General features: G+C 46.8%; 3 protein-coding genes and 4 non-coding genes across 10 annotated transcripts; 2 read left to right on the top strand and 5 right to left on the bottom strand.

Annotated features, from left to right (window-relative positions):
• The first annotated feature begins 14,851 nt into the window (after positions 1-14,851).
• Positions 14,852-14,925, top strand: TRNAN-GUU (transfer RNA asparagine (anticodon GUU)). Its single transcript has one exon. It is a non-coding gene; the product is annotated as a tRNA-Asn (tRNA).
• Positions 14,926-31,136: 16,211 nt separating this feature from the next.
• On the top strand, positions 31,137-37,880 carry PSMB3 (proteasome 20S subunit beta 3). Its single transcript, XM_014603629.3, has 6 exons — positions 31,137-31,346; positions 33,142-33,326; positions 33,837-33,944; positions 35,098-35,275; positions 35,597-35,691; positions 37,755-37,880. Exons 1-6 carry the CDS (start codon positions 31,152-31,154, stop codon positions 37,801-37,803), a joined length of 810 nt encoding a protein of 269 aa, XP_014459115.1. The 5' UTR covers positions 31,137-31,151; the 3' UTR covers positions 37,804-37,880.
• A 527-nt stretch (positions 37,881-38,407) lies between these two features.
• Positions 38,408-79,508, bottom strand: PIP4K2B (phosphatidylinositol-5-phosphate 4-kinase type 2 beta). 3 transcript variants are annotated; one of them, XM_059727008.1, is made up of 10 exons: positions 79,424-79,508; positions 63,627-63,724; positions 61,208-61,304; positions 52,488-52,640; positions 51,601-51,747; positions 50,078-50,116; positions 46,723-46,836; positions 45,011-45,269; positions 44,542-44,645; positions 38,408-43,624 (listed from the first exon to the last, which is right to left on the bottom strand). In XM_059727008.1, exons 2-10 carry the CDS (start codon positions 63,689-63,691, stop codon positions 43,544-43,546), a joined length of 1,059 nt encoding a protein of 352 aa, XP_059582991.1. In that variant the 5' UTR covers positions 63,692-63,724; positions 79,424-79,508; the 3' UTR covers positions 38,408-43,543. The 3 variants fall into 3 exon arrangements, with proteins under 3 accessions (XP_059582991.1, XP_014459113.1, XP_006259768.2); XM_014603627.3 differs by lacking the exon at positions 79,424-79,508 and adding an exon at positions 78,282-78,449; XM_006259706.4 differs by lacking the exon at positions 79,424-79,508 and adding an exon at positions 77,787-78,058.
• On the bottom strand, positions 79,436-94,442 carry CWC25 (CWC25 spliceosome associated protein homolog). Of its 2 annotated transcripts, XM_006259704.4 has the most exons (10): positions 94,338-94,442; positions 92,637-92,809; positions 90,699-90,935; positions 89,273-89,342; positions 87,740-87,867; positions 85,768-85,837; positions 84,769-84,965; positions 82,883-82,978; positions 81,939-82,100; positions 79,436-80,480 (listed from the first exon to the last, which is right to left on the bottom strand). In XM_006259704.4, exons 1-10 carry the CDS (start codon positions 94,353-94,355, stop codon positions 80,366-80,368), a joined length of 1,266 nt encoding a protein of 421 aa, XP_006259766.1. In that variant the 5' UTR covers positions 94,356-94,442; the 3' UTR covers positions 79,436-80,365. The 2 variants fall into 2 exon arrangements, with proteins under 2 accessions (XP_006259766.1, XP_059582992.1); XM_059727009.1 differs by lacking the exon at positions 90,699-90,935.
• Positions 94,443-95,012: 570 nt separating this feature from the next.
• On the bottom strand, positions 95,013-95,085 carry TRNAC-GCA (transfer RNA cysteine (anticodon GCA)). The gene has a single exon. It is a non-coding gene; the product is annotated as a tRNA-Cys (tRNA).
• Positions 95,086-104,629: 9,544 nt separating this feature from the next.
• On the bottom strand, positions 104,630-104,701 carry TRNAC-GCA (transfer RNA cysteine (anticodon GCA)). Its single transcript has one exon. It is a non-coding gene; the product is annotated as a tRNA-Cys (tRNA).
• Positions 104,702-104,986: 285 nt separating this feature from the next.
• TRNAC-GCA (transfer RNA cysteine (anticodon GCA)) lies at positions 104,987-105,058 on the bottom strand. The gene has a single exon. It is a non-coding gene; the product is annotated as a tRNA-Cys (tRNA).
• Positions 105,059-110,433: the final 5,375 nt, after the last annotated feature.

Below are 110,433 nucleotides of genomic sequence, written 5' to 3'. Positions count from 1 at the left end.
GTCTCTTGCTTTGCAATAAAGGCTGCCCCAAGCACCCCCAGTCGCCTTCCCCCGTGGTGGGTTTGCTAAAGATCCTTCCGTCCTTTAAGTCGTTTCCCTTCTGCCCTTTTTTTTTCCAAGGGGGGGGAGGCAGGGTGTACACGCGCCTTGTCAACTGCATCCCTCCAGCTGCGAGCCCCACGCTCCAGGTCTTGCTGTTTGTTGCACGTGCTGGATCGGGGCGCGGGACCTGCCACCCAGCTCCCAGGACGTGGCCCTGGCAGGCGGATCCCCAAGCAGTTTGATCTGCGGCTGCAACAAGCAAGCGGCAGCAGCGGATCGGCTCCTCCATCCCCATCCCAGCCCCTCTCTGCTCGCAGCCTTTCCGCGCGGCGCCTCTGCCGCCGCACACAGGATCGCTGCTGCTGCTGCCGGTTTGCTCCATCCCCGGCTCGGCCAGCCCGTGATCGCTGCCACCCAGCAGCCGGCCCGATCTTTAGCTGCGGGGGAGGAGATAATTTTTAATCTTATAGACAGAAAACAGCACCGGTTTCTATTTTGCAGCTGTAATCAGCGGAAGTTTGCTGCGATGAGGCGCCAATCGCTGGCTAAGTGTATTTCTGGGCCTCGCGGTAATGTTATCTTGCCTTTTAAAACCTCAAAAGTTCTTTCTGTTCTCCTCCTTTAAAAAAAAAAAGAAAAAATGTGAAGAGATATTTTTAAAGGGCACCCCCCCAATAGCTAAGTTTGGTTCTTTTCTTGATCTATTCTCTTCTGATCTCCCAGGTCCTATCAAACAAGGGCGGGTTGGGGGCGGGGGAGAAAAAGAAAAGAAAAGGTAATAATACAACAAAAAAAGTTTAAAAAGCAGCTCAGTCCAAAGAGACGGAGAGGGGAAGGGGAAGATAGACCCAGGAGGTAACTGCAATCAGATCTGTAGAGACTTCTTTTGGCAGAGTGGACTTTATTGAAGAGGAAAAGTCATGGTGCTCTAGGACAAAGATCCAGAAAATAAAGTCACCCCCACCCCAGCCTCCCATCACCCCACTCAAAGGAAGCTAACAGAAGGAACCTGGAACTTTTATGCCACAAAACTTTGGGACAAGATTAAGGGGATACAGACAAATGACTGGAGAGGTTGATGGCAGAAAGGAGCACAGCTTCCTGATAGATAGATATATAAAGTGTTAAAACTAAATGATCGTATCCTTTTCACTATTGTCCCCTGAAAAAAAGTATTTTGGAATACAATTCTTTTTTTTTAAAAGACGTTTCTGTGTCAAGGGAAATTATGGTTGGCCAAACCCACCAGATTCATACACAGTTTATGACTACGTGTGCTTGTTAACCCTTTAATACGCTTTATACTGTCAAAGTAACAGGTCCACACCATCTGAAGTGGTTTAGATTATGAAAGAGGGTTAGATAATAGGTTAAAGCATTAAATATGTCAAAGCAGGATTGACTTTCTTCTCAGCTTTGGCCCAGGGATCTTTCTCTTTTTTTTTTTGTCTTGAAAAGGTACAAAAAATATTAGCAATTTGTCAAATGAATACTCTGTGCAAAATTGCCATGCCGTGGCATCTGGGCTAATGCAGTAAATTTTTTAAAAAGCTTTATCTATTTGTGCATATTTGTAAAGGAAAAGATATATTCAGATAGCACAAGTTTAAGGAGAGGCAGGACCATTTAGTCTCAGCATAAATCTGGAATGTGAATAAGCGGGTTACAAAGGGATCATGGTCAAGGTAGCTGAGTCAGATCTTCAGCAAGTATTTTTAATTCCTATCCTTTTATGTTATTTTTAAATGATTATTGTTCTGCAGATCTCAGCTCTACTGTCATTTAAGACCTGGTGGGTGAGTTCAGATGACAGGAAGGTGTTTTCCACGGCTTGTTTTTTTCGTCTGTCTGTCTTTCTGAAAATATCAACAAAAAACCTCCCCCCTCCCTCCCTCCCTCTCTCTCTTTCTCTCTCGTACTCTCTCTTTAACTCTTAGGCAGAGAAAAAGAGCCTTTAACATATCTTTGTACCCAGCTGCAGGAGAGAACAGTTCTGGCTGGTCACGGGACTGCAGAAAAGTTAGCCTTTGTTTGGTTTGTTTTTTTTCACTAAACAAGAGACACTTTCAGATTTGTATTTATTTATTTATTTTTGCAATCATTCATATCTTGAGGAATGGGAGAAAAAGGGTTATCAAAGGCCTGAAGACTGCAGTAAACAGGTTTTCTTTTATTATTATTATTGCTCTTAGGACGTGTGGGAGAGATGGGGGGTGGGGGTGGAAATCATGTTCCTCTCCAGGGGCTGCCAGAGCAGAAATGTGCGGAGCAAGATATAGATCTCACAATGTAAACACTCTCCGGCTGGATATTTGCAGGATACATTATTGGGCTGGAACCTTTCCCTATTTTTTTTCCTTCCCCGGAGTGGGAGCTGCACACTTAATGGCTATTTCTTTAATAAATTACCTCCCTGTGTCTTCCCCTGGCTGTGTTGCTGGGCGCCCGGTGGAACAAAGCTCCTGCTTGTTCCCAGTGTTTTGTCTAACAGCCCCTTCCCCAGACGCTCCCAATACCCCCTGCCCTCCCCCCCGAGTTTTCTAGGGGCTGGTTTCATTACCTGGCGACAGGGACCGGGCACAGCCGAGCCCACGCCCACTCCCTGCTCGCTTTGGCATCACAAGCACCCTGGGCTCGCATCCCACGTGTGCTCTCCACGTGCAAGCGGCTTGTTGAACCACCTGACCCGAATGCAAAGCAGCTCTCGGTTTCCCTTTTGGGTGCAGCTCACAGCGACACGAGTTGCAGACTGGGCTGCGAGGGCGACCGGTTGTTTTGGACCATACCGAGCTGGTTTGGAGCCGTGCCGCCGGGCACACGCTGGGCAGCGCCCCCCTCCTCCGTGCACACACCTGTGGGGGGACACGCACAGCACAGTCGCTGGGGGCGGGGGCGTCTGTGGATCTACAGCAGGAGACATCGTCCACTCGCATCGATTGCGGATTTCTGGATTCCTGGACGCCTCTGGGGACTGGCCCGACTGATAGACAGCTAGCCAAAGATTTCTCAGTGGTACACACAGAGGGTGTACACATTGCTTAGTGGCACACTCACACCGCTTGCACATTTCTCAGCGGTGCGCACATAGGGTGTACACCTTTCTCAGTGGGCACACACAGGGTGTATTAATTTCTCAGTGGTGCACACACAGGGCGTGCACACTTCTCAGTGGAGCACACAGAGGGTGCACGCATTTTTCAGTGGTGCACACACAGGGTGTACACATTTCTCAGCGGGCACACACAGGGTGTATGCATTGCTCAGTGGTGCACACACAGGGTACACATATTTCTCGGTGGTGGACGCACAGGGTGTACACATTTTTCAGTTGTGCACACATAGGGTGTACAGATTTCTCAGCAGGCACACACAGGGTGTACTCATTGCTCAGTGGTGCACACACAGTGCACACATTTCTCAGTGGGCCCACGCACATTCCACGCAGAGCTTTGGGGAGATTTCTGATCTGCCCTGCCATAGGTGGAAAACTGTGTGCATATGCGGGCATATAAATGTGCATGCGTGGCTATATGCACATGTATTTTCATGCCTATGTGCCCATGTCCAAGTTATGTTTGGAAGGGAAAATTCTCGCAAAAAGTTATCTGACGTACTCCCCAGTCCTTGCCTCTCCGCAGTCACCCCCATCCCCACAAGGGGCTAATGGAGAAGTGTTGGAGGCTCTGCGGGGAGTCTAGGACACTGAGTCTCAACCAGGATGTCGTCGCAGGCCCGGGGGCCTTGAGAGTCTTTCAGGGGTGCCGCGGGGTGCAGTGCTAGCACTGTTAGTTGTTCAAACAGGATTCATAAAATAAATCCAGGGATTGCAAATAAGAATCCAGAGGACTGGAAACACTCAACCCTGTTGTCTTCTTTCTGTTTTTTGGGGGGGTGGGGGTGAAACAGAAGAATTGCTCTATTATTTTTCTCCAGTCAAGAACGAGTGACAGCAAAGAGCTGGCATTTTCCGAGGGTGCCTTAAGACTAGGGAGGGGGACTTTGAGTCTGAAAAGGTTGAAAACCACAGCAGCTGCATGCTGTTGCAGCCTGGTTCTGCGTGCCCACGTGAGCATCCCAAGGTCCCTCCGGGATTCAGTCCCCCACTGCATTTACCCTCCCGTGCCCGACTTGGCCAGCGCGCTCTCCCTTAGCAGCCCAGCCTCATTCAGCAGAGTCAGACCTGTAATTTAGCAGTTCATCGGGCTTTTTTCTTAAGTCAAGGTCCCACGGGGGATCCGGATTCAAGAAGGGGCAGAGGGGTCCCCACTGAATAGAAGATGAAGAACTAGCCCCAAGTCGAGTCCTGGGACCAGGTGGACACCTCTCGCTGCCGGCCTCGGGCCCAACCAAGCGCTCCCCCCGCCCCCCATTAAGACCCCATTGTCCCTGGATCGGGGAGGCCAAGGGGAGCCCCATAAGGGGTGGCTTTGTGCATTTGCACTGAACCCTGCCACTGTGCCCACGCGTCTGTCTGCCCTATTCAGCTTCACCTTCCCACCCACTTACCTCTTCCCTCCCTCCCTACATCTGTGCCCGTCTCCGTTTCCCCCCGGGGGAATCTCTCACCCTCTCCTACAGCCCGCAGGCAGCCCTGATCTCCGGGCACGGTGGGCTGGGGGTCCCCTCCGGGGCTGGGGCTGGGGGGGGGCAGGGCGGCTGCGGGCATTTAGGAGCATCTTGAGTCCTTTCTTAAAGAGTTTCCTTAGCCCCACTCAGCTCCCATTGCCCCCGTCTGCCTGCGCACCCTCTGAAGGTCACAGTCCCTGCCCCTCCACCCAGACCCAGGCTCCCAGCGATGCCCTCTGCCGGTGAGAGAGGGGGGCACCCGTAGGCAGCAGGGGCAGAGGGGCCTGAGCCTGGAAAGGATCTCCCGGGAGAAGCGCCGGGAGCCCAGGATCCAGAGCGGGGAGTGCACCGCAGCGCTCAGCTCCCCACGGCCGCCCCCTTGCCTGGCACCTCCCCGGGGAGGTCTCATGGAGGAGGCTGAGCCCAACTGCGAAGCCGGCTGACAGCTGCTTTTCTCCTGCGCTGTCACTCAGGGAGCAGGGGCCGGAGCCTGGCGGGCGCGGGGCAGCGCAGGGAGAGGGCAAGGACTGAGAGAGAGAGTTGGGTGGAAGAGTCCGCGGTTTTCCGCAGTCCTTGGAAAGGCGTGTACAGCATTTCAGGAACAGACCATGCATACGACGCTCACTCCTTTACACGCGCACGCTCACATACACATCTCTTCGCATACACAGATCAACACACACACACACACAGCTTCTTGCTACAGCAACGAAGTAAAAAATCTTATCGATAGCAGCCGGATTGATGGCGGATTTCTTTCTTCCTTTCTTTCTTTCTTTCTTTCTTCCTGGAACAGCTGAATGATCTTTATACAGCATCTGTCTGGGTGCAACCAACACATCCTGGATGTATCTCGCTCACAGGGCGGCTGAAGGCCATTCTGGTCTAACTGGGGAGCAGACCAGCGGTCAGAGAGCAAAAGGCATTCGGCGCTCTTAGCCCGGGGGCCGGGCTGTCACGGGGTTAGGGGCTGTGGGGGATCACAGCTTTCCCCTGGGGGGAAAGAAGCTCTTCCACGATCCTCCCTGAGATCAGATATGACTCACCCATGAAGTTCCCTCCATGGGCGGATCTAGGACTTTGGAAAGTGGGGCGCAGATGGTGTGGCACATCATTACATATAACACAACATACATTTGTCTCCAGTTAAAGAGAAACTAGAAGCTTTACTAATATGGAAAGGGGCAGCACTAGATATTATTCAGTTTAAGATCAAAGCGAACAACAAATGTAACTATTGGAATGTGCACTCATTTGCTAGAGTCTATATCTTTTTTTTTTAAGCACAACAGACTAGGCAAAAATATTTAAAAAGTATGTATCATTACCCCCTAGTCATTATAGGTAACCGAACAGAAAATGTAGCTCTCCAGTGGCTTGACAGTGCCTCCAGTACTTCACTGTCAGTGTTTTCTACCCCCGAGTTAATATTACCCACACCTGAGCTAAAGTTTTAATTAGAGCTAAAAACAGTGAACAGCGCTGTGAAAGAAAAGAGAGAAATTTCCAGGAATGGCTAACAGACAGCAACATTGCAGAAGAAAGGATCGTTTGAATAGTGGAACATCAAGACCATTAAAAAAGAGAAACCCTCTTAACACTTGCCTAGTAGAGAGAGATTAACAGAAACCAGGGAGATGGTATTGAGCCAGGAAATCAATTGCTCCCTCAGCATTGCCTGAATAGAAATGCTGCTGCCCCTGCCAAGCAGCTGGATTTAAAGTTTGAACGGATCAGGAATCAAAGGGAAGGGGGTGAAATTGCACCCCCTCCCCTTCCTGGGTCCATCCCCATTTCCCTCTTTCTCCATCCCCATTGCTACTACCCCGGGATACCTGCAGAACCCCCCTGCCTCCCGGGCTGATCCTGCACCCTGGCGACGTCCTGCTGCTGTTCGGGGCACAGCGGTCCAGACAGCACCTGGATCTTCCCTGGGAACACATCACCTACCTCGCGAAGTCAGGGAAGCCCCAGACCAAGTAGAAAGCTGGCTGGCGGGGGAGGGAGGCAGGGGGTTGCGGAGAGAGGACTTTCACCCAGGGACTCAGTGTCAGGAGGAGATGCTGAGCCCTCCTGGACTGGGATCCCAGCAACAGACTCCTGCTCCCGTCGCGCCAGTGCTTTGGGGACACAAGCTGTCCCCCAGCAGGTAAATCCAAGTATATCAATTTGCCAAGGTGGGGGCCACGAACCTATTCCCACTCAGGTCAGTGCTGATTTCAAGGGAGGCAGCTTCGGTTGTCCCTGCCCCTGCCACAACACCCACAGACCTAAAGGAGAAGCTTCCTTTTTCCCGGTGGTTTGCTAGTTTTAAAAAGTGCGTGTTATTATTACCCCTCTGCTGGGGAGCCATTTTTTTTCTTTGATGAGAAAGGGAAAACCTATGATCTCCTTGCAAATAAATAGGAAGCAAATATAGAGTCATCCCAAGGCAAACCCGAAGATAAAAGGGTTAACCGGGGGTGTAATGATCTGGTCCTAAGAACCTTTAAACGTGTCAGAGAGGGAGACACAGTGGCACACACACACATGCGCGCGCGCGCTGGGGCGGACGAGGTCATTTCAATATCAATAGTACCTATTGATCCATGGAGTCTACTCCAAAATAGTACAAGGATCCGGGCAGCCCGTGCTTCCTCGGGAGAGATGAGAGGTGGACTCTTGCGCCTCCTGCCTAAGCGTCACAGCTGTGCTAGGAAAGGCATCGCCTCAGCCAGCGCCTGTGCAGAGCCCTGCTCCGCGGAGCTATCTGGAGGCAGACACCAGCACGTGCACAAAGCGAGGCGCCCGTGTGCCCGCTCTGCTCTAATCCTCCCCGGCCACACAAGCACACGTAGCCAGCTGGGCAAGGACACGAGCACGCTCGCCTCTTGGGAATGGGAGGTGTCGCACATCATCTAGTTATCTCGATCCCTGGCTCTGCTCAGTACGCATCTCGTGATCTAATATCTCTGTTATATACTCTGATCCATTATATCGCGGACAAAATTATTCCAATGGAACGATCCCAGTACTCTTTCCTGCCCACGGCAGGGGGTCGGACTTGATGATCTGTTTAGGTCCCTTCCGACCTTACCTACTATGAAACTATGAACTATGATCCAGTCAGGAGACACCCCTCTCACGTATTTCAGTTGTGTACCCTCACAGATGTGTACACGCACACAGACGTACACATCTAGCAATAGTTCTTATATACGTGCATGCATATGCACATGCGTGTGTGTACACATATATGCATGCACACGTAGGTGTGTATGCGTACATCATATATGCTTTTGCGTGTATACACATACCCCCCCATGGATCTCTTATTTAGACGTGTACGTGTTTACATATGCATGAACACACAGATAAATATATAAATGTACAGATATATGTACACTTATATATTTCTGTATTATATATACACACACGCGCATACATCTATACATCTATACATATATATACACATGCGTTTATGTATATGTATATGCGTACATGTATATGTATGTGTATTTGTATGTATATGTTCATGTATATGTTCATATATTTACACATACGCATACACACACATTTAGGACTACGGATATACACACAGACTAGATAGATAGATAGATAGATAGATAGATAGATAGATAGATAGATAGATAGATAGATTTTCCCCTTGCCTCCCCCATACCAAGTAGCTCCTCTTGCGGCTCCGTGTGCCAATGAAAGAGCCCGGTATCAGCACGACGGCTGGTTCTGGTCCCTAATCTGTCCGTGATCCTCCTTTCTGCTGACAAGATGCACATCCAGCGGCCGAGCCCATTGGCGGAGCGGGAGGAAGGCCGCCGCCTGCCACCCAATCGGCGTCACATCGCTGGCACCTCGTGGAAACACTGAGTTGCTCTGGAGGGAGCTGCTGCTGGGCTGTGCACCCCCCCGCTCCCCGCTCCCCCAGCCCTTCCAGCTGTCTGCTGGGGGAAAGGCACCGGGCAACGCGGGTATTTTAAGCCTGGTTTCTGTAGGGAGCAAACTCACAATAAACCCAGGATGAGCGAGGCTTGCCTAGGCAAGGAAAGCACTTGAACAGCCTGGATTACGCTGTGCCTCTGGTCTATAAAGGGCCCGGACATTGCAAGAAAGACAGCTCACACTGAGCCTCTGCAGGTGGTTCTGCACCGGACATGGGCTGCCCTGGGAGCGGGGGGTGGGGTAAATGTGTGTTTTATATATGCAATGGTGTATGTTTGTGCGTGTTTATGTACATGTGGTTTTTTTTGTTATGCACTGCTGTGCTTGGGAAGTGCGTATAAGCGTGTGTTTACGTTGCACGTGTGAGCTGCTTATCTGCTTCAGGTGTCTCCGGGAGCGTGTGTGTGTATAAAATCCGGTAAGGCTTCCGGGCTCCTCCGGAATAAATAATCGCGATTTCTTATTATTAAAAGTCTCCACCTGGACCTCTTTGCTGGACCGTCTCCAGGATGTGCTCCTACTGCCGAAAAGACCCCGTGGCCAGTTTCGGACTACAGAGAGATTCCGGATTGACGCCGATGCAAGGGAAAGCGGCTAGACTCACCCAGTTCTGTTCCGATTTACTCCTGGGGGAGAGGGAGGAGAGTCGGTGGCAGTGTCTGGACATACCCAGCGCCTGCCATCCTGGCTCACTAGAGACCATGGGGCTACTCCACTACCTTTCGTCGTGCCAGGGTTTCACTCAGGGTGCTGCGGGGGGAAGATGGTGGCACGTGAAGCCCAGGTCCGGGTCTCTCATGGGGAGCCCAGCCTCCCCCCTTCCGTGTCGCCTCCATCCTCTTGCTTCTATTCTTCCTCTGCTAAATTCCTTTTAAAATCAGCCTGTCCCTGAACCACCCGTGGTCCCTTGAAGTCGCCCCGTGGGAGTGGGAGGGCATCTCGCTCCTGCTTCCCACAAATAAACAGCGTGGCGTGCTTGCGATTTCACTGAAAAACAATTGTTTTTTCTTGTACCCCGTCGCAGTTTTCCGATCCCTTACACTCTTACACGGAAACAGAATCTACTTGATCAATCCAAACTCGGGGATTAATCACTGGCTCCATCTTGCAGCCCTTACCCGGGCAAAATTCCTCCAGGAGCCCGGGGGAGTTTTCCCTTAATGCAGATCCAGGATCGGGTCCGGATCAAGTTGCAGTCACTGGAGACTCTCTGACTTATACTGGACAAGGGAAAGGCAAGGAGACCCTCTACAGCTCCGGGAAGGGGCCAGCGACTGGCCCCAGGTTACCCTTCCACCCAGGCAGCAGCACAGGCAGGGAAAACAGGTCCAGAAGGGAGCCGTCTCCTCCTGCTACAGCAATGGCTCTCATGAGCCTGGGTAATAATCCCGAGAAACCACAGCAATGCCGGTGGGTGTGTGCCTCCCAATAACGCCCCTAGTTTATGTATTTCTCTCTCACACACACGCATATGTACACACACAGACATATAGATGTACACACATATACATACAGACATATATGTATCTACACACATATATATGTATACACACACATATATGCAGATATATCATAGTGTCATAGTACTTAGGGTCTGAAGGGACCTAAACAGATCATCAGGTACGACCCCCTGCCCCGGGCAGGGACTGGTGCTGGGGTCATATCACCCCAGCCAAATATCTGTCCAGCCTCCTCTTGAAGACCCCCAAGGTAGGAGAGAGTACCACCTCCCTTGGGAGCCCATTCCAGAGCCTGGCAGCCCTAACTGTAAAGTAATGTCTCCTGATATCCAGTCTGAACCTGCTCGCTAACAATTTGTGGCCATTTTTCCTAGTAACCCCGTATATATACACACATATCCATATGTGTGTGTGTGTATGTATATATATATACATACACACACACACACACACATAGATCACACACACACATAGCTCACACACCCACATATACGTATCTACACACATATCTGCAGACATATGTATGAATATATACACACATATATATACACACATAGTGTGTGCCTGCACTCATGCCTTCTCTACGTACTGTTCAAAGCCCCGATCTTGCAAATACCTACTCACCCTTCCGAAAGTTGCCGTCGTGAAGAAAGGACTCTAGGAGCAAAGCGAAAGTGTGCCTGCCTGTGCGCATGGCGTTTTGCAAGATCTGTGTGCAAATCCCTCGCGCCACCCCCTTTTTGCATTCAGGATCCACTTTAACCCCCCCGGAGAGAATCCAGGAGGAACTCGGGCACGGGGCAGACATTGCTTTTAGCGAGCAGGGAGTGAGTGGCACGTTGGTCACAAGATCCCGGGCTACAAGGCTGACAAAGTGGTGCCGGAAGCCTCCCACGAGCGTGGGCAGAGGTGCCTGGGAAGCATGGGCACTCCTCCCTGCTGCAGGACTTTGCTGCTGGCGCCTGGGGAGAAAAGAGACCAGGCGAGCAGGGCAGGCGGGGATGCAGACCAGCAGCGTCCGCAGGGAAACAGCAAGCGGGGTGAAGTAGAAGCGTACAAGAGATGGGCTTCGTCACTCAGGGATGTTAATGACTTGCCAGCCAGCCAGCCCAGGGCACTTCTACTGCCCATCTGGCCATCCAGCCCTAGACACCCTTCCTCTAATCTAATGCGCTCCCATCTCATCTAAATCCCACCTTCGTCCCAAATTCTTCAGCTTCTTGGCTGGCAAAAGAGGTGTTACAAACGCAATGAATCCGCAGGAGACGAAACCAAACGCCCTGTCCTGTGCGCTGCCAGCCCGCCGCCTTGATAAATTGTAGCTCAAAAACACGGAGGTGGTCGGTCATGACTCATGATCAGAGCGATAAGGCAGAGATCAGGGATAAGGGCACCGACAACAGCTCCTCTATCAAACACGCGCCTGTCTGTGCGCGCTGCCGCTGCACGACGTGCCTGGGAGTAGAGAGCTGGCGTGATTTCTTCCACTGCAGGTATGTGCTGGTGGGCAGATGAGCATGCACCTCCCCACACGCGTGTTTGTGTTGATCAGTGTGCCTGTGTGTACACACTGATTGAACAACAATGCCTATATGCAGTGTCTGTCTCTATATGCTACTCGTAATATACATGACAAGTATGCATAGGCGTATATATATATGCAAGCATTTATACACACAAGCTCATATAGGTACGTACACATACATATATACCCCCCCACACACACACACACAGATATATATGCAAGTACGTCTATATATGTACATTTATGCCCACACATATATGCTCACATACTCTGACACTCACACACCCACATACATATATATGTCTATAGACACACATACATACATATATGTCTATACAAACACACACACGTGTGTACACACATGCATATATTGTTTATACATACACATATATGTCTATACACATACATATATCTATACATATACACATATACATATATGTCTATATACACATATGTACACATACATGTCTATGGACACATGAATATATCTATCTATACACACATACATATATGTCTATACACACATATATGTCTATACACACATGCATAGATAGATAGATAGATAGATAGATATGTCTACATACATACACATACACAAATATATGTGTCTATACATACACATATAGACGTACGTCTATGCATACCTGTCACATTTATTATATATGTGTGAGTGTGGATTGATCTGCAATGATGAGATGCATCACCAGGTGTATTACTTGACTTGGAAATTGTAGCTACTTTGGTGGGGGAGGAGGACCACCCGAAAGACAAAACAAAACGCCTTTGGACAAGGTGTCTCAGACAACTCAAAACTGGAGGGGAACTAAGTATTCCCCCCCGGGGCCAGTTCTCGCCAGTGACCCTGTCCTTTTAGTTACGAGGCAATCTCATATTTCTATGCAAGATGAGAAAGGAAAAGCCATGTGCAGAGGCGAACTGCCCAGCCGTAGAGTTGTGAACACACTGCAGCCCTTAGCTGGCAGGTCAGGCCAGTGGAAAAAGAATGAGCCATTTAGTGCCGGGCCCGATCCTGGAAACAGGATGTCAGCAAGGGCTGTGGATTCATTTTTGTGAATTACCTCGAATTGTGCTAAATCTGTTCCTTTCGGATCGTACTGTATCGTACGGTCTATTTGCAGAGTACTAATGGCCGGGGTGAGGGGCACGTTTACTGGCTTTAGACAATTCTGTCGAATTCAGTGCGACATGGCTTGGGTGGTGCAGAGGCGCTGAGTGGGGGAGTGATCGCAGAGATTCACAACAGACTGGGTCAGAATCAATGAGTTAAAAAAAAAATCACACCTCGCCTGCATCAGGGGTCCTGCTTTGAGCAAGGGGGGTGGACTAAATGATTTTCCGAGGTCCCTTCCAACCTGAATTTTCTCTGATTCTATGACTGTGCATGCTCCTCCTTTGTAGCCAGCGAGCACCCAGAGAACTCGGCCAGAACCAGGCAGCAGGTCAGTTCTTCCCTTTGCAAAGCAGTGTTGCCTCCATATAGTAATAAAAAACAGTTGCACGGCTTGGCTCATCTCCACGCTGTTCGCATGGGTGAGGAGGACCTCTCACTTCGCAAAGTTGGCAGCTAGATGATTTGATCTGACTTAACGGTGGAAGAAGCAGCTAGCCTCCAAGCAGGGCTGGCTTTCCCCTTTTGCCCTCGAGGTGGGACGTATGAAACCGAATGACAGCAACTTCCATGTTGTCTCTATTATCTTGGTCCCATACACTTAGATTTGCTATGCCTCAGCCCCCAGGTTACAATAACCCTTCCTCCCAAAAAAGGTTCTGTGAGGCTTAGCCAGCCGGCACATAGTATTAATACTGGGTAGCTTTACACATATGAATACCATAGTCCATCATTGTATTCTTACGTATTTACTGCTTCTCCCTTTCCCACCTAGGTCTGCAGTTTGCAGGGGGTCACAGGAATGAACTTGGGGCTTCAATTTAGCTGTCACCCAAGAAACACAATGATTGCACAGCAGACTGGAAGGAGCAGCTTACTACATAGGGCTGATTTCAGAATGAGCTGGGTTTTGCTTGTTTGATTGGTTTGGGGGAAGGGGTTTAAGGGGTTTTGGGCGGGTGTTGAGTTTTGTTTTTGGGTTTTTTGCAAGGAGCCAGTTCAACCCTCCCACGGGCAAGTGCTGCTTTTGCCCTTCATTTTACTTAAAGAGCTCAGGCCTGCAAGAGACAGAGGGCCAGATTTCCACCAGAGCTCAAAGCTCATCTCTGTGGGGGGGTGCATGCGTGTGTTCTCAGCAGAGTTGGGCTCAGATTTTCCATGGGGCTTGGCCTTTATTTTTAGACACCTAAATCAAGGCCAGATTTTCAAGCAGAACTCAGGACCCAAACTGTGCCCAGTGTGCGGAGCTCCTCCTTGGAACAGGAAGCCAGACCAAACGCAACCAAGCCAGGAGGGGCCCTTCTTCTGCTCCTTTGACAACCTGAAGCCAAGGCTTTTATCCGGGCTGAGTCCCCTTGAAGCCGGGTGTATTTCCACCTCTCGGGGAGCCAGCCGTGCTGTGATCCCTGCGTGCATGGCCCCACGCCCCGGGCCTGGAGAACGGCTGGCTGGGCAGGGGGGGCCGCCAGTACCCCGGGGCTTCCTGCGCCTCTGGGCGAGTTATTCAGCACCCTGCTTGAGTCCGATGGCTCCATTGCTCCCAGGAAGGGCTGGATCGGTTGCCCACCTTCTCATTTGCCTTGCATTTTACAGCATGAAACAGGGCAGGGCTGGGGACCGCGCCGGCAGCATCCAGCAGGATAGGCTCCCCCGATCGCTGAGCGACCCCCACCTTCTTGTTTCAAGCTCCCGGCTGAGCTCCTTGGGAGCTGGCCCTTGATAATCAGCAGCCCCTCCCAACCCCGGATCCTTTGACACAAGAACAGCGTAATCGATAAATACCCCCCCTTCTTCCCCCTCCCCCTCCCAACCCAGCCAGACTTTTGACTCCATTGAAAGCTCCTCTGCAAGGGGAGTCTCTGCTCCAGGCACTGCCACCCCCCGGGACTTCCCCGTGGTCATGGAGGGGGAGCACCCCCTTGCCCCCGCAGTGATCACTGCTCAGCAGTGCCCCCTCCCATGCTAAACCGCTGCAAGGCTGTGAGTGCGTCTGTCCAGACCTTCCCTCCAGCTCTGCGCATGCTCCCCCCCGGCAGCTCCCGCCCCACAGGCTGCCCTTTCCTGGCTGCCACCTCGCCTCCCCTCTGGCTGGCACTGCTGGTGCCCGTCCCTCCCCCGCCTCGTGTCCCCAGCGGCCGCAGCCAGAGCTGCTCTCGCTTGACTAGGCCGGCGGGAAATGTCTTCCCGCCGGTCTCTGTGGCGCAATCGGTTAGCGCGTTCGGCTGTTAACCGAAAGGTTGGTGGTTCGAGCCCACCCAGGGACGGGGCTCAGCTTTTTGGCTCCAATTCGCTTTGCCTTTTTTTCTTCCCCGTCTGGCACAGAAAGCTTGCGGCGGGAAGCCCGGCGGAGAGCCGCGCGCCGCGCTGGCAGGCCGCTGTTACCCAGGAGTGCCTGGCCTCTGCGGGGCAAGAGAAGTGGGTCGCCCTTGAGGTGCCATCCATCTGCTGCACGTGGGCTTGCCCCCTCCTGTACCGCCGGGCCCAGTCCGCCTCGTCTCCAGCCCTCCATGGCTCTCCCCAGCACTGCCTTCTCCTTTCCCCACCCCACCAGGCCAGACCCCACCTCCCTGCCCTCCTCCAGGCCTCTGGTGACACGTGCCCCAACCCTGATGTTCCCTTCCTCTCTTGTCCTTGGCCCTGGCATCATCTCCAGCCCTCGGCTGCCATTGCTCAGGCCCAGTCCCTTCTTCTCACTGCCTCTCCACAGCCCGCTCCACGAATGCAAGGATCTCAGTCACCCATACTGATCTCCCTCCTCCAGCATCTGGATGCCTTTGTCTGGCACTGCCTGCTCTGGTACGGGCCTCTCGTCTTCGCTGGACCAGGCCATGGTGGGATGGATGTCCACCTTCTTCCTTCCAGTCCTCCTGCTCCTAATCCCTCTCTGTTCCCACTCTTCTTCTCCTGACCAGTGCTGCACCCAGCTCTTCTGTCCTCTCCTTTCCCCTGGTGCTGCTTTCTTCCATCAACCCAATTCTGCCCCCAGGCCTCCTCTCCAGGGCTTAATTCCCAGCCCCGTCTCCTCCTCATCCCCCACACTCATTCTTGGTGACATCAGTTTCCACCACTGATGATCCACTGACCCCACATCTGTGTTTCCCCATCTCCATCAGTTTGACTTGCCATAATTCTCTCTCAAAAAACAGTTTTTTGCTTGATTTGGCCTTCACCAAGTGCTCCTTTGTCTCTGTTGCTCTTATTCCCACTTCTGACCCATACCTCGTCTCTTCTGACAGTAGCTTCCCCTGGCAGCCTGCCACCATGGCTTCTACCCATTCTACAGGGATGACTTCCAGTCTGCTCTCTCCTCCTCCTCCTCCTCCCTGCCATTGGATATGGTCCAGGTTAATTTTACTTACCCCTTTTTTCCCCTCTATCCCATCCCAAGGTCCATTCAGGTCTGGTTCACACCCAAAACCCACTTTCTCTGCTCCTCTTATCATGCTGTGGGGTGTCTCTCTAGTGGGAATCCCACGACTGTCATTTCTTCTGCTGCCAATGTATTCTCTCCTCCTATAGTGCTGAAGATTTCCCTTCTAAAGCCATCTATTTCTCTTTCTTATAGAATCCCATACCTACAGTCCCAACCACCTTTTGCCACCTTTGACCTGCCCTTCTTCCTGCCTAAACTTCTCTCTGTGCATGGGATCTCACTGGTTTAGCGAACTGACCCCTCTTCCTATGACCTGCTCCTTTGTTATGGACACTCTAGTTTCTCATCTGCTCTTCTGCTCTGACCCCCTTCCCTTAGCAGCTCCATCCTCTGGTCTCCTTCACCCTTTCATTTTCCTCTGATTCTTTCCCTCTGCAATGCAAACATGCTTTAGTCTCTCCCAGCTTCAGAAAGCCCACCCTGACCCTACTTGCATCTCTAATTATCTCTCTACCCCCAGTTTCATCTCCCAACTCATGGACCAGACTGTTTCACAACCCCTGTCTGTAATTTTCCTCTTTTAATTCCAATCTATACCCCCTCCAGTATGGCTTCCACCTCTTGCATTTTGCTGAAACTGCTCTCACTGAAATCCCTAATGACTGCTTGCTAGCCAAGCTCAGAATCTGTACCCCATCCACATCATCTCTGACCCATTGTTTGTCTTTGATATCCATTGTCCATGATCTTCTTGAAATCTTGTCCTTTCTTGGCTTCTGTAGCTCTGTCCTCTTCTGCTTCTACTCCCATCTCTCTCACTGCTCTTCCACCCCTTCCTCTAGAGGATCCTCCTCACCCCACTGCAAGGTTCTTTGGGGTGGCAACAGGGCTCTTCCCCCTTGGTCTGCTTCACTTCTCCCTTTACACTTTAGCTCTAGGTCATCTCATCTGCAAACACAAATTCAGCCACCCTGGGAATGAGGGTGACTCACAGATTTACATTTGTACTTGAGATCCATCTCCTTCTGCCCAGACTAAAATTTCAATCTGTGTCTCTTGACACCTTCTCAGCGAGTTAGCTTAAGCTTAACATGGCTAAGAAGGATCTTTCTATCTTCCCTATTAGCTCTCACCCCTGTCTCCTTTATTCATTTGGTCACTTAAACCATTTTCCCTGTCACTCTGGCCTGTACCTGGGGCATTGATTGTGACTTGCACCCCTCCCTAGGTCTTCTCTTGCAGACTACATCTAAGTCTTGCAGATGTGTTGTGCATAACACCACTAAAACTTGGCCCTTTCTACCCATCCACATGAGAACTCTTTCATCACGGCACATCTTAGTTACTGCAACAGCTTCTTTTTTGGCCTTGACAAATGTTCTTGCCCTTCATGCTTATTCACCATGCTGTTGTGAAGCTCACTTTCTTAGTCTATGGCACTGTCCATATCACCCTTCCCTCTCCACCCCTTTGCTGGCTCTCCCTTCCCTATCCCTGTAATACAAGGTACTTGCTTTCACTTCCAAGACCCTTCACAGCCTATAACCTACCAAACTTCCTTTTCATTTGCTACCAGGATGTCAATTCCTGCTCTGGATCAGCCCATGATACCAGCCTCCATCCCCAGCTTGTTACATTTTTAGGCAAGCTTGCTTTCTTTCTTTTGTGCTTGTGAGGAGCTCCTGCATGCATCTTCATAATCCTCCTCCAAATCTCTCCTTACATTTCTGCCATGCCATAACACCTACAAAACAGCTTACTGATTAGCATGTATGAGCAGGCTCATCACGCTGAATCATACTTGTCACACTGTGTTTCCATGCTCCCATTTCTGTGTCCATCTTCTGTCTCTTGTCTTGTACTCCAGGTGCAAACTCTTTGTGGCAGAGACTGACTTTCTGATCCATGAATGTATGGTGCCTGGCATAACAGGATCCTGCCCATGGCTGGAGCTCCTAGGTGCTACTTTGCCACAAATTCCTGATGAAAGGATGTCACAGATTCATTTTGTTATGTCTCCAAGTCCTCCCTTAAAGTATAGGCACAGCGTTTCTTTTGATCATATAGAATAATAGGATAATAGGAAAGTAGGGTAGGAAGATGACTCAAGATTATATAATCCACTGCCCTGCTCAGGGCAGGATTGTCCCTGACTAAACTACTCCAGCCAACTGTTGGTATAACCTACCTTTAAAAATGTCCAAGGATGGAGATTCTACAACCTGTCTAGGTAGCCTGTTCCAATGCTTGGCCATCGTCATAGTACAAAAGTTCCTCCTAATCTCCAATCTAAATTTCCCCTGATGCAGCCTGAGGCCACTGTTCCTAGGCCGTGTCCCCTGGCATGAAGAACAAACAATTTCCATCCTCTCTGTAATCACCCTTCAGGTATTTGAAGACTGATACAAAATCCCCTCTCAGTCTTCTTTTCTTCAGAGTAAATAACCCTAGTTCTTTCAGTCTTTCCTCGTAAATCATGGTTCCCGTGCCTCTAACAAGTTCTGTCACTCTCTGCTGGATTCATGGCATAATAGAAAAACAAAGCAGGGCAGAAGCTCAGGAAATCACATCTAGTCCAACTGTCTGCTTGAGAGAGGAGCATCCCTGTCTAAAAACTATCCCAGCTAAGTGTTTGTCTAGCCTGCCCTGAAAAGTGTCCAGTGATGGAGGTTCCACAGTCTCTAGAGCTAATCTGTTCCAGTGCTTAACCCCTGGAAACATTCTTCCTAATATCTAGCCTCATTTTCTCTTGTTGAAGTTGAAGACCAGAAGCTTTTGGTCCAGTTCCCTATGGCCATAGAGAAGAGTTTATCTCCAGACTCTTTACTACAACTTCTTTTGGATTTGAAGACATTTATCCAACGCTCTCTCAGTCTTCTCTTCTTTAGACCAAATAGTCCCATTTTTTTCTATCCATGTCATGTTTCCTAGACCTCTAAATATTTGTATTGCTTTACCCAGTCTCTTGAACTTGAGTGGGACTCTTAGGAAATAAAACTATTGTGTGTGTGTATGGAGAGAACTTCCAGCAGAGGTCATATCTTTTATTAGACCAGCTAGATTTTTGCAAAAAAAACCCCAAAAAAACCTTAATTGCAAGCTTTGGGGCATAAACACCCTTCTTCAGGCATAGGAGAAAAAATTGTAAAAGTTCTCCTGGGTAGAAATGAAAGCTCATATTTCATAGGAAAGTTGAAGGTGTGGTAAAATCTTCTGTTACCTCAAGGTAAACAGACTATTCCAACTTTTCTCTAAGCCTAATCTGCATATAAAATTAACTGTTCCAAACAGGAAATTTTACCACACCTTCAACTCTCCTATGAAATATGAACTTTCATTTCTACCCAGGAGAACTTTTATAAGCTTTTCTCCTATGCCTGAAGAAGGGTAATTGTGCCTAAAAGCTTGCTATTAAAGATTTTTTTTGCAAAAATCTAGTTGGTCTAATAAAAGATATCACATTTACCACGAGTCCTGATTGTTTATGCCTCTAGACCAATATGGGTACAACTTGGATACCTAGAGGGGACTTCAGCATTTCACCCCTCCCCCCGACCTCAAGGCATTTTGATTGCTTTCAGCACTGCCTGGGGGGGGGGGGGGCGGGGGGGAAGGTAACAGGACCAGCCAGTGACAAACTTTTAGGGCACCTATTCCTAATCACCTTGGCATGCCTTGAGATCCTTTCAGGGGTGATCCAAAATGTTAGCACTATTAGGTGAGCAGACATGATTCACAAAATAAACCCAAAGATTTCAGTGTTAAAAGCATTCTGACCTGTTGTAACCTTTCTGAGTTCTTTGCAACAGAAGAATTGTTCTATTATTTTCCCATAGCCAAAAAAAAAATAGTGAAAACTAAGATCTGGTATTTTCCAAGGGTGCCTTGAGTCTATTTGTGGGTGCCTTGGGTCTAAAAAGCTTGAGAATCACTGCTTTAGGAACTGCATTTCCAACAGATCTCAGCAACCAGGCCTGCTTTTCAGAGGAGGCCAGCTCCCAGTTCACTCTAAGACGGCAAGCATTAACCATGTGCTTTGTCGTTCAGTCCCTTGGACTGCTGATGTGAATGAATTGGAAGACTGGCAACATTGGGCCATGGGGAGTCAAGAAAGTTATGCATGTGAGTCAAGTTACACCCATGGAGCAATGGCAGCTGAGCAGTTGAAACCCTGGTGCCAGGAGCCCACAACAGGTAAAAAGTATGATGAGCTCAGTGCCAATCAGCTCCCACATATGAAAATGTCAGAAGATATTAATGAGGTAGCATTAATAGTGGCGGCATTGAGAGGAGAGTTGATAGCAGTCTTCAAATACTTGCAGGGTGATTAAAGAGAGTTTTTTCTCTGTGGTCATAGGGACAGGACTAGGAGGAATGCCTAGAGATGCAGCAGAAGAAATTTAGGTTGGAAATTAGGAAGTCTTTCTGACTAGGAGGGTGTTCAAGCACTGAAACAAGCTATCCAGAGAAGTTGTGGAATCTCCATCCCTGGAAATGTTCAAGAGCAGGTTGGAGAGATCTGTGGGTGGGATGGTTTAGTCAAGGATGATCCTGTCTTGAGCAGGGTGTTGGATTAGACTTTGTCAGCTCCCTTCAGCCCTACTTCCCTGTGATCGTATTAAAATTGATCAAAACCATGAAAGTAATAACTTTTTTTGAAGCAGAACAAAATCAGGAAAGTGGGTGGACCATCCATTTGTTAGCTATCTACAGAGCTGTGTCTGGGGAAATATGTTAAAAGGCTGGGGGGGGATTTTTGTTGTTTAAATCTCCTGCTTATCCTGATCGGTTTTCTGAGGGTTGAAGCCAGTGTGGCAAATTTAAGGTTTTAATGTAGGGTTTGAAATCCTGCCAGAGCCTTCCATGAGGATCTCTGTTTGTTTTATAATATAGAGGACATAAAGCTAATAAAATCCAAGCCCCACATTTTAAAGGAGAAGCAGGGAAATCATTAATTCCGCTGTAGGAAGAGGAGTGAAATTCTATGTGGCTTTGTTATCCTGGAGGAGAGAGGTGAGGATTCCTCTGGGCTTCCAAACCTCCGCAAATCTAACTATTTGGAAAGCAGACAGCACAGCAAGGACACCCCGATCCCTGCTTAACTCCTCAATATACAGCACGGGATGTTTTCCTGCGTCAGAAAGGTGCCGGTGGACGTAACAATGGGAAAGTCGAATGAGGCTTTGCAAGGCGCAGCCGCTCTTGTGCTTAGTGTTTTCCTTTCTCAGTGAGGTCTGAGGTCTCTTGCCAGGTACATTGGGGCTTTTTTTTATACATCAATTCCAGCGAACATCACTCGGTAGTGGAAAACGCTCCCCCTGCCCAAAAGAAACAGCGTTGGGTGGATTGGGGCGGGGGGGGGGGGGGGGGGGGGGGAAGGCTGTTCCTTTAAGAGCGTTGTTCTCTTCAGGATTATAAACATTCAATAAACAGGCCTAAAGTTTTCATTTAAACCAGGCGGCCTAATCTGTTGTGCATTTCGACAGGGTTTCTATACACATGGATCCTTTTCCCTTTGGCACGACATCACTCCTCCGCATTAAACATTTAATCCTGTCTCCTGCAGAACACTGTAGAGCTGGGGGAGAGGGGGGGGGGGGAGTGTTGAAGAAATCCAATCCCCTTCAGAGAAGCAAATCTCCCTTTAACTTCGTGCATTAAAAACAAAATCCCGCAGAATCATTTGCAAGAGGCTCCCCACCACCACCCTCACCTCCTACTCCCTCCACCCAGCCAAAAGTCTGCGGCTCGCTGTATTAAAATACATTTTATTGCGTATTAACTTTCCAAAGCAAGAAGTGGGGTTGATTTTTTTTTCCTCTCTTCCTTCCTTTTTTGACATTTTTCCGGGGAAAAGGTCTGCCCAGGGGCTTGTAAGGAAAGGGGAATTCTAACCCCTGCCGAGCAAAGCCGGGGCCCGATCCTGGCCACAAGTGACTCCGGCTCGGAACTTTTCTGGCGCCCTTCGGCCGGCCGATGCCATCGGTGGCGTTAGGCATCATTAGGATGGGGCCACGTGCGGCTGTGGTTGCGGATCGGGGGCTGAGGTCGGACGCGGGAAGGGACCATTTAAGCGCCCGCGGAGGGAAAATGGAGCGAGGGGAAGAAAATGGAGTGGGAGACGCGAAAGAAACGCGGGGCGGGAGACAGGAGGTGAAATCTACAAGGGGCGAAACTGATCACGGCGCTGCCCCGCCCGGGGCTGAGCGCTGCTCCTCGCCCTCCCCCAGAGCCCGGCTCTCCAGGGAAGGGATCTCCCGGGCTCGGCGATCAGCTGTGTCCGCTTTGTCTTCCCTGCCCGCTGCCTCCGCTCTCCCTCCCTTTGTCTCCTGTCCTTCTCCCAGCCTCTCCTCCAGGCAGCGGGGGCCCGCTGGATCGGGGCCCGGAGATCCCCGCTGCTCGGTCGCTTGCTGTCACCCCTCACTGCCCCAAAGCACCGGGGGTCTGGTGCGAGCCCCCTTTGCTTCCACCCCGTCTCCAGCTCCGGGGTGGGTCAGCCTCGGTCTCCGGGCAGCGTGGAGGGGTGCGAATATGGTGGCTGGTCTCCCCTGCCTCACCTGTCCTACATCCTCCTGGGAGAGGCATCCCCCCATGACGGCTGGAGGGATCGATGGGTCATAGTCTGTGCGCCCCCCTATCTTAGTGTCTCTGCGTTTGCACGTGCCCGGCATCCTCCCTCTGTCGCCACGGAGACATTTCCAAGGGCTCGATGCAAAGAAACTCCCAAATGAGTCACCGGGAAGAGTCCCCATTCACGGCCGCAGGCTTCGAAGCATCCTCGCAGCTCGGCCCTTGCTGTCGACCCCATTTCCGCTGGCGCTTGGGGGGTGTTGTTTCGAGGCTTTCCTCCTTCTCCAACTCTTCCCCCCTTTCAGCTGCCTTCTCCATTTCCCCGCGCCTTTCACTCCTGCGATGTCGTCCGTCTGTCTGTCATCTACTCCCATCTATCCATCCATCTCCATTCGTATCTATCAATCTACATCTGCTCCTTTGTGCCTTGATTAGCACAAGAAAGAGCTGAAACCACAATAGCCCTCTCCCGCCTTCCCCCTTTAAAACGAAGGCTTTAAAAAAAAAAAAGATTTTAAGTCTTCCCCCCCATCTTCTCCAGTCATTTTTTTTCTACCTTTCTAATTACGTTTTTTTCATCCTAACTTTCTCTGGATGTCGACAACAAACCCTTTCCCCGCCTCCCATCCTCATTCTGAGAATCCGCCCAGAAGGTAACTGGGTCTTGTAATTCAGTGATTCCTTTTCTATAATAACCCATTCCCTCCATTCCCTCATTTCCTTTCTTGGCGTGTGGGTCTCTAAAGGGAATCACTGAATTACGTGTGTGTGTGTATACACACATATACATATATATGTATATGTATATATAGAGACATAGATATGTGTATACATACACACAAATATACATACACACACACTCGTACTCTACATATACAGTGACGTGCTGTGTTGTGTGTAAACACAATGCTCTATCTCGCGCTTTCTCTATCTCGCTGATATATAAATATACATATATCCAGTTATATGTATTATACACGTTGTATGTATTATACACCTGACTAAGGGGAGTTGTGCCCGAAAGCTTGCAATTAAAGATTTTTTTTTTTTGCAAAAATCTTGTTGGTCTAACAAAAGATATCACCTCTACCACGAGCCCTGATTGCTTTTCCTGTAGACCAATACCGCTACAACCTGGATACCTTATACGCATGTGTACACTCACACACATATACATATATGCCTGTGTGTGAATATTACACACAGATGTGTGTGTTACACTGTATATAATACACACGTGCAGTGTGTGTGTGGGGGGGGGGTTGCACCTACACCCCTGTCACCGCATGTGTAGATCCTTTTCTCTCCCCCTCCCCCCCGGCCCCAGTGTGCAGCCCACCCCCCGAGGGGCGAGATCCCGAGAGTCACCATTGTTTTTCCTCCCCCCGATTCAGAGCGGAGCCTGCCTCGCGCGGGGCGTTGAACCACAAGGAAGCGGCATCGAGGCTGGTGCCTTCAGTTTATTCATAAAAGCGGGCTGGGATCCGCGGCTTGGCCCGGGGCAGCCGGGCCTTTGCACCAGTGCTGGGGCCCCTCCCGCACGTGCTGCTACTTCTTCTCCCCTTGATGCCAGCGCGCCCCTCCCGGCGCCCAGGGCTCGCTGGTGCTCAGACTCCACGTGAGCTCAGTGATCGCTCCCTCTTCCCGGCTCATGTAGCACCAGGCTCATTTCCCGGCCTAATGAAGGAGGGCAGGGAGATCACTCAGCACACGCGGGAGATGAGATTTGGGCGCCTTTTTGGACAACAGCATGGGGGCAGCCCTCTCCCCCAAAGCTGGAGCTGAGCCCCGAGCCTTCTGGTGTAGCCGCTGCCTGCGGGTCAGTGCTGCAGGAGTCAGGCGGGGGGCTACACGGGAAGTATTCCCATCCCATGTGGTGTGATGCGTCTGTGGACACAGATATCTTCCTGCAAGGATAACCCCCCCCCGCCCCATGCCCTTTTCTCTCTGGCTGCCATAGTATCGGCCCCTGCGGCTGGGAGGAACCCTCGTTACTCCCCCCTAGGACTGAGTAACTCCTTTCAAAAGGCGATGTGGGCAAATGAGTCCAGGAGATAAATTCCACGCGTGCCCATTTCACAGTCTGGAAATGCTGCCTTGGTGAGGAGGGAGCAGCCGCCCGGACTCTGCCAAGAGCAGGCTCCGTGTCAGCCTCTGCCTGGCGACTGGCACTCCTTTCGCATCGTACGCGGCGTATAATTAAGGATGAAAAAGTCAGAAGGCCGCCAGAGGAGGGGATCCACGTTCAACCAGGCGCGGAGGGCAGATCCTTTGTCCCGCCGCGCTTCTCCGCAGCCTGCCACCCCGCCAGCTCTGCCCACGCAGGCCCCGCAGCGCCGCGGGCACAGGCCCCACCCAGGGCCGCCAGCACGTGCTGCAGGGACCCGCGCCCCGGCGGATTCTGCCCTGGACTCTAGTGCTCTGATCCTGCAGGGGCCTTTCTCATGCGGATTGCCGCAGGATTATTATTATGATCTCGATTATTCTTATCATTATTATTATTATTACCGTGACCATCATCGTTATGATTCTTGTTGTTATTGTCGTTGTCGTCGTCATCACCATCATTATTGCCGTTGTCATGGTCATTATTATTGTTGTCATCATCACCATCACCATCATTACTATTACTAGTATTACTATATCTATTGCTATTACTATTACTATTATTACTACTGCTATGGCTATGACTATTAACATTACTGTTACTATTACTACTATTAACAGCATTGCTATTACTCTTGCTATTTCTATTACTGTTGCTATTATTACTATTATTGCTCTCACTTTTCCTATTGCTGTTACTATTATTACTATTACTATTTTTGCTATTACTGTTGCTATTGCTATTACTATTTTTGCTATTACTATTGTTATTGCTATTATTACTATTACTGTTATTGCTCTTACTTTTCCTATTGCTGTTACTATTATTGCTATTACTACTGCTATTGCTATTACTATTGCTATTATTGCTATTACTATTATTGCTATTACTATTGCTATTACTATTATTGCTATTACTATTATTGCTATTACTATTGCTACTGCTATTACCATTATTACTATTACTACTATTGCTATTGCTATTACTGTGCGATTCCCAGCTGGGCAGGGTGGTGATCAGGCAAGTGCAATTAAATGCCCCCTTTCCCTTCCCTCGTCAGCCTGTTTTGCAAGGTTGTCCGTTTCCCCCTCCGCTCCTGACCCTGCCTTCTCCTTTCCAGCTCCCCTTCAGCGTTTTATTTTATTACTGCCTCGTGTCTGCGCGCTGATCAATAAATCTTCCCTTTGGAAAAAAAAAAAAGAGAGAGAGGAGAAGTAGACAGATTGAACATATGTCATCTGGACAAGAAGAGCCTTGATGCAAACAAAACGCTGTTCCATCCAATAGGCAAAATGCCATGGCAACAGCCAACCCCCTCACCCCCCACTTCTCGCCATCTAGCTGCTGCCTGGGGAAAAGGGCTGCTTTTGCTGCCTCCCAGTGGTAGAAAGAGGCGCATCCCACCTGCAACGCGAAAGTCCAGGCACAAGATTAACGACCAGTACAGGAAACCAGCGTGCACACAGCTGGATCCAGGCAGATCGCTCCAGGCTCTGCGCCATCATCGTGGCATCTTGCAATCCCAGTTGGGTGCTTTTGTTCCTCCCCATGTGGAAGGAGGCTCAGGCCAGAGCTCGGGGTGCACAGAGATGTTCTTCGAGGGAAGGGAGTGTGGGGGAAGAGAGGAGGAAGGGCTTCGACGCGGTGGTAATAGTAGGTACCAAGTGTTTAACTTCATAGCTCAGCCCTCTAGAAGGAGGGTTATTACATCCCTACTTTTCAGAGGGGAAGATGCTGGGCTGCGTTTTCCATACTGTGTGCAGGATTGCCCAGAGATACTGTGGACTCTCCTTGATTAGAAATTGGAGGCTGGATAAACAATGGGCAGGGATGATTTAGTAACTGCACTTCTGCATTAGTGCTGGGGTTGGACCAGCTGGCCCTCCAGGTCGCCTCCAAACCATATCTCTGTTTGGACACCTACAATGAAATGATCAGATGGACACCAGTGTTCCTCACAGGGATTCTCAAGTAGGAGCACTAGAGCAGATCTGGCCAAGTCATGCAGGTTCCCAAGTGAGATCCAGCACTGATGAAGATAGCCATTCACCTCAGACACTATGAGCTGCTGGGTCCCAAGCACTTGGCAAAAATCTGTCCCTAAGATGTTTAGCTCAAGGGAGCTTGTGTTGGGAGTGTAGGAGTTCTTGATCCCCTCACCTGTGCTGAAACCACTAGCTCAGTTGATTTAAAATTTCAAAATTAAGCCAAAGATTTATAGGGCGAGATGATAGTGTATATTTTTTTAAAACCTGTGCATTTTTCCTCCAGTTTAGTAAAAGCTGATGTTAAAAGCAAAACGAGGTTATTGTAGTTCAAGAACTATTTTCTGTTTAGACTCCAGCAAAACTACTCTTTGGATCTCCGGGTCACACTTTAATGTTAACAAGAGTCTTCTTTCTTTGAAACAAAAAGTGCTGACTTAGGTGCTTTCAAGCGTCCCTACAGCAGCAGCAGGTTCCAACAGGTGTCTGAAGTGGCACATGTACCTGGAGTCTGTGTGAAACGTAGCAGCAGCAGCTAAAGGAAATTGAGTCCAAATATCCAAAGGCAAACCCATCGGCCCTGTGAGGCTGAGGGCTAGGATTCTCATGAGAAAAATCCGGGAGGAGTGAAAGTGCTGGCTCCAGCTGACCTCCATCTAATCCAGTGTAACCCAGTGCCTCAATACACTGCATTCCAAACGTACTTGTGAAGGCAGGCAGCGTTTGAAGCAAATGCTAGGCTGAGCTGGGATAAACCACCCTGGTAGCAAGATCTGAGGGCTTCCTTCTCTGTAACTCTTACTTTTAAATACCTGCTGCTCATTTCAATCCAGTGCTTCATAAAGCAGATTTTTTTTTGCTTGTTTATAAAAGGGCTCTTTCTGAGCACAGATGTGTTAGGAAGCAGGGCTTTAGTAAAACCAACAGAGAGACTGTATGAACATCACCATGGGCAGGGAAGACTTCTCCATCTCTCTTTCAGAGGAAACTGTTAGGATTATAGGATCAAAGGAAAGTAGGGCTAGAAAGGACCTCACAAGGTCACCTGGTCCACCCCTTTGCTCAAGGCAGGATCATCCCTGATTAAACCATCCCAGCCAAGAGTCTGTCCAACCTGCTTTTGATAATTTCCAAAGACAGATATTTCACAACCTCTCTAGGTAGTCTGTTCCAATGCTTAACTACCCTCCTGGTCAGAAAATTCCTCTAAATCTCCAACCTAACTTTCCCCCTGAAGCAGCTTGAAATCATTGCTTTTAATCCTGTCCCCTAGGCCACAGAGAATAGTCCCCATCCTCTCTCTAATCGCCCTTCAGATATTTGAGGGCTGTTATCCAATCCCTTCTCAGTCTTCTCTTCTCCTGACTAAACCCTAGTTCTTTCAGTCTTTTCCCATAAATCATGGTTCCCAGGCCTCTAATAATTTTTGTCAGTCTGTGCTGGACACCTGGAATAATAGAAAAACAGAGCAGGGAGGTTGCTCAGGAGATCACATCTAGTCCAACCCCCTGCTTGAAACAGGATCATCCCTGTCTAAAAACTATCCCAGCTAAGTGTTTGTCTGACCTGCCCTGAAACATGTCCAGTGATGGAGGTTCCACAGTCTCTAGAGCTAATCTGTTCCAGTGCTTAACCCCCCTCAGAGCTGGAAACATTCTTCCTAATATCCAGCCTAAATTTCGCTTATTGAAGTTGAAGATGAGAAACGTTTTGTCCAGTTCTCTATGGCCACAGAGAAGAGCTTATCTCCAGGCTCTTTGTCAGAACCTCTTTTGGATTTGAAGATGGTTATCCAATGCTCTCTGTCTTCTCTTCTCCAGACTAAATAGCCCCATTTTTATCCAGGTTTTCCATTCATGTCATATTTTCTAGACCTCTAAATATTTGTATTGCTTTACCCAACCTCCTGAATTTGACATGTGTGTGTGTCATATAAGGCGTGTGTGTGTGTGTGTGTGTGTGTGTTTATGGAGGGGACTTCAGAACTCAGAATTTCTTTTGCCTCTAGACTGATATGGTGACATCCTGGATACCTGGAGGGGACTTTAGCACTTCACCAAAAAAGGGTAATTTTGGTTGCTTTCAGCACTGCCTTGGAGGTGGAGAGCAGGGATTAACTTGGCAGACCCCTAGTCATATTTGTCCTTCTCTTCTGTACTTGTTGAGCAACCTTGCACCATTAAGAGCTGAATGCCTCCCAAGGCCCAAAGTTTCATGGAAACATTAACCAAGCAGGGTCAGCAGGAGCACATTTCAAAGGAATAAAAACAGGCTTTGGAGTCACTAGGCTACCACTGAGCACACCTATTTTTATCCAGAGACCCCTTTGGCTACTCCACTCACATTAAATGATTATTTGAGCCACTAAGTAGGCCAAGAGATTTCCGACTGCACAGTCAAATCAATGGAGGCCATGTTGCTATTTTATCACTGGCAGCAAAGGCTTCCTTTGGCCCACCTTCCCCATTGGAAAATAAACTTCTCCTTGATCCTCACATCAAATCAGGCAAGGGACAATCTTTCCACAACCATCTTGAATGGCTAGTAACTTGAAGTAACCCTAACTATGGCGGGGAGGGGGGGTGTTATCTCAACACTTTACAAATACTTAGTGTGCGACAGCGGGCTTGTAGGGGCTGTAGGATCCCAGGATAAAAAGCTTCTGTCTGTTTTTACCTTTCCCCCTCTTTTCCCCCCTCAAAAACAGAACAATATCAGACACTAGATTTCTCCCGGGATAAATGCCTTGCATCCTGGGATGCAACAGATCCACAAGCCCATGGTCCCATGCTAAATAACTGGGATGTATTGGAATTAACATTTTGCCTTGGGACAACAGCAGCTAATTCAAGTTAACTGCCATTCAAGCTGCTTGGCTAAAACCAGACACCCCTGCTTGATTCAAATTTGAGCATTTTATCCCATGACAAACCACAGTTCTTATAGAGGGACAAGCTCATTGTCCCACATAAAGTACCAGTGAATGATCCAAAATAATATTTTGCCCAGGAACAATGGTGAGTAATTTGAACTAACTACCATGTAAACTAGGGGTGGGCAAAATCCAGCCCGGGGGCCAGATGCGGCCTGCCAGGCCATTCTGTCCAGCCTGCGGGGCCCCCCACAAAATTAAGAAAATTAATATTTATCTGCCCCTGGGCTGCCTGTCATGCGGCCCTCGATGGCTTGCCAAAACTCAGTAAGCGGCCCTCCGCCTGAAATAATTGCCTGTCCCTGATGTAACCAATCACAGCTATGACAATCAGCCCTGGGATAAACGCAATGTCTATTTTTACATTGTGCTGAGGCTGCAGTGACCAGTACTTGGGGCAATGCAGGTAGCGATGCCTAACTGGGGGCTACTAGCCCCTAACTAGGCAGGGACTTGTGATAATGGGCTGTGTTCAACATGGCTTCCACTGAGATTGAATCTAACACGAAGGCCAGAGCCTGAAGCCAAACAATTGAGGAGACTGCAGGCAGCTACCTGAAAATAACAGATGTGGGAGGGGGGGGTACAGTTGCACTCCCTTCCAGCCCTGCTCCAGCCAAACTTTAAAAACACCTGCCTGGCAGTGGCAGTGGCATTTCTATTCAGGCAGTGCTGGGGGAGTCATTTGACCTCATGGCTCATTGTCACCTCCCTGATCCCTGTTAATCTCTCTCCACTCTGCAGGTGCTAAGGACCCACTCTCCTTTTTAAAGTCGTGATGTTCCACTATTTGAACAAGCCTTTCTCCTACCGTGTTGCTGCCTGTTCGCTATGTAGAAGCAACTGCCAGTGAAGTATTGGCGGCACCACCAAGCCGTTCCAGAAAGCTACATTTTGTTTTATGAATCTAAGAGATTTTTATGATCTTTTATGAATCTAAGAGACATACATGCACCTATGATGACTAAGGGACTATGTACACAATGTCCTTTGACTATTTTTTTGCCTAGTTGTTTTTTTAATACAGGCTCTAGCAAATGAGAGCACATTGCACTTGTTGCATTTGTTGTTTGCTTTGATCTTAAACGAAATAATGTCTGACACTGCCCCCTACAGGACCCGTAACGCTTCTCTAGTTTCTCTTTAACCGGCCACCAAGGTGTGCTCTGTGCGGCGACGTGACCTGCGTCCCCTTTGCAACCTCCTAGAGAAATCCGACCTCTGCTTTGAGCCCAAGTCTCAGCCCTTGCGGGCACTGCGGGAGCCCAAACCGGAGCAACAGAAACACCGGTGCCTGCGTCCAGATACGAACTGGACGCTCAATCACACGAGTGTCCGCGCAGGCGCCCGAGGGGCGACCCAAGACACTGCGCGCCTAGCAGCCCTCGGCGGCCCGCCCCAGTCCGCCGCAATCCCGGCATGCCCCGCGACGGCCGGTGCCGCTCGCTATGACTCTTCATTTTTCTCGCTGCCTCCTTTTCCGCTCAACGCACCTTGACCGCCACCCCCCCCGCCCGGCTCCCATGACTGACAGTCAGGATGCGCCAATAGCCGCGGCGAATGCCACCCTCGGGCTTGGCCGGCCTGCCAATGGGAGGAGGCGGGAGGAGGGAGACGGGCCCTGGGGCGGCAGCAGGGTTGGGTGCGCGGCGCTGCAGCCCGGAAGGAGCCGGCGGGGGAGTTTGGGGTGTGTGGCGCGATCCTCAGCCGTCACTATGGTGAGGCCAGTCCCCGTCCCCCCGGCGGACTACCCTGGTGCTTGCCTGGACATTGGGGACTGGGACCCCCCCCCTCGGGCAGTGACGTAACAGACGAGGGGGGGGTCTTAAAGCGGCGGGGGGAGGGGGGAGATAGCTGGGGAGCGCGGCAGGCGCCACGGCGTAGCCCCCGCCCGCTGCTCCGTGTCTAACGCGCTGCTGTTCCGCCACAGCTGCCGCCGCGCCGCCCGTGCCCTCCCTAGCCTGGCACGTGCCGCACACAGGCTGCCCCTGCCTTTCGTGGCCCCCGCGGCAGCCCCCTCCCCTCCCCAAGCCGCACGCGGGGGTAGGGAAGGGAGCAGCGCGGGGGGCGCCGGGGTGGTGCGTCGAGCAGCGGTTCTCGCCCTTCTTTGCCTCGGGTCCCCGTCCCCCCCCTTGGGAAGTGGCAGCTCTTGGCTTTCGCTCCGTTTATGACATTGGAAAAACAAGCCCACGGTTCTCTTGTTGCAAAGAGCTCAGAAAGCCTGCAGCGGGTCAGCCTGCTTTTGACGAGGCGGTTTCCCATTTAATATTTCTGGGTTTATCTTGTGGGTTGTGTGTCCCTGTTGGCACACCTGCCAGGGTGGATATCGTGTGGTCATAGGATGATGGTGCCCTGGTGGAGGATCGCTGGTGTTGGACAAGCAATGGCAGAATGACCATGGTCAGAAGCGTTTCAAGAAGAGCGAGCCTCTGCATAAAACTTAGCCTTTTAGACTAAAAACTTCCAAAAACTTTGTTCTGGGGGTTATTTGATATCCTGAATCAAGGGAGGGGTGGGGTCTTGGAAAAGAAAAACTTCTTTGTATCAAAGGATCCAGACTCAAGAGCCACTTCCAGACAAGCACGGCAGATGTGCTGTATGTGGCATTGCAGACCGGTCTGTGGTACCACACACAAACATGCAGGGGTTTCCCACGCTGCTACCTTGCAGCATGGCAGTTGGTTTTTTTGATCCTGGGAGATCCCAGGGTTAAAAAAGCCCATGCCTAAAAAAAGCGGGGCAGTGCATGTGGCAGCCCCCCAAAACCAGAGCCTGGTCGGCTGGAGCCACATTCCAGCTGCCAGCCAGGTTTCCTGCTGCAGCCCCAGGACCCCAGTAATGCTGCTAGGACCAGCACAGTTGCTGGCCTCAGCCTCCCCTACCCCACCGGGGGTAACCTGTGTGTGCTGCTGCTGCTTCCCTGGGGAAACAAATGTTCGCGCTCATCTGGATGCAGCCAAGAAGATCTTATTTACACACACACAAAACACACAATCTGTGCCTGAGATGATCAGGTAACAACACTAGAGTAGGCCTTATTATAGTGGAAAATAAGGATTAAGAATCAGGGAACCTAATTCTGTAATAAGATGCCTTTATGCACTGGAGGGAAAATTACTTAAAAGAGGGGATTAATTATTTAGAGGCAGCATAAGTAGCATTTGCTAAAGAAAATGAACTATTCAGGACTTTTTTACCTTAATACTGAGGGGAAACCACATAATAGTTTGGCTTGCCCTGGGGGAGCCTGCAGGTGTTTGTAAGGTGAACTAGACCAGGTAGTTGAAAGTTAGCTTTGTTGTATTCAGCTTGTGCTAAGCAAATGCAGGGCAATATAACACTTGACTGATGTGGGGGGCAGGGGCCCTTCCAGCTTTGTTACCCAGGTGTGGGTGCCTCAGCCAAGCCACATGGGTCTAGTTGATAGAGAGAGTCCTTATAACTGATTTAATTCAGCGCACTGTATAGGATTCCAGCAAGGCTGTAAAATTGCCCCATTTTTTCTTTTAACAGTCGATTATGTCATATAATGGCGGGGCCGTCATGGCCATGAAGGGGAAGAACTGCGTGGCCGTTGCGGCAGACAAACGGTTTGGAATTCAGGCTCAGATGGTGACCACAGACTTCCAGAAGATTTTCCCTATGGGAGACAGACTGTACATTGGACTGGCTGGGCTTGCCACAGATGTGCAGACTGTGTAAGTTTAAAAAAAAAAAAAAAAAAAAATCTTCCCAACCTACATACCAGAAGTGAGTTTACTTTCAGTATTGTGGTACAATGAGTCTTAAAGCTATCTGTGTTTGTTAGTTGGGGGTTCAGGTAAATACCAATATTCCATTTCTCTGTGTCCAACTCCTATCAAGCCTCTTGGGGATAGCCACTAAATGTGCTTCAAAGCACATTTGCTCTCCACAGCAACAAAAAAAGCTGCATTTTTGTGGCATATTGTATCCTTGTTTTTTTTTTTTAATAAAATCAGTCATTGTATTCTAAAAATCAAAGCTGTATCTGATTTCTTAAGGATCACAGGACAAGTGAGACCCAGATGTAACAGTCTGAAATGTAAATGTGCGTGCATTCTAAATCCACTGGTCTGCTTCATGTGTCTGTCAGATGTTAGTTTTTAGTAGCAAAGCTTAACCCTTGGGTGGGTGGAAGATGTCTTGAATAGGTGCAATTTAACATGAACTCTCATCTCTTCTTGCAGTGCCCAGAGGCTGAAGTTCAGGCTGAATCTCTATGAACTGAAGGAAGGCAGGCAGATCAAACCACAGACTTTCATGAGCATGGTGTCCAATCTGCTCTACGAGAGACGGTAAACAGCAAACAGTTGAATAGTTCAGTTACAGTATCAGTGAAACCAGGAGATGGCTAACGGAGTTCAATGAAAATTTAGAGAAGTGAAGAGGGAAGCAAGCCCTTCACTGAGGACTAACTTTCTTACTATAGTCAACAGGACTCATGGACGTTTAGCTAAATGAATGATGAAGACTGTTTATTTGCAAGCATAGGCAGAAACAAGTAATGGATAAAGCCTGTCTGCATATGTATTAAGCTATATGCAGCTGCACTACTTTTCAGTGAGTGAACTTTCTTAACAGAGACCTAACTGTTCTATTGCTATTCTGCACAGGACTTGAGCTAGGTGGTCACTGAAGCACACGTGCAAGTTTGAAGCTGGCAAGAGCTGAAAGCATAGTTGGTGCTGACATGGGAGTTTGAAATTGAAATTTTCAATGCTTGGCAGTGTGTTAATTTTCAGTCCAACGCTTAAGGAAACTTCCACTGTATCGATATTCTAATTGAAACTAAGTCCACTGCACATTAAGTAACAGTTACTGAACAGGGGGTGTCTGTCATAAAGCAAAGCAATAATGCTGCCTCCTTTTCTGTAGAACACAAGCAGATTTAAAAGCTGGGTTAGCTTTGGACAATTTGAGTACCAAGTTTAATTAAAGTCCTCATGAGAGCTTGAGTTCTTCATTCCAGATCAGTCCACCTCTAAAGTCTAAGACACAAAATGTTCGGTACCAGATGTCCATTTCTTTTGCCAAAAAATATTTGGAGGGGGTCAGTGGGATCTGAAGGGCAACTGTGTTTGGAGGTTTCTATAGGTTCTAGATGCAAGGGCAACAGTTCTTAAAATTCAGTGACCCTTTATTATATCTGACAGCTCAAAAGCATTTATTTTTATAAAAGTAATGACTTGTCTAAATAGTAGAATCTGGTGATGGAGTACACTTATTTTAGCTTGTCTGTATTAAACTACTTCACTGGAGGGGTACAGCTGATTTTTCTTCACTTAGGGAAGTATGTAAACAGTAGCAAAGCATTTCAGACTATCTGGAAAGCCCCTCACTAGCTCCAGAGAGGAAATACAGATTTCACTTAAATAGTTACTCAGTTAGAAATCTGCTGTTGGTTTTAAGGACTGAAGTACTGAAACTGTTCTAACTTGCTCTTCACAGGTTTGGACCTTATTACACAGAGCCAGTCATTGCTGGACTGGACCCCATAACTTATGAACCTTTCATCTGCTCTCTAGACCTGATTGGCTGTCCCATGATAACTGATGACTTTGTGGTCAGTGGGACCTGCTCAGAGCAGATGTATGGCATGTGTGAGTCCCTCTGGGAACCTGATATGGTGAGTGGAGAGAGGTGGGGATAGTTTGGCAAGGCTTGCCTAAGGGCTAAACAACCAATCAGTTCATGGACTAAACCACTTGTTAATGTGAAGACTAAGAAATTTTAATGATTTGTGTTGGACAGAGCTTTAAGCTTTCGGTTTTGGTGAAAATTTGCTAAATACTGGTTTGGGTTAATCCTTCCTTCTGACTAGAAGGATAAGCTCATTACAGCAAAGTGGCCTACAACTTCTAGGGGTTGGACTTTGGCCTCATCCAAAAACCTTGGTGTTAATCCTGTGACATCCTGCTAAAAGGCTTTCCTGTACCTCTTCCTCCAGGAACCAGATCATCTCTTTGAAACCATCTCCCAGGCTATGTTGAATGCAGTAGACAGAGATGCTGTGTCTGGAATGGGTGTGGTAGTGCATATAATGTAAGTACTGTTCCAATGGTCTCTTCCCCTGGAATTAAACACCAAGTTCTAAGAAGTCTTTCAAGGATTTGTCATAAGGCCTAACTGCTTTGGGCTCTCAATCTTATTCTTTAGCCAGACCTTGCCTATGCTAGACTTTTCTTAATTTCCTTCCTGTTCCTTTTTTTGCTGGTCCTACACTACTGATAGTAAATTTAAATTCAGCATAGCCATTGTTAGATGGATTTTTTTTTAAGGCATTCACCCTATGAATGCAGAATTGTGTAAAGAGAAGGAAGGTTTTTTTTTTCTAGTGGTGGGGGGGGGGGGTGCAATTGCATTCCTGCCCCCCTTCCCCCCACTTTGATTCCAGCTCCACCTAAACTTTAAAATCAACTGCCTGGCAGTTTCTAGTCAGACAGCAGCAAACAAGTCCTATAGACTTCATGGCTCACTAGAAGGAATCAAGTAAATTACAAACTCCTCAATCCACAGGTGTTAATGACTTTCTCTCCTTTTGTTAATGGTTTTGATGATGATCCACTAATCCAGCTATTCTTTCTTCAGCAACTCTACTGTTTTATCTGCTCCTTTTAACATGGCACCTGTTTCACAGTCCTGCAATCTGTTTTTAACTCTAATTAAAAACATTAACTCAAGTGAACAGCAATGCAGGTGTGGAAATAACTTTCAGTGATGCATTATCAAGGTGCTCAAGAAAGCTAGATTGTGTTTTATGAATCTGAAAGAGATGTACATTTAATTCTAATGACAACAGGACTAAAGATACAACCTTTTTGGTTATTTTTTGCCTAGTGTGTTGTTTTTCATACATAATATATTATATGATGCAAGCTAATTGCACATTCCAGTAAAGTTATATTTGTTTTTGCTTTGATTGTCAAATTAACATACAACTGTAGGCCCCTAGCATATTAAAAAGCTTTTAGTTCCTTTTTACCTGGAGAAACATGTGCGCTGTGATGTATATAATGATGATGCACTGTGCCATCGACACCCCATTTTCAAAATTCTAGATCCACCCATGGCTTTCTGCTTAAGACAGAAATCATATGTTGCTATTACACAAGAATTCACAGGGCAAGGAAAAATCAGTAGTGGCTAGTATGGTGGCCTATCAAGAGCAACTTTCTAGTTCTGTTTAGAAGACTATTTGGATCAACCAGTCTTTCACTTGTCTCATTGTTGATTTCTGAGCAGTATCCCCATCCATTGTGCTAGGAGCAAGATCCAACAGTTTTCTTTAGTGACTTGTTCCGAATGACCAACCTCTGGTCAGGCTGTAGTAAGAGAGGTGGCTTGTCCTCATTTTGTCAGCAGGTTGAAGAGGAGGAAGAAGCAAAGTATTTGAGGCTTGTTTGGATTTTTTGGCATAGCTGTCAGATTAGGCCTAAATATAAAGCTGCAGCTGCTATTTACTTGATTCCAAGATGAAGTGTTGTTGTCGTGTCCTATGGGGGGGGGCCCCCATTTTAACATGAGCAGGGGAAAATAGCCCCTCATCTTGGAATAAAGAATGAATGGTGGGGGGAGGCAGGCAGCTGCTGTGCCGCTCGCTGCCTCTCCTGCAGCCTCAGGCCCCTGCCCCTACACCTATCTTCTTCCCTTGCTTTATCCTTGCTTCATGGCTGCTGCAGCCTGGGGCACAAAGCCTAGCCCTGTAGCAGTGGTGCTGCCTCTATGCTGCTGCTGCTGCTACAGGGCTGGGGCTGTGCTCCGTGCCACAGGCTGCTCTCACTCTCAGCCTGAGGCTGCAGAAGAGCAGGCAGTAAGGGGCAAGCTACTTGTGGGGCCCCCTTCCCTACCTCCTGCTCTCCTACCACTGCTTTCCCTAATGCAGTAGTAGCAGTGGGGATGAATTTAAGATGACCCTCCAATAATTAGTCTACATATGGAAAATTATAACAAGTTTATAGATTCTACATATGGAATTTTTAATTATTGGGGGGGTTCATTTTAAACTCAGGTTTGTCTTGGATTTGGGTAAATATAATATTTATACTGATTGTTGGCAACTTCACTAGAACGGTCATTTAGTGTCAGTCTTTTCTCTCTCTCTGCAGTGAAAAAGATAAGATCACTACAAGAACACTGAAGGCTCGCATGGACTAACTTAAGATGGGGTTTGTTCTTATTTCACATGTCAAATCTGTTTGGATTTTTTTAAATAAAGTTTCTTCATTGTTGGAGATGGCTCTGCTTTTCTTGAATGTATGTATCAGCATTTAAGTACTCCTCTCATAGCTTTAAAGAGTATATTTGCTTATTTTTTTAATCATTTCAAAGTAATTATAAAACAGACAGCATTGGGTGTTGCAAAGAGAAAAGTGAAGAAGGATGTTTATCAAATACATGCTGGAGAACTCATAGCATCTCCTTTTGATACTGGGTAAGTTAGGCATAGTGCTAGGGCTTGAACTGTTTCTGGTAGTTCTAGGAAACAGTCTCCCAGGTGGCTTGTCCAACATATGTGGTCCAGATTGGAAAAACCAAACCAAACCCTACAGTGTTCTAATTAGCCCATGTAAATGGAGGTACTTCACAACAAATACTTATAATCTATTCAGAGCAACAGCAACATTACTTACTTTTCCAGTTGTGGGTAATACTATTCTTGGAATTGTAAGAGAAGATAAAAGGGAATTTTATACAGTTGGGCTGCGACTTGCTAAGGGCGATCAGAGCTCACTTGAAATAAGTCAGTGAGGAACAGATGTACACAAAGTTTTCATTTTTATTTTTTTTCTTGGTTGGAGATTCATCTTGTAACATGCATGCATTTCAAAACAGTAACAGTGTCTCAAACTGCTCCTAGCAAACAGACAAGCACAGAGGACTTAATTCCTATTTAAAAAAAAAAACAAACAACCCCTCCCTCCAAAAGAACTGAAACAGCAGTGAAAATCTAGAATGCTTCATCACTTTAGTTTTAGATTAAATTAAATTTATTCACATTTGTTTTCAGTTGCACTGATCAGTCTTGCCCATCTCTGTGACCTGTAGGTATAACAGTCCAATTTGACATGGCCCAATCAAACTGCATTTATCACGCATCTAAACAAAGAACAGCATATTTGCCAAGTGGTTAAAAATGTAAAGCACTAAAAATGATGGATGACCAAAGTCTGTTTCCCCTAGTATTAATGTTGCTATTACACAAGAATTCACAGGGCAAGGAAAAATCAGTAGTGGCTAGTATGGTGGACACTGGACAACAGGCTCTTCAAAATGACAGAAACTGCCAGGCAAGTTTGAAATGGTACATTAAAAAGCAGGAGGGGATCGGACTGCAACTTTGTTCTCAAACAACTGTTACAATTACAGTGGGTTTGGAATTATTAGTTACATAATGTTGCAAACAAAAGTTTCAGCACGCACACTGACCCCTGAAACATTTTGTGTTTATACCATACAAAGGTTAACACTCCAACCTCTCTGCAGCTGTAAGTGGGGCATCTGTAGAGACTGCATAGTAAATACAGGACTATTAATCTGTTGAAGCCAGAAGACAATCCACCACTTTCTCCACAATTAGGTCACAATACAGTTTAATCCCACGATATGCCTCTAGTTTCTGTGGTTAAAACACTGGTCCCAAGTTGAAGGCAGCTGCAATAGCCACCTGGAAGGCAAAGCACTAGTTCTTCTGCCAGATAGGCAAACTGGACATGCCCTTACCAAAACACTTAGTATTTTTACTGGCAGTAAAAATGAAAGCTGAAGTTAGATTTCCTGGAAGTGGAAGAGCAGGCCCTTAGTTATGCTGTAAAATCAGTATCCAAAGGGATTGTTTTTCATACAGTTGCATGCAACCCCGCTCTCCTTTAAACAAAGGGCAAGTTCTTGAATATTTTCATAGTGATGTCCTTGGCTCTATCTACTATTGCAGCTGAAAATTCCAAGGTGGTTTTGACCTCTCTGGGATTGGTCAATCCCAGTTTATTAAAGATAGCCATACTCCCTATCAGGAGCCCAGAAAACGCTTTGTGCGGGGGAGGTTTACAATTAAAAGCTACTCCAATCAAAACCATAGTCAGAGGCACTGGATTAAATGACAGGTAGAAAAGGTTGACCTCAGGGAAGGAGGGAAGAAATGGATCCATTAAAAAAAACTGCACCTAGCTTGAAAAGTGAATTCCATAACCTCCCTACTGCCACTCTTGCATGCATCCTGCAACACCAAAGACGACCTATGCACAAAAACCACCTGGAGGCTGGCTGGTAATGATGATTAAATTATGGTGTATACAGAGCAAGTGGTTACTATATATTGGGGAGAGGGGAAAGTGCAGAAGGAAGGGGGAAGAGGTCTTTAGCATCCTCTTAAGTGGTTCTTATTGAGCTGGTATGACAGGCTATCTTATAAGTGGTACAACTCTCAAAAGGGGATAGAACTTCTGGTCTGTACTATCAGCATCCTTTTTCTTCCTCATACCCACATCAGTTATTTTTATGTAGGGGGAGGTGTTTCTAATCTTAAAGTTTTTACCTCTCCTTGATATTTACTAGGCCTATGTCAAGATAATGACAGGCACCCTAAGCAGTCAGGAATGTATTTCCTAAAAGATATCCCTTCTAACATACTGCCCCCGCCTTCTGTTTGGGCTCCACACTACTTTTAAACCTAACTGACCTAACATTGCACAGCATTCTCCAGAAAAAACAAAACAATGTAGCCACTTACTTAATTTTCCTGCAGTTTTGCAGGGATCTAGACAATTGGCTGTTACAGTTTATTTTGCAGGCCTACCCTACTACACCTTTTTCCAGCCTGAGTCATGGTTTCCAATTGCAATGCACTTCAGTGTCAAGTGTTCTGCAGGGTACATGCTATAGACAGAAACATCTACATTAAGCAAGCTAGGACAAAAAGTCATAGGAAAAAAAAAAGACAGACTATCACAGGCAGTTGTATAAAAAAAAAAAGGAAAGAAAAAAAAGATTAATGGGGTGGTGTTTTTTAAATATTTCAAAGTAAAAGGTGACCAAAAACAAGATTAAAACAAAAAATTTTTAAAACAGCAAAAGTCCCTTTTAGAAACAAATCAAATATTTGCAGCTTCACTTATAGTAACAAAAATACTGTCTAGAAACAAAATTAGCATTTTAACATAATGCTACCTCTCAAAATGTAAACAATATACAAAATGCGAATGTTAAACAAAGTTACATGCCTGGGTAATACATCTTTAAATGAGACAACTGCATTTAATTAGTTTAATACACACTGTATGGCAACATGACAAAAATGGCAAAATGGGGCAAGTGCTAAAGTAAATAGAAAGTTGCAGGGCTTTTATACCATGAGGCACTGAGACCACTGACTGGAGTCTAAGAAGTCTTCTCCCCATCTGGAGTGGGAATGTAAAACAACAGAGCCCTCAAATCCTTCATGTCACCTGTTTTGTAACAGTTGCTGCAGGAACTAGTTGTCTTTTGATTATGTCCCTATTTATAGTTCAAGGGTTATTTGGGTTTTGTTTGTTTTATAGTTGCCCCTAGCTAGGCAAGCTTTACCCCTACTGTCCTTGGGCTGCCCATTTAAAACATCTCATGGCAAGATGTCTTCAGTACACTTCCTTATTTGCCATCATTAAAAAAAATGCACATCTACATCTAGCACACTACAAAGTACAACCTAATTTCCCAAAAGGAGAGTGGCAAACTTACCAGGCCAAAATTGCAGATTCAGGAATTTTTAAAACTGTCAAGAATAAAAAGTAATGGGTATTTAATTCCTATTTCACAGTAGCCATAAGTGCTTATTGTTTTAGAGGAAAGTAACTGACAGAGTCTCCTCTAAACTAAGGATATTTTCAGCTCTCCACCCTCCTCCCCCATTTTTACAGTTTTTCTCCCATCTGCATTTGGTTTGTGTTAGCTAGACACCCTAGGATGTGTAAGATTCTTGCTAGGCTCTCAAACTATGGCATGTTAAGCACCCCAAATTTACAGAGAATAAACAGTGGATTACAATGGCATAAGAAATTTGTCCTTCAAAGAGAATGACCCAAAATTCCATATCCTATTACAACCAACTGTATTCATTTTATATTTCTTTAAACAGTATTTACATTGGACTCTCATAAACTGAGTTCTGAGTCTTGACCTATTCCCCCTTCATTCCCCTATGTTGAAAGCTGTGCTGTTTACGGCAGGAACATAAAGGGAAAAAATTAAAGATATCCTGCATTCAGAATCCAACCAAGGCTAACATTAGTCTAGTTAATTACCAGGATTATGATGAGCACCAGTTATCTCTCAAAAGGATCAAATCCACACAGCAAACTGTAGCACACATTACAGCACAGGACACATACATTCTAACAGCTTATTCCTGAAACAAAGGCATATGTGAAAACAGTTTCAAGGCAGATAAGCAAGGTGTGTCAACTGCAAGAGGTTTGTTTAAAAAAAAAAAAAACCCCAAAAAACAACCCCCCCCCTGCTAAATCCTGCTTAAAAACAAAAAAAGCTTTCAAGAGAGAGACATCTGTTCAGGAGCAGACCTAATTAAACTGATGGTAAGTTTGACGCGTGTGGATGTGAAAAATATTACAAGCAATTAATCAAGAGACAAAACAGGACAGAATTCAATCATGCAAGTCTGTTCAAATTCCTTAGTTGAAAAAAATAATCTGGAGCAAGTATTCAGACATAAATGTCCATCAAACTATTGCTCTACCAGACTGTTATGAGCCTGGAGTGAAGCAGAAAAATGTCTACAGCTCAAGTTCAGTTTCCTCTTGTGCAGTGGAACCAGACATGCATTCAATCTGATACACAGTCACTGCTAACAACACTCTGAACTGACAGTGATTTAAGCTTTCTTCAGATGCAAATTGCATGGACTATTTTTGTTGTTAAAACCTCTCTCAGGAAGCAAACTTAAGTACCTATTGCAGGATCATGTTAGGAAAACTGAATGAACATTAGCTAGATTAACATTGGCAGAACAACTGTCAACTATTTTTAAAAGTTAGGGCAAATACATGATTGTGACAGAGAAAGGTGGGGGCATTCTAAACAGTCAAGTGTTGTCCCAAACCTACCAATAAGTTAGCATGATATTTTTTAACTTTTGTGGAATCTTCACAGTTATCATACCACAGCATGATGGTTCTGGAAAGCCCCAGAAATTAAATTATTTAAGGACTATATATGTTTCATACTGCTTTTTAGGTTTTACAATTTATGCCTTTTGAGTGATCTTCTTTGGCAGATGTTTGTTTCCCTCATTTTTCTTGTAAAAATCAAGTGCAGGTAAAAATTTCCTTTTTTAAATTAAAAATGTCCTAGTCTGATTTTACCTAGTTAAAAGTTCAGCAGCTCAGAATAACAGTTTCATCCTTCACATAGTGAACTATTTTCTTTCCAATTCCTACAGAGAGAAGTAAAAGGGTTTTGTACAGCTTTCTGTTAAAGGCAGTCCAATAAAAAAATAGCAGTTTGTGGAATTAGGTATTGTGTCACTTTGGATTTAACTCAAGCTAATGTTTGACTTCATATAAATAGCGCCAAGGATGGTACCCCAACTGGCTTCTCTTGATCAGAGAGGAGAAAGTCTTGTTTATACATAGCAGTGCTGAAGCAATGATACTTTTTTAAGCCCTCAAGTCTATGTCTGGGCACATTTGTAACAATGAAAAAAATGCTTTTCCACTTGAGTCAAGTGGATTATTGAAGAATTAACCTAAAATTAGTTTCTTTTTAAATCATACACGGTCTCACACGCACAGGCGCACACACCCCCCACATGCTGCTACAGTGTCTGTTTTAGTGTCACAGGCTGCATTCTCTGTTTTTAGGAGTAGCCCTCTTCTCTTTCCATCTCGCTGAAGGTTGAAGATGACTATGTCAGGATATTGGACATAAATTCATTGAAGCGTTTAGAGTACTGTTCTGGGTTCACTGTAGAGATCTCTGCCCCAGCCTACAACACACAAAAGGACAGATTTAGGCACAGGGGTCCAATAGTTGGGAAAGCTCTAAAAGCACTATTATAGCTGCAGACAGCTCTTCATTAAAGCAGGCTAGCCCACAGGGAGAGGGGAGTTAAGAGGAGGTGACTGCATCAGCACAGCAAGGCAGCAGAGGAAAACACACCAGAATCTGCAAGTGACAGCGGCTGCCAGCACCCTGACAGCTCAGGGTCTAGACCTCAAGAAAGTGAATTTTAAGTCTAAATGTGGGGCTTCTACATAAGAGAATGAAGTGTCAGTTAAGTTCCCATATAGGAAGGATGACAAGGCACCACCACAGCTCACCCAGCTGATAAAGGGTCAGAAGAAAGTTAGTTTGAATTCCTGGGCCCATTTGCACTTTTTATGGTGCTTGAAAGGCGAGTGCATGCTGATCAGCCCCGAGGCATGTTGGCTATGCTTTAACTGCCTTGGGGGTACAAGACTTCAGTCCCCAGCACTGGCTTAAAGCACTTGCCATCCTGCCAGTGCTAGTCATTTTGCAGGGCAGAGGAAAGGGGCAGAAGGTTTGTCTAATAGATTCCTAAATGATTGGGTCCTGTAACCTAGCAGGAATTATTTGTGCTGTTTAACTGAGGGAGATCGACTCGGGGAGCAGCCAGAGCTCAGAAGACAAAAGCACCACAGAGACTCAGATCCTGGGGAAAAGCAAGTTCAGAAGCAATACAACAGGCCCCAGCAACAATCATAACATTTTGCAGGGGGAAGAAGGGTGCCTGGAACGGGAACTTTTAGGAATGGAAAGGGGTATTTCAAGGTCCCTGAAAAACTGGTTACAATCATTAAGTAAAAGAAGTCAGTGCCACATACAAAGCAAGAAGACACTCAGCACCTTGTGACTTGGAGTAGGGAGGGGACAGCAGCTTACCCCGTGTTTTACTGTTTTGGCAGCATGTGCAGCTTTCTTCTTTGCATCGTATGGCGTGAGAATGTCTATAATGGCCATGAAATACACCTCCTTCTTGGGGGCACCTGAGAAACCAAAAACACCCTCTTTAATAGACCCCAAATTACACCACCCACCTACAGCTGCCTCTCTTAGCAAGTATAGAGCGAGTCTGCCTTAATGTAATTAAAAGGCAGGAGAGCAGGAGGCTGGAAATGGCTGGAGGTTTTAGGAAGTGGAACATAGGAACCACACATCAACGCTATGCACACCAACACCCACATTTACAGCCTCATTTTCACAGAGTGCAACGCTTACGACTCACAAGCAGCAGACCCAAGGAGGGTTCCTGACCACTCTCTGGATATCCTACCTCCCCTTCAGGCCACCCAAAACAAAGAATATACTTTGTGCCCTTAACCACTTCCTACCAGGACCCTCTGACACTCACTTTCATGGCTTTTCATGGCGTACACATCAACAGAAGGGTCAAATTCCCCAGGCCCGAAGAACCGCGGGTAGTTGAGGAGGTTTCCTGGGCTGTCCGGAGGGGTCCCATAGGAAGAAATGGGGTTCCCACCAATGCCATCATTCTCACACTCCTCATCCTCAGCTCGATCCTCTACTTCCATCTCTTCCTGCTCTGCCCGGTCAACATCATGAATACCTACCAGCAGGCTGTAGTCCATGATCTTTAGCTGAGCTAAAAACTGGGAGGAGGGAAGCAATAAGGATAAAATGATTTCAGTTGGGGGAGGGGTATCTGCAAGGAAAACTCACCTAAACTTTAGCAGATAACCAGTGCTGGCTCCAGGGCACATGATTTTGTGGCTGGAATAGGGACTGAGACCTTCTTGGCTCTGGAAGAAAGTGTGACTCACCCCAAGGGGACATCCTGAGCCAATACAGAGCTAGGAGAATTCAGGAATCCTGCCTCTGAGAACTTGATGTGTGTGTATGTGTTCCTGCACACAAACTTGAACTGAGCACAGACTGATACCAGTAGTGACAGAACAAGCTGGCTGCCATCTCAGTGTTGGGGAGAAGATGATTTTTGGTACATCTTGTGCCAAGCTAGGCTGTGACCAGGAAACTAAGGCAATATGAACAAGCTGTTGCTTTAGCTCTGGGCTACCTGACTGGCATAGAGACCCCTGTTGTGCAGTCTGAACCTCTCAGGTACCCATGGGGTGGACATGCTTTTGCTTCCCTCTTCAGGGAATTGGGCAAAGTACCTGCAATATGTAGCACAGTCCTTTGCTCCCTCCAGATGATCCAGAGGGAAAAGGAGGTTTCCCCTTTGGGATAGAAATGCCATGAACTTGTGAGAGGATCATACCAGGTAAGACCTGGACAGTGGGATAGATCTAGGCCAGGTAACTAATAACAGAAAAAAATCAGTCTGTAGGGCTTTCTAAGATGACACACTCAAAGGAGCTGGAGCTGCTGAAATATTGGCACCATGGATCCAGTAAGCAGCCAGTTTTCACTTTCCCCCACCCCCATGAGACAACAGTGCATAAACCAAAAGGACCCTCTGGTGTTGGATGCTGTCAGGGTACAGACAGATGCAACAAGTTTATACTAGCGTAGAATGATACTGGTATGAGATGTAACCATTGCACAGTAACATCTGCATGCTCCCATAGCATAAGCATGGTAACATAAGTTCAGCAAAAAACACTGTAACTAACTTTTTTCATTTAGAGTTATCCCAGTTGTGTTCCCTTTTACACTGTAGGAGTGGGCATACATAGCACTTCTATTGTAATAGATGATGCTCCCTCCCAAATGGCAATTCCTTCTTCCCTTTTAACATGCTGGAAAGTTACATCTGCCTGCAACCTCAGACAGGTTCATGCATTAGACACACCACAGGCCTCCCATGCTAGATCAGAGCAGTGTTCCTATTGCTCTGTGTGCACCAAGGTGCTTCCTGATGCACTCTGGGCTGGGAGAAAAAAAGATCTCTGCCCTTTTCTGCCTCCCCCCACCCGACATTGACTCTGTAGCAACAGCACCAAAAAACAAACAATTTTAATTGTTGCCACTGCTTCATCTGTCCAACTGAGTGCTCCAAGCTGCCAAGTTGCTCACAACGACAGAGCTGTCACCAATTCCAAGCTGCTCACAGCGACACTCCAAGCCCTAATTCAACTGTACCTCCACATCCCGCTTTAGCTTTTCCAAGAAGTTCTTTTTACTCTCCTCTCCGACATGGAGCTTCTGACCTTCGTTCAAGAAGTCATTGTCTTTGAACGTTGGCAAATCCTTGGCCTACAAGACAGCAAGAGAAGGGACGGGGTTAGACTACGCAAGACATTCTAAGCTGAACTCCGTCATCCACAGTCATTGGCTATTTCATTCTTTGGCAAAATACTGATTTGAAGAAATAAATACATGGCTGCCAAAGGCAGCAGGCAAAGCACTATCTTTATAAATTAATCCATTGGCTTAACTTTATCTAAGGGGAATGCACTGGGGATCCTGACAGCAGCTTCATTTGTTTTTATATGCTGTAATGGAAGCAGGACAGGAGACGGATCAACTGGCTAGGTCCTGCAGAAATGCTTTTTCCTTTTGCCACTGTAAGATGCAGAACACTGGGATAGAAAAATGTTTGGTCTGACCCAGCAGGGCTTTTATGTTCTTGTAATTTCAAAGGCTGCCAGGAATATCTGCTTCAGGCTGAAAGCTGAATTAACTGCATTTCAGACAGAGAGGGGTTGGTCTAGCCAGTCTGAAAAAACAGAAAATGAAGTCATGTGGTTGTTTTCATATTAGGGAATCTGGAGAAATGCCTTCTCTCCTCCTAATGATTAAATGGAAAACCAAACCACACCACTGGAAGGACTGAATATGGACCAAGCATCTTTCTGGTTTAAGTATTTGCCATAGATAACTACGAGCACACCGTTGGCTCATATTCAGCCTATGGTCTATTGCAGGGGCGGACAAATATGGCCCGTGGGCCAGATCCGGCCCGCCAGGCCATTCTATCTGGCCCACAGAGCCCCTAAAAAATGTAGTAAATTAACAGTTATTTGCTCTCTGTGAAAGCTGGCTGGAGCCAGGGGCAGTAGGACCCAGAGGGAGCCCTCAGCAGGCTTACAGCCCAGCCCTGCCCACCCCCAGCCAGGTCCCTGCTTTCCTGCCCCAGCCTTGTTCCAGCACCACCTGGCTGCGGCTCCTGGCTGCATCCCAGGACCATGGAATATGGAACCGTGCTGGTGGGGGGGGGGGGGGAGGGGGTGTAGGCACAGGGGCAGAAAATGTGTGTGTTCATAGGGCGAGTCTCACATGCACACCCCTCCATACACATACACCTACATCTCCCCTCGCACCGCCATACACAAACCCCAGCCACCCTTCCCCCATACCCACCCACACCCCACAATATACAAGAATAAGACTTCATTTTAAGCTATTGTGCAGTCACCTCTGCATAAACTACACAAACACATGCAAATCAGGACAAAAATCTTTTTTTTTAAATCAAATTAATGAATGTTGTAGATGATCACTTTTTAGAATATAATTTGGTATTTTTCTGGTTCTGAGATGGCAAAACCCCTTGCTGAAAGGAGTACTTCCGGGAGCAAGGGGAGGGACTTCTGGTGGCAAAGGTCAGAGGCTAGGGGGTGGGACTTCTGGCCACAAGATGTCGACCAGGAGGTGCAGCGCCTGTTAAGGGGCCGGGCTACCCATGCAGCCCTTGACAGCATGCCGAAACTAGGTAAGCGTCCCTCCACCCAAAATAATTGCCCGCCCCTGGTCTACTGTAACCCCCTGGCCCTTTTCTGTGAAAGTATCCTTCCATGAGCAGTTCCACAACCCCTCTGTACAATTTGGAATTATATTTGTTTATTCTTAGAATGATGCGGCAATCCTCAACCCTTTTATAAAAATACTATATCAAGGGTCTGATATAAAGTGTTTTTTTTCCTCTTGCCTGTTTATTTGAAAATAAATTCAGAACTTCAGACATAAAAATCAGTAAACTCATAAAAATCACACAACTGAACTACAGTAAGGTGGCAACAGATTATGACAAGGGACTGGAGCTTTGAAATGTGAAGTAGGAATTCCCAACTTGTGAGATGACTCATTTTTGGGAGTCCTCTGTATAAAGAGGTGAGAGAATCATCCAGGCAGAGACACTGAGATCAGCCAATTTATCATTCCCAGCTCAATCTTCTTGAGTTTAGAACACCTTCCTAGGCAAACAAAAAACTCTTCTTTAATTTTTGCAACAACTCATGACCCTGACTGACTGTGCTCAACTATGCTAAGCTGTTCTGCTATTTGTTGCATCCCATCCCTTCCTGCAAACCTTTACAGGATCATAGGAAAGTAGGGCTGGAAGGGACTTCACAAGGTCATCTAGTCCAGCCCCTGCTCAAGGAAGAATCATTCCTGACTAATCCATCTCAGCCAAGTGTCTGTCCAACCTGCTCTTGAAAACTTCCAAGGATGGTGATTCCACAACTTCTCTAGGTAGTCTGTTCTAATGCTTGAACACACTCATAGTCAGAAAATTCCTCCTAATCTCCAACCTAAACTTCCCCTGCCAAAGCTTGAGGCCGCCACTCCTAGTCCAGTCCCTTTGGTCACAGAGAAAAGTCCACCTCCATCTTCTTTGTAATCACCCCTCAGGTATTTGAAGATGCTCAGTCTTCTCTTCTCCAGATTAAATAACCCCAATTCCCTCAGCCTCTCCTCATAAGTCCTGCCTCCTAGAGGTCCCTAATCATTTTTGTGGCTCTGCACTGAACTCTTTCCAAACTGTCCCCATCCTTCTTGCATTGTGGGGCCCAAAACTGAACACAGTACTCCAAGTGAGGTCTTGTGGTACAGAATAAAGCAGAAGAATCACTTTCCTTGATTTGGAAATGACAATCCTGTTAACACAACCCAGTACGCCATTAGGTTTTTTGGGGTCTTTTGTTTGTTTGTTTGGGGGCGGGATTTGTAACAAGAACACACTATAACCCTCTGGATCTTCCTTGTGTAAGTATTCTCCCAGACCAGGGGCTGCAATTTCAGTAAGACCTTTCATGGTGGCATTCAATATGGCAGTGCTTGCAGAATCAACGTTGTAAGTGAGAAGCTCTTTAAAGCAGAGACCTCAGGCCAGATTCCCAAAGGTATTCAGGTGCAGAACGATGCTGCTATTTGCTTAGTGAGATTTGCAAAAGCACCTATCCTGGTAGAGTGAGTGCCTAACTTCTGATGTGCCACCTTGCCTTCACAAACCTCTCCAGAGCCATACCACTGCCAGCCTGCAGGCACTCTCTTGCATGATTACTATGTTATGCTTGACATGCTCTTAAGAGCTGCTCAGACCATGATTTAGTGAATCTTCTGTTCAGTTGGTTGTTTAACTTGTCCCCATTTTTCTTCACTGTTCAGTGCCCTTTTAGTTCAGAGAAACAAGCAGCTGGACCTACCCACTTCTAACCAATGTCAGGAATGAGAGGCAGTCCTCGAAAAGGCATGATAGTAGGATCATCCTTACCTTTTCTTTATCACTTGCTTCCCTGGACACTGTTGAGCCCTGGTAAGAAGAGGAAGACATCGCATTATGTTACATTACATTCACCTGCATCAGCCATCCAATTAATCATCACTAAAAGTATTGGCACCATATCTTACAAGTTTATTTTTAAATGCTTTTTTGCTTCCGATTAACAGGTCCCTTCACACAAAAATATGTATTTTAAGAAGCCACTGTAAACAAGACAGTCAGGGCTGGCTGAAGAACTCAGTCCCATCCCGTCCCGTGTCCCCCACCCCGTTCGTTATACACAGTCTCTCTAATACTGTACCCAAGGATTTAAGCACTGCAGTTTGAAACCTTGATTTACAAAAAGATACCCCACACTTGATCAAGAGAAGAGACTGCCACCTTCCTTTATAAGTGCCTGCTCCTAGCTATAATGGGTGGTAGGATGCTAGACAAGATGTCTCACTGGCTTGTATAACAAACCCTACATGAACCTTCTTCTTTTATTGTCCCTGGCCTGAATATTGGGGGCCAAGGGGGTGAAAATCCTGACCCTACTAAAATCAATGACAAAACTTCCCCACTGACTTCAATGGTGAGGATACAGCCTGAGAGAGCCATCTGCATATTAAATCACACTCATGGAGGGAGAAGAGACTGGTAGCAGATGCCTTTCCCTTGGGGACACATCAAGCTCTCTGGATGTGCAAAACTGAGATAGTTACAAGCCACAGTTTGCTGGTACTTCTCTCGGTATCTGAGCCAGACGTGGGTGTCTACATTTTCAATTCTACCTCCGTGACACCCGAGTTCATGGCTTCTCTCTGCATTAGCCTGCAAAAAACCTTCTAAGCTTTACTTGATGAGATACAGCTCATGTGCTCACTGAAGAAAAGGTGGAGCTCTATTTAGCGAGGTTCATTTGGGATAGGGACTCACGATAAAGCTGAGCTAACAAAGAGAAGGAAATATTTTGCTTTAGTGCTGAATATTTTTGAATATCCAGGATTACCTGGGTGCTTATCTTGGCTACAAACTCTATGAGACTTCAAAGCCAGGACCTGGAACTTCCTACCCTCCACGCTCAACCACCTCTCCCCCTGAAGGAGAGCTGCAAAGCGCAAACTGCTTGTGTGTCCTCTTTACAATTCTTCTGTCATGTAAAGCCAGCTTCAGTGTTATCAATTTGAGGTCTCAATCATCTTCTTTACACCAAGGGGATTTACTGAGTTTCAGAGGGGTAAGATGACCCTGGAGGTGCTGTGATGGGACTTGCTTGTACTCAGTAAGTCCTTCTGCTTCAGGGAAGGGCTGGCACAAATGCCAGTCAAATCTTTCAACCTCAAGTGATAACCCCAATTAGGCTCTCCAAAGTTTGACAAAGTCCTCCACGAAAAAAGAACTTAGAAAACACAATTTAAGATACCCCAGAAGTAGCACCCAGGTACATCTTTATGGGAAAAAAAAAAAGACAGGAAGCCTTAAAATCCGTGGCTTACTAACCTGGAATGGACTTGGCCCTGCCCGACCCTTACCTTCAGGTCATACTTCCGATGCACGGTCAGCCTGTGACTAAATACATTCCTTGTGACAACCATATAGGTTTCCACGCCATCCACGGTAAGACGGTACATGCCAAGAAACTGGGGAAGAAGTGTGTTCCCATGGCATTCCACTATGAACTGAAGGGGCACAGGGTGGAAAAAAAAGAAGATATTACACTATGGATCTCCTGGAGTGTTACACCATAAAATCATAGAAAAGTAGGGCTGGCAAGGACCTCAGCAGGTCACCTAATCCAACCTCCTGCTCAAGGCAGCCATGTGACAAGCTAGATTTCTAGTTCCACTCAGCCTGGGGCTGTTAATAACAACCCAAGACCTCCACTCAAGGAAAGGAAGAGGACACACAATAAAACAAGGTGCCACAGCAGGATGGCTAACTGATCCTGCAAGAGGGGAGTAGAGCATTTCCAGATAAGCCAATTGACTCATCACACATTACCCTTCACTCCACCCACTAACAGAATAGCCTTTCCCCCATCCTATCCTGCTGGGCGGGATGATCCCACATGTCTCAATACAGTCTGGATCTCTACAGCTTTCAGGCACTGGCAAGTTGATACTTCGGTGGAGGCAGATCAAAGGTGCTGGCATTATTAGGAAGTGAGCTGTTAAGCAGAGATCTGGCCTCTGGCAAGTTCAAGATCCCACAGGGCTCTGAAAGGGGTAAAAGGAGACTATAGGGCCACTGACAACCAGCAACCTTCACCTAAACAAGCTCGCCTGTGCTGTACTGTTGGTAAGACATAGCTAGGGCCAAAACGGTATCTTTCTTTCAATTCGAGTGCTCCCCTGCTATGCGTTAGATATTCCAAGACACTATCCACCTCCCATCCCACAGGCTTCTAGACTCACCATACCTGATGGTACTTCTTCAAGATGTTGTGCATCTCGGCTACATCTTCACTTGACACTGCCTTGATGACAAACCTCCTGTCATAGGTGGTGAGGAACCGGGCCCCACAGCGACCTTGGCTGTCACTGTTCACGGGAGCACTTCGGGTTACAGAGTTCTGCAGGGAGTCAGAAGGAAAATAAGAGGTGAGGGGGAGAGGAGGTGTGATATTGGTCAGAGGAAACAGGAATGCTGTACATCTTTGAAAGAATAGATAAGGCATTTGAAAGATGGCGGGTTGACAGCCCTGGCACACACTATTTATATTCTCAACAAGATACATGGGATTGTCTTTCAGCTCTGTGCATGAACAGCACCTGGCATGGTGGGATCTTAGTCACTGGTTGGAGTTTCTGAGTCCCATGCTAATTCCAATAAAGGGAGCTGTTGGATACTCAATACTTTTGAAGATCAGGTCACTTAAATAAGTGCCTTTATATAGAGCCCTGTACCCTAACTTTGGGCCTGCATTTTGAACGTGTTGGTCTTCAATGTACCAACACATTTAATTCCACTGACATATATTGGAGGAAGGAAGCCTTTGTTAAAGAACCATTATTATTTGACAGGGTGAGAAAAGTGTGAGAGTTCATGATGCACCTGGCTCCACACCCTCTAGATTTCCTCCAGCCTCAAGACAGTAAATTTGGTATTTCTGATACTTCCAAGGCATAAAAGACAAGCAGAAAAAAATTACAAATTTAACACAAATTCTGTACTGATAAGCAAAAGTGTAATTGCTTGGGAATTCTTCACAGGCCATCTTTAAATCCAAAGCCAGCCTTTTCCTTTGCTGTTCTTATTCAGAGAAAATAAACAGCGGTTGTTCTCTCTTTACATTCCTCTCCCCGCCCTTTGCAATGAGACACTGTGGCTTCTTGGCACTCATTGCACAAGTAGAATATCAACGTTGAGCTGCAAAACAATCCATTATGGTAATCTGTGTGCAATAAAACCCTCTCCCTCTGTTGACCACATCACTTAATGAGTAGCCTCAGGTCCAGAGGAAGATAATACCTTGGAAAACAACACTAGAAAGGGTAGCAGCACAATACAATTTACTTAGCCAATAAGGCCAGATCCATTCTAGATAATTTCTACCCTCCTTTCCTCTTAAAGAGTTTTCCAGCACTATGACCTTAGTCCTGCTTCACTGGTGGTGACAGAGTGGGGCCAGCAGTGGAACAGATTGCATTCAGAGATCTGCTGGCACATTATGCATTGTTTTTTTCTGGGTGCACCAAGCCAGGTTAGATAATATGGCAGTCAAAATGCTAGTGGATAGTTTGCTTTTGCCCCCTCAGTGCTACTACACCAGTAAGACACTTTAAGTGTAGCATAAACATCCCCTTAGACAGTGAGAGCTCTTTTGTACTGGGGGCTTTGTGATGCTGAGCATGTTACAGATGCAAAGAGATGCACCAATACATTGGTCCAACATCGGATCGGCACTGATATAAAGAAATTGATTAAAGAATTGATTAAATCAGAAAAATTGGCCTGATGTGTCCAATAATTTGGCCAATAAATGCCCGTGCGTGCATGCAGCCACAGCGCAGCACAGAGGCAGCAAGGAGCACAGCCCAGCTGTGTGGAAAGCTGCACGCAGCTGGTAAGTCTGTTCTGGTGGACAGGGAAGGGGGAGGGAACAGGCAGATCAACACCCCCTGCAGTGAGGGAGTGGGGCAGAGGAGGGGGCAGGACGCAGGACAGAGCAGAGGCTTGTCCGGGGGGCAAGGGGTGGGGGAGCAGCTAACGCCACTGTATGCACCCTGGGAGAGTATGGGGGGGATGCCCCCCAGATCTGCAAGGGGTAGGGCAGAGCAGAGCAGCCTGCAGCTGTGCCGGCCTCTTCCCAGCCGAGGGGGGACGGAGCTGCACAGCTTGGGGCGGGGGGCAGTGGCACTGGGAGGGGGGCTACAGAGGGGACACACACACACACACACAAAAAAGACTACAGCCACCCCAAATTTTGCCATAGCCCTCCCCCATAGCCTCTCTTCCACTGCTGCCGCCTGCCCTGAGCGCAGCGCAGCCCAGCCACCCCCCAGCAGGAAGAGCCTGGCGCAGCCCCCAGTTCCAGCCCACAGCTGCAGCCTGCCCCACCCCACACATCTGAGGGCACATGCCCACCGCTCCATCCCCCCTCATCATGCCCTCCCGGGGTGCACACAGCAGCAGGAGCCGCTCCCCTCTCATGCCCCACCAGACAAGCTGCAGCTCTGTCCCGCACCTGCCCTGCCCCAGCTGGGCAGCACCTGCCCAGCCCCTGCCCCACTCCCTCCCTAACTGCAAGGGGTGTTGATGCCTCTCCCCTTCTACCACAGACTTACCAGCTAGACGCAGCAGTATTGGAAACTGGATCGGTATTGGCCAATATGCCTCCTTAAAAAAAAAAATCGACTATTGGTATTGGCCCCCAAAATCTCTATTGGTGCACCCGTAGCAGAGACAATCCCTGCCCCAGACAGCGTGGTGTCCAAGCACCTTTAGGAGGCAAGGCTCAGATCCTCAAACCTATTTAAAGGCTTAAGTTTCATCAATGTCCTTTGACAACCTGGACTTCCAACTCTTCCAACAAGCTGCATTCCTTCATTTGACCACTAAGGTCAAACCAACCTACCCATGAGCTTTTCAGTCTCTAACAAATGGATACAATGAGATTCTCAGCACTTTCCTGCTGCCCCTCATTCTCACCTGCTTGACAAGAACAGCTCACTTGCCCCTTTTCCACTTTGCTTATACATTCTATAGGAGGTAAAGGTTACAACATGGATCCAGGCCCTCGGTACCAGATGCTGCACATACGTAAGAAGCCATCCTTGCCCTGGACAGCTTCCTGCCTATACAGGCAGGAGACAGAGGAAGTGAAAGCGTCTCCATTTCAAAAGAGGAGCAGTAGAGGCAGAGAGGGGTGAAGCAACCTGTGGAAGGACACACAGGAAGTCTATAGCACAGCACAAAACTGATCTCCACTCCAGTGCCCCAGCTCTGAGGCCAGCCTTCCTCTCCTTTAAAGATCAACTCCTTTCCCAGCCCATTTGTTTCCCCTATAGGTAAGCCTGCATTTTACCTGACTCCAACGTACTCTGCATTATTTTGCCATTTCCTTACCTATTCAAACAAGCCAATGCCCACATTTGAATACATGCTCACACATGCACATCTGCATATGGGATATGGTTTTTTTTCAGCCAGATATACATGTATGTCTTAGGATCTCCATGGTGGATGATGTTTTGTTCCATGTTTTTATGCTAGTAATTAATATTTGCTCTTTTCTACCCACACGGCTTTGTGAAAGTGAACCAGTAGAGGGAGCCTGGTTGTCTGCTCTTGCAAGGCACTGGACAGGGAGGTGAACAGAGTCTCATTGAGAAAGTAGGGGATTTTTCAGAGTCTAACTAAAAAGGAATTGAGAGGAGAGACTTTTTATTCAGAATAAAGCCTCTGATGTTTAGATGCAGTTGAGGAGAAATTCTATAACTGTCAATGGTTTCAAAAACAGTCAGGAAAAGAGAGTTAGGGAGGGAGGAAAGAAAATCTTATTTCTTGCTGACGTTCGCAAATCAGTAAGTGCTGTGCAGTCTAACACCCACCACCTCCAAAACCAGACTTGCTACCATAACGCCCGTTTCCTTTCTTATAGGCAAGACAGGAAGCAAAAATCCTGACCATATGTGGACATTACAGGGCTCAGAATCCTAAAATGTATGTTACTGCCTTTCCTTCCAGCCCAGGGTGTTAATCTTACCGGGCTGGCTAAATTCCCATCCAGAAGCAGGCGACAATAATGATAAAGATCTTTGAAAGCAAACCATGAGGAGAGAGGTTAAAGGAAATAGGCATGTTCGGTTTGCAGCAAAAGCGATTAAAAAGGGGCATGATAGTAGCTTACAAATATCTGAAGGGCTGCCATATAGAAAATGGAGAACATCTTTTCTCGTTTGCCATAGAGGGCAGATCACAGAAGCTGGCTCAAGGCAGCACCAAGACAGCATGTTTAGACTGGATATCAGGAAAAATGTCTTCACTGCTAGAACAGTGAGGCAGTGGAAGAGGCTGGCTAGGGATGTTGGGGGTCTCCATACCTAAAAGTGTTCAAGAAGAGGATGGACAAGCATTGGTCAGGGATGATTTGGGGTAGCTATATCTATACTATGCTATGGGTATTTCCTACATTTCTGAGCTTTGCTGGTTGCCATGTGGAGCTGGGAAGGCATTTTTCTCCCTCCTGTTGCTGCATGCATCGGGGATTGGGTTTTTTTGCTTTCCTCTGAATTATTGGGTGTTGGCTGCAGCCAACTCTGGGGACTGTGATGGGGTGTGCCAAAGCTCCTGCTGGGACTAAAACCCAGAGGTTCCTGGCTGGACGGGTCTCGCCCATTCGCTCAGGGTCTGTCCGATCATCACATCTGGGGTCAGAAAGGAATTTTACCCCATGGGCAGATTGGTAGGGACTGTGGGGGCTTTTGCTTTCTTCTATAGAAGGGGGCATGGCCCTCTTCCTTGGATCTTGAGAATATTTTAAAAACCCTTGCAGCAGCTGGACAATGACTGCTCCAGCCCTGCCTTCTTTACCTGTGGCAGTTTAGGCTGCTATGTCTTGTAATTGTGCAACAGGGTTGATTTGTATATTTTTAGTAATAGGTTAAATAAGGATTTGTATGGGATAGTTTGGAAAGTGATGATCCTGCCTCAGGCAGGGGGGTGGACTAGATAACATCCAGAGGTTCCTTCCAGCCTTTCTTTTTTATGATTCTATGAACTAATTACATCCTGCCTACCTAAGCTTAAGCTGGAATTTCATCTGAATACAGCATGCTCCACTTCCTGTCTTAAACACTGGAACAACATGCTCTTAAAAAGCTAACATGTTCCACCCTGGAGGTGGGAGAAGTGTTCTCTCTGCAGTGACAGGCACCGCATAAATGACAGATCAGGCAAGAAAGAAATGACAAGATAATGAGTGTTTCCAGGTAAGTTTTGTATTATTCAAAAGCTGCTCCTCAGGAAAAAAAAACATATCACGGCACATTAGCCAGAGGACAAAAATAATAAAAGCAGAGAAAGAAGCTTAACTACTTTCACAGGAACAGGTGTGAAAGGCAAGTTCAAGCATGTGAAACCAACACAGTTATTTCTTAAAGACACCCACAACTAGATCATCTATGGCCAGGATGGGCTAGTCCAAGCTTCCACCTCAAGACTGGGATAAAGCCTGGCATGAAATCAAGCCAACAGACCAGGCAGCAGCAGCACTTCTGTTGTCAGTACAAAGTAATCACTGTGCATAAAATGCAGTTGACAGCTAGAGGAAAAATAGGAAGGGTTGGCAGGCTACAGCCAGGCTCTTCCACACCACCAGGAGGGCCTCCGTGTTTCTGGAAGACAGGCACTCGTTCATTTGGCTCACATGGGCTATGTGAATTGGCTCTCCTGGGATTTCTCCAGATTCCAAAGAGCACAGGTATCAAATATATCGTACTACAGGTCCTGACAGCTTCCCCCAGGCTATATGTCACAACTACTCACACCTTCACAGTGATACCAGGGACAGGCCCAAAGGGCACAGCCCACAGACTTTGGGTCTATTAGAAGCGCACAGCCTATGCCATGCCACTGTGTCCAGCATAGGACATGCACTTATGCTAAGCATAAAACTAGTGATTCTCAACCTTTTTAGACTCAAGGCCCCTCTCAAAAAATACAAGCTCATAGCTTTCACTTGTTTTTTGACTACAAATAAATAATAGAGCAATTCTTCTGTTGCAAAAAACCCAGAAAGCCCACTGCAGGTCAGAACGGTTTTGGTATTATGCATTCCTATGGGAAATCTTTGGTCTATCTTGTGAATCATGTTTGCACATCTAACAGTGCTAATGCTGCATGTCATCTTTAAAAGGATCTCAAGGCACTCTGGTTGAGGATCACTGCATTAAATACTTCCTGCACAAAAGGGGCACCATCCGTAGCCACCATCCAACTCACTTCTGCATTCTTTTAATCAATACCAGTAGTCAAATGTTTGATGTTTGCTTTTTAAATTCTGCTGCCTTTTACCAGATAGTTTCCAAGTTCCTCACAAAAGCATTAGTGACTTCACTGGGTGGGGTGCAGGGAGTGTCCATGCTCTTTTATAAGATGTGAAAACTATGATATTGTCTGAATTCCTGTTCCCACAAGTCTGCACTGAATCTGGGGCAGAGCACATAGGAGTCCTGTCTTCTCCAACTCTGTTAAACTCTAGTGTCCCGCTTCCCAAACCAGTACACAGGCAAGAGTTTAGTAAGAGGAGAGTGGTGCTCCAAAATTATGAAAAATATCCAACAGTGCCTTGGTCAAAAAATGTCTTTGCTAATGACTGAACCCAACTTAACAGATGACCATCTCTGGCTCCTCTCCCACACTTTATCACCAGATATCAGTGCATTTTACACAGCGGGTCAGCATCATCAATCCCCATTTTGCAGATGGGGAAACCAAGGCATGGGAAGGTGAACTCATTTCTCCCATATCACCCAGGGCCCAAGGAGGAGCCAAGAATAGAACCCTTTTCTCTCAAGTCTCAGTCCAGTGCTCTATTACCTAAGTTAGACACTTCTTTTCCCCTAGAGTTGAAAACTTTACAGAGCACATACTACAGACATTTCTGGACTTCAGTACCCAGAAGTGGAAAAGAGTTTTCCCATCCCAAATGACTTCCAGCTAAGATTTTCCTGTGTGCAGTGAATCATTCAACTGCAGTTGTGAAATGCTCAGCAGGTGCAAACACAATCTCTCTTTACAGTCACTTCTGCTCTACCCTGCACAGTAACAGGTGGGTTGGCACAAGGGTGAGAGGTCTGAAATGCTATGATTGATTTCTCATTGTGAGGATCAGCCTATTACAAAAAAATAAGCAATGAAGAAAAAAAACAAACAAACCCTGTTGTTCAGCTCTGGGAATAAAGCTTTGCTCTGAAAACATCCTGTGTGAACCCAGTCTGAAGGCACTAGTCTTCAGGAGACTAGAAGGGACTCTTACGAGGTGGCGAAAGGGAATAGGGGGAGAAATGGAGACAGATCTAGAAAGCAGCCTGCTGATTTTGTCATGCTCCTAAAAGACAGATGTTGTGCTAGGGCAGCCCCTTTTCAACTAAGGATCTCACTTTACATACCTGCTTTTCTGGGGGGAGAAACTGAGTCTGAGAGCTTAGGTGACTAGCCTAAAGCCTCAGAGCACATTGGTGGCACAACAGTGAATAGAGCACTGGCTCTCCTGACTGTACCCCTTCCACCTCCTTTTTCATAGGCTCCCAATGAGATTTCTAGGCTTGATGCCAATCTGCTCAAGAAATGATCAGCTAATACTCTTATAACTAGGAAAAACCAACTAATGGAGAATAAATGCAATACTAAAGAAAGCTGCTGGATTGACAACTACTGCAGAGGCAGCACTAGCTTCTTTATGGTTCCCACCTCAACCCAAACCTGGAAAGGTCTGGTCTTAGGGTAGTTACATTTCCATGGCCCATTCAATACTCTGCTCCTTGCAATGCTGGTCAGAGAAGAGGAGTTCTAGGTATGGGCAAATACTCCCTGTAGCACAACAACACCCTAAAAATAATTAAAAGCAATTGTGGTGATCTCTCTAAACAGACAGGTTTGCCAGGATGAGATGGTGTAGGAAGGAGCAGGCCCTTTCCCCTTCCTTCTCACCTTCCATAATGGCTCCAAATAACTACATCTGTGGGACAGGGAGAAAACCACCTACTGGTTGAAACATTTTTTTTGGGGGGTGGAGGGGGAAGGAGGAAGAGGAAAGAGAGGAATTCTCACAAGGGGATCATTTACCTGAGAAAAATTGATCAATACCAGGCTCAATCAATGCATCTTGCCAGGGCTAACATGCTGGTCTTGCCAGCTGGCAGGCTCTAAATGAATATTTCACTAGGTCTACACAGCAGGGCACAGCTGGCACAATGCCAGCTGTTATCTACCACACTGGGGCTGCAAATGTATGCTGGTTTAATTACCCAACACTCATCCTGCTAAAGGTCATGCTGCTATCAAAGCCTTCCCTGCTTTTCAATTGGTTTTATCTAATTTAAGTGGTCTCTTATCTCCTCTGCTGTTAGATATCTTCAGCCTCTTTTGGAATAAGAGTCAGCACAAAGGCTTCCCTCTTGTTTATATCTCAAGGAGCTGCAACTTCTCTGTCTACCAGATTTTAGCCAGGGACTGCCAACCCATTGGCACGTGCCTTTCCCCCTTCCTGACCCCAAGAACTGAGCCAGATTGGAAATGGTCACAACTGCCATGCCAGGGAAACCACAGACAGAAAACACCTCGATAAAACCCTAATACAAAAATCATCACATGGCACATAGCACTTTGTAGAAGAGGCACCTGGAATTCGCAAACATGCCCTGCCTCATTCCCATGGCGCACATTCAACACCAGCTCATTGTTTCCTTGTGCTCTTGTGTATCTGCAGCCACCTCACATCTCTTGGGTTATATGCTGAGATTGTAATCTCTCTGAGGCAGGAAACTGCTCTTTGATTTGGGTTTGTATAGCACCTGGCAGGGGACCTGATTATGACTGGAGTACTTAGACCCTAGGGTCACACATGTAGGAGAGTTAACATAAACATCATGGAACAATTTAAGATATCTGAAAATCTCTTCATTTTGAGGTTACCTGGTAATCTTGATCATCAATCCCAAATCTTTCCCGGAGATTCCGAAACACCAGTGGGCAGTACTCCTTAAATTTGAAGCGGCTTGGCAGGTTTTCCCTAGAACAAAGAAGCAGATGTCATATCTGTGGAACCAACAACGCTTCACATGCTAGTTCTCAGCTCTAAGCCCTCCCTACATCACCATGAGCCCTAGAATCAACTCAGCCCTAATCCTTTCCCCATTCCCCTCCAACCTTGTGCTTCATGCTTTCCTGAATCATCGTGGCGTGCTGCCCAACAGCCCAATCCTGCTAACGCTTATGTGCTCACTTTTACTACATGACAGCCCCCATGCATTTGAACATTTGTAAGATCAAGCATTTGGCTTGCAATCTCTTTGGAGTAGGCAGCATGCCCTATTAGCTGTTTGTAAGGCACTGTGTAGATTTACAGCAATGTGCTTTTTTGGGGATCAATGATTAAAATAGCCTAAATAAATATAAGCTATATCTTTTATTAGGCCAGCTACCTAGCTGAAGGTAGGTCACCTGTGCCCACACGATTGTCTAACATATCCAGTCCTGCTAAATACACACATGGACAGCCTATGCAATGACTGAAGAGCCTTGCACAAAAACTCAGAGCCCACTTCAACTATGTCATGGCATTTTCAAACACATTGCCCACACGGGATTTGCATTCCACGTTCTTGAGGTGCATTCAAGCAAGAACACCAGCCAGCCCAGTGAAATAAATGGTGGAGGCATGCTGCCCACCCACAGGGGCAAGGGAGCTTTGCAGGTGAGGCAGTGGGTTGGAAAGAGGTGGACGTGGATGCTGGTGCAGCTCCTGGTCACTAAGAAGTTGGACAGCCCTGGATTAGACCTTCCAGACTTGGAATGAAATGTCAAGAGGCACGCAGATGAATCAGCTGCGGCGTCTCTCCTTTTAGAGGGGTGCCAACTTGTACACACAAGTAGCATGGGACGCCTGTGTATTGGCCTTAATTTTACTGTACAGTCAACTGGGGAGGGGGCAGGAACTATAGTGGCAGATGCATCAGGAAGCAGAGCAGCAGATCAGAAAGGAGCACAGGCCAAAGACACAATATGAGGAGCTGTAGATCAGGCAAGGGAGGGGGATTGGAATGGAACTTGGGGAGGACATGGGGTTTAATCTATGACATGCCTGCCAAAGCAAGGTTGGTCCCCCTACCCTTATGGCATAAACATGAGATGCCCTTTTAAAGTCTTCTCTTGCAATTAAAGCCACCAAATTTACTCTACCCCAGAGTGACTTCCTCACTGAGGAAGAAGCAGGAGAGATGGTCCTTTCTGGACACAGCTGGAGCCTTTTAGCTTTGCTTTTTGGCATGCTAGACACACACAGAACAAGAAAAGCCTCTGCAGTGAAAGGCTGCAATGAAAAATGGAAGAATACACGGGGAAGGGAGGAAAAGAGCAGTAGCTGTGTAGGAGAGATGAACCTTGGTGTAATACTTCTACCCTCAAAGGTAGATCACAGAGATGAGGTGAGAACTCTTACCTAAAGAAAACGTGCATGTAATGCACAAGCAGTATAGACCAGTACTGCATTATGAAACATCCTTTGCTGGAGGTTTTCAAGAAGAGGCTGGATCAGCCTCTCTCTGGCATGGTTTAAGAACATCACATTATGCACAGGGCTGGCCTAGATGATGCTTCAGATCCTATCCAACCCTGTAAGTCTAGGTTATAGACAGCCAGGCAACAGACCACTACTCCCCACATCAATAGCAAATATTGATTCAAAGGGCTTCCAAACCTAATATCCTCACCCCAGTTCCTAAAAAAGAAGGGCATAGGCTACAAAGCTTCTACCTCCATCACCAGTCTCAGCAAAGAACCAAATGGACCACGGAAAAATGACCTTCCCTTGCCACCAACATCCAAACATCCCTAGATTTGGTTTCCCAAGGGCAGCTTTGAGGCTAGCTGGTAGGGTGGTATTACCAGTGGGAGCATGATGTATTGTCATTGCTATTGGTGTACTCAATCAGAATCAATACACAACTTTGGTCTCAAGAAGCTAGATTGATGGCCCTTCATAAGCACTAAAACACGACTGGATATAGTTGTAATGAATATATACATCTACACTCATTGATACAACTTTGCTCTAAGACAGCACTAATTTCACCTCTGGTGTTGCCATGCTTCAATGGCAGAACAAGACCCCAGGACAGTATGGCACTGATGGACAAAATACCTGTTTTCTTGCTTAGCAGTCTGGGCATCTCCCTTACATAGGCATTTATCTAATCATGAGGGATGCTCTGTGCATGTGAAGGAGCTTACTGGGTCGCCATCTGCAAAACCTGACCTAGAGCAAAAGGCTTTTTTTTTTTTTTACAAAAACAGACAAAATGCATAAGCAAGAGGTGAAACTGCACTGACTTACTTGTTGAACAGATGATTGTCCACCTTAATCTTACTGTAGGCTTTAAAGTCATCTGGCATTAGCATCACAGGGACAGGAACGTTGCTTAACTCATTGATCTGAAAAAGAATGGAAAATAACACTCAACCCTTGAATGATGTCTCCTTGTAGTTATCATCCACATCTTATTTTTGACCTCAGGAAGTGATGAGCAGTGTTGAAAAAGACAGAAGGTGATTCATTAAACCTGGAAGGCATGTTTCTGTGCTAGACAGCTACGGAAACTGCTGTAGTGTCCCTATTTAAAAAAGGGATCGATGATGTGGCAAGTATATCTTCAGTTGGTCCATGCCTTGTGTTCTTTTAAGGCATCTATAGTGTGCTACCCTTCTCCTAAGATCACCCAAATGATACAAGAATACAAATTTTGCCCTGTGTTGAAATTACATCCCTTCAGGACAAACAGACTCTGTAACCAGGTCTCACTATTACAAGTCATGAGTGACCAACACCTTTGACTAGAGGGCACAGAGCAAAAGAGGTTCTGAACTGCTTCTTCCTAACCACACTGCTGCCTCAGGGATGCTGTCTGCTGTAGTTCTTACCCCTCCACACTCCCTAAGGGAATGAATCACTCCGCTATCTCTCTTTCTTCTTGTTCCTTGTTAAAATGTGTGGCAACAGCAGGAATATATAGAAACAGATAACTGAGCACTCAGCTGCCACACTGTGGAATTGCTACTTTACAGAAAGCCACGTGTGAAAAAACAGACTGCAGCACCAAGCGCTGAAAGAGACTGTAGTAAACATGCAGGCCCTACACAGCAGCTATGCCCTAAAAGAACTGACTTAGCATCAAAACCCTGCTGTTCCCAGAAATGCGCCATGGCCTTCTTACTAAGAGTCTTTCTTTTCTCACGCAGTGCTCCACCCACAGCTTGGCCAAAAAAAGCAAGTTTGCTCGTACAAAGGCAGATCCAACTTCTGTTAATGAATCTGGAATGCACATTAGTCACAACTATGGTTAAGAGAGGAAGCTATTCCACTGTGGAGCAGTTACCAGGATTTTTACAATGCAGCTGCTATGACCAGGCAACACCTGAGAGAAGCAGCCTTTGCAGTCACAGCACTGGGCAGAGAGTCTGCCATTTGCTTGTACAGACTTCGGACTGATTGTCTGACTACAAGACCTCAGAAAAGTCTCTTAGCCTTTTATGCATCTCTGATTTGCCATGTGTAAACTGCGAGTATATGTAGTAGCAGGTCCATGCACGAGGCATGGGGGCTAGTGTGCTCCCCTTTGGCTGTGCACAGAAATTTCAGAGCTCACTGCCCAGCCAGCATGAGCTCCTGTCAGAGCTCTGCATGAGCTGTGAGCTCCCCAGCAGATCAAGGAAGGGTCCAGCCACAGCCCCTACTTTTATGCATCTTCAGACCCCAGAGCATCAATGCTGCTGCTGCTCCTCCCTCTCACCCTCCCCACTGAGTGAAATGACAGAGGCAGCACTCACCTGCTGGACTCCAGAGCAGCATGAAAGCCAGGACTCCTGGCAGACCCAGCACTGACAGCTCACATGACACAGCCCAAACAGGGGTGCAACCATGCTGCCGCACTTCCTCTGGATCCACTCCTGGATGTGTGCAATCTTTCCTTGGCCTGCCCTTCTATAGCATCCGACAGAACAGGCTGTTGCCTCTAAAAGCCCACGCTTCTCTGAACCAGCTAGTCTGTAAGGTGTCACCTACCACCTCAAAGGAAGGTTGCAAGGCTTAGTTTATGGCATGCAAAAAAGGAAGAAAAACAGGGAGATTCACAGATTCAAGGTTTAGTGACAGGCAGGAAAGCATCAATACACCTTCAAATCCTATCTAATCACTGAACAAGCAGATATTATTCTGCATCTCTTTTGCCCTTTTTGCCAAAGGAAAAATACTTCCTGTGAGGAAATGAGATGCTATAATCATTAGATTGCATCTTCACTGAAACATTATAGAGGAGAGCACTGTAAGAGAAACTAACCTGGAAACAAATAGTGAGGCAAGGAAAAAGGCTATTGTATGGTTATGGAAACTAAAATAAATGAAGCAGGTGCTCTGAAGCCCAACCCACTGTTTACTCTGTAGCAGCCACAGAAGTTGGTACCATCCTCTGATAAGTGCTTTGTCAGAGATGAAGGATGTCATACAGATGAATGAATAAGTAATGTTACATGCTGCCTATCCCTTGTAAATGGCAATGGAGTGAGGAGGCTGATACTCACAACATCTGCACAAGGCTGGATCCTGTACAATGCAGCTACCGAGAGCTGTTTGGAGAGATGCAAAGTAAAAAGCAGGGTGGGAGACAGGGCTTCGGGTCCAACCCTCTGGAACCGCATCACATAATCCCTTTATAGTGATCGCGGGGGGGGAGGGGGAGGGAAGGGGAGTGCTGTTAATTCTGCATTAACAGGAGGTGCTGCTCGCAGCTGCTAAGTTATTCCTGTCTAGGAGGAGGGACGCACTAAAGCCTGCTCCTCAGACAAGCCCGTTCTCAGCCTCCCCCAGCACCTTGTTTCCTCATCCTGTGCAGTGCTAAGGCAGCAGACAAGCCATTAGCTGCTTGTTCTGGATCTGAAGGAAGAATGCCAGAGGCAGCATTATGATCTTCAAAAAGCAGAAGTATCCAGAGCCAACGGCTGGGGAGAAGGGGAATCTAAAGACTGCTAAAACAGTCTGTATGAACCTCTTGTTGGTGGGAGACAAAAAGGGATGGTCTTTGCATCTCCTGGTTCCTACTTCTGCTGCTGGCAATCCCAGAACACAGGTCTGTTACCTGCTGCAACCCTTTTAACAGTGAGCAATAGGGGCAACTTCAGTGTTCAAAGCACAGTCCAAACTCCAAGGAACAGTGGCACAGCCCCATTCACACCCAAGTGAGACATCCCCCTCCACCAGCCCCTTCTCCTATACCACCGGCACCCAGCAGACACCACCAGCAGCTTTTAGATCCCAGTGGCCAGCTGAGAACAGCAATGAAGAATTAGCCTGGGTGTGGTTTCATTTGGGATTTGATCTGATCTACTGTTAATTAGGCAACATGTGGGTGTGCTGCAATTAGGTACTAGCCTGAGGCTTTGCATCACATAGGACTCCATAGGAACAATGGGATTAGATGCTTATATGCACAGGTATCTCAGCTAAACACGCTAGCTCAGGTACATCTAAACTAGTGATTCTCAAAGAGGGTGCCCACAGCACCCTGGGGTGCATTCAGATCCTTTCAAGGGTTCTGTGGGGTGTGACACAATATTATCACTGTTAGGTTTCATAGATTCATAGATGTTAGGGTCGAAAGGGACCTCAATAGATCATCGAGTCCGACCCCCTGCATAAGCAGGAAAGAGTGCTGGGTCTAGATGACCCCAGCTAGATACTCGTCTAACCTCCTCTTGAAGACCCCCAGGGTAGGGGAGAGCACCACCTCCCTTGGGAGCCCGTTCCAGACCTTGGCCACTCGAACTGTGAAGAAGTTCTTCCTAATGTCCAATCTAAATCTGCTCTCTGCTAGCTTGTGGCCATTGTTTCTTGTAACCCCCGGGGGCGCCTTGGTGAATAAATACTCACCAATTCCCTTCTGTGCCCCCGTGATGAACTTATAGGCAGCCACAAGGTCGCCTCTCAGCCTTCTCTTGCGGAGGCTGAAAAGGTCCAGGTTCTCTAGTCTCTCCTCGTAGAGCTTGGTCTGCAGGCCCTTAACCATACGAGTGGCCCTTCTCTGGACCCTCTCCAGGCTATCCGCATCCTTCTTGAAGTGTGGCGCCCAGAATTGCACGCAGTACTCCAACTGCGGTCTGACCAGCGCCCGATAGAGGGGAAGTATCACCTCCTTGGACCTATTCGTCATGCATCTGCTGATGCATGATAAAGTGCCATTGGCTTTCTGATGGCTTCGTCACACTGCCGGCTCATGTTCATCTTGGAGTCCACTAGGACTCCAAGATCCCTTTCCACCTCTGTGCCACCCAGCAGGTCATTCCCTAGGCTGTAGGTGTGCTGGACATTTTTCCTCCCTAGGTGCAGCACTCTGCATTTCTCCTTGTTGAACTGCATCCTGTTATTTTCTGCCCGCTTGTCCAACCTATCCAGGTCTGCCTGCAGCTGTTCCCTGCCCTCCGGCGTGTCCACTTCTCTCCATAGCTTTGTGTCATCTGCAAACTTGGACAGAGTACATTTGACTCCCTCGTCCAAGTCACTGATGAAGACATTAAAGAGTATCGGTCCCAGGACCGAGCCCTGCGGGACCCCACTGCCCACACTCTTCCAGGTCCAGACCGACCCATCCACCACGACTCTCTGGGTGTGGCCCTCTAGCCAATTCGCCACCCACCGGACTGTGTAGTCATCCACGTCACAGCCTCTTAACTTGTTCACCAGTATGGGGTGGGATACCGTATCGAAGGCCTTCCTGAAGTTTAAGTATACGACATCCACCCCTCCTCGTGCGTCCAGGCGTTTCGTAACCTGGTCATAGAAAGAGACTAGATTGGTCAGGCACGATCTGCCCACCACAAACCCGTGCTGGTTTCCCCTCAGCATAATTTGCCCTGCCGGGCTCTCACAAATGTGAGCCTTGATAATTTTTTCAAAGACTTTACCAAGGATGGAGGTGAGACTGACTGGCCTATAGTTGCCCGGGTCCTCCTTCCTCCCCTTTTTGAAAATGGGGACCACGTTAGCCCTTTTCCAGTCCTCCGGGACTTGGCCCGTGCGCCATGAGCGTTTGAATATTCCCGCCGGTGGCTCTGCAATGATGTCGGCCAGTGCCTTCAGCACCCTCGGATGGAGCTCATCCAGGCCTGCCGACTTAAAGGCATCCAGTTCTTCCAAGTGACTCTGCACCATCTCAGGATCTACGTATGGAAGTCTGGCGCCTTGCTGCTGCCTCTCTACAACCCCAGTGAGAGATTTGTCATGTCCCTCGCTTAGGAACACTGAGGCAAAGAACTCGTTGAGGAGTTCAGCCTTGTCCCCCCTGTCTGTCACCAATTGTTTCTGCAAACATGATCCACAATGTAAACCCAGGGATTTCAAATAAAAATCCATAGTTGTGGTCTTTCCAAGCTTGTTACAACAGAAAAAGACTGATGTATTATTTTTCTGTAGTCCAAAAAATTTAAAACTAAGAGCCAGCAGTTTTGAGGGCTGCCTCAAGTCTAAAAAGGCCGAGAACCACTGACCTACACGATGGTGCAGTATGCAGTAGAGACATCTGCTCCATCAGGGCTCCACTGTCTGGGACAAAATATAGCAAATCCCAGACTTTGACTAGAAAAACCTTTGTTCCTTGTTAGCCCAATAACTAATTGCCCCATTTAGATCTTCTTTTCAAATCCACAGGAGTGAAAAAAAGTCCACTTCTCTGTCCACAGCTTTTGGAAAATTAAATCAGAGCCCATTAATATTGGTTTTCAGTACAGCCAGCTTTTACTGCCAAGCCCTCTACGGCCACACATACGCAAGCGTGGATGTTTGTTTCCCTAGGGACAAGAAGCAGCGGCACATGTGCCGCTGCTACTTGTCCCCAGGGAACGCCTGTGCCATGCACCCTCTGGTGCGCAGCAAGTTACTCCAGGTGGGGTAGGGGAGTCTGAAGCCAGCACTGGGCTGTCCCCAGCAGCCCTACCTGGGATCCGAGGGCTGCAGCAGCAGCGATCCTGCTGCTCAGAGCCTGGCTGGTAGCCACTGTGGCTCCAGCACGCCAGGCTCTGGTTTTGGGTGGCACGCGCTTTCCCTGTGTGCACTGCTCCAATTATTTATTTTTTTTCACACAGGTTTTTTGGATCCCAGGATTTCCGGGGTCAACCCCCACTCCCTTCAGCATGCAGAACACCTGAATGTGCGGTATGTGGTGCTGCAGACTGCACGGCTGCACTTATCTAGACAGCCTACATGTCTTTCAAAGGGGTTGCTATGCCCTGTTCTGTCAGATAAGTGCTACAGCAGGTGTTAGGTGATCTTGTCTGAACGCAAGTGGATCTACCAAGACTGGCTATTCTACTCTGCACTCTCGTATCACATTTATCACTGTAGCATCTGAGCTCCTTCCAGGAGCACGTCAAAGATGCACCTAACCTCTAGTAAGTGTTTGTCCTCTCACCTTCTCCCCAGGGGAGGGGAGAAGGAGCATACACCAGAAACTATATTACATCCTTGCATCTGTTACATACTTGAATGTGTTAATTTACATGAGACAAGGCAGGGTCAAAGACACGTCCCTTCAACATGGAGCAGAAGGTAGGGTCTGCAACCTCTTCCCCTTTTGGTCAGGGGGGAATTCATTCCCCGGTCTGGAACACCCTTCTCCCCACAAAGCCCCATCTCCCATACAGAGAAGCTTTGCTCTTATTGCAGTATGTTCCTTTGTGCCAGAGGAACAGGGCTGTTGACTCCAGTCTGCATCCTGGAGCTTCAGGGGAGCTTTTAGAAACCCTGGGCCCAGAACTTGGAGCACTGGGAAGATAAGGACCCAAGACCCTGACCCCTCTATCCCATGGGAAGCCAGTGCAGAAATCAGAGGAGCCGAAGTGATGCGCCTGTGGTAGCCAGTGCTGCCAAACAGACTTGCTGTATTTTGACTGTCAATACATGTGTTGCTTCAGAAGCCCTGCCGCTGTGCAGTCTGCCTAAACCACTGGGTCCAGACTATGGTAGAGATTCCTGGTGTCCCACAGGGCCATGGTACGTGGTCTGCAGGTGGTTCACAAACAGAACTGGACCATGCATGCCATCACAGTGCTTTCAGTTCAAAGTAGGTTGATAAGGGTGTGAGACATCAAAGACAGAGTGATCCAATGATCCAAAGAGTTTGGGAGCCACTGACCTAGACCACAGGGTCTTCAGGAGCAGAAACCTGGTCTTTCTGCTGAAAGTTGTAAGGGGAAGAGGAGCAGGAGACAGATCAGTCTGAATGGGCCCTGCATACATATTCTTCCTCTGAGCATCTGCTCTCTGCCAGTGACACATGGGATACTAGGCTAGATGGACCTGTGGGCTGACCCAATAGGGCCACTCTTGTGGTCTTCATGCATGCCTTCCCCTTAAAATACCCAGACACTGTTGGCCCCTCTGAGTTATTTGTTTGCAGTCTGTATTAAAAGCCTGGAGAACCTGCAAAAGTGACCTGGCCTTGGAAAGTCTTGATATTTGTCACTGGGTGGGCGATTATGCCTCTCTATGGCACCTTTGAGCTTCCTATTCCCTTGCCAGGTGAGACAATGCAGCAAAAAAAGACCTGAATGGAACCGGAGACTCTCCCCTGAGCCTGGATAGCAAAGGAGTTTGGGTAAAGGACACTGCTAATTTAGCCAGGCCTGTCCCTTTGCTGCCCCACACAATTCAGTTTAAAATAGGATGATGCATGCTTGTCATCCCCATGATGGATAGCTTCACTGAAAACGGATACCTGCCAATCTGAAAGACAGCTGACAGAATTGAAAAACAGGTCACATTTTAGGCCAAATCATTTGACACCATCTCTATTAGACAACATCAGACAGATAATTCTCTGCAAAGAGAAAAACATTTCTTGTGTGGTTTCACCCCCTTCAAGTAAGTGCAATACCCCTAATTAGGATCTGCAACTGCCTCCTTCATACAACACTTCTATCACTTTGTAAATACATCAGTTTGGCCCTCTTCTCTCGAGCCTTGAATTTGAATTCCTGGGTAGCGCTAATCAATAGGATTAGATGTTTAGTCACAGTGGGCAATTCATCTTTACTACCAAGGGTGATTTCTTAGTCAATAAAAGACGCATCAATAATCTGTGCTGTTCAGGGACAGCTGGTCTAAGAATAAACGGAACAAGCATAATTTTATTTCAAAACCTGACTCTAGCCTCAAAGTGGCAATTACCATTAGTAAATTGATGGGAAAATGCAATTTGTTTACTAACAAGGTCCAACTGACAGAAGTATCTAAGCCTGTTTGCTAAGATTCTTTGCAGCAGGAATTCATTCAGGAAAATAAAACTACTTTGTTCCCCTCCAGTGCCTTTCAGCCAGGCATCTGAAAAAAAAGCTTTCTGAGCATTAGTTAAGTTTTATGACCCATCCCCCCAAGGAGCTAGGTAAAAGATAAATGAGGAGATCACTTTTAACCAGTACCAAGAAGACACCGCATCTGGAGTGTGACAACAGCCGCTCAACAGAAATACTGCCCAATGGTTAGGGGAAAAGCAAGCAGCACTGTATAATTATGAAACCAGAGGGGCAGGGGATCGGCTTGACTATTAAAGTAATCACTTATAGAAGTATAAAAAAAATGGGGGAGAGGGGAAGTGCTGGAAGGACCCTCAGGAGGGCATCTAGTCCAACATCCTGCTCAAGAAGGGATGACCCTAGTCCAAACCAGACAAGCCAATCATGTCTAATGAGCACTTAAACTTCCAGTGATGGAGACTCTACCACCTCCCGAGGGAACAGCTTTTCCTAATATCCAACCTAAATCTCTATTGTTGCAATTTCTGCTCATTTTGTCCTGTCCCTTGTGGCTATAGAGAACAACTGGACACTGCCCTTTTTAAAACAAGGCCCCACCCCCCTTCTCTCCAAACTAAAGGGGCCCAAACTTTCCAATCTTTCCCTGCATGTCCTATTTCCTAGGCCTCCAATTGCTTTCTTTGGTGTCTCTGAACTCTTTTGGACTTCTCCAGGTCTTTCCTGGAGCATGTTGTCCACAGCTGGACACAGCACTCCAGGAGCAGGTATGCAGGAGAATAAAAACACCGATGGGTTCTTCATAACTACAAGCAATCAAGAGCTAGCCTCTACATCTAATCCCAGAGGTGGCCTCACCGTGGCACACTGCAAGAAGAATGGTATCTCCCAGTGAAAATGGATGCATCTCTTCCTGGAGTACCTTGGGTTTTCCTTGGAGGTCTCCCTCAGTCTGACCTAACTTGAAAGAACTTGCATGTTTTGATGGGAACATGTTTTACAGGTGGGGGAACAGAGGCACATGGTGGCTGACGCACCCAAGGTCACTTAATACCGCAATGGCAGAGCAAAGAGCTAAATCCAGGTCTCCCAAGCCTGATACTGATGCCCTTATACTGTCCCTTCTCTCCTCTCAGTATCTCAGAGTTTCCAGGTCACAGCAATTATAACGAAGTTGAGATCCACTGATCGGCAGCATCAAGGCCAGTCACGTTCCCTTTTGCAGCACTTCCTAACTGTCAACTGCAGACAGAATATAGCAGGCAGCAGGAAAGTGACAGATATAGGCATGTCTGAGTATATCGGTTTAAACGGTTTCAAAAAGCACTATGTGGCAGATGCACTTCTGGCCAGAATCTATATGGCAACGCCAAAAGCAGTGATGCAGAGATGGGAAAGGCAGCTGCAAAGCCAAATGACTGCTTCTTGGGTTGAATACCAAACAGCTGCCCTCTGCCCTGGCTGGGCACACAGCGCTCCAGCTCTGGGAGCTTCAATCAGCACAGGAAAACTGTGGAACTGGGGGGTTGTCATAAGCACAGTACAAAAGATCTGCCCATTTGGACAGAGGTACGTTTGCTTCCAGGAGCCATTTTTACCACCATGTTCCCACACAGCCACAAGCTCTGGTTGATAGATTGTCACCTAAACAAGTTGACATAACCAGCACAAGCACTGCTGTCCAACGTGTAGTAACAAAAGCAGACACACCCCAGCATCATACTCCAACTCCATAGGTAAACACTAGGATCCTACCCCACAGCCTAACTAGCACCTTGTGACTACACTAGTCTCACCAGCTGCATACAATACTGTTGCTCAGTAAAGTGTAGCTAACCCCTCCCACCCCAAACCATCACAATTCAATGCCTACTTCTAATCTCATCTAGATATGTCCACATACACAATAAAGGAGGGACACTATATGAACACCCAGTAATAAGAACCTGAATTTTCTGTTCTTCTCCAAAAGCCATGACAACAGCATCTTCAAAAACCCAGTCCTCAGCTATGATCTGTTCTTCAAACACAACTCAGCAGCTTGCAAGTGATTTGCAACCCGAGTGTTTGAACCTTTTTGGCTCCACCCACTTCTCCTTTCTTCAGTTTTACATGTTATTGAGGTACAGAACCAGCTTCCTGGTTCAAGTCTCAGAAGCCAAATGCACTTCAATCCCATCTGCATGTGGCTGGGAACTACTAAGGTAACCATATCACAGTTCACATCTGGCAGACCCACTTGATTCAGCCATGCATCAAGACAGCCAGCACTGGACAAAGCCAGGCTTCTTGTTTAAACCCATTCTCCATGCATTAACAACACCTACAAACAAATCAGCCACTCTTGATCTTCTCCAGACCCACCACACACTGTATTCACACCAGCTGCGAACAAGCCTGTTCAAACATAAGGCAGAGCCGAACCGTTGCCAGACTGAGTAAATGAACCCAAGGGTATTTCTTCGCTACAGGAGGAGATGGCTCGCATAAAGGAGTTGTTTGTCTGATCAGTCCCTGACAACTCTTTTTGACAGAACCCTTTTGGCGTGTCCTTGCGATCTTGATTGTGTCAATGGATTCTGATGCTCCCAAAAAGACTTCTCCCACAGGCAGGGCCTCACCTATTTCATAGCCAAAGAATTCATCCCTCAAAGCAAAATTGTGCTTCAGAAATGAAGGGGCTTTTAAAAAAGTATATATTTCTAGCCCTTAGAGATGTAAAGAAAACCTTTACAACACATATGGACTGAGGCTGCATACAGTGCGAACAAGCACTCTCAGGTGAGAACTGCCCTATTCATTTCAACAAGGCGTTGACTCTGAAACCCAAGGATGACAGCAACACTGTCAACCCTGGTGGCTCTCTCTCATCATTTCAACAGAAACTTCCAGCTAAGATTTTTACTCCACAGTCACAAAATTATAATTCCACAGGGGCTAATGCATCAAGGTTATTTTCGTACTTAAGAAAAACCTCTTTCAGAATACATCTGAAACTGCTGAAGAAGTCTCACTCGACTCCCCCAGAGAGTAGGGACTTTGGGGTAAAATTTAGATCCAGCTTCTCATGGGGCACATGGCATCTTGCCTATACACCAGCCCGGCAGAGAAAAGCAGAAACCCTTGGGAAATTACTAGCTGTAAGGCTTGTGGCTTCTTACCAAATCAGCTGCATCCAAGACATGGTTCCTGGTGCTGCGGGCAACCAGTACAACCATGCCCAGCAAGACACTCAGGGTAGTTCAGCATGGGCGGCCTGCCAGATTCCACCTGACTTTGTTTCAATGCTTCTGTATCAGAAAGACACAGCCCTCCCTATGCAGCCTGCTACCCACCTGGGGACATGCCCTGCAACCAAGACTGTGGAATAAGCAAGCAAAGAGCCTAGCTTACAGGGAATCCCTCCAACATATCATGCTGTGCCACATTCCACCTGGAACAGCAGTCTGGAAGTTGTGTGGTACATTTAAATAGGTAGCCAGACAACAGACACGAGTTTGGTTTGGATAGGGATAATCTTGCCTCAGGAAGAGGGTTGGACTAGATGACCTCTGGAGGTCCCTTCCAGCACTTCTCTATGATTCTAGATTCTGTGATTAATCAAACTCCTCACCATATGCCTCACTCACATCTCAGTCCCTGAACTTAAGGAGCTCTCAGGACATGAGCTAGGTGGCCAGCCATGGGCTAGTCTCCAGAGAAAATGGCATGCCTCACATAAAGCATCAGCCTTGCACCAGCTTCTTGTATGTACATGTCACCTTAAAAGCTGCACAGATTTACTGTCCAACTGTAAAATAGAGAGGCACTTTCCTATTGCTATTTGTTCAATGCTGGCCAACTGTACAAAATTTCATCTGGCCTTTAACATTTGCAAGTGGCCTTGTTCACACACAGTTGCAATGTGAGAAGGACCAGTCTAACCCATCTGTTACAAGTACCTTACATTAATCCATCTCACCTACCAACCCTGCTGCAGTACCATCACCCCGGAGTCCACAAACACAAGCAACAGCTCATCTGTCAAGGAAATAAAACCAATTTAGATCACAGCCCACTTGCTGTACAGTAGCCAAACTGGGCACCCACCTTTCTAGCACTTAACCCAACCCATGCCATCATGTACCAGCAACAAAATTAACTGACAAGAATTTCTCACACAATCCCGGATGTTTGTCCAAGAGCGAGGAGGTCCCAGCTGCTATTTTCTAACTGTTGTTGGCCCTACAGGATGCAGCCTCAGCTTCTAGCAGAAGTTTCATCATAACATGCCACCAAGAGAATCCCATTACTAGCGTAATGTCCACACACAACTTACAGCCCCCCTTCCTCTTCCTGGATGAAACTGGCAGTGTCAAGCTGTGGAGAGTTAATTATATTTCAGTGTGATATTATAATGTGTGGGCATGAAAAAAGTCTACTACACATCTACCAGGCCAGAGGTTGACACAAAAAAGTAGCTACCACCCAACAAGTTCCCCTAGCAACTCCTCCAAAGCCACTATGAGGCAGTAACCAAGACTGCCCAGGATCCAGTTATCAGTTTCACCTACAGGACTCTTAAGTCTCATTAATACCACTCTACTACTTCGCAAGCAAAACCCTAAGCAAAAAGATCACTGGAGTGTCTTCAGGATCCGGAAGACAACACTGCATTGTATCACACCTAGGAGGTTTTCTTCATCACCAACCAAGCTAGAGAGTTGATTTTATTTTTGAATGAGCATTTCAATTCTGCAGGAATAGCTCTCTCAGGCTCTCATTCTCTCCCCAGGAAAGCTTCTGTTTGATACTAAGGAATGCATTTTCCTAAGCTCTCAAAATACATACGTTAAATTAAGAAGGAGAAAGGTTCCTGACATTCTGCACCCAACAGAATATGCCATCACAACGGATTTCAGATTTCTTAACTGCTGCTGCAGAATGCATCACCCGCAGCCACATGGCAATCATTTCTAATCCATCCAGCTCATCAAGCATGTGAGGAGAATGTTGCAAGATTTCTGGGTGCCATCAGAGGAGCAGAAGGAGAAAGTTTACAGAGAAACGTATTGACAGCAAAAAGAGCAGGAGTCAAAGGTGACTAGGAGATCTCTGCTCAGCTCTTCACAGATGCTCACACGTTCTCTGTCCCCTACAGCATATACTGACCCATGCCATAGGAAAGCTGACTCTTAGAGGAGGGTACTAGGTGGCTCCACAGCTCAGGGAGGGGGTGTCACCTGGGGTTTACCCTGCAAATTATCAGCACTGAGGGCTCAAGGGATGGTGGGATCAGTCAGGAGCTTTATCTTTTGGGCAGGAGTTGGGTTTGGTGGTAGGAATGAACAGGCCTCTGGGTCTCCAACTCCTGTAGCTGACCTTACTGAAGATGCTCGAGGAGCCTGAGGAACAGGGTCCCTGGGTCTGCCTGTGGCCAGAAGACTCCCCCATGAGGGCACCAAGAACAATGGGGATCACTGGAAGTGGAGGGTGCAGGGGGTCTCCCTGTGGGGGTGGCCTCTCACAGGAGGCTACAAGTTGGAAAACCTGGAGACCCCTAAGGCTACAGGGGCCCTGAGGGGACAGGGAGAACGCTAGGGTCGCTGCTGCAGGGGGATGCTGAAGGCACCAGGAAACAGACTATCCCTGGCAGCAATAGGCCAGGGACCAGTCCCAGTGCCTGGAGGTGTGGGGAGCCCCCAGTGCCAGGGGGCAAGCCCTGCATCCCCTTGCCCCCACAGCATGAAGGTGGGGCACTGCTTTTGAGGAAGATATGGAGGCATTGGATCCCAGGGCTGGGGCAGGGATAGGGAAGGGGGGTAGGCATGGACAGGAGGGGCATCATCCTCAGACTGCCCCCCAAGCATGGGGTGCTCCGGCTCCCAGCCCCTACAAGGGAGAGAGGGCTTCCAGCCTGGGGGAGGGGCCCGATCCTGGACCAGAGTGATCCTGGGATGAAGGGAAGGAGAAAAGGGCCCTGATCCTGGGGTGGGCAGGAGGACAGGAAGGCCCTGATTTTGGGGTGAGGGGAGGGGAGGAGAGGGAAGGGCCCCACTCCTGGGATGGAGAAGGGATGGCCCTGCTCCCGGGGTGAGGGCCCCGATCCTGGGATGAAGGGGAAGGCCCGATCCTGGCCCGAGGGCCCGGATCCGGAGATGGAGGGCGGAGGGGAAGGCCCCAGTGCGGGGGAGGCGGGCCGGGCGGGGAAGGGGCGGCTCACCGTGTGGTTGGCGCCCCACATGAGGACGCTGAGCAGCGGCTCGGAGGCCCGGAACAGCTTCACCTTTTGGCACACGAAGTGCTTCTTCTTGGTCTTGGTCTTGCTGGCGCTGAGCGCGGCCCCCAGCGCCGCCGCGGCGCCACCGCCCCCCGCCGCGCCCCCCGCGCAGTTGGCGGCCATGGCGGCCCCGGCCCGGCCCGGCAGCGCCCCCTGCTAGCGCCGCCACATGGTCCCGTCCGCCCGAGCGCGCGGTGGTCCCGTCCGGTCCGGCCCCGGGATCCGCCTGCCCCTATCACTGCCCCGTGGTTCGGTCCGACCCTGCTGTAGCCCCCCCTCCCGCAATGGTTCCGTCCTCGCGAGCTGCTGTCCCGCCCCCCCGCTCTCGTCCCCGCGGTAGTTCACTCCGCCGCTGAGGAGGAGCCGGTCGAGCCCGCTCCGGCGCCTACACTAAGGAGGCGCCAAGATGGCGGAAGCCTGAGGAGGGGAGGAACGTACCATTCGGCCGAGGACAGGGGTGCTCACGAGGAGAAGGGGGCGGGGTAGGCAGCTCTAAGGGAGAATCCGAACGGGGCTTGCTCGGGGTGATTTTACATGCGGCGGGCGTCACAACCATCCAAAAAGCGAGGCGAGGGGGGGCGCCCGGTGAGACGAAGCCGCCCGGGGGAAGAGGCAGCAAACAGACCACCCCTCCTGCAGCATGCCGTGATGGTCACGCCCATCAGGCGTGACGTACGTACGAAGCTCCGCCCCGCCTCGGCAGAGCCAATAAGGAGCGAGGCGCCTGGAATTATGAATGGGTTGGTGGCGGCGCCAGGCGCAGGTCCTTAAAGGAGACTCTGCAGGCAGGGGCGGCTCGGCCCTAGCAGCCGCTCTTGTTGCTCCAGGCAGTCGCGGGCGTCAGAAGGGAAGCGTTGGCTGTGCATCTGTCCGAGCATTGTCCTGCAGGGAGGGACGGGCTGGTTGTAGCCGGCTATCTCCCATGACTATTTAATGGCAGGGCCTGGCTGTCTGCCTTACCTGTGCAAGCACTGAACGCAGCAGCTGGCAACTTGTGCCTGTAAACCAGGCCTGTAATTGTTATACGACTCTTAAATTACTATTTATCTTTCTACTGACTTTTTCAGAGACTTTGCAGCTATTGTTCAGGTGATGGGGGCAACCACCAACTAGAAGAGGAGCATGCATATAGGAACAAGCCACGCAAAGTTTAATACAAGCCACTGTTGTCACACCCTAGGTGAAAGGTTTACGTGGAGATAGCGAAGGGAAGAAGCAAGAAATAATGTGCTGTGTGTAGTATGTGGATTTCTTTAAAAAAAAAAAAAAAATTAAAAAAATATTTTCCATGCAGATTCTGGCTCCCATTTGTACACCCGTTAGAACAGAGTCCTGATGGAGTTTTGTAAGGCAGCCTATCCTGAGAGTGTTTGAATGCAGTCTGCAAAAATCATCAGGTAAGGTTGCTGACAAGAATATGAAGTCGAATTGTTCACCCTTTTTATATGAATTGAGGGCCGCTCGACTTCAAATTGTACCCACCCAACCAGCAACAATGCTTGTTGCACTGCCCCTTTAGGTAAGGGAACAAATTAAATTGAATTATATAATCCCAACAGTGCAAAATTGTAGTTACTTACTGAGGTAGGATGAACGTGGGGAGGAGCATTTTTATTATTTTCTCAAGGAGCTGTAACATATTGCAGTGACAGGTCATTGGTCCCAGGTCTTTTCACTACAAATAGAGTTTGACTCTCTTACAACACCACAAGAGAGAGGTTAAATAGAACAGTTAAAAACAGTATTTTAAAAAACAACAATGTAGGCTGATATAGATATCTCTGCATACACACATTCCCTTGTGATACAAAATCCCAGAGAAACATTTAGTGCATCACCTACAACTTGTTCATTTTTCTTTTCACTCAAGTCTCTTCCTAGCTGACATGTCATTCAAGCCTGTAAGCAACTGAAACAACTAATCTGTATGTATCTTGTAAATTCTGGCTGCAATTAACTCTGGACACTCTCCTTACCCATTTGCAAACTAGGGACGTTGAACACTGACCAAGCAACTTTTTATCAGTCTGCCACTCATGTAACTTCACAGAAGTCTGTGGATTAACTTCACAGATGAATCTGTCCTGCTGATTTTAAAAGTACTGATAAAATAGATCCTTTCTTAGTCATACAAAAAGTTAGGACAATTTGTCCAATGTAATAAGTCATTACACCACCAGTTCATGTCTGGTGATAACAGCATTAAAAACGGCCACTGGTTTAGATGGAGAACAGGAAAAGAGATCTGACAACACTAATGCAAAGATTCGGAATAACTCCAGCTAAAGGTTTGCTGCAATTTCAAACTCAAGTTACAAATACATTCACAATGCTAGAAGGCCAAATATGACATACAGAAATCCAGCTCTTGCCAGGATGGCAATTGCTGTTGCAAGTATGTGTAGGTTGTTGGAGAATTCCTTTCTACATGGAGCAGCTCCCTTTTGAGGAAGAAGCACCCACTGAACGGTTCTAAAAAGAAGTCCTAGTGAACCAGCACATGGACAGAGGGAGAGGAAGGTTCATCTCTGCATAAAGTTCTTTTCCAGGGCAGCTGGTGTTCTCTGGATTGAGTGGATGTTGCGTTTGACTCGATCTTCCACAGAGGAAGTGGCTGCACTCTCTAGTTTTAGGTGGCTGCAGAAAAATTGAACCAGAAAGAAGATGAGCATATCCTTCCCAAATTCACCACCTTTTTAGTAGACTTCCATGACTTCTGGGCTCACATGCCTGAACTAAACTAAAATAGGAAACCAGCTGCTGCTTCCTATTGCAGTCTGTGCTGGAAAAATTGAATGGTTACATTTTAGCCTGCAGCAGACTAAATACCATATTCAGGGTCAGTGTTTCTATGTATACATTTTAAATGACTCTCTAGTACTCCTCAACCTTCCAAATATAGCTAACTGTTAATTACTAATGCATCTGTCACGGGGGATTCAGCTGCTTTCTGAGAGGCGTACAGGAGGGAAAAGCAATCTGTCCCTGAAACGAGGGCAGCACTCCTCTGGGAACTAGAATGCCATAGCTCGCATTGTAAGTTGCTAAGTTAGCTACAGACAAGGAGAAGAGATAAATGTGATGGCTGACTTCTTGCTTTTAAAACTCCAGCCATACTATTAAAAGACAACCGGTGCTCATCCTTCGCCCTCAAGTAACACAAAAACACACAATCTGTTAAGTCAACTTGTCTGAGTGGGGAGGGAACTACCCTCCTCTAGTAAGATCTGATTGTGAAATAAGGGACTCTAGGTTAGTTTCAAGTCACTTTGCACCCTCCCAATTCTGGGGCATTACAGAAGCTTGGCCCTTGGCAGGATGCATACAATCTTGGGTTGCTGACTAAGTTATGGCAGGCTCCTTAAACTACACCAGGTCCTTTGGCCCTATATTTGACCCCGCTCACAATGTCTGTGGAGCTTAAGAAATCAGCTTCTAGAGCTGTCCTCTTCAGATTCTCAACAGAGAAAACCTTTCCTTAGCTAGATCTTGAGTGTTTTAAGCTTTACACCGCTCAGACTCTCTAACCCAGCATAAAGAGGCTGGAGTAGGGACAAAGGATCTAACCCCTTGTTTACAGATGTGCTTTTCTCACAATACCTCTTTCCCCCAGGATCTCTAGTCATTTATCTAGTTCAGGGTCCAATCATACAAACCTCTATACACGGATTCCCAGTGGTGTTCGTGAAAGTCTGGGCCCATACTTTGTAGGTCCTGAAGTCAAGACCTTTCTTTATCTGTTTACCTCCTCCCTGCCACTTCTCTGTTGCTACGCAAATTATTGACTTCAGCACCACTGTCCGATCTAAAGGATGAAACAGCCACGACCATACTCACTTTCTCTTTTTTTTTTTTTTTTTGGAAGTAGATTAAAATTTTACTGTATGAAGTAGAAGAGGATGATAGAAATGGAAGTCTCTTAGTTTCAGTCTACTCCCAAACCCATGCCTGCAGCCAGTTCAGGACACCTGTTCTACAGTAGGTTTGTCTATTCTGACTGTAGAGGTCCCAGACACTAGGACTTCTACCCATTCCCTTGAAAACTATAGCTTGTAGTTAAACTTGAACAGAGGAAAGGAATAGCAAGACACTCACTGCAGGAATTTTCCGTCTCGGGAGTCAAGTTTCTGCAGCTCTCGTTCCCGCTCCTCCTCTTTTCGATGTTTCCTGATGTTGTTTGCCCTCTCTTCTTCCCGCCACTTGGCGTTTTCCATCATTTCCTGACGCTTGCGTTCTAGCTCATCTGCAGAGATCCTTCTGTTCACCAAGGAAGGAATAGCACTGGGAATTATGATCTATTTGTTCCTCCCCTGCTCCCAACTTGCATCTCCTATTCCCTGACCACAGTCCAGAAGTTATTTATGGGAAGTGTGGTCTAAGTGCTTATTAACACAATACCGTAATAGAAGAACCTCCACATTTGCTAAAGTTCTCATGTACTGCCATTTAAGAAGGCACTTCCTATCTTGGAGGAAAGAGACTGGCAACACAGCCACCCATGTCTGGAGTTCTCTCACACTGGCTTTTTGGCCTTCAAATTCTGGCAGGCCTTTCCGACATCTTTCCCTCAGGTCCTGATAACCAAGACACAGTGTGCATGCTTGACTGCTTTGCTATGTTGTGTCTCTAGCAAGAAGATATTTTTCCTTTTCTCAATGGTTGGTAATTGATTGGTAAGACAATGCCTGCAGGATCATCACATTATCCTGATTACAGTGAAACCGAATACTTCCAGCTATCACTCTGTAGGAAGAAGACATCAGCTTCATGTTACCCTCATGTGTTGGTGCAAGATATTTGAAGAACTGGTACCTGGGAAGCCATATGCATTTGTTTAGGAAGAAGTCTAAGGTGTTAAAACACATACTCAGAAGTGTCATGCACTTACTGATTCGGAACCACCTTCCTGACTTGCTGGACCTCTGGGACATTGTGCTAGTTAATATTGTTATTTCCTTGCATCACTCATGCCTTAACATTTTACCATCACTTCAGGAAGCTTTTTTATGAATGCATCACTCACACAGGATTTTACCTACTTAGTATACCCTGAAGCATGCTGTCGGTGGTATGCTTTCTTCGGGGAAGGGCTTCTAGTTCTTCCCTTTTCCTTCCAATCCACTTTGGTGCTATGCCTGTAACCCAGGGGAACACATTTTTAACAACCAAACTGCATGATATTAATATACAAGAAGCTTCTTTCTCTATTAACCATGAATATTAACCACAAAAAACTAAAGCTGGAGATGAATCTGAAATTACAAACGTTCACATAATTTTGGGACCATTATCTGTCATTTTTCAAAGGACTGAATGTTTTTAAAAACGAATACTGACACACAATATTTAGTTTTGTACATTTTTTTAAATTTTCATCCAACTTAAATCCTTAAATCAGCAGAAAATAAGATAATTCGTATCTGAGCTTTACCCACTTTTAAAGATGGTATAATATTCTGCAATAAGAAAATTTTCATCAATCCATGTTTTCCAAACCATTTTTACAGTACTGAAACTTGTTAAAAAGCAGCAACACAGTATTCATCTTCACACAGTTTTAAAGCAAGGCTGTCCAAATGGCAGCCTGGCCCATGAGTGGTTAAATTATGACCATGGGGCTGTCAGAGCTGCTGTGTCAGTGGGATGAGCACCCCAGGGGGTGGGGGTTAACATCACCACAGCTCACCTCATCACAGAATTTCTGGGTTGAGATTTTTCCTACTGGGACCTTGGCAGTGGGGCAAGCAGTGGAAGGTTGTCAACACGCAAGAGTTTAACATTGGTGCTGCTCATCCTGCCAGAGGTGAGTCACATGGCCCATGAGAAGCTCCATGATCCAGATATGGTCTACCAACCCAAATAAACTGAACAGCCCTGTTTTAAAGAGGCACCATCAGTTCTAAGGTCATGTACTTTTTTTTTTTTTTCCTTTTTAAACAAATAGCCCCCAAAAGGACCATAGCTGAAGGAGAAAGAAAATATTTCACCAATTTTTTTGTACATTTTTATTATACTGTATACAGTTAATTTCACCATTTCCCCCCATTGACCTTTGGCATATTTTTTGGGTTGTTATTTTCCTCATCTTTCACAGTGACAAAAAGAGAAAAAGGTTTTAAAGAACAGGAAAATGTGATGGTAAAAAAACCACATAAAGTGGCAGTGAGCTGGGGGCAGAGTGAGTCTAGAAATTATTATTACACACACGCTATTCTGTCAACTTGGAAGCGGAAGTCATTTTTTAAACAATTGATCAGACATTATCCTGCCCCCAGGGTATATATATCAATCATGCAGTTTTGTACTGCTGCATATCACCACTGTACCTAAGTACACTTCATATAAAACCAATAGACTTCGAGGAGTCTCCGGCATTTTTAGGGTGACAACTCAGCCTGCAATTTTTGGTTATTTGTTATTAATTTACTCTTATGCTTAGAAGGTATCTGAGAGACTCTCACACTGACAACTTCCTTATGGTGCTACAGAATTTCTCTCCTCCAAATATTTTGACCAAAAAGTTACAGAGGGAGGAAGTTGATGGCTTGCTGTCTTTTAGCTACCCCCTGGCCCACTCACTTTTGCAATAGAGAGAATACAAGGATTTTCAATAAAATTGGTTCATCCCCAGCTTTATTTGTGCCTCAAGATATTTTTACAATAGCAATAAGATTTGTCCCTTGATGGTGGGATATAAAGCCAAGTATTTGTAGTTCCATCTTGTTTGAATCTCAAGTTATTAGGATAAAGTGAAGTTAGAAACTGGTGCTACAGGAATATTATAATGGTGTTACAAAGAGATGGGTAGGGCAATAGGAGAAATTTTGCAGCTGAGAATATAACTAATTTCTGAAAACTCATTCCCTGAAAGCAGCCCTGGGTATCCTTTATTCTGATCTTTCCATAGGTAGGATTCCACACTCACTGTTTACTGTGTCTAGATGGAGATCTTGACCTCTGGTGCCCAGACTCCTCTTCCCAAGTACTCTTCTTGCTAGTGTGTCTCTGAGGAGATCGGGATTGGCTCCTTGACCTGGAACGGTCTCGGTGTTTGTGGGGTGCCCTCTCCTGGCCAGCAACTGGAGAGCTCTGAGACCTGTGATTTTGGTCAGGATCTTTAAACTGGAATTAGAAAGATAGCATCATTTGAGAGAAAGTCGTTTAAAGCACCACAGTCATGAGCACCCATGGACAATGCTGATTAGCCAGAAAGATACATTAATATTCTCTCCATGTTTTAATTCTATGTGTATGATGCAGAAGCAAATGGTACTGCCTTCATCCTTTTCTTTCCACAACTGATATTATTCACAAAAAGATCCATCTGTTTTATATTGTACTGCAGAGGTTTTAGACATTAACTAAACATTTCTGTAATGCCTTTTATCCCAGGAAACTCGCAACTACACACACAGCGCTTCACCAATGGAACTGGTTCTAGTGTGGAGGATAGTGGCTACACAGATCAGTATATGAGGGGAATTCGTAGCCAAAAAGATGGGAACAAATCCTGCTCTTATGTAAAATGCAGTTAGAATTTCTGCATCCACCAAAGGGAGATAAACACACATTAAGGCCTTTTCTGGAAGACAAGGAATGAAAGCATGGACTCATTGAAATGAATAGGGGTTTTTAATGGGACCTATAATTCAACCAATATGCATAAATAACATATAATTAGAATAGATGTATGATCCTACAAACAGCTGACTTAACTATATAGGAAGGACAAAATTCCTGCCAGGGTTTAAATCTCTGTTTTCAATGACACTGGCAGGTTCAACTCTGAAGCTTAGTCCATTACGTCAGCTTCTCCTCAAAACCCATTCTCTGGAGTCCAAAATTGCCATCCAGCCCCAGTGACATGTTTTTTCCAAGAACTACCTGAGGACACAGAACAGAGGAATGAGGAATAAGTGCCTACCTGTAAACCATACCCTGGGACTTTATGACCAACCGATTCCCAAGAAGAACTTTCCATCTTCCTTTGGGATCTGTAGAGGGAAAAATAAATAAATAAAATCAAGTACTATCTTCGGAGTGGAAAAAAACCTAAGAATTTGATTTGCATGGGAGCGCAACATGTCCATATATACTGCCCAGGCTTTTACACCCTGGAGAAGTCACACTAGATTTGCTTTATCTTTCAAGCAAGGATTGCATTCAATGAGCTGATGTTGCAGCATAATTCTGTTGTCTTGCGAGACAGACAGATACCTAATTATTACTACACAGTAACCATTACCTTTCAGAATTTCAGTCATTCTAAATGTATTTGTATAGAGTACAATTCCTCAATTTGTTTTTTCTCTATAGGAAAAATTCCTCAGAATCATGTTTTTACACTGTAATTAAATTTAGTCAATGGTATTAGTTGTTGACATTCCACCCTCACAAATTGCCAAGTTACTGCTAGCAAATATAGTTAGTAATATATTATTATTATTATTATTGCACCACAAAATGGTCAGAGTGATTTACAAAGGCAGAATAAGGTTTCCCTGTCCAAATCGCTTTATAAAATAAAGTGAAGGTGAACGAGACAGAAGACTAAAGTTCAGGGATGAGAAGGCTGGGTTGGGTGAGACCACTGATGAAGAGAAAGGGAGTCATAAAAGCAAGGTTTAAAAAGGGATTTGAGAGGAGGCAGCAATTGCAAGATCAGAAGAAAATTATTCTAAGTGTAATGTCAGGATAAGAAATTCACAACTGAGAACAGCAGTGGGTAGATGGGAGTAAAAAGGGAGGAGGACTGGAAAAAGCATAGAAAGTGACAGTGAAGATACAGATAGGCAAAACTGTGCAGGGCTTTGAATCAAAGGTGAAACAGCTTGAATTTGAGACAGTAGAAGTAAAGGTACAGTTCAGGGAGTTACAAGACGAGGCAATAGGATCAGAGTGCTAGGGAAAGAGGAGATCTTCAGCAACAGCATTTCATATAGCCATTTTAATGCTGTGCTAATATGATGCATCATCATTTTGGACCTTGCATTAAAAAAAAGACTGTGGGGGGGGATTGAAATATACCAACTACTTTGTTAAAATAAGTCCTCAGGAATAAGGATCAGGTTGTTGATAAAGATCAGCTCTGCGCAAACACAGTCAGCTGGAGCATTTCAGAGACCTGTGAACTCTCCCTATTTCTATACAATACACAAACTCAGGATCTAGGCAATAGACCTGTGCAAAGCAGCTAGTATTCACTTTGGATTTGGCCAATTTGTGGGACAGTGATTCGATTTGATGATTCAAATCACTATCCCAAATTGATTCAGCAGAATCACCCAGGCCTATCCCCCACCCACTCCAGCTCTTTGAAAAAAAAAAAACCAAACCCCAACTCACCAGGTGCTGCTGAGTAGGGCGGGGGCGATCCCTGCTGCCCCCACTGCCCAACACCACATGGGGGGCTCTTTCACAAGCCCCCCCAAAGCCCCAAGGCCACTGCAGGAGCCAGTGAATCCAGGGGGGGAGGGGAGGATTCGGGGTTTTATTTCTTAAAGGCTGGAGCTTGGGTGGGCAGGGCAGCCGTGGGGAGTCAGGGCTTTTTTTTAAAAGCACCGGGAGCTGGGGCAGGTGGGGCAGCCGTGGTGGGGCTGAGGAAGCAGGCAGGGGTCCCCCCATAGTCCCCTGCCCCCTCCTCCAGGCCCCCCTCCTCCCCCGCCCCTTACTTACCAGCACAGAGTCTGGCTCCAGCTCCCTGCTGCAGCAAGCGGGGACTGCCCGAATCATCAAACCTCTCCAAATCTTTTCCTTTTTATTGGTCCCATGATTCAATTCGGATTTAGAGATTCGGGCACCGAATTGGGCCGAATCTCCTCTGAACTGAATCAGCACCCAAAGCTTTGCAGAGCCCTACTAGGCAGAGATTTTTTAAATATAATCCCAAGACATACTTTGCTCTGCTATGCTCATCATCACCGATGGAACTTTCACTACTGGAACTTCGATGTCTGTGTTTTTTGTGCTTCTTTTTCTTTTCTTTCTTCTTCTTTTTCTCTTTTTTTTCCAAACTGCTTTGCAGCTACAATGCAAAAAAATCCAAATTCAGGACCAATCCCTACTGTTTGCACATTCTGTCAGTTACTATTATAGGACAGGGAGCACTATGCAGATATAAGGTCTCACATGGAAAGGTTTTCAGGATAACATTTTTTACAAACACTCATAAGGGCTGACAAGGAAGGAGGACTTGTCATGAAACCTCACTGAATCCTTCAAGTACTTGGCAGGAGAATAAAAAAAAATTAAATTATTTTCTGCAACAGCATGACAAAGAGGAGAGAGGAGAAGATGAAAATGAATGACATGTTTCAGGTAAGGTCCTTACTGGGAGATTACAATATGAAAGATTCACAGGAACTGAAATTCTCTTATTCTTCTCCAAAAAAACCAAGGGAATAGGAACCAGTTCCTTTCTCTAAAGAGTGTTCACTCTAGGGGTGCACCTATAGAGATTTTTGGGGCCAATACCAATAGTCAATTTTTAAGAAGGCATATTGGCCAATACTGATCCAATTTCCAATACGCAGCTTGGCAGTTCAAAAAGTAGCATCCGGCTGATAAGTCTGTTGTAGTGGAAGAGAAGGGGCATTGGGGGTGCAGATTAAGGCCCCTGTGGTGAGGGAGTGGGGCTGGGGCAGGAGCTGCTCATCTGGGGAGGGGCTCCCGCTGCTGCGCACACCCCAGGAGGGCATGGGGGGGGGGGGTGCCCCCGGATCTGCACAGGGCAGAGGGGGCTGCTGCTGTGGGCTGGGGCCAGGGCCAGGGCAGCACTGGGTTCTTCCCGGTGTTGGTTGGGCTGGGCTGCGCTGGGAGGGGGAGTTTGGAAGGGCTGCAGCCACCCCAACCCCCACTTCCAGTGCTGCTGCCCACCCCACCCTGAGCACAGCCCAGTCCAGCCACCGCCAGGAAGAGCCCCACGCAGCCCCGGTCCCAGCCGGCAGCAGCTGTCCATTCCACCCTGCACACAGAACCGGGGGGCATATGGCCCCCATGACCTCCCTGGGTGTGCGAAGCAGCGGGAGCCATCCCCCACCCCCTCAGACGAATTGCAGCTCTATCTCACACCCTCCCCGGCCCCAGCTGGGCAGCGCCTGCCCCAAATCCAGCCCCAGCCCCACTCCCTCCCTCACTGCAGAGGCCTTGATCTCCCCCCACCATGCCCCACAACAGACTTACCAGCTGCATGCAGCTCTCCATGTTGCTGGGCTGTGCTCCTCACTGTCTATCTGCTGCACTGTGGCTGCACGCATGCACAGGGCACTTATCGGCCACATCAGGCCAATTTCCAATACAGTCAATTTTCTTTTCTCAGTGCCAATCTGATATCTGACCTCTAGTTCACTCTGACCCACAGTAATGTTCTCCCTCAAGTCAATGCAAATTTTGCTTCTGTTTTCTGTTAAAGAGTAGTAAGCAATACATACCAGTTCTTTGATTTTCTTCATTTTTACAGGATTATTTAAAACTTCTCTTTTTTTCTCTTCCTCTCTTTTCCTAAAGAGGGGAAAGAGAGGCATTAGTATTTGCCTTTTTGATATTACTGGTTTTTAGAAACTTCACACAAAGCATTCATCTAACTTTCAATCCTGAAAATGCCTATCCACATGCAGAACTGGAGTTTACAGCAAGTTCTCACATGCTGTAAACGTAGAAATAACTGTATGATCAACTTTGTCGGCTTCTTAAAACATGAGCTGCTGAACATCAAAGTCAATCAACAATCAGTTAGTCCGCTGTATATTTACACCTCTGCTCCATGACATCCAGCCTATTGAACTGACCTGCCCATTTACTGTTTATCCTGATAACTGTTCTGGAGACTACCTGTATGCTCAAAAAGGTTGAAAAGCCACACACATACTGCAACCAAGCAATTGTACAGTGCTACCCACAGAGAGCAAACATGACCCAAATACATGGAATGATCAATGCACAGCTTGAAGCCTATGGTCTAATGATACCTTTGTAAGCATTACTGTGATTACCAGTCATGAAAATATGCAGCCTCTTTTACACTCCAGCCACAGTATTTAATTTTATGCAACACTTATACAATTATTCTACAGGTAGCTCCAGAGCGAGATGTAAAATTACAACCTAGTAAAAAACAGTCTATTTTTCCACAGATACACTTAGAATTTACACATTCTTATTAGAGGGCACCAACTGCTTGAAATGCTGGGCTAAAAAGTGGGCAGCACAATGCCTCTGAGGCCCCTATCCTGCAGATAGGAAAGTATATCACTTTATATGCATGTGAGTGCTTGTACAGAGGCTAAAGAGACTATACAAAAGTAATGGCATGCTTACAGATTTGCAAGACTTGGCTCTTATCCTGATAAGCAAATAATATTTATAAACTGAAAATCAAAGATATGGGACATATATACATCCAGTCCACGTAGGTGTGGGTTGGAGCCGGAACCAAAGATATTAACTTCAGTTTGTTTAGAAACCTTACGTCAAATTGTGCCTCATTCAAATTGTCTTGCTTCAAAGAACAGAGAAAATAAAAAGAACAATCACAGAATCCAGCAACAATCACAGAAGCCACCCCAAGACCTGCAGATGTAAGTATTCTGGACAGTTGTAAAAGTATACAAGGGCCTAAACCAGGTCTCTACTGTCCTGTCAAACCACGGAGTAAATGACAATTTCTGCCCCAGAGAGCTTACAGTCAAGAGAACACACAAGGGAATGAGACTGACATGAAGGTAAAGGGAACAGGGGGCTGACAAACATAACAGGATTCTTGGACACGAGTGCACTGGGTGTGGTACTCAGTGAACTTACAGCAGTGATAACTTGCTCACTGTTGTCTACCACCACTACCAATTCTGTGTTTAGTACCTTATCATGAAAAGTGGATCCTCACGGATTTTGTTTGCTATGTCTAGGACAGAGTTGGCACCTGTGGGGGCAAAAATGGAGCCTGGGAGAAGCCCTGTCTCAGAGGAACAACCTGCATCCTTGTCTTCTGTTTTCTCAAAGACGTATTTATCCACAGGGCGGCCCATCAGATACTCCTCTCTGTTTACCATGCCCCCAGGACCCTGGTACATCCACTCCAACTTCTCTTCTCTTCTCCTTTTAGGAACAAATTGTTATAGGGTGTTAGTTTTAAATACGAGTGAAAACTGTTTAGCCTCAGCAGACAGTACTCCTGCCTTTCGCCCTGACCCTGCAAAATTGTAACCTGGTGTTTAACTTTATATGCAGTGAATAATCACACTGACTTCAACAGAACAATTTACAGGCTGGACCCAGGCATGCAGGCTCATGTGGTTTGTGGAACTGCAAACCTCTTTGCAGCACCATAAACCACACACTTTGCAAGTTAAACTGTGCGCGCTGCTAATTTGCAGCAACAGGGCAAAATTTGCTACTGCAATTTCCCAATAACAAAAAGTCCCTGAAAATAAAAAAGCAGCACAAAGCACACCAAAGTGACATTCGCAAGGACAAATATGGAGTCTAGGGCTACTTGCTCCCCCGTCTCCATGCGCTTGGAGCCCCTACAATGAGGCACCCTGCACCCCAGCAAGCCGCTTCCTGGCTGGCTGGGGTGCAGTGAACCTTGAGACAGGGAAGCAAGCAGCCCTGGGTTGGCTGCTCCCATCTCCACATGCCTCAGTGTGGGGGCCCTGCTAAGAGGCTCCTGTGCTGAGGCATTCTGTGCCCCAGCCAGCTACTCCCCAGAGGGCTGGAGTGCAGGATGCCTCAGTGCAGAGGATCTGCAGCATGTCAAGACAGGGGAGCAGGCAGCCCTGGGCAGCCTGCTTCCCCCTCTCCACCTGCTGCTCTGGCTGCCTGGGGCACAGGGTACCTCAGCATGGCTGCTTGCCAGCTACCCCTGCACTTAGGCACCCTGTGCCCCAGTCAACCCCCTCTGCAGCACACAGAGCAGCAGGACAGTGTGTCCTGCAAAGTGCATGGGCAGGGGCATGCACTGCAGCATAAAGTAGCAGCACACATTTGTTCTGCTACTATTTGTGCTTCTGCAAACACATGCCCCTTCTCGTGTGGACATGGTCACAGGGTGCAACATTAGGCACTCGCATAAGTCTTCATAAGATAAGGGCTTTGGAATAACATGGGAAAAGCCTATTGGGGACCATCATTTTAAGGAATAATTCTACATATCATCCTTCTAGCTTTTATGCATTCCTGAATAACACCCATCTTTCTTTTTGGAGACAGTTCTACAGTCCAACTGATCCCATCACTAGGAATAAACTTCCATAGCAAGATAAATGCCACAGCCAAAGGTACCTAGACTGTTCTAGTTCAGAGGTGGCCCATGTGTGGCCTGGGTCCCAAGTGGCATGAGCAGCCTCTGTATCTGGTACAAGACAGACCAGAAAGGGGACAGGCAGAACAGTGGCAGATTGAACAGGGATTACAGGGCAGGGAGTAGAAAACAGAGCAGCAGACAGTGCAAGGGAAGGGGATCAGAGTGGCACTCAGGGAGGGCATGGCGCTTAATTTGCGGCACATCTGCCAAAAAGGTTGATTCTGATTGTTCTAGTCCAATAAATACCAAAGGAAAGAGTAATTGTTTGCCTATTATTATGAGTCTTTTGTTCTTTTTCATGGCACCACGTCTTTATAACATAACAAACAAGAAAATTAGCTACAAGCTGAACTTTGGTAGTTGTAAATAAAGTCCTAAAAGAAATGTCCCCCCATTCAGAAATTTCTCCCATGAAATAAAACACAGGATTTGCCCCCAGGGATGAAACTTTGTGTACAGATTAAAACACAAAGCTCTGCCGCAGGAATGCTTACCTGACTGTTCCCATGTCCTCTGCATAGCGCTGCATCTCTTCCCGGGCTCGCTCCTCCTGCAGCTCCCGCTGCAACTCCTCAATCTTCTTCCGCTCAGCTTCATGTTTCTGTTCAGCCTTCCACACCTTCTCCACATTGCGCAGGGTCTGAGGGTGCCAGCTCTTCTTCAGATTCTACATAGATTGGGAACCCAGAAAGTCTTCTTTTACTAGGGAATGTCTTTTGAATGCTATGCCCCTAAACCCTTGCCATGTCCATAAACCCTTTCAGTGAAAGGGAATGCAAAGTTCTTAAAGGAGCCCCAAGAGGGTGAACGAAAGGCACACTGTTGGGACAAACGTCATATTTAAAAGAATCTTTCCCTGCATACATTCACAGTACTTCAGTGTATCAATATTGAAAGCAGGTTACTGAGATAATTTAGGGACCACTGCTGCATTTCTCACATGCTCAGCCTCTTTACCATCACCAAGACCTGCAATTATGCAAAGGATGCAAGACCAGAACCTCATCTTCCACTCATTAAGCTGTTACTTTGCACACACACTACCAACACACCAAGTAATAATCAACAACAACAAAAGCACAAGGCAGCTCCCCCTTTACCACTTGCAAAGCCTCTAGCAAACAGGATAGAGCTGAGGCTCAAATATTTTGTGGGGAAGGGGTAGATTTGGAGATACAACCTTAACTTAAAGTTTCTTTGCCTTCTAACCCTTGAACTTTGTAAAACAGCTGTCTTGTGGATCTCTTTAAGAACCTGACGTATATTGTGTGTTTGTATGCACACAAATGTTTTGGGGGGAAGGAGGGAATAGAGCAGTGGCTCTCCAACTTTTCAAACTCAAGACAGCCCTCGTTAGACTCAAGGCCCCCCTCAGCAAATGCCTGTTCTGAGTTCTCACTCGTTAAGCACAGAAAAATTAGAAAGTGATTCTCCCATGGCCAAGCACTTAGAAAAACCACAGCACAGCAGAAGGCTTTGGACACCATGGATTCCTACTGGGCATCTCTGGGTTCATCATCCCATGAATCATGTTTGCACACCTAACATGACTTCTGCTGCATTGGTGCCCTGTGGCACCCCTGAAGGGATCTCAAGGAGATAACTCTGCATGGTGCCCAATGGCATCCCCCAAAGAGATCTTGAGGAGATAACTGCATGGTGCCCCACAGTACCCCTGAAGGGATCTCGAAGGGATAACTGTGCATGGCGCCCCAACAATACCCCTGAAGGGATCTCAGGGGCCTGCTGCTGCGAGGCACCCCACAAACCCCCCGAAGGGATCTTGAGGGGCTAACTCTGTATGGTGCCCATGGCACCCCCAAAGAGATCTCAAGGGGCTGCTGCTGTGTGGCACCCCACCACACCCCTGAAGGGATCCCAGGTGCCTGGGGCCCCTCGGCTTAGCGAAACTGGGGCAGGGAGCACGAGCGCCACTCGTCTCGGCCAGAGGCTGCCTGGTGCCAGGCAGGGCCCCGCACACAAGTGGCTGCAACCCCTGCCCGGGGGGGGGCCACCACCCCAGCACGACGCCGGGAGCCTTCCCCTGCGCCGGCCCACGGGACAAAACAACTGCCGGGGGCAGGGCCTGGGGCTGCCGGCTCCCCTCGACAGCGGGGAAGCCGCCTCCCAGCCTCTGCGGCCAGCCCCAGGCGAGACAGAGATAGAGACAGGCCCCGCCACCCCCGGCCCCGCACCAGGTCTCCTCCCCCCATGGCGGCGGCGGCGGCGGCGGCGCGGCTCCTTCCTCTCTCAGCCCCGCTCCAGGCCGGCGCCGGTCAATGGCGTCACTGCCCCGCGCCAAGGGCAGGCGGGCGGAGCCAAGTGTTCCGGCTCTGGGCAAGGGTGTCTGCGCTTGGCCCCGGCGGATGCTGCGGAGGGGCTGCCGTGCCGCGCGGGTGTCAGCTCCTCCCCATGTCGCGCTCCTCTTCAACTCTGCTTTAGAAACCCTGCAGGTTTTCATTATCCTTCCTTGAATCCCACTCCGCTTCAGCCTTTCATGGCAGCAAGGCCCACAAATTACCTCTGTATTGTGTGGGGAAAAATCTGCTAATTTTAGTGTGATTCTGCTATTGTGCAATTCTCACCTGTAACAGGTTCATAGCTATTAGGGGTTGGAAGGCGCAGGTGACTGGTAGGGGGGTACATCCGCCCCCCGAGATTGGCCCCCGACTAAGCACCACTCAGGACAGGGCAGTTGTTTTGCCCCGTGGGCCAGCAGTGTGGGGGGTACTAAGCCACAGCACAGCAGTGGATATGGGGCTTTTGGCCTGCCCACAAGCTGTGCCTCGCACAACTCAGGAGGCACCAGTCACCCTTTCTGGAAGGGACCTTACAAATCATCAAGTCCAGCCCCCAAAACTAGCTTTGAAAGGGGGCACCCAGATTTGAACTGGGGAACATCTTGATCTGCAGTCAAATGCTCTGCCACTGAACTATACCCCCTCCTTATGCCTTAGCTCCTCTCTCAAAAAATCTTAATCCAGTTCTGGCCAGAAATAGACTTAAGGTCACTTGCCCACATGCAGACTTGAACTGCCTTTGGTTCCCAGCTCACTGGCCAGGGGCCTCAGCCGTGAACATATGTAATGAAGTGTATTCCAGTGTAGTGAAGAATCCTCTTGTTTCATAAAATCATGACTAAGTAGGAAGAAGAAGAAAGGATACCCAGAGGTCATCAAGTCCAACCCCCTGGCTGAGGTAGGATCACCTATGTACAAACCATCCCATACAAATCCATTGTCTAAACTATTAGCAGAACTACACAAGTCAACCCTGACACAACCACAAGATGTAACATCCTAATCTGCTACAAGGAGAGCAGCGGGACCATGGTGACCAACGTCCCACTGCTGGAAAGTTTATTAAAATACACTCACTAATTGACCCCACTACAGACAAAGGCAAAACCCCCACAGACCCTGGGTAAAATTACCTCTGGACCCAAAAGATCGTGATTGGCTTGACCTTAGTGCAGGTACCTTTAGGTTTAAATCCCAGCAGGAGCACTGATGCACCCCAGCCATCTTCCATAGTTTCATAGTTTCATATTAGCTAGGGTCAGGAGGAACCTGAACAGATCATCTAGCCTGACCCCCTGCCACAGGCAGGAATGAATGCTGGGTTCACAAGACCCCAGATAAGTGATCATCCAACCTCCTCTTGAATTTGCCCAAGGTAGGGGCGAGGACCACTTCCCTGGGAAGTTGGTTCCAGATTTTGGCCACCCTAACTGTAAAATATTGCCTTCCCCAGCTTTGGCTTCAGCCAACACCCAATGGTTCTGAGAAAGGCTTAACAAAACACTACACACATTTTTCACCAGTTAAAAAAAAAAAAGAAGCTTCACTAATAAGTAAGGACCTAGAACTATAGTATGCAATTTGAGATTAGAGAGAGAGAAAAAAAGAACAAAACACTATGTTGGAATGCGCATTAATTTGCTATATCATATAGTATGTTTCAAAACATAACAAACTAGGCAAAAAGAATCCAAAGATGTTGTTTCATTAGTCCTGGAGTCATTATAGTTAAATGTTTCTTTTCTAGATTCATAAAACAAAATCAAGCCTTCTTGAGTATCTGAATAGTACCTCCAATGCTTCATTGAAAGTGATTTCTACACCTGAATGGACGTTCACCTGAGTTAATATTTCCACACCTGAATTAATATTTTTAACCAGAGTTTAAAAAAAAACAGTCTGCAGGGCTGAGAAAAAGGAGCTACATTACTAGGAGCAGCTAACAGCCAGCAGCATTGCAGAAATAAAGGTAGCTTGAGTAATGAAACCATTAAAGACTATTAAAAAGGAAAGAGGGTGGTTAACACTGATGGTATTAAGCGTTCAGAAAGAATCAAACAAATTATAATGAACCATGAAGTCAATTGATTCCTTCAGCACTGGCTGAGTAAAAATGGTGCTGGCACTGCCAGGCAGTTGGGATTTAAACTGTGGATGGACAAAGAATCAAAGGGTGCCTGCCCTAGATCCATTCCTGATTATAATTCCCTTTGCTTGTAGCTATAAAGCCAGTTGTCTATCCACCTTATAATAGTTTTGTCTAGCCCACATTTCTCCAATTTGTTCATGAGGTGGAAAGCCTAGCTAAAATTCAGATACACTGTATCCACAGTATTCTCTTCATCCACCCAAGTAGATACTTTGTCAAAGAAGGAAATTAAGTTTGTTTGACATGTTTTGTTGTTAGTAAATCAATGCTCTCTGCTTGTGGTCAGTCTTGTGAGCCTCTTCCTTAGTGTATGCTCTCCCCAGGTATTAACATGAGGCTAACTGGTCTGTAGTTCCCTGGGTCCTGCTTTTTGCCTTTTTTAAAGAGGGGAACTATATTGGCCCTTTCCAGCCCTCTAGTACCTCACCCATCTCCTACAACTTCATAAATATTATTGCCAAGGGCTGTGAGAATCATAGAAAAATAGGGATGGAAGGGACCTCAGGAGGTCATCTAGTTCAACCCCCTGCTTATGGCAGGACCATCCCCAACTAGATCATCCCAGCCAAGGCTTTGGCTAGCCAGGTCTTAAAAGCCTCCAGGGATGGAGATTCCACAAGCTCTCTGGATAAACCTGTTCCAGTGCTTCACTACCCTCCTGCTGAGAAAGTTTTTCCTTATATCTAACTAAATTTCCCTTGCTGCAGCTTGAGACCATTGCTCCTTGTTCTGTCAACTGCCACCACAGAACAGTCTAGCTCCATCCACTTTGGAACCACCCTTCAGGTAGATGAAAGTTAAAGTTGAAGGTAATTAAATCTCCTTCTCAGTCTTCTCTCTGCAGACAAAGTAAGCCCAGTTCCCCCAGCCTCTCCCCATAAGTCATGTACCCCAGCCCCCTAACCATTTTTGTTGCCCTTTGCTGGACTTTCTCTAATTTATCTACATCCTTTCTGTTGTGGGGCCCTCAAAACTCCAAATGTGACCTCACCAGTACTGAAAAGAGAGGAATAATCACTTCCCTTGATTTAATAGCAATACACTGTTAATGCAGTGCAGTATGCTGGTAACCTTCTTTGCAACAATAGCACACTACTGGCTCATATTCAGCTTATTGGCCACTGTATCCCCCAGGATCCTTTTCTGCAGAGCTGCTGCTTAGCCAGTCAGTCCCCATCCTGTACCAATGTATGGGGTTGTTCCATCCTAAGTGCAGGACTTTGTACTTCTTCTTATTCAACTTCATAAGATTTATTTTTGTACAATCCTCCAATTTGTCGAGGTCTCTCTGAATCCTAGCTCTACCCTCCAGTGTATCTTCTACTCCCCCACAGCTTGGCATCATCGGCAAACTTGCTGAGGATGCACTTCATCTCATCTTCCAGATCATTGATGAAGATGTTGAACAAAATTGGCCTGAGGACCAACAGCTGGGACACTTGGCTACCAGCTAGATTTCAAGCCATTGATTACTACCCTTTGAGTCTGGTGATCCAGCCAGTTTACTATTCACCTTACGGTCCATTTATCCAAACTGGAATTCCTTAGCTTTCCAGTAAGAATGTTGTGGGAGACCATATCAAAAGTCTTGCTAAAATCAAGGTACAGTATATCATGTCCACTGCTCTCCCAGCATCCACTGAGCCAGTCATCTTATCATAGAAGGCAATCAGGTTGGTCAGGCATGACTTGCCCTTGCTGAATCCAGGCTGACTGTTCCTAATCACCTTCACCTCCTCCAAGTGCTTAGAAATGGATCATGTGTGCCAAAGGGGGAAAGGGGCCAAGAGGCTTCCTTGGCTGACCAGAGAAATCCAGAGCAGTCTACGGGCTAAAAGGGGGGCATATAAAAAGTGGAAATGGGGAGAGATTACTAAAGAGGAGTATACCTCCTCTGCTCGCTCTTGTAGGGAGGCAGTTAGACAGGCCAAAGCTACCATGGAGCTGAGGATGGCATCCCAAGTTAAGGATAACAAAAAATTGCTCTTTAGATATATAGGGAGTAAAAGGAAGGCCCAGGGTGGAATAGGACCTCTACTAAATGGGCATAAGCAATTGGTGACGGACAGGGGGGACAAGGCTGAACTCCTCAATGAGTTCTTTGCCTCAGTGTTGCTAAGCGAGGGGCAAGACAAGGCTCTCACTGGGATTATAGAGAGGCAGCAGCAGGGCATCAGACTACCATACGTAGACCCTGACATGGTGCAGAGGCACTTGGAGGAACTGGATGCGTTTAAGTCAGCAGGCCCAGATGAGCTCCATCCGAGGGTACTGAAGGCACTGGCTGATGTCATTGCGCAGCCACTGGCGGGAATATTTGAACACTCGTGGCGCACGGACCAGGTCCCGGAGGACTGGAAAAGGGCCAATGTGGTCCCCATTTTCAAGAAGGGGAGGAAGGAGGACCCAGGCAACTATAGGCCAGTCAGTCTCACCTCCATCCTAGGCAAAGTCTTTGAAAAAATTATCAAGGCTCACATTTGCGAGAGCCCGGCAGGAAAAATTATGCTGAGGAGAAACCAGCATGGGTTCATAGCAGGTAGATCATGCCTGACTAATCTAGTCTCTTTTTATGACCAGGTTACAAAACACCTGGACGCAGGAGTAGGGGTTGACGTTGTTTACTTAGACTTCAGGAAGGCCTTCGATACGGTATCCCACCCCATACTGGTGAACAAGTTAAGAGGCTGTGACTTAGATGACTACACAGTCCGGTGGGTGGCGAATTGGCTAGAGGGTCGTACCCAGAGAGTCGTAGTGGATGGGTCGGCATCGACCTGGAAGGGTGTGGGCAGTGGGGTCCCGCAGGGCTCGGTCCTTGGACCGATACTCTTCAATGTATTCATCAGCAACTTGGACGAGGGAGTGAAGTGTACTCTGTCCAAGTTTGCAGATGACACAAAACTGTGGGGAGAAGTGGACACACCGGAGGGCAGGGAACAACTACAAGCAGACCTGGACAGGTTGGACATATGGGCGGAAAACAACAGAATGCAATTCAACAAGGAGAAATGCAAAGTGCTGCACCTAGGGAGGAAAAATGTCCAGCATACCTACTGCCCAGGAAATGACCTGCTTGGTGGAACGGAAGCGGAAAGGGATCTTGGAGTCTTAGTGGACTCCAAGATGAACATGAATTGTCAGTGTGACGAAGTCATCAGAAAAGCTAATGGCACTTTATCGTGCATCAGCAGATGCATGATGAACAGATCCAAGGAGGTGATACTTCGGCTCTATCGGGCGCAGGTCAGACCGCAGTTGGAATACTACGTGCAATTTTGGGTGCCGCACTTCAAGAGGGATGTGGATAACCTGGAGAGGGTCCAGAGAAGGGCCACATGTATGGTTAAGGGCTTGCAGGTCAAGCCCTACGAGGAGAGACTAAGGCACCTGGACATCTTCAGCCTCTGCAAGAGAAGGTTGAGAAGTGACCTCGTGGCTGCCTATAAGTTCATCATGGGGGCACAGAAGGGAATTGGTGAGGCTTTACTCACCAAGGTGCCCCTGGGGGTTACAAGAAATAATGGCCATAAGCTAGCAGAGAGCAGATTTAGACTAGACATTAGGAAGAACTTCTTCACAGTTAGAGTAGCCAAGGTCTGGAATAGGCTCCCAAGGGAGGTGGTGCTCTCCCCTACCCTGGGGGTCTTCAAGAGGAGGTTAGATAGGCATCTAGCTGGGGTCATCTAAACCCAGCACTCTTTCCTGCCTATGCAGGGGGTCGGATTCGATGATCTATTGAGGTCCCTTCCGACCCTAGCATCTATGAATCTATGAATTCATTCAACACCCTGGAATGAAGTTCATCAGGCCCTACTGATTCAGTTTCTTCTATACCAAGCACAAGTACTAGCTTTGAACTAGGGACAGATTGACTTTTACACACATGTTCTAGTCCTGAGATTTGCTCCCTTTTAGTAGCTTACAGATAATTTATTGAGTTATATTAATAAATTGATTAAGGTCTGAGGACAGATGCTTGAAAATTTGTCCAACAGCTCTTTCAACTATAGTTTGTCCAATAAAAGATATCACACAAAAAATCTTGCCTCTGGGACATTTCCTGGACCATCACAACTACAACAACACTCCAAATACACTACAATTATTCATTTTTATCCTTGTCATCTAGGAATGCATCTTTAGCAGCTTCCATTGGTCTTTTTTTCTCTTCTTTTCTTTTTTGTTGTTCAGTTTCTAGTATCACGAGCTGTCCTAAAGTTGCACAGTTCACAGTTAGAAAGTGGTCTTGAACATTAACACTCATTTTAAGCATTGTCATGTCCTGCAACTCCTAATTACATTGGAATGGTGAGAAAAACTAAATTTGAAATAGAAATCCTGTAACCTTACCTCTCATTGGGCACAGCTACACATTGCCCTATGGTGCTGTTGTTACAGTGCTGTGCTTTAGTAATTCCTTTTGGGAATACTGAAGCACAGGGCGGTAACCACCCATACTACACCATATGCATGGCGTATGGTTATTTTTAGCTGCTACTTTGCCACAGTGGCTTGCTATAACCAGGGAGTGCACCACTACAGCGAAGTAGCTGCCAGTCATGCATAGATGCACATGATTACTATGTTGCTCTAGCACATTGCTACAGCAATGTAGCATGACATGTAGACTCACCCATTGTCTCAAAAACCTCTGAAAAAAATATTACAGGATGCTGTTTGGGGGGGGGGTATTGTTTTTTTCTGTTTATCTTTTTAGTCCTAGGGGGGACCTGGATTTGAAGCAGGGACCACTTGATTTGCAGTCAAATGCTCTGCTACTGAGCTATACCCCCTTTTCCTGGAAAAAAACAAAACAAAACAAAAGAACAAGATAAATGAGTTCATGGAATAGCCTTGGCACCAGCTTGAGAAGAGTTTTTATTTTCTAGTATTCACTGGATTATTTGCAGTAGCACTCGTCTGGACTAAAGGCTGTTGAAAAGGCATTAACTCTCATACTTAAAACAGATATTGAGGAACAGGAGTAACTGCAAGACATACAGATACTGGTTATGCACAAATGCAGCAGAGTCTCATCAGGGGCAGCATGGCAAAAAATGGGTCTTTAAAGAATTTAAACATACACAGGCTAGGACCTAGGAGGTGAAGTCAGGAGTGTCCAACTGTGCTTAGATGGTTCCATGACAGATGACACCTCTTTGTTAATTTTAATGGACATTCTTGTGAATTAACAAGATGCAGATTATTACCAAATATATACAATTAATGGAATCCTTGCCCCAGAAAAAAATTATTGCTAGTTTGGTCATGGACTTTAATGGAGCCAGGATTATATCCAACATATTTAAGGCGATTATAATTGGTTCCAGTGGGTCATTTTGTTTCACAACTACAAAAGATTCTGAGAAAAGCATAGAACAAAACAATTAAACCTGATTGACTGCTATCAGAAAGACTATAAGACATCTTTTTGACATGGAGCTTACAAGTGTCTTCTTTTTTTTCACCAATCTGGGTTGTAGCTCTGTGGTAGAGCATTTGACTGCAGATCAAGATGTCACTAGTTCAAATCCAAATGCTTTCTCAGCAGTAGTCAATAAATTAAACATAGTGCTTCAAAGGGATCAGCTGGAGTTTTGCTAATGCAAGCAACTGTTGCCCTTTTATCTGTGCCTTAAGAATTGCCGCTCAAGATTCAATCCCTGTAAATGTTATAGCTTCCACTGAAAAATATGCAAGTTATTTATAGTTTTGGAAATATGCACTAATTATTTTTAATCATTACAAAAGCACCGAAGGGGCCTAAACCCAGGAGTGTCAGGGCCACCCTTGCACCTGGGGCTTTTTAATGCACCAAGGTTAGGATTAAGGAAGTAATGAAAGCAGAAGTATATACTATACTTTCCTTTTGAATTTAACTACTTTCCTTTTGGACTGAACATGTTTTTGAGAGCAGGTACTAGAGCATCAAGGACAGCAGGATTGGTTATCTCAAGGTCTTAGAGACAGAAATCAAGCTTTTCTGTCAGGGGAGCATCCTGATCTGAACTGGGGAACCTCTTGATCTTCAGTCAATTGCTCCAGATGGTTTAGATATGAGGAGCTATACCTCCATATCCTAAGCTAGAAAAAATTAAAGGACAGAATTGTAGCTGAACCCTGGCTGAGATGATTTAATTATTTAATGATTTAATTAAGTTACAGATTTACTTATTTTGGTCTCTTTTTATATACTGTATTTAAACCAATATTTACCTATCTAGTATCTAATTCTTATGGTTTTCTATCCAGTAAAAGGAACAGTTTATTTTTGCCCAGAAATATATGTTTCTGTGTTTAGTGAAACGAGTTTGACTGCAGATAAGGAGCTGTTTACATCTTGGATTTAAAAAGGTATCGGATAAGTAAAAGGGAAGGGGGGCATCCATATTTAAGCCAGGGACATCTTGATTTGCAGCCAAATGCTCTTCCACTGAGCTATACCCCCTGGCCTTATATTTCATCAGCAGAAAAAAAGGGTTTTGATTTAGCAGCCAATGCAAACATTACAATTATTAACTGATTAATTTATTAACCTTCATGTGATTTCCAGCCAGCAGATACAAGAAGGAAAAATGAAAGAATCAATATGGTCTATCCCACCAGGTTCTATTTTTACTTCTGCTCCTGACCTGCCCTGGCCCCATGATCAAGTAATGTTTTTGCATCTTTGTATCCAATCCCTCCTTTGATCTATCTTATCTATTTAGAATGTAACTATTTGAGACAGGGACTGTACCATGAGATATGTGTGAGATCATGACCCTGGCTTCTAGGTAGTACTTTAATACATACTGGGCACATCTACACGAGATGTTACGTCGCTATGGTGACATAGTAGTGTTGGTGGGCACAAACTGTGACACCGATGCTATGTCGTCATAGCAATGAACTATATCGTTATAGCTTGTCACTACACCAATTTATCGTCTAAAAATAACTGTGTGCCGCCAGGACTGAGCAGTACCCACCAGTATTGCACAGTTATTTGGTACTTGTTAAAGCAAGTACCAAATGACTGCGCAGTACCAAATGAGCAGTCCCAAGCACTTGTAGATGCAGCCACAGGGCATGTCTACACAAGATGTTTATTGTGGAGTAGACTAATTAGTTCTGCAGTAAACTTTGCACATCTACACATGTGCCCCTACTAGAGTGGAGTAAACTTATAAATACAAGTGCCATCCTGCTGTGGAGTTTTTACTCCATAGCAACGCATGTGTAGACTGATCCAACTGGCTGAGGCACAAGGATGCTTCAGTGCAGAGGCTGCTTGCCAGCTACCCCTGCACTAGAGCATCCTTATGCCCCAACCAGCTCCTCCACAGCACATTGAGTTGAGTCAGAGCAGCCCAGGGCTGGCAGGCTGACCTCTGGGGCCCCCTACCAGATGGGACTGCTCCAACCTGGCTCAATGTGCTGCAGTCCCAGGTGCATGTTCAAATGAAGCACTTGGGAGTGATAAACTCTGGAGCAATAAGATCCAGAGTTTATTGCTTTGTATTAATGGCATGTGTAGACTTGCCCACAGTAAATAATAATAAGAAGAAATTCCCATGAAGACCTGGTGATATCCAACAGGCCAATACTAAAGAATTACCTCTGCATCTATTTTTAACAAAGACTGCTGGATTGTTAGGGTGAAAGGCATGCTAGATATTTCAGCCCATTCTCAAATGCTCTTTAATAGTAACTTTAAAGTCAGCTGATTCTGACTGAACTGGGTGACCATTTAGGGTGGGTTTCAAGTTAAGAACCTTGTTAATTTTAAGGCTTGTATCTATCCGGGTTTTTTTTGTTTGTTTGTTCAAACAAATTCACAAATTTTGCTGGCAATCTAAATAGCCCAGATTAAAATAAACCAACAACACTGGTCAGAGCTCTTTAAAGATCAAACTTCTTTCAGGCACCTTAAATTAAGCCAGCCAAAAATGGAAGGGCCCAAAAGCAATTGTCATATTGGAAAATAAAGCTCTACGTTTAAAATGCTAACATGCTCTCTAAAGACACCACCTAAAAAAAATGCTGGCTTGAAAAGGGGCACCCAGATTTGAACTGGGGACCTCATGATCTGCAGTCAAATGCTCTACCACTGAGCTATACCCCATCTGCTTACACTGTTTCTTAAAGGATTCTTCTCACATCAATTACCATTGTTCTACTATTTGCATCTAAAATCATGGAAATGTTACTTGGCATTTTAAATACCATTTAATGAAATAGCCATATTTCCATTCACAATTCTCACAATGCTAAACTAGTTTTCATTAGTAGCCTATTTGTTTGCCACAGGTTAAAAAGTAATAAAGGAGATATCATGTTGTGGGGACAGTTAAAAAGTGCCTAAACAGCAAGTATTTTTAATTTTTTAAAGAAAAAAAGAAAAAGAAAGAGGGGGCACCCGGATTTGAACCGAGGACCTCTTGATCTGCAGTCAAATGCTCTACCCCTGAGCTATACCCCCACCTGTTAATGAAGCTACAGGTAAGGTGAATTATAGATACTTGTTCTGTTACATTCCACTATGCTGTATAACTAGTTTGCATCTTCATATCTGGCACCATTTCCTGACCCAATCATTAGCTTTCATTGTATATTCAAGAAAAAAACACATTTCTCTCTGCAGTTTGAATTGGAGTCATTTGGGCCATCTTAATAACGTAGTTCTAACTCTCTATGAATTTTTATACAAAACAATGCTTTAACCCCATGCCTTTTAGTAAACACCCCTCTTCAGGTGCTTTCTCATGAGAGGCACACCCTGAAACCACATAAGCCATATTAAATAATTACCTAGCAAAATATACCTGCCTCTAACAAGCTCTTCCTTTTTAATAAATCAGGGGAACTTTTTTTTTCTGTAGCAAGCTACCTGATTTACCAGAAGAAATGCAATAACCTCTGGGAGCAGAACACAATGACTATTATACAGCACAGCAAACCACAGGTACAGTTATGGAAAGGAAATTAGGAGGCAGAAATTAAATGGGGGTTTAGTGGAGGATGTCAAAATAAAATATCAGCAACTAATTGCCTAAGGTAAAATTTAGCTGAGACAGAGAGGACATGAGACTGTCACATTTGGTATATAAACAATTCACACTATCATTCCCCTTCTCTTTGAAATATCATTTGTCTTCTAAGATAGCAAACTCCTGAGGGCAGAGACTGTGTATGCTTAAGTGTTTAAACAATGGAGTCCTACTTCGATGGAAAACTCAGAGCACTACTGCAATGTAAGATATAACAGAAGCATTTACTAAAGAAGGGCTTTATACATGGGCAGATCTAGGATTTTGGAAAGGGGGGACCAGATGGTGTGACACATCATCACATGTAATACAACACATATTTATCTCCAGTTAAAGAAAAACCAGAAGCTTTACAAATATGGTAGGGGGCCAGAACTAGATATTATTCAGTTTAAGATCTAAGCAAAAACAAATATAACTATTGGAATGTGCACTAATTTGTTAGAGTCTATATATATCTTTTTAAAAAGCACAACAAGCTAGGCAAAAAATAGGCAATAGTCCTGCAGTCATTATAGGCAAATGTAACATCTCTTATTCAGATTCATAAAACCAAATCTAGCCTTCGTGAGTGGCTTGACAGTACCTCCAATATTTCACTGTCAATCATTTTTACACCTGAGCTAATATCACCATACCTCACTTCAGATTTTTAGCTAAAGCTAAAAACAGTCTGCAGGGCTGTGAAACAGAAGACAGACATTACCAGGAATGGTTAACAGAAAGCCAAATTGCAGAAGAAAGGCTAGTTTGAAAAGTGAAACATCAAGACCATTATGAAGGAGAGAAAATTGTTAAAATTTGTAGAGTGGAGAGAGATTAAGAGGAATCAGGGAGACAATAATAAAACATGAATTCACTGACACTCCACACTGCCTGAATAGAAATGCCACTGCCAGGCAGCTGGTTTTAAAGTTTGGCTACAGCAGGAATCAAGGGAGGAGGGGGCGGGGAGAGTGCAACTGCACCACTGTTTCCCCTCCATCTGCCCCAGGCTTTATAGTTAAATCCAGTTTGTTTCTTTCAGCTCTAATTCCAGAGGCTGAGCCTGCAACTACATCAATCTACAGTAGTGATTCTTGAATAAGATGCCACAAAATCCTTTTAAGAGTGCCATGAGGTGCTGTAGAATATTAGCACTGTTAGGTGTGCAAACACCTATGCATGATCCTCAAGATGAACCCAGAGGCCTTGTCCAGATGGGCACGAACGCTGCGTGCCCCTGGAGTCTGGGAAGGCATGGCAAGCTCTCACAGGCAGCGGCAATGCTGTAGATGGCGGGAGCGTGGTGGAGGCAAGTGGATAGCTGCTGCAGGTAGCTGCAGCGCTGTTGGCAGGGGGAGGGGGGTGGGGGCAGTGGCGACCACTGACCGGCGTTCAACGACCACCTGCAGAAGCTGCCAGCAGCGGTGGCCAGTGGCGATCAGTGACCACTCACAGACATTGCCAACAGCAAGCAGAGTGTGATGAGTGGTGACTGCGCAGAGGTCCTGCCGACAGTGTTGGCAGCACCTTTTCACAGTGGATGCACCACCACACTCAGGGGGTGCACGTGCCTATGCAGATGGGCACAGCCTTGCAATCTGTGGTGCTGTAGACCTATCTGCAGCACCACACACTGCACATTCAGGCATTTTCTTCACTGCTACCTTGCAGCATGGGGGGTTTGATGCTGGGAGATCCTGGGGTCAAAAAAACCCATGCAGAAAAAAGCAGGGCAGTGCATGTGGAGGCAGTGCATGGCACCCAAAAACAGAGCCTGGCCAGCTGAAGCCATACTGCAGCTGCCAGCCAGGCTCCCAGATGCAGGAGCACCACGGCTGCAGCTTCCCCGGCCCCCAGAACCCCAGGTAAGGCTGTTGGGGCCAGCACAGTTGCTGGCCCCAGCCTCACCTACCTCACCTGGGGTAACCTGCCACATGCCAGAGGGCATGTGGCACAGGCATTTCCTGGGGACAACTAGCAGCAGCACAAGATGTACTGCTGCTCGTTGTCCCTTGGGGACCAAACGTCTGCACTCATCTGGATGCAGCCAGAGATTTCAAAAGGGAGTTAATTGTGTTATAAGCATTCTAACCTAATGCAACAGAAGGATTGCTCTATTATTGTTAAAATTAAGAACTGGCATTTTCCAAGGAGTGCCTTAAGTATAATGAGGTTGAGAACCTCTGCCCCACACAAAGCCCTAACAAAGCCAACAGAGCTGTGAAGTGGTGACTGGCACCAACCGGTTAACCAGAGAAGCAGCACTATATGGGCACCTCACCAAACACCAGGGGAGCCCGTTGGCCCATTTCAACCAGTTTGCGTTCTGCATCAGGAACACCCCGTGGAAAGCCAGTAACTTCCTGATCTACAGGCACATGGATGTAGAGGTGGTAGGCTATGTGAAAATGGCTCTGAGCGAACTCCAGACCTACTACCAGAAATCAGTAGTAGAGGATGGAGAGGACATGCCCAAAGCCACCTGGCACAGAGACATGTGGCATGCATAGGCGACACGTAAAGGGGGCACAGGGGGGCACGTTCTCCCCCCCCGAAATTGACCACCACCGCTTCTGCCACTGCAGGCTTCTGTGGGCAATCGCCACTCGCCATCCTGCTTCCTGCCATCAATGCCATCACTGGCTTGTGCAGGTTGTCGCCGCTCACCACCGCCAATGCTGCCACCAGCTTCTGCAGGCAGTCGCCACTCACCCCCTGCCACCAATGCTGCTGCCCACACATTGTGTCCCCCCCGCCCCGAGTCTCAGGAGGCACCAGTCATTCATGATGGCACAGGATCTTCCAATTGCCCCCTAGCAAGGAAGGGGGCGGTGACAGTGAGGAAGAGGAAAAGACAAATGAAACTGAGGACAGTGACAGCAGCAGTGGGCCCTCCAGTGGAAGCTGGAGCAACAGCGACACAGACAACAAGTGAACTGAGTTTGTGACCCTGCAAGTGGGGTGGGGATGAAAGGAAGGGGTTGCCTGATCTGAGAGACCAGAGTTTGGGTGTGTGGTGCGTGCGGTGTGAATATTGTAACAGATTCAGGTGGCCAGTGAGCCTTTGTATAGGTGTTTGGACTGTGTGGGTGCAGTTTTTGTAACGGGTTACGTTTTTTCTTTGTGGGGTGATACTCAGAGTATAGATATATATAACCATATAGATAGATAGATATTTTTCCAAAAACAACATCTGCAAGATCAGAACCCAAAACATGACTGAGGTCTCCTGCCAGGAGGTCTTTGTACCAGTCCAGCAAAGCAACAGATCCTTTTCTCTGTCTGCCAGTTCTGTAGTTGGCAGTAAAAGCTGTTTTATTTTCTTGTTGACTGGGAACTTCAGGTTCCATATCCTATGCTTATACTAGATATTTTTCTTCATAATATTTATGATCAACAGTCTCAGCCCCACAAGGAGCAGGATGACAGAGCAGTTAAAGCAGTATTTTTCCAACAAGGGCAACAGGTCCTTTCAAGCACGACATGCAATATTAGCAGTGTTTGGTGTACAGATACCTATACATGATTCACAAGTTAAATCTGGAGACATCCAATAGGAATCCAGAGCATCAAAAACATACCAACTGTAAATGGGTTCCTGGCCATTCAGACCAGAGATCCAAAGTTGGTCAGACATGATGCTAGCTAGGTCATTCCCTTGGCTACAGAAATTGGCATGCCTTAATGCTGAAGGGTCACTAGGTTCAAGTGGACTCATGGCTTCACTAAGAATTTTGCAGGTGGGATTACCAGCATAGATCAGTTGCTGCTGTTTTATCATGGCATGCTCAAACCATGTCTTAGGTGATTGTTGTTGCTCATTCCAGCAAAGCACTGTCTTTAGCAGAAGATCCCTCATTCCCAAATGTTTCCATAAAACCAACATAATCCAAGGGTTTATTTGCACATAACACACATGGTCGTAACACCCATAATGCAGAGCACACCCTATTACAGTCTTGCCCAACTTTGCAAAACATATATTAGAAACCAGCCTTTGAATCTCAGCACATTGATAGGTAACCTGAGACTAGGGTGCCCCAAGTGAAACTAGACCTCCCTGCTAGATTAAACTAGATTGGAGGGATCTTTTGGGCCAGTCTTGATAATCTTTCCTGTACTGCTCCCACACCTGCTTCCAGATGAATCTGGCTGGTGTATGGCTCAGTCCAAAGCCTGCCAGGGCTACTTACTAAACTGGTCAAAAGGGGGTACTGGAGAGAGAGAAAAAAAAAAGAAATCCCTCATAGAAGAATTTTGTACCACTCCAGTGGTAGAGATGTTACCTTCCTCTAACTCAGAAAGGTTTCAAACTCCCAACCTACCCCAGCACAGATCTGAACCATAGGATCCTTGGCCCAGGACTCATGACAGCAGTGGAACCCATCCCAGGCATGGTGGTGGCAATAATTTGGCACGGGGCTGGTGGCAGTAATTCCAGGGCTGGCAGTGGAGGTGCTTGGGTAAGTAGCTACTTGAGGCAGTGATGGCAACATGCCACGCATCCACAGGGTGAGCAGGGCTCTGTCAGCACAACCCTCACTCTCCTGCTATCAGTGCCCAAACTTACAAGCACTTAAGGGTCCCATACTCACCCTTCAGAGCAGGCCCCACCTTTCAGGCAGGCCCCACTTTCACCCTAGCTACACCCCAAATTCCCTAATACACTAGTAGCCCAGTGGTCTGTATGGAGCAGCTCTGCAGGCCCAGAACCTCCTGACATACAGGCACACAGAAATTGAAGTAGCAGACTGCATTAAAATGGTAGCAGACAGCTAAAATGAGTACACTCTAGTCCTACCACCAGAAAATAGTAGGAGAG

The sequence above is a fragment of the Alligator mississippiensis genome, chromosome 4 (assembly GCF_030867095.1).
Source record: "Alligator mississippiensis isolate rAllMis1 chromosome 4, rAllMis1, whole genome shotgun sequence".
NCBI lineage: Eukaryota > Metazoa > Chordata > Crocodylia > Alligatoridae > Alligator > Alligator mississippiensis.
This window is presented reverse-complemented; position numbering and strand designations above follow the sequence as displayed.

What these genes read in the sequence shown, in the direction of transcription:
- PIP4K2B (XM_006259706.4), bottom strand. Translation starts at nt 77,966, where the DNA reads ATGGCCGCCAACTGCGCGGGGGGCGCGGCGGGGGGCGGTGGCGCCGCG. An exon ending in TCTTGAAGAAGTACCATCAG is followed by an intron (nt 51,748 to 52,487) that starts GTATGGTGAGTC and finishes GTGCCCCTTCAG; the next exon opens with TTCATAGTGGAATGCCATGG. An exon ending in CCAAAACAGTAAAACACGGG is followed by an intron (nt 43,625 to 44,541) that starts GTAAGCTGCTGT and finishes TGTGTGTTGTAG; the next exon opens with GCTGGGGCAGAGATCTCTAC.
- CWC25 (XM_006259704.4), bottom strand. An exon ending in GAGGACATGGGAACAGTCAG is followed by an intron (nt 90,936 to 92,636) that starts GTAAGCATTCCT and finishes TGTTCCTAAAAG; the next exon opens with GAGAAGAGAAGAGAAGTTGG. An exon ending in TCCCAGGGTATGGTTTACAG is followed by an intron (nt 84,966 to 85,767) that starts GTAGGCACTTAT and finishes TTCTAATTCCAG; the next exon opens with TTTAAAGATCCTGACCAAAA.
- PSMB3 (XM_014603629.3), top strand. Translation starts at nt 31,152, where the DNA reads ATGACTGACAGTCAGGATGCGCCAATAGCCGCGGCGAATGCCACCCTC. An exon ending in AATCTGCTCTACGAGAGACG is followed by an intron (nt 33,945 to 35,097) that starts GTAAACAGCAAA and finishes TGCTCTTCACAG; the next exon opens with GTTTGGACCTTATTACACAG. An exon ending in GGTGTGGTAGTGCATATAAT is followed by an intron (nt 35,692 to 37,754) that starts GTAAGTACTGTT and finishes CTCTCTCTGCAG; the next exon opens with TGAAAAAGATAAGATCACTA.